General features: G+C 35.2%; 1 protein-coding gene across 1 annotated transcript; it reads right to left on the bottom strand.

Annotated features, from left to right (window-relative positions):
• Positions 1 to 82,866: 82,866 nt before the first annotated feature.
• Positions 82,867 to 83,683, bottom strand: LOC129489153 (large ribosomal subunit protein eL8-like). Its single transcript, XM_055291427.2, has one exon. The coding sequence runs from the start codon at positions 83,681 to 83,683 to the stop codon at positions 82,883 to 82,885; it is 801 nt and encodes a 266-aa protein (XP_055147402.1). The 3' UTR covers positions 82,867 to 82,882.
• Positions 83,684 to 144,179: the final 60,496 nt, after the last annotated feature.

Raw genomic sequence — 144,179 nt, 5'->3', positions numbered from 1 at the left:
TAAATTAAGGTTTAGGTACATATATCAGGGGTAGTTAGCTCTTGTCTGAATGCCATTTTAATAGAATACTATAGTGGGACTTTATAAGCAAAAGATTATTTAAATAATAAAATAGTTATTTACTTAATAAATACTAGTAATGTGTTATTTGCTAGGGAAGGCACTAAGAATGCAAAGATAAATAAGAAATAATCTCATGAGGATCTTACAAATGAAAACAAACATGTACAGCAAACATATGTCTGTATTATGATATATATCACATTAAAATTATATAAAATACAGTAAGAATAGTGCTAAGAATATAAATTCCAAAAAGATATGTGTATGTGCTTGTGTATGTGTGACAAACTAAAAATAAAATTCTAACACCCCCAACTGACTGAATGGGCCATCTTTTGGCCATGGAGACCCCAGAGTAACCTTGAAAATTAAGTCATTGGCCGTGGTAAGAAGGGATAGGAGGTTGAACATGCCTCTTTATACATTGCTATCCCTCGCCAGCTGCCATTAGTCTTTCTTCCCTAAGGGCTAAACAGTTACCAGCCCTTTCAAGAAATGTTACCACTGATATCAACCAACTACTTGATGCTGCTACCCTTCTTTTTTTTGCCTGATAAGAGGCCACTCAACACAGAGAGTTTCCAGACAGTCTATGGAGAATGCAGAGTAAGAGTTTCCATGTCCTCTGATTCACTGTTTGACATCAGAGGGCTAGAAACTCCACCTTTGAAATGTAGTAACCCTGACATTTTCTTGTACATAGGACCCAGGCAGAGTCATGAAGCTCAGTTGCACACCTTTCCTAACTATTTATGATTCCACATATAACTTACTAAAAACTTATATTTGGCCACCTCATTCGGCATAAATTCCTGTTCCCTTCTCTTTGCTCCTCCCTCACAGTATCTGTTTCTGGCTTCTACTGGAGGCTCTGCTTACCAGCCTGTCACAATGGCCACATTGCAGGCTGTAACCCTTTATAAGAAATAAAGTCTCTTCCTCTCCTTATCTAAATTTATAAATTGGGTTTTTAAAGTTAACAATATATTTATTCAGTAATTTAAATTAACTCTATATGACAGATTATAAATATTATCCACCATTGTTCAGTTCAGATATTTGGTTGCAAGATGAACTATAGCTGCCTCCAAGAAATCTATAGAATGAGACTTACAAACCCACAGGAATAAAAATAATAGCAGAGAAACTACTGCACTGATTTCATTGCAGAAACAGATTTGTTTTCAAGGCTTAATCACAGGGACAAACCAATGCTAACTAAATTCATTCTCTTAGTAACTCCACAAATTTAAATTTCAGGGAAGCAGTATTCAATTTACCAGTGGAGTACAGAAAATCTAATAGCGTACCACAAGATGATAACCAGCAAGAAAAAAGTCTTATTCCCAAGGAACTTGGATTCTCTTGAGAAGAATGCATGGATGCAGGAAGAATACTATAGTGGGACTTTATAAGCAAGTCTTAGTCTTAAAACTATATATGCAAATATTGATACATAATACATCACTATCATTTACCATATTTATGGGCTTTGAGTGTTTCTAGATTTTCATTATTCCTCAAAGTGTAACAATCAACACCCATCCATATATCTTGTGTGTGTGTGTGTGTATATATATATATATACATACACACAAGACTTTTATCAGGGAATATACTTAGAATTCTGATGGGAAGTGCAAGAAACAACACCGACCACTAAAAGCATTGCATCCAAAAGATATCTTCTATGGACTAAATTTATGTGCCCCTACCCCCAAATTAATATGTTGAAATCCTGACTCAAAATGTTAGGATGGTATTAGGAGGTGGAACCTTTGGCAGTAATTAGGTCATGAGGGTGGAGACCTAATGAATGGGACGTATGCCTTTATAAGAGGGACTGTAGAGAGGTCTCTCTCACCCTCTTTCTGCCATATAAGGATACAGTGAGAAGAGGGTCTGCACCGGAACCCAACCATATCTTGAACTTCCACCTTCCAAAGCTGTGAAAGATGAAAGTTTATAAGCCACTCAGTCCATGGTAGTTTGTAACATAAGCCAGAATAGATTAAGACAATACCCATATGTATGTATTTTGTCCTGATTATCAATCTTTCCTGATTTGTAGGTACTCAGAGGTGTCTATGATCCTGCTTTCCTTTCTCCAATTCCATCTTGATCCTTTGATCTTTTCTATTATGTTTCACTCATAATATATTATTGATATTTATTTCTGGCACCATCCACCAGCCCCCCTTTATTTTTCTCAATGGTGCTGAGGTTTAGAATTGTTTTTTGGCTTAACTCAATGTCCCATGGTAAGTACTATTCACTCAGTTATTCATTTAAGAAATAGTAATTGAATTATGCATGCTTCTAGGTAATAGAGGTAAAAGGATAAGCAAAAAGAAAAGCACATTTTGTTGATGCTGGACATTGAGTGTTTTTCATCTGTTTTTTCTGTTAGTTTAGTTTTTATTTTTCTTTTTAAACTTCTTAAATTGTCTCTTCTCTTACCTATTTTTCCCACCCTGCTACTTCTTTTATTCTAAAATATTTTATTTATTGGTAGGAGACACTTATTCAGCGCCTTGAAATCCCTCATTTTGAAAAGAAAGAATTATATTCTCATTAATACTGCCAATAAGTTAGTTAATTCCTGCAGGAATCAAACTCTTGACTTCCTGGTTCCAAAGTGCAGGAACACAGAGTTGACTTTTCTTTGAAGCCCTTTAATATTAATTTAAGGCAGATGTCAAAGATGTTGCCCATCCCAACAAATTAGTCATCAACATGGAAACTGATAGAAACTCTAGTGTTTCAGTGTAGTTCTGTTTAATACACACATTTATTTAAAGAGTAGAGATTTCTTTTCAAGATGTTTTGCCTTGCTTCCCCTTAAATTAGAATGAATATCTTTGCTTAATATTATATATGTAAATAGTTTGCCATCCTCTTCCAGTTTTGGCCCCCCCACCATCTCAGAACAATTCACATCCCAAAACAAGCATGAATGGAGATGTTAGGAGAGATTGAGGATGCAATCTGCATCCTTAATTTGACTTTGGAGGTCTCATTTCATCTTCCGCTTCTAAACACTCAGTGCCTAAGGACACACAACGCTTTCCTACTATGTTGAGAAATTTTCATATGTATCCAAATTGTATGCATCAGCTTTTAGTTGAGTATGTCCTCCTCTGTGCATACATAGGATCAAACAACAGATATAAACCAATAATGAATATGTTTTGAAGAATGACCATGGAAATTTCAACTTGAGAGGACCTGGAAAAGAAATCCATGGCCAAATAAGTTTAGGAAACATGATATCCTAAAATCCTCATGTGCAGATTCATAGTGCATATGAAAGGTATTTATATGCATAACTTGTGTGTATAGATGTATATAGATGTTTGTGTCAGTGTAAAATATCCATTAACATCCTGCTGATGTGGTGTTTTATAGAACAAAGTTTAGAAAATTCTAACTTCAGTGGTTTATACTAATACAAGTAAAGTCATGGCAAACACTCAGAAGAAGGAAGTTTTCAGAGTATGATCGGTGGCTGTGTTTATCAAATAAAAATGTGTTTAAATGAGAACTACACTATTGCATGATAAGAGGATGAAATCTGTGCCTAAACTTGGAATATATGGGAAAATGTCAAAAAGAGGTATATATTTATTCAATAAATATATAGTACTCACCTAGTATGTGTCTGGCCTTGTTCAAGGCATTTGAAGTAAATCAGAAAACAATGCTGGGAAAGCTCTCTGCCCTCAGGCAGTTTATTTTCTAAAAGAGAGGAAACACACAGCACTTTCTAACCAACATGCAAATAGAATAGTATGCTACCAGGTGACAATCATGATGGGAAAAAAAGGAATGTAAGAGACGCTGGAGAGAGGAAAGAGATAACAATTTTATATAGGGTGGTCAGTATACATTTCAGTGAAAAAGTGACATTCGAAGAAACATTAAAGGGGACAGTGGAAAGGCAAAAGGAACAACCAATGGAAACATTTTACTGTAGGAAAGTACCTGGCATGTTGAAGGAAGAGCAAGGAGTCCATTGTGAGACAGAACAAGGTGGAGAGTGTAGAAGAGAAAATTAGAGCTGTAAAGGGGATCTGGTCATGAAAGGTTTTGTAATCCAATGTAAAACTTTTATTTTATTGAAATGAAGAAGCCATAAAAGCTTTTGGTATGAAATAATACACAATTTCAAAGGGTCACCCTGGCAAAGGTGCTCATACATCCTGGGTTTGTCTGGTCTGTTGTTTCCCTGTTGTCCCAGGTAAACTATTGTTTCCTTTAACTCTCAAAAGTGTCCTGGTTTGGATGATAAATTATATGGTCCCCCTAACTTTTCCTATTGTGTTATAAAGTAACTTTAAGGGGGAAAAAGATTTAATGCAGATCTACAGCACTTAAGAAGGTTATACAGAAAGAACACTCATAATTACAATGGATACCAGTCTCTGGGTGACCAATTTGGCTTTAAAACTGAAAGTTCCACGTCTCAGAAATCCCTTCATTCCCTGGCAAAGTGAGACAATTAGTCATCCTAAAAATGTTGACAAAGAAAAATGTTATACATGAAGCAAAGTGTAGATATGAGATCAGAAAATGTAAGCTTTTTTTCTTTTTAAACTCTTAGGCAGAAAGTGCTCTGTCAATATTATTTGGTTGTAAAGATGTTTCCACCAATTAAGAAAACACTTATCAAAATGGACGGTCAAGGTGACTTTGAAGTTCCATTATAATAAGGTGATATAGTGGTTGAATATTTAATAGTTTTTTTTTGTTTTTTTTTTTTCTGTTGTCATTGTTTTTTTTTTTTTTTTTTGTCAGAGTCTTGTTCTGTCGCCCAGCTTGGAGTGCAATGGTGCTGTCTTGGCTCACTGCAACCTCCGCCCCCTGGGTTCAAGCAGTTCTCCTGCCTCAGCCTCCTTAGTAGCTGGGATTAGACGCACATGCCACTATGCCTGGCTAAGTTTTGTATTTTCAGCAGAGACAAGGTTTCACCATATTGGCTAGGCTGGTCTCGAACTCCTGACCTCAACTGATCCACCCGCCTTGGTTTCCCAAAGTGCTGAGATTACAGGCGTGAACCACTGTGCCTGGTTCTTAAAGTTAGGATCGTCGCTTAAAGTTCTTAATAGGTTCTTAAAGTTAGGATTGTCGCTTTTGTTTCTTTACGTCCATGTCGTGACTAGTAATAAATGATAATAGGACATTTTGGACTAATAGAAAATAAAGGTATTATGAGAATAGTCCTAACTTCTAAGGCGGACAGAAAGAACACTTGCAAGCCAGTATACTTTTCCATTAAACAACATGTGCAAACAAGATTTTCAAAGAAATACTGTATTTCCAGATAACTTTTCCAGTGTTATCATGAACGACACTTAGGATGTATGAAGGCAAATATTGAGTAAATTTCTTATTTCTCTCTCTTTTTAAGGGCAGTCAATATATTAGAAGAAATATTTTTTGTCACAAAAACACCCTTTGAAAAGATTTTATAACCTTAGGAAAGTCTTGTGAAAATTTAGTAAGAAATTCTTTTGACTTAGTTTAGGTGAAGAAGTTGTCTAATACTGTCTTCGTCCCAATATCTAAGAGATGTATTCTGCTGATTTCTGACATTTCGTTAAAAGAAATGGCAAAAATCACAATTACTTTTATACCAACCTAATAATCTAAAACTGTTTGCAATAGAATTGTTTTAAACCTAGAAAAACTGTGGATGAGGGTTTATCCACTATTCTAATCACATACAAATTTTACCCAGTGGTATAAGCCATATTCCAACTACTATAAAACAAATTTAAAATATCATTACTTAAGTGAAAATTAGAAGTTCATTGAGAAAAAAAGCAATATTTTTCCACACTAAAGCAAAACAAATACATCTTTGTTTCCTAAAATTGCATCATTTTCTCAACTGACATTTTTCTCAATAGATACAGATTAAACCATGCTGCCAGGCTTTACCCTTTGACTCATTCATAAATCTTGCTAAATGACTTTAGGATTCATTATCTTACCCCGTTTCTACCACCAATTGATTTAAATGAAATAGATGCCATTTAAGGTGCAGATGTCACTGCAAGAACAGGTTTCCCTGCTTCCAGCTCCGCATCCAATTTATATCACAGTGAATGGTAAACCTAATCTTTCTAATGCACTTTGAGCTTATCATGTAATGTCTGGAAAACTTGTGGATGGTTTTCTTCCTTCTGTACAAATTAGGACTCTTCCTAAAACTTCATCTTTAGTCTCATTACTCTTCAGGTCAGGATTTCCAATCTAGTAAGATTAGTCTCTGTGTTCTTCTTCCTAATTCCTTTTGTTTAATTCCCTCTACTGTCAAGCGTTTTTAGTTTAATCCTGTCTAGAAAATTTAAATATTTTAATGTACTGATCAGACTCTAAGATTTTCTCCTCATCTGTGTTTGCCATTATAGACTTCTCCCTTCCCTTAAAATTTATAATTGGACTCAGAGACACTCAGTTATTCTCTTTTTGTTTAATATAGTGTAACTAGTCCCCCAAATTAGTATTTATATGCCTTAAATGCAAGAAAAAGCTAGGTCTTGTATTTTTCTTGTCATAGTTTGCATACCTAGAACACTGCTGGACATATAACCAAGTCAGTCATGTACTTATTAATTTATTGACTAATATCTGAAGCTGTTGCCAAATCATAGGTAAGAGTATGAATTTTAGAGAAAACATAACTCTTCTGTTAGACCGACTGAAATGAACTGAAGGTCAAGATTTAGAGCTATGACAAGATGCTAAATGTTCACACATTTTTATCAGTCACCACTTGAGAGCTTTAGGAAGAATTTTGTTTGTTTCCTGGATTTTTGTGTGTTGCATTTATTTCTGTGACTTCAGAAGGTGTGACTCTATAGATCTGTCTTCTAAGTTTAGGAATGACAAGTAATAGTTTTTACATACAAAGCTATATTGAATATTAGGGATCAAACAGTGAATGCATCACGTGGTATGTAATTGGTATTCCCAAATAGAAAAGAAGATAAAATTGTGTTCGTAATAATTTTTAAAACTCATCAACAACAAATTTAAAAATACTTTAAAAATTAAAAAATGTACTTAAAATTGAAAAAAATAACATTTATCATACAAAATATTTCAAATGCTCTAATAATCATAAAATAAATAACAATAGAGAATTAGTCAAAATAATTAGACTGGCATGTCATAAAAGTAAATATATTTAGCTAATAAACACTCGAAAATATACAAAACCTCACCTGTGGTTGAAACAATGAAATATTACCTTTTGCATAAAAAATAGAGATTGAAAAGCTTGATAATTGACCTGCTATCAGAGTTTTGGGGAAATGCTCTTTCCCACATCACTGGTAGTAGTAGTAATGGGCATCACTGGCGGATTTTTCATAAGCCAATTTAGAAATAGCTTTCAGATTTCTGAATATACACTCATCATTCATCAATTCCCCTTCTAAGAATCAATCCCTATGTTTTAAACATGCATGCAAGTAGTATGTGTATACATATATATATATACTTTTTTTATAGCGGAATAATAAAACAGAATGTGAAAATAAATTATTAAAGCAGTATAGTAAACCTATTTGTGATGATATGTTCATAATGTCTCCATTTCTTTAAAATACATGTATATATGAGTATGTGTGTGTGTGCGTGTGTGCATGCTTATGGGTATGAACAGAAGCTTTCTGAGAGGTTATGTCAGATACTATTATCCTTAGTCTACTCTGGAAATTGGAACCAGATGTCTTGTATAGCAGGAAGATTAACTTTTCAGCATATATCATTTGTAATCTTTGCAGTTTTAATCATATGAATGTATTATTTTATAATTATAAAATAATTGACTTATTACCTTATATTTATACCATCGATTATGTTTTGTATATTATATATTGGAAGTTAAATGTGTATTTATGTGTGAATATGTGTTCGTATGTGTACCTATGTATATGTGTGTGTGTATACATGTGCACACCCACTGTACAAGTGTACATTTATGTGTACATTTTGTATTAAAAAGATTTCAAAGAACAAAATAAAGCAAATTCTTCAACAAGGGAAAAATCTAGTCTATATAATCCCGTACCTAACTCAATTTAACCAACAAAAGGGGACCAAAGAGATTTTGGTTAGTTCATGTTCACTTAAAGAATAAATTAAAACTGGTATTGAGACCAAACTCTGCAGGTCATATATCAGTCTAAGGCTATTTCCATGTTTTTCTCTATTAATGAATTTATATTTTTATTTATATACGACATTTTTATATCTTAATTATTATGTAACTCTTTGTTAGCTTTGCTGTTTCAACAAGAATTTCCCATTTGCAGTTTTTCTTAAATATTTCCAATTGATTGCAATGCATTTCTAATTAAATTTCTTTTTTTTGTTCTTATCAGTTTTTTATCCTCTTTACTTTCCACAAGAATGAAGTTTTAAGACATGTTTTTCTTTGGCCTTATTTTGCTTTGTTAAAGTTCAAAAGTTAGTAAGATAACTTTAACTTTGCATTTTCATTACTTTTAACAGTTTTTATCCCACATGTGTTTTCACTATGGTTGGTTTTTATTGGCACCAATATGAATTATGACGTTGAAAATTTGCTTGGGAAATATCAGAACTGCTCTTTTCTACATTCCCTTTGGAAAAATGTTAAAGATGGCATTCCTGATTTTATAATATCAATTTATTTATAAAAATTGCATCAGAGGTTTCATTGACTTAAAGTCTAAGAATTTATCAAAGGAAGCAAAAATAGATTTTATGTAAATAAATGAGTATGTGTTATAATATTTGTAAGAAAGCTTTGGAATACCAAGACTAAATTGTAAGCATTTTAATACTCCTTAGGTCATTGTTTTTCAACTTTCAGGAATGTATTTATAGAGGTAGTAGAATAAAAATTGGTGCAAATTATTTGCTTTTCCTCTCATTAAGAAGTGGGAGTTCTCTTTCTTATATATCTGGACTAGCCCTAGTCACTTATTTCACAAATAGAAGGCTGTAAACTTCCAAGGTTTGGAGAGTTCCAAGGTTAAGTCATTAGAGCCTTCCAGAGTCCCCCTGGCTTCCTGGAATGTTAGCTTGAAGTGGGAAGCATGGTAAAACAGATACCAAGTAAGAAGCCTGACTAACTTGAGATCACTTCAGTCTATCTTGGGATGCCCATGCTATGAAGAAACTCAGGCTAGATATGTGAAAGGGCTCCATGGAAACAATACACAGCCAGCCCCAGATGTTCCATCCAACTAGTTAGGCATCAGACATGTGAATGTGGAAGCCATACTTAAGATTTCATCCCCAGAAGAAAATGTGATGTTAAGAAGAAACAAGTCAGCTGACTGTCAGCTAGAATTGAGGTTTTATATAAACATCCATAAAAAAGTAATTATTATGGTTTGACTATTTCTGCCCATTCCCAAATTAGTATGTTAAAATTTAATCTCATTGCAATAATATTAAGATGTGAGACATTTAGGAGGTGATTAGTTCATGAGAGTGAAACTCTGGTGAATGGGATTAGTGACCTTCTAAAAGAAGCTCAAGGGAGCTTGTTCATGTTGAAGATAGAGTAAGAAGGCACCATATATGAGGAATGGGGCCATTATCAGACACCAAATCTGTTGGTGCCATGATTTGAAACTTCCCGGTATCCAGTACTATGAGCAATACATTTATTATCAGTCTGTGGTATTTTGTTATAGCAGCCCTAACAAAGTCAATAGTCAATAGTCCATAGTTCAGAACAAAAACTGAATGCTTTTATTCAGAATGCATGCAGAAATGTGAGAGACTCAAGGGGAATTTTCTCCACTGGTACACTGGTACAAGTGACTACTTGGGTTAAAATTTCACACATGTAATTGAAAAGGAAGCAGGGAAAATGAATGAATATGTTATTATTAGCTATTTAGGCTGGAAGCCAATAGTTACTCATCCTACTGTCAAATATAATTTATATGAGCTTTGAGAAGTCATTAAATTTCTGTCATTTTCTATGTGTGACTTTTGGTAAATCATCTGAGTTTTTCTAGTATGTATGCAAAATGAGGTTTATCATTAAAAAGATTCATTTTTATCTCAATAATATCACTGCACTATTGGGGTAGGAGAATAGCAAAATTTAAACAAAATTTAAGAAGAGTAATTACTTATTTTAAAAATTTATTCATGGCATCAACAGATATCATGTCCCAGATTGCTGAGATGCTAATTAAACCAGTACTTCAGGACCAATATTCTTAGAAAAAAAAGCAAGAATCTGGCTATTAGCAAAAATCGTCTATCTGGTATCACTGCTGGATATTTCATAATATTAATAGCATTTAATTTGAAAAAATAGTTTCAATTTAAAATGAGATTATAAATGTTCCATTTCATATAGTTGAATTAAATTGCCATTAGGCAGATGACTTAATTTTCCATGTATGCACATATGTGATGGAGCAGTGTTAAACATTTATTGCTGTCTATAACACTGGAAAACAGGACACAAAAAAATTTTGTTGTTTTAAGTTATCAATTGATTTATGACTTGTGGCATAGACTGGCCAATGCTCATCAAGATCAGAGTGCAGGGTGGGTACTTGTGGCGTACTCTTCATTTAACTCATTAAGCCTGGTAGTCTTTTTCAAAATGTATTTATATTTGAATGCAACTCTATACAATACCTTATTTTCTCAGAAATGATGGCAAATAATATATCTATGACTATTTGTTCAGTAGGGATGAAAGCTTTAAATGGTGAAATTACCAACTCATAGATACTATGTCTTTTTAGTGAAGATATATGTAGTGACTAAAGTTTAGTGACTTTGAGGGGAAAAGATTCTCATATAATTTCTAAGGAAAAATTGATTTTAAAAAATAATGAATATACCTATCATATTTGTTCAGTAGGGATGAAAGCTAAAAATGGTGAAATTACCAACTCATAGACACTATGTCTTTTCAGTGAAGAGATACGCAGTGACTAAGGTTTAGTGACTTTGAAGGGAAAAGATTCTCATATAATTTCTGGGGAAAAACTGATTTAAAAAATAATGAATATACACCTATGATTTCAACTGACATACTATACAACTGAGACACTAGTATATCTCACAGTGTATTTGGGATCATAAAGAGCCTGAGCTTAATTTTTCAGAGCAAAATTATTAAGCTTTGTCTTGTTAGTATTATCAAAAAGTCAAAAGATAACAAATACTAGTAAGAATACAGAGAAAAAGAAACTCTCATATGTTGTTGTTGGGAATTAGCACAGGCACTAGGGAAAACAGCATGGAGGTTCCCCAAAAAATTAAATATAATACTACCATATGATCCAGCACTCCCACTACTGGGAATACAGCAAAAAAAAAAAAAAAAAAAAAAAAAAAAAAAAAAAAAAAAGCAGTATTTCTTTGGTATGTCAAAAAGATACGTGTACTTCCATGTTGATTGCAGCAATGTTTGCAATGGTCAAGATATGGAATCAACCAAAGTGTCCATCAATGGATGAGTGGAGAAAGAAAATGTGGAATGTATACACAATGAAGTACCATGTAGCCACAAAAAAGAATGAAATTCTATCATTTGCAGCAACATAGATGAACCAGGAGGATATCATGTTAAGTGAAGTAAGCCAGGCACAGAAAGGCAACTACCACAAGATATCACTCAGTGGAATCTTAAAAAGCTGATCTCACAGAAGTAGTCAGTAGAATAGTGGTTACCAGAGGCTGGGGAACGGAGGAGGAAAAGGGGTGAGAACAGGTTGTTTACAGGCACAGGGTCATAAATCAGGAGGAATAAGTTCTGGGGTGCTATTGTACAGTAGAGTGATATAGTCAACAATTTTATATGGTATATTTCAAAACAGCTAGAGGAGGGGATTTTAATGTTCTCACCATAAAGAATAAATATCTGTGATAATGGAAATGTTAATGTTTTAGTCCATTTTCATGCTGCTGATAAAGACGTACCCAAGACTAGGCAATCTACAAAAGAAAGAGGTTTACTGGACTCACAGTTCCACATGTCTGGGGAGGCCTCCCAATCATAGAGAAAAGTGAAAAGCATGTCTTACATGGTGGCAGACAAGAGAAGAGAGCTTGTGCAGGGAAATTCCCCTTAATAAAACCATCAGATTTCATGAGACTTATTCACTATCATGAGAAAGGCACAGAAAAGACTCACCCCCATGACTCAATTACCTCCCTTAAGGTCCCTCCCACAACACGTGAAAATTGTGGGAGTTACAGTTCAAGATGAGATTTCAGTAGGGACACAGCCAAACCATATTATTCTGTCCCTGGCCCCTCTCAAATCTCATGTCCTCACATTTTGAAGCCAATCATGCCTTCCCAACAGTCCCCCAAAGTCTTAACTCATTTCATCATTAAGTCAAAAGTCCACAGTCTAAAGTCTCATCTGAGACAAGGCATGTCCCTTCCACCTATGAGCCTGTAAAATCAAAAGTAAGTTAATTACTTCCTAGATACAATGGAGATAGAGGCATTGGGTAAATACAGGCTTTCCAAATTGTATAAATTGTCCAAAACAAAGGGGCTACAGGCCCCTTGCAAGTCCAGAAGTCCAATGGGGCAGTCAAATCTTAAAGCTCCAAAATGATCTCCTTGGACTCCGTGTCTCACATCCAGGTCACGCTAATGCACTGTGGCTTTGCAGGTTATAGACCCTGGCTGCTTTCATGGGCTGGGATTGAGCATCTGTGCTTTTTCAGATGCACAGTGCAAGGTGTGTATCCATCTACCATTCTGGTTCTGTAGGACAATGACCTTCTTCTCACAGCTCCACTAGGCAGTGCCCCAGTAGGGACTCTGTGTGAGGGCTCACATGCCATATTTCCCTTTCGCACTGCCCTAGCACAGGTTCTCCATGAGGGCCCCGCCCCTGCAGCAGACTTCTGCCTGCTCATCCAAGAGTTTCCGTGCATCCTCTGAAATCTAGGTAGAGGTTCCCAAACCTTAATTCTTGACTTCTGTGCAGCCCCAGACTCACCACCACGTGGAAGCTGCCAAGGCTTTGGGCTTACACCCTCTGAAGCCACGGCCTGAGCTGTACCTTGTCCCCTTTTAGTTGTGACTGGGATGCAGAGCACCAAATTCCTGAACTGCACACAGCAGAAGGACTCTGGCCCAGCCCACAAAACCATTTGTTCCTCCTAGGCCTCTGAATCTGTTATGGGAGGGGCTGTGACAAAGGTCTCTGACATGCCCTGGAGACATATTCCCCATTGTGTTGAGGATTAACATTGGGCTTCTTGTTACTTATGCAAATTTCTGCAGCTGGCTTGAATTTCTCCTCAGAAAATGGGATTTTCTTTTCTACAGCATTGTCAGGTAAAATTCTCCAAACTTTTATTTTATGTTCTGTCTCCCTTTTAAAACTGAATGCCTTTAACAGCATCCACGTCACCTCTTGCATTCTTTACTGATTGGAAATTTCTTCCACCAGATACCCTAAATCGTATCTTTCTCGTTCAAAGTTCCACAAATCTCTAGGGCAGTGACAAAATGCCACCAGTCTCTTTGCTAAAACATAACAAGAGTCACCTTTGCTTCAGTTCCCAACAAGTTCCTCATCTCCATTTGAGACCACTTCAGCTTGAATTTCATTGTCCAAATTATTATCAGCATATTGGTCATTCAACAAGTCTCCAGGGAGTTCCAAATTCCCACATTTTCCTGTCTTCTTCTGAGCCCTGCAAACTGTTCCAATCTCTGCCTGTTACCCAGTTCCAAAGTCAGTTGCACATTTTTGGGTATCTTTTCAGCGGAGCCCCACTCTACTGGTACCAATTTACTATATTAGTCTGTTTTCATGCTGCTGATAAAGACATACCTGAGACTGGGCAATTTACAGAAGAAAGAGGTTTAATGGACTCACAGATCCATATGGCTGTGGAGGACTCACAATCATGGCAGAAGGGGAAAGGCACGTCTCACATGGTGGCAGACAAGAGAGCTGGTGCAGGGAATCTCCCCTTTATAAAACCATCAGATCTTGTGAGACTTATTCACCATCACAAGAATAACATGGGAAAGTCCCGTCCCCATGATTCAATTACTTCCCACAACGTGTAGAAACTGTGGGAGCTACAATTCAAGATGAGATTTGAGTGGGGACACCACCAAACCATATCAGTTAAAGACCCTGATTTGATTATTACATAATGTAAAGATAAAAATGTTCTCATTATAACCCATAATGATGTACAAGTATTATAATTAAAATTTGCCTTGTTAAATATTTTTAATAACACTGATTTTTAAGACACCCTTTTTAAGACTGTACTACCTTTTGCAGGTAACACCATCTTTTTGAATGGGTATAATAAAGTTTCTAAAAAGCAAAGAAAATAGTTTTGTGATTGAGGTTTGTCTCATTACCTAATCATTTTATTTGTTCTTCAGAAACCTTATTACACATGTTTAAAAATCACATTTAAATTACATACAACACAACAAAAAAAAATCATTTCCAGCCCCAATTTGCACTCATTGTAGTGTGACTATCAAAATAGTCTCTATTTTCTCCAGCGAGAAATTGCTAAATCACTGTGTTACTTTTAGTTTAAAAAAAAAAAAAAAAAAAACTCATAATGCTCAGAATAGAGCTACCAGATGTTTAGGTTGAATCATTGTGAATTAGGACTTTCCAACTTAATAGAAGACATATAAGAAACAAAACCCACTAGGTGTAGATATTTACCTATGGTTATTTGCCATCGAGCTGAATATAGGAGTTGTGATGAATTATGGAGCACAATTTTAACCTGTCATTTATATGAAACTAGTTTTTTATTACCTTTACTAGGGACTACTATCGACTTAATTATGCTTTATTACTTAACATATAAAGATTTATGCTCCTAAAGTTTGTGTTTTATATGAATGCCAAGTGCTCATTAAATGTCCAGTGGATGTCAAAATTTTGAGAAATACTCATCTGCAAGACTGATACCATTGTGAATGGATCTCAGACGGCCTCCCCGCTGAGCATGGATGCTTTCTGGAGGATTCTCTCTAATAGCTACATTTTGCTGGTACATGAAAAGTCCACTCAAATGCCCCTTCACCCTTCTACTCTTTCTTGACCACGTTTGTGAAAACTTTTATGACTGTATAGAACATTGATGTGTACACCCTTTTCGGGTTTTTTTGGCAGGTTTAATAAAACCAGTGCTTATTAGGTACAATCATTTTACTAAAGATTCTCCTTCAATTATTTCTATACACACAAAGAGAGGGCTAGCAGGCATATGGGGAATTTGTCAAAGAGAAGGAGGAGGATGATTTGAAAGCAGAATCCCTAGATGCAATCTATAATGCACTTTATATGTTGCTGTTGTTTCTGCTTCTGGAGCCTGACCTGAAGTCCACAGGGCAGTCACTTGGAAAGAAAAGGTAGACGTGAAGAAGGGGAGAGTCAGAATTAAGCAGAGCCTGTATGAGCGAGAATCTCTGTTGGCCATTCACTTTAGTGATGAGATTGGCTTGCAGAAGAAGCAGATACCCTTCAATTTGTTGTTAAATACACAATGGCCTAGGAGTCAGGGAAGCTGAAAAATAGACAACACTTGAAAGAGCTGCTGATCTGCTGCTGCTTCAGGCCAGCAAGGTAGGCTAGGAGGTCCAAGAAAATGTATATGAATTGCAACATATTCTGACCCTACATTAATCTTCAGAGAATAAACGTGGCTTTACTTCTTCCTTCCAAAAACTCACGGAATAATCTAATGTGGCCATTCCTACCCCAGAACTATGGGGAAAAGGGATTCTGGGAAACATAGTTCCAACTTGGTTAAGTTGGCAGAGTACAAAGCCACCACAGGAAGAAACTACCGCAGAATAGGAGCTAGCGAAATTTTCTGAGCTACTATTGAGAGTGTCTCTGGAGAGATACCTTGTCTGAGAAGGTGTAATTGTATCCACTTTAATACTGATTGGTACTTAAATACTGGATGCACTGTGGTCACTAAATAGTCAGGGACCAGTTGAGCTGTTTCACAAGATGTTTCCTTAAAATCAGGGCCCAGTAAATATGATGGAAGTGCATGGGACATAATGGTTCACGGAGCAGAGGAATCTCAAAAAGTCACTGGATAAGGATCTTTTGTTGGAAGCTGTTTGGCTTAAAAGTTAGAAGTATAGATTTAGGTGTCAGGAGGTTTGAATCCTTTCTCTTCCACATACTAGCTCTATGATCCTGAGCAAAACATTGAGCCACTCACTCATTTGTTCAATACCTGGATCTGTCATGTGTAAAATGGGAATGATAAGCATGGCCTGATAAAGTTGCTGTGAGCACAAATAAATGCTCTTTTTAAAGCACTTAGAACTTTAAAAAAAAAACTCTGACATACCCTAAGAATCCAATACATAGGAAGCATTTTTCATTGTGTTCCTATCATAATAGGAAACTAGTTTGCATAAAAAGGGATTCGAGAATTAGAACATGCTGAGCATGACAAATTTTAAAATTAAGTAGTATAAGTTTTCTCTGGGTTTAGCACAAGGGCACCAGATCTCAGGCATGGTGGGAATGAAGGAGACTTAGTTGTGTCTCAGTGGTTGAATCTAAGGTTAAAAGTGTGTGATTTACTCAGCATCTTCTTCGGTAAGTTTGTAGGATGCTAACCAGGCCATATTCTCAATTCTGCTTTTTTTTTGTTTGTTTATTTGTTTCTCTGTTCTTCACAACCATTAGATTAAAATGGATTATTATATTCTATCTATAACTTTTAATAAAAAACAGTGACATCCTCTCTCTTGAGTTAATGACATTGGGACTATGGTAATTCACCTATGAGGAGAAGACAGTTAAGGAAAAAGTGTCAATTGACTGAGCAGACCTTCACATCCATGCAAGTGTTTCATTTGCTGTCTCTACCAGTTCAAGTTATGGGTACAAATGGCATCAGGGTGTAGGCAAGCCTACTTAATGGTGTGATGAAGATCACTGATATAGAAGCTATTCATTCTGGTTCTTCCTACAGACTAGTTCCTAAACTGTAGGTGAAAGTTGGTAGAGGCGGAGACATGATTCTACAAGCTGGAGAGGCAGAAGCATTAGAAAATATAGGAAGTGAACAGTAGAGGAAGTATATGTAATTCTTAGGTACTGTCACCTATGAGATAAGGGTCATGTGGCTGCATCTTCATAAGCCTCAGAAGTAGGCACTTGAGTGACTATGAGAAAGCTGGGAAACTTAAAGGAACCATGAGTAAAGATGAGTAGGTACAGAGTGCTCAGACCAACCCTGGAGATCATCTCAAAGGATCATGGAGACAGACTGAACATCTGGGCAGATGCCATTGAGAGTGATCAATAAGAGGACAATGATTAGTAATTAGAAATAGATGACCTCTTCCAACACCATTTTCTCTACATAAGGCCCAACAAACTGCGGGAGAAGAATGAGAGAATTGCTGGGAATTCTGAATTAGTGAGGCTTAAGCTTCAAATTGCTGGGTTTACTTAGAATTGACTAAGACTTTATCTTCTGCCTTTTGGCGTAACAGAGTCTCCGAATAGAGATACAACAAATATTACATGAGCCCGAGATATGTGCCTGACTCTGTTTAGTCACTGGGGAGACATCTGTGAAGAAAACAAAAATTCTTATATTCAGTGAAATTAAGAAAATATGTAGGAATATAAAGAATAAATAAGAAGATAGATACTTAGAAACTTGTATATTTAGAGAAATATTTAGTGATTTGGTTGTAGTTGAAATAGAAAGAAAATATAGAAAAGTAAAATTAGCCGGGCGTGGTGGCGGGCGCCTGTAGTCCCAGCTACTCGGAGAGGCTGAGGCAGGAGAATGGCGTGAACCCGGGAGGCGGAGCTTGCAGTGAGCCGAGATCGCGCCACTGCACTCCAGCCTGGGTGACAGAGCGAGACTCCGTCGCAAAAAAAAAAAAAAAAAAAAAAAAAAAAAAAAGAAAATATAGAAAAGTATAGGTTATACATCTATAAAAATTATATTTATGCAAACTTCTATTTTGTAATGTTAAAATACACTAAGCATTCAAAATACATATAAGTAATGACATAATTTTAAATGCTGTTGGATTATAGTGGAGAAAGAGCTTATGAGGAAATATATCATAGTTAGGGCAGTAATTATTTATTTGTATCTAAAGGGCAGACAGGATTTAGCTGGGCAAAAAAGAGATAGGAGAGGCATCTATTCAGCAAGGCAGACACAAAGCGGCAGACACAAGAAGAGTTCAAAGCGTCTAATTTCACTGGAGCAGAGGATTCATGAAGGGAATTTGCCTGAAAAAACACATTAAATGTGATTGGAAAAGATCTCAATGTGACCTGAATGATGGTGTTCTGGATCCTCATTGTTTCCCCCAGTTTGGATATGCATATATTTTTTCTATGTCGTTTTGGATGACCTACTTAAAACTCAGTTATAACATTAACGTGATGTGTGCTTGAATGGACTGATTCATTTTTTTAATGTCTGATACAATTTCATTAGCAAGCTGCAGTAAAATTATTGGTTTTTTATTTTATTATTTCTAAAGGAACATTAATAATATCTGAATATCACAGTTTTATGTAACCTAAATTCTATAGGCAGAGGGCTATCGAAAAAGTATACCAGCTAATTAAGTAGTACATTTCCCATGTATCTAGCCTATGTGATGTGTAACTTTAGTGCATCACTTTCATAATGAAAACATTTAAAATATGAATCAAAACCTCAATGCTCTTTAAATATAGATGAGAATTTATTTTAATAAATAAGTATGCAAGTAACACAGGGAAAGGAAGCATCATAAAAGTTTTAGGACTAAATCAACCTGAGCTTCTCAATCTGTCTTTCAGTTCTCTTGAGGCTTATTTTTCTTATCTATAAAATGAGTATAATGATGTGTGATTCTTTGTATTGTATGAGATACTAGACATCAAAATCTTTTCATCCTAGCTCAAATATTTCTCTATTTGTGGCTTATATATCATGAAATGATACTTTGATATGACAAACATTGAAGTTCAATTTTTAAAATAGTTTATCATACTTGAAGGCAGGAAGTTGACTTAAATGGCTTCTGGATCATGTGATTTTACGTTAAAATATTTTGTAAAATCGTTACATTATAGTAGTGTATGACATTCATTTTATTTTCATAATACTTTTTTGGCCTCAGGATATCTCAAAAGACTATTATTCAAATATAAAAACAGTTCAAGGAAATATTAGCAAAATTTATGGAGTTGTTTTTCTATATTTGAAGGAGTAAGAAGCCATACTAGCCTTTTTTAAAAAAATTTTTTTCGAGAAAGAGTCTCACTCTGTCACCCAGGCTGGAGTGCAGTGGCGTGATCTTGGCTCACTGCAAGCTCTGCCTCCCGGGTTCATGCCATTCTGCTGCCTCAGCCTCCCAAGTAGCTGGGACTACAGGTGCCTACCACCAAGCCTGGCTAATTTTTTGTATTTTTTAGTAGAGAGGGGGTTTCACCATGTTAGCCAGGATGGTCTCAATCTCCTGACCTCGTGATCTGCCCGCCTCAGCGTCCCAAAGTGCTGGGATTACAGGTGAGAGCCACTGCGCCTGGCCAATACTAGCCTTTTAACAATATTTTTTTAATTCTAGAATTTTACTCTAATAAAAATGGCTCTCCAGAAATTGTGCTATCACCTAAAGAGTAAAATTTATGTCTTTATTCTGTCTATAGAAAAGAAAATTAACATCTAATGATTTACTTAGAATAATAACCACACATTTGTCGAACTATAACTATGAACAAGGAACTATGCTTGTTTCTGCTAGGATAGAGAATGAAACTGAAATATTCACTATATTACAAATGGTCATCCAAGTGTCTACATTTGTAAAAAAAAAAAAAAAAAAAAAAAAAAGTAAAACTAGGATTTTTCAAACCCATCCACTAATGGTCTATTTACTTCATGTTGCAATAATAGATTTGAGTATTCAGTAATTGATGAATTAAATTGTTGAAGTGTCTAAAATACAGGGAACTTATTTATTAAGACACACCAATTGAAATCTTAATTGTCTTCACTTGAATTTATTAAAAATAGGTATTTACCGAAGGGAAAATTGGCTTTCTCATGTTAATAATTGTTAATAAAATGATAAATGGCTGATTTTATATGTATCTTCAATTCAAAAAGGCAATTGTCTTATTGACCTTAAAAATGGCACAATAATTACTTTAAAAATTGTTACAAATACTCTGGTTATGACTGAATTTTATACAGTGTAGCATCATAACTTTGTTATAAATGACATTAATATTAAAATCAGACATTATATTCTTAACAGTGATTTTCTTTTCCACATATTACTGTTAAGTCAGTAATATTGTCATTAAACTCTTGACATTAATGAACAAATTCAATCATCTTCGTAAGAAGAAAAAATAGTGTAAATTTTGCAGTCCTAAGTGTTGCACTCTAGAGAGAAAGTTCTGTTTCTTTTTAATTTTTAACTGAAGTACTACACAGACTTCCTAAAACTAGCCTCCACACAGCTAATAACATCAAACATTCCCCTGCTTCATACTGTTATGCCTTTCTCATCACACTCAGAATGAAATCTGTGTTTTTATCATGGACTCTAAAACCAAATAGAATTTGCCTCTGACTGTCTTCAACCTCACCTCTTCCTTTCTCTGTCTCACTAAGTTCTAGCCATGCTGACTTCTCTTTTCTTCCTTGAACATGCCAAAATTTTCCCCTCTTTCGACTGTTGCACTGGACACCTCTTTTCCCAGAATGTCTCCCCCAGAATTTTTTAGTCTGGCTCTGTCTCATTATTTAGGTCCAACTGAAAAATCCCCCCAACGCAATCCAATGTAAAGCAGACCCCCACCTCACAGTCACTCATATGTCATATGATTTTATTTTTCTTTGTGCTTGCCCTTACCTGAAATTATGTAATTCATTTACTTATTTACTTGGTTCCCACAAGGATGTGCCTTTTATGAGAACAAGCACCATTTCTCTCATTATCACTCTATTCTCAATACCTAGGAAGGACAGATAATAGGTTTTCAATCAATAATATGAATTAGTAAATGAAAAGCAACTGAGATATACTATTTCTCTTTAATCTGGAGCTTAAGATATATAACTAGCGTGAACATTTGGACTGGGGATCAATGAGTTAAATGAAACCACTAGCACCATTCTCTTTTAATGTGATTTTCACTAGGTTTCTTTGGTCAACTCAATCAAAGGTGTTAAATAGTTGCATGTGTTTTCTCAGGATGTTATGGTAATATAAGGAAAAATTCAACCAAGTCAGTAATGCGCAGCCTAGGTTTCCGAGTCCACATTAGAAGAAAAGTGGTCTTTCAGTCATGTTGCATATAGAAATGAACACAGTCTTCTGGCTGCCCTGTGACATGAGTTATTTTCCTTCTGTGGTGTTGGGGCTCCTGAATTGTGTTGTCCTTGAAGCAGCTCCGCATCTCCTATCTGTACAGAGGCTTCTGTCGCTGCTCCTGCCAAGTCACTGACTACCAGCACTGCAGGCACAAACTGGTCTGTGCCAAGTCACAGTTGTGCATGTCTAATGAGTCACCACCATGTTCTGTAGCCCTCTGTGTGGGCCAAAGCATGGAGAATAGGAGAAAGCCCTCACCCCTTCCTTGGGGAAGGTAACTCTGTTGCCTAAGTTCCCAGGCAGAGATACTTAGGCTCTCAGGATTTTCTTTCATTATTGGGCTTGTTTTCAATATCATAATAATGTGCATTTTTAAATTAATTAGCTCTTTTAGTTTTTGCTTATAGTCAGTGTCTCTGAATGATTCAGTCTAAACCTGTGAAGGCTGTGCCAGATGTTACAGTAACTTGAGGGACATACCATGTTATTCTCAGAATCCTGTCTCCCTTCTGTCTCTCAGACGTTGTTCTAAGCCACATTTGTTGGTGGTTTTGTTTTCTTTCCTTTGACCTTCATCCAGTTAGACCCCAGGCAGTCATACCCATCCTAGAGCTCTGACATTACCAGTTTCTTAAGCACAAGACAATGATGAATCCTAAGCTAATGACTGCTTGGTTTCAAGTTGAGATTCCTACTATATTAAAACGTCTGATTTGGTTAAAACAGAAAGAGAGTGTATTTGTGATTCACTGAAATCTTCTTAAATGTCTTTGTTATATGGTAAAATGTATAAATATTTTTCATTTGGAAAAGGATCTTGCCCTTAGGGCTGTTTCAAGACAAACATCCAATCATTAAACATGTTAGTAAAATATTTGAGATATAGTTAATATCATAAATAAAATATACAGAATATGTCACAATTTTAGTCTGCCTTAAATTGGATCTTTTTCTGGGGGTGGAAGTAGAGACATTCTTTTCCAGAGTAAAGATACTGTAGGGTGTCTTTGTGACTTTCTAGTCACAAGAACTTGAACAACCTCCCTTAATTGCACTCATAACTACTGTAAGATTTTCTGTTTATATATCAAAAAGCTGTATTGAAACTCAAAAGAAAAGAATTTTGAACATTTTCTAAAGAACAGTGCAAACGTTTGTCACCCATTCTTATCTTTTGGACATGAAATTTCTAAGACATACATTTCTCAGAGAGCTCTGGTGAGGATTCTGAGGCAGTGAAGGGATCGGGGAAAGAGTGCCATTATTGATTAGTGTCATCCGACACTGATTCAGAAACAGCAAAGAAGAGGGAAGAAAGGTCCGGTCAGTCCTAATAGCATGATGAGAGTGACATGCCACCAACAGTGTCCTGCATTACTCTGGGGAATATCTTAATAACCAGCAAGGATGTTGTAGCAGTAAGAAAGAAGGAGGAAAGGTCCTGGCAGTCCTAATAGCATGATGAGAGTGACATATGCTACCAACAAACTGTCCTGGATTACTCTGGGGAATATCTTAGTAACTAGCAAGGGTATAGGAGTAAGCCAGACTGTTAGCAAAGAAAATCATTAAAGGACTTTATTGTTTCTAAATCATAAGCCCCTTTCCTTGTGATTCAGGACAAGTCATGGCCCAATCCAAATTCAGTTTCCCAAGGCTTATTCATTGAATTATCACAACTATCCACTCTCAGCAAATTCTTCCTATCTCGATGCTAGTCCTCACAGCAAAAAAGGTACAAAAGGAAAGTATAGATGTTATTTCTCTGTGCAAAAAATTTTCTTCCAACTGATACTCGGGATTAGGTTTTAAGGAACTCTTTAGCAATCAACTGTGAAACCCTCAGTGACCTATATTTTGTTGATCATTGGGAAAGCAGAAACATTTCCTAATCTATAATGTCTCTCTCTCTGTTCTTTTTTTAACTTTAGTGCAATGATTCTCAAGGGGAGGGGAGTACAGTTTTCCACATTAGAAAAAGTCTGAAGACATTCTAGATTGTCATAACTTGGGGGAAGGTGCAGCTAGTAGGTAGAGGTTAGAAATGCTGCTAAACATTCTATGATGGACAGGGCAGTCCCTCAAAATAAAAATTATCAAGCCCTAAATGTTAATGTTATGAAGGTTAAGAAACTTTGCTTGAGAAGAACGTGTGCCTTAATAGCAAAATTCTTAGAATTCTGCTTAGAATTCTCTTCCATTCCTCAATTAGTGGAGAATCCTCGGTGGGGGGGTGGGGGCGGAAAGAAAGTCATTTATGCAGAAGACCAGCCACATATAACCATTCTTGTCTTAAGAATACTGGAAGAAGAGTAGTAAGTGTACAGTTATCTATCTGAAATAATCTCTAGATTTACTTTGATATTAAATGTCAGTATGTGGAATATCAGACCCCTCTATAATTATAAATATGACATCTTCAATATATGCAAAGCACATGGCAAGTATAATGATAGGCTATTTTCCTTCCATAATACCTATGAGTGGTCATGACTCTTAATTCTGGTGTAATTTAGATGATAGAAAACCTAAATATATTTTAACTGATAACAACTTGACTCTTGCCTTTCTTCAAGTTATTCCTTGTATGATATGGTTCTATAGTTATTTGCAAATCAACCTTAGTGACTTCTCATTCCTGCATAGCTAAAAATAAAAAGTGATACATGCATTTATGAATATCTTTCCATTCAAATTCAATGTGGTAATTAAAATGTAGTGAAAAACATTTATCTTTCTTCAAATCACTTTGACATCTTGGTTCAAGAAAATGATTCTATAATGTGTCTTTTTCTAAGTAAGGCTAATAGCCTGTCTTTTCACTAGGAACCAAAATAAATGTGACAATATTAGAGTCTTCAAGTTTGTTTTCAATTAAAATATACAACTGCATAAATGTAAAAATATTAAACATGAGATATTTATTTTGTGATTTACCTCTGTTTGATTTCTTTGAAATAAATCAGGTCAGAAATAAAATATGCTTATTATCCTCTTTACTTTTTCATTGGGTTTTTCTTTTCTACAAAGTTACAGCTCAGTTTTATTACGTAGGGTTATTGCATGGTTCTTTTCATTTATCAAGATGAAAACAGTAACAAGTTCAGTGTCTTTAATTTGTCCCTGATTATTTTTCAATAAATCATATCTAGAGTAAATATTGAGTTGTTTTTGTAATAAATCAAAATCTGTTATGTTTTTATGGGATATTTAATATTTAAATACAAATATTTTGAAGCCTTCTATTGATTTTCTTTTTTATTTTATTTTTTTATTTCTTCTAAAAAGAAAAAAATGGGATACATGTACAGAACATGCAGGTTTGTTACGTAGATATACACGTGCCATGGTGGTTTGCTGCAGCTATTGACTCGTCCACTAAGTTCCCTCCTATCACCCCCCACCCCCCAACAGGCCCTGGTGTGTGTTGTTCCCCTGGGTCCATGTGTTCTCATTGTTCAACTCCCACTTATGAGTGAGAACATGCAGTGTTTGGTTTTCTGTTCCTGTGTTAATTTGCTGAGGATGATGACTTCCAGCTTCATCCACGTCCCCGCAAAAGACATGATCTCATTCCTTTTTATGGCTGCAGAGTATTCCATGGTGAATATCTACCAAATTTTCTTTGTTATCATTAATGAGCATTTGGGTTGGTCTTTGCTATTGTCAATAATGTGCAAAAAATATACGTGTGATGTGTCTTTATAGTAGAATGATTTATATTCCTTTGAGTATATACCCAGTAATGGGATTGCTGGGTCAAATGGTATTTCTGGTTCTAGATCCTTGAGGAATGGTCCATATTGTATACCACAATGGTTGACCAATTTACATTCCCACCAACAGTGTAAAAGCATTCCTATTTCTCCATAGTCTTGCCAGCATCTACTGTTTCCTGACTTTTTAATAATGGTCCTTCTGACTGGCATGAGATGGTATCTCATTGTAGTTTTGATTTGCATTTCTCTGATGATCAGTGATGTTGAGCTTTTTTTCATATGTTTGTTGGCCACATAAGTGTCTTCTTTTGGGAAGTGTCTATTCATATCCTTTGCCCACTTTTTGTTGGGGTTGTTTTTTCTTGTAAATATGTTTGAGTTTCTTATAAATCCTGGTTATTAGACCTTTGTCAGATGAGTAGATTGCAAAAATTTTCTCCCATTCTGTAGGTTGCCTGTTCACTCCGATGATATATTTATACACATATATATATACACACACATATATATATGTATACATATATATATGTATATATATACATACATATATATGTATATATATGTATGTATATATATATACACATTATTTTTGCTGTGCATTAGCTCTTTAGTTTAATTAGATTCTATTTTTCAATTTTGGCTTTTGTTTCTGTTCTACTGGTGTTTTAGTCATGAAGACTTTGCCCATGCCTATGTCCTGAATGGTATTGCCTAGGTTTTCTTCCAGGTTTTTTATGGTTTTGGGTTTTACATGTAAGCCGTTAATCCATTTTGGGTTAATTTTTGTATAAGGTGTAAGGAAGGGGTCCAATTTCAGTTTTCTGCATATGGTTAGCCAATTTTCCCAGCACCATTTACTAAAGAGGAGATCATTTCCACATGGCTTGTTTTTGTCAAGTTTGTTGAAGACCAGATGATTGTAAATGTGTGGTGTTACTTCTGAGGTCTCTATTCTGCTCCATGGGTCTATATGTCTGTTTTGGTACCAGTGCCATGCTGTTTTGGTTACTGTAGCCTTGTAGTATAGTTTAAAGTCAGGTAGCCTGATGCCGCCAGCTTTGTTCTTTTTGCTTAGGATTGTCTTGGCTATACAGCGTCTTCTTTGATTCCAAAAATAATTGAAAATTGTTTTTCCTAATTCTGTGAAAAATGTCAATGGTAGTTTGATGGTAATAGCATTGAATCTATAATTACTTTGGGCAGTATGGCCATTTTCACAATATTGCTTCTTCCTATCTATGAGGGTGGAATGTTTTCCATTTGTTTGTGTTGTCTCTTGTTTCCTTGAACAGTGGTTTGTAGTTCTCCTTGAAGAGGTCCTTCACATCCCTTGTTAGCTGTATTCCTAGGTATTTTATTCTATTTGTAGCCATTATGAACGGGAATTCATTCAGGATTTGGCTCCCTGCTTGCCTATTGTTGGTGTAAAGGAATGCTTATGATTTTTGCACATTGATTTTGTATTCTGAGCCTTTGCTGAAGTTGCTTATCAGCTTAAGGAGTTTTGGGGCTGAGACAATGGGGTTTTATAAATATAAAATCATGTCATCTGCAAACAGAGACAATTTGACTTCCTTTCTTCCTATTTGAATATGCTTTATTTCTTTCTCTTGCCTGATTGCCCTGGCCAGAACTTCCAATACTATGTTGAATAGGAGGCTGATAGAGGGCCTCCTTGTCTTGTACTGGTTTTCAAAGGGAATGCTTCCAGCTTTTGCCCATTCAATATGATATTGACTGTGGGTTTGTCATAAATAGCTCTTATTATTTTGAGATATATTCCATCAATACCTAGTTTATTGAGAGTTTTTAACATGAAGGGATATTGAATTTTATGAAAGGCCTTTTCTGCATCTATTGAGATAATCATGTGGTTTTTGTCACTGGTTTTGTTTACGGTGATGGATTATGTTTATTGATTTGCATATATTGAACCGGCCTTGCATCCCAGAGATGAAGCCGATTTGATTGTGGGAGATAAATTTTTTGATGTGCTGCTAGATTCAGTTTGCAGTATTTTATTGAGGATTTTCACATCAATGTTTGTTAGGGATACTGGCCTGAAATTTTCTTTTTTTGCTGTGTCTCTGCCAGGTTTTGGTATCAGGATGATGCTGGCTTCGTAAAATGAGTTAGGGAGAAGTCCCTCCTTTTCAGTTGTTTGGAATAGTTTCAGAGCTAATGGTACCATATCCTATTTGTATGTCTGGTAGAATTCAGCTGTGAATCCATCTGGTCCTGGGCTTTTTTTGATTGGTAGGCTACAAATTACTGGCTCAATTTCAGAACATGTTTTTGTTCTATTCAGGAATTCAGCTTCTTCCTGGTTTAATCTTGGGAGGGCATATGCATCCAGAAATTTACCCATTTCTTCTAGGTTTTATAGTTTATTTGCATAGAGGTGTTTATAGTGTTCTCTGATGGTAGTCTGTATTTCTGTGAGGTCAGTAGTGGTATTTCCTTTATCACTTTTTATTGTGTCTGTTTGATTCTTCTCTCTCCCTTTCTTTATTAGTCTATCTAGTGGTCTATCTATTTTGTTAATTTTTTCAAATAGCAGCTCCTGTATTCGTTGATTTTTTGGAGAGTTTTTCATATCTCTGTCTCCTACAATTGTTCTCTGATCTTAGTTATTTCTTGTCTTCTGCTAGATTTTGAATTAGTTTGGTCTTGCCTTTCCAGCTCTTAATTGTGATGTTAGGGTATAGATTTGAGAGCTTTCTAGCTTTCTGATGTGGGCATTTAGTGCTATAAATTTCCCTCTTAATACAGTTGTAGCTGTGTCCCAGAGATTCTGGTTCATTATCTCTTTGTGCCGATTGGTTTCAAAGAACTTCTTGATTTCTGCCTTAATTTCACTATTTTCTCAGGAGTCATTTAGGAGCAGGTTGTTCAATTTCCATGAAATTGTGTGGTCCTGTGTGAGTTTCTAAATCCTTAGTTCTAATTTGATTGCACTGTAGTCTGAGAGACTGTTTGTTATGATTTCTATTCTTTTGCATTTGCTGAGAAGTGTTTTACTTCCAATTATGTGGTTGATTTTAAAATAAGTGCCACATGGCACTGAGAAGAGTGTATATTCTGTTGTTCTGGGGTAAAGAGGGTCCACTTGATCCAGAGCTGAGTTCAAGTTCTGAATATCCTTGTTAATTTTCTGTCTCGTTGATCTGTCTAATACTGACAGTGGGGTGTTAAAGTCTGCCACTGTTATTGTATGGGAGCCTAAGTCTCTTTGTAGGTTTCTAAGAACTTGTTTTATGAATCCAGGTGGTCCTTTACTGGTTGCATATATATTTAGAATAGTTAGCTCTTCTCGTTGAATTGTTCCTTTTACCATTGTGTAATGCCCTTCTTTGTCTTTTTTGATCTTTGTTGGCTCAAAGTCTGTTTTGTCAGAGACTAGGATTGCAACCCCCTGTTTTTTTTTTTGTTTTGTGTTTTTTTTTTTTTTTTTTTGCTTTCCATTTGCTTGGTAAATTTTCCTCCATCCCTTTATTTTGAGCCCGTGTGTGTCTGTACTTAAGATGGGTCTCTTAAATAGAGCACACTGATGGGTCTTGATTCCTGATCCAATTTACCAGTCTGTGTCTTTTAATTGAGGCATTTAGTCCATTTACATTTAAAGTTAGTATTGTTATGTGTGAATTTGATCCTGTCATCATGACACTATTTGGTTATTTTGCACACCAGTTGATGCAGTTCCTTTGTAGTGTCATTGGTCTTTATATTTTGTTGTGTTTTTGCAGTGGTTGGTATCAGTTTTTCCTTTCCATATTTAGTGCCTCTTTCAGGAGTTCTTGCAGGTCAGACCCAGTGGTAACAAATCCATCAGCATTTGCTTGTCTGGAAAGGATTTTGTTTCTCCTTCACTCATAGAGCTTAGTTTGGCCAGATATGAAATTCTGGATTAAAAATTCTTTTCTTTAAGAATGTTGAATATTGGCCCCCACTCTCTTCTGGCTTGTAGAGTTTCTGCAGAGAGATCCACTGTTCGTCTGATGGGCTTCCCTTTGCAGGTGACCTGGCCTCTCTCTCTGGCTGCCCGTAACAGTTTTCCCTTTATTTCGACTTTGGAGAATTCGGTGATTATGTGCCTTGGGGTTGATCTTCTCGTGAAGTATCTTAATGGTGTTCTCTGTATCTCCTGAATTTGCATGTTGGCCTGTCTTGCTAAATAGGGGAAGTTCTCCTGGATAATATTCTGAAGTGTGTCTTCCAGCTTGATTCCATTCTCCCTGTCTCCTTCTGGGACTCCAATCAATTGTAGGTTTGGTCTTTTTATTAGGTCCCATATTTCTTGGTGGCTTTGTTCATTACTTTACGCTCTTTTTTCTCTATTCTCATCTGCACCTCTTAGTAAGTTAGCCTTCAAACTCTGATATCCTTTCTTCTGCTTGGTCTATCTGGCTGTTGTTACTTGTGTATGTTTAACAAAGTTCTCGTGCTGTGTTTTTAAGCTCCATCAGGCCATTTATTTTCCTCTCTAAACTGGTAATTCTAGTTAGCAATTCCTCTAATCTTTTATCACGGCTCTTAGCTTCTTTGCATTGGGTTGGAACATGCTCCATAGCTCATCGTAGTTTTTTATTACCCATCTTCTGAAGCCTGCTTCTGTCATTTGGTCCATCTGATCCTCCATCCAGTTCTGCACCCTTGATGGAGAGACGTTGCGATCATTTAGAGGAGAAGAAGCACTCTGGCCTTTTGGGTTTTCAAGACTTTTTCGTTGATTCTTTCTCATCTTCATGAGTTTGTCTAGTTTCAGTCTTTGAGCCTGCTTATCCTTTAATGGGGTTTTGTGGGGGCCTTTTTGTTGTTGTTGTTGATACAGTCGTTGTTGCTTTCTGCTTGTTCGTTTTTCTTTCAATAGTCAGGTCCCTCTTCTGTAGGCTTGCAGTTTGCTGGGGGTTCACTTCAGGCCCTATTCAACTGATTCACTCTTGTGCCTGGAGATGTCACTCCAGGAGGCTAGAGAGTAGCAAAGATGGGCGCCTGCTGCTTCTGGGACCTGTGACCTCAAGGGGCACCAACCTGATGCCAGTAGGATTGCTCCTGTATAGGCTGTCTGGCAACCCCTGTTAGAGGGTCTCACCAGTTTGGTGGCACAGGGAGCAGGACCCGTTTAACGGAGCACACTTTGTCCCTTGGTGGAGAGGGTGTGTTTCACTGGGGGGAACCCACTCACCTGGGCTGCCCAGATTCCTCAGAACTACCAGGAGAAGAGGCTAAGTCTGCTGGTCTGCAGAGACTGTGGCCACCCCTTCCCCTAGGGGCTCAGGCCCAGGGAGATCCGAATTCTGTCCCTGAGCCTCTAGCTGGAGTTATTGGAGTTCCTGTGGGGAAGCCCTGCCCATGGAGGAAGGATGGGTCAGAGTTAGGCCTGATGAGGCCCTCTGGCCACAGATTGCCACACCTGGTGTGTTGGGCTGTAGGGACAAGTCTTGGGACCCAGCCGTCCAGCCTTCCTGGCTTCAGTAGGGGAAAAACACAGCCTGGAGCTATAGAAATGGGTGCTGCCCTTCCTCCACCCAGGGAGCTAGGCGAGTTAGGCTGCCGTGATTCAGAGTCCTGGCTGCTGCTCCTCCCCCAAGGAGCTCAAACAGCTTAGACATTAGGCTGCTGCCAGTGTTCCTTCAATGGATTTTCCATAACATACCTACAACCATTTAAAAAATGTGTTGTCAGTGAAAAAATTTTTTCATTTGGTGATTGTAGAACCAAGAGGATCCCAAGAACATTTCAGGGATTTAGTAATTTAAACTTATATATTGGTAAGAAATCCATTAAAGGACAAAATAGCCCATAGATTTTAATAGCTTTATAATCACCTTAAGCTAGATCACATGGTTATATACACTTTCTACCTTGTACATTACTATAAATGACAGTCCTGCTAAACTTTCTGCCACTATTTAGTAATTATACCTTACCTCTAGTTTCCAATAAGATTTTCTTCACTTCCCTTTAAGTCTTTACTGATAGTCACCTCAAAGTCCAAATTTTATGAATAATTTGTTCAAGGTTCATTAAGTGTTTGCTAATATTATCGTCAAAGTCCACTGCCCTGTTTCAAAGCAATTTCTTCATTTTAAGTTTTTGATATGTTAGCATCCGATTTTGTTACTAAAATCTGTATTAGTTCTCTCTTGCTGTGTAACAAATCACCCCAAAAATTAGTGGCTTTAAACAACAAATACTTAACTATTTCATGTTTTCTGTGGGTGAGGATTTTAGGATTACCTTAGTTCGATGTCTCTCATGAAGTTGCTATCAAGATATTGCCTAGGCTGCAGTCGTCTGAAAGTTGAGTGGTGTTGAATGACCTTTGTCTGAAGTGGCTCAGCTACATTGCTATTGGCAGATGGGCTCAGATCCTTGTAGCCATCATTATAGGCCTAGTAGGTTGCCTGAGTTTCCCCATGGCATAGCGGCTGACTACCCATAGAGTGAGTGATCCAAGTGAGAGAATCTAGGAAATGACATAGTATCACTTCTGCTATTTATCTATATTGAAGAGTTTATGAGTCATTTTTTCTTTTTTATTGCTATGAGTTTCACTGTGGAAATCTTACACATTGTATTTATCTATGTACTTGTTCTTCAATATTTGAATTTTTACCAGGTTTTTATATTACAAATAAAGCTTCTTAAATATCTGTGTCTGTCACACATTTTATGTGAACATATAACTTTGTTTCTTTTGGGCAAAGACTTAGGAATGGAATGACTGTGTCCTATGGTAGGTACATGGTTAATTTTTAAAGAAAGTGCCAAAGTTTTCCAAAGTGCCTTACCATGTTACAGTAATATATGAGAGTGCCAATTGTTTTACACACTTGACACCATGTGGTATTTGTAGTTTTCTTAAGCTATTCTAATATCTATATAATGGTGTCATATTATAGTTTAAAGTTGCATTTCTCTGTTGACTAATCATGATAATCATCTTTTCATTTGGTTAATTACTACTATGTGTATTTTTCCTTTCTTTTTCCTCTTTCTCTTTCCTCTTCCTCCTCTCCTTGATCCTCTCCTTCTCCTTTCTTTTCTACTTCTCCTCTTTTGCTGTTCAAATGATTCGGCCATTGTAAGAGTTTTTACAAATTAGATTAAAGTCCTTGGTGAGGTAAGATATTAATGTTTTCTCCCATTATCTGGCCACCTTTTCACTTTCTTAATGTTTTATTTTCAAGAGAAATATATTACATTTTAATAAAGGCCAATTTTTTCAACATTTTATTTTACAGTTCCTATCTAAAAAGGCCTTTGCCTGCTTCCAGGCTGTAAAGATTTTATCTTTAGTTGTCTTTTAGAAGTTTTATATTTTTTACTTTTATATTTATTTATATTCCCCTTTTTGAGTAAATTCTGTGGGCTCTCAAGTTAAGGGTTGATTCAGTTCATTACTTCACGGATACCTACTTCCATCAATTTTTTTTTTTTAAACTTGCTTTAAAAATCTTGATTCAAAATCTTTGACCATTTTACAGCGATTTTTGGACTCTACATTGTTCAAATGACCATATTTATACAACGATTTCTGGACTCTACATTGTTCAATTGACCTATATATCCTTTGTTATGCTAATACCACACAGCCTTTATCATTGTAGCTTTATATTGTGGTTTTGAAGGTTCATGTAAATTATCAAACTTGGTTTTTATTTTATAAAATTGCTTTGGACTTTCTGGGTTTTATTTTCCATCTCAATATAAATGTTATAATAAGCTTATCAAGTATTTCCAAAACTCTTGTTAGAGTTTGGGGGTAATTGCTTTAAATTTGTAGATCTATTTGAAGAGAATCAGTGTTTAAAAAATGTTGAGTTTTTCCTTCATTAACATGGTATATTTCCTCATATAGGTGTCCTTTAATTTCTCTTAGCAATGTTTTACAGATCTGAGTGTAGATGTCTCATAAATGTTTTTTCTAAATTTTATTATTAGGTTTTTACTCTATTTTAATAGGCGTTTTAAAATTATGCTTTCCAATTGCTTGTTAGTATATAAAATATTAGTGAGTTTTGTACCTTAACAATGCTACATTTACTTATTAATTCTAATAAATTTTTAAGACCCTGAGGATTTTTTTATTAAAACAATCATGTCATGTATAAATAGAAGCAATTTTATTTCTTCTATTTTGATTCTTATTACTGTTATTTCTTTATCTTGCCTTGTTCCAATGGCTAAACATTTCGAACCCCGTAAAATGGAAGTTATTTTAAATCTTCTATGTGTGTGAGAGAGGAAGGTGGCATTAGTATTAAGCATTGCTCCACTGTATGTTATATTAACTGTAGAATTTTATAGAAGACTTTTATAAGACAGAGGTAGTTCCCTTCTATTCATAGTTTGCTGGTAACTTTTACCATGAATTGGCGATGAGTTTTGTCAAATAATTTTTCTGCCTCTGTTGAATTGATTATGTGGTTATTCTCTTTTATTTTGTTATTTTGTGAATTACATTGATTGAACTCTTTGGAAGACTACTATTTGATTATAATGCATTATATATTGGAGGATTTCATTTGCTATAATTTTTAAAGATTGTTACATCTGTCTTCACAGAGGCTATTATTATTCCATAATTTTTCATGATTTTGTCTTTACTGCTTTCAAGATTTTATTTAATCTTTGGTTTTCATCAGTTTGACTATGGTATTTCTAGGTGAGTTTTTCCTATTTCTCTTATTTGAAGTTTGCTAAGTTATTTAAACTGTAAATTGATATTTTTCAACAAATTTAAGAAGATTTTTGTCATTTTAAAAAAATATTTCCTTCTGAGACTCCACTTTTACAAATGTTGGAGATTCTTCTGATTCTGTTTGTTCATTATGAATGTATTTTTCTTTATTTCATTGAGCACACTTGTGATAGCTGTTCTGAAGTTCTAGTTTAATAATTCCACTATCTGGATCATATTGGAGCTGGCCTGTGTTAATTGTATTTTCCCTTAAGAAAACATGATGTGCTTTGGTTGTTTGCAAGATGTTGTTTTAGATTTTGTCATGGAAATGTTGAATGTCAAATATGGATTCTATTACATTGCTTCAAAAAGCAGTAGCTATTTTTTTAACAGGCAGTTGGTTAGATTCACACTACAAATGCTATCACACCTGCTTATATCACATTTGAGTCTTATTTGCAAACTGCTTTGAGACATGTCTGCATATTCATTGTTCAGGGCTGTAATATACTATGAGACATATTGTGCATCTAAGATTAATGATCGTCATAACGCCCACTTGAGCATCTTGCAGAATAGATACAATGTGTCACCTTGTAGTATGATGGAAGCTGGTCCAGGAATTTCTAACTCTGGTCTGAGGATTTCCAAGAGCAAAAAAAAAACAAAACATCTCAGCATAGATGCAACTTTCATGAACCTTAAAACAAAGCTTACCCTTACAGGAATAGCTTAAACTCCCTTTATGAAAGAATCACCTGGTAAGTGGTCCAGACTGAATACACATATAAAAAAGAGAGAAGAATCCCTCAGACTCTGAGGATAGTTTCCAGATAGAGACTCTCTGGTTAGGCAGTCATATGGCCCCTGCATTTGGTCCACGTCACTGGCCTGCACCTGCTATTCATCTTTTAATAGCACTGCCAGAATAAACAGCTGGAACATCAAACAGTGCCTAAAGCTCATCTTTGATGTGAGTTGAGCTGAAAGGAAAAATTTGTCCCTTGGGCAAGCTAGTTAAATTGGACCACCCAAAGAGCTCTGAACGTGACAAAGGGTCAAACAGCAACTTCAGCAGAGTTTACACATATAACCTAGGGCACTCTTTGGCTCCTTCCTTTCCAGTATCTCTACCGCCTCAATTTCCAGCCGATGTGGTCACTTCAGACTCTGTTACCTGGTTAATTATGCTAGAAATAGAGAAGATTTTATAATAAAATTTCATCCACCTTGTATCATGCCACAATTATGGCCAGTCTTCAAGCCAGTCCAAAAAGATTAGAAACCTATTTTTTTTCTGATTTGTTATATAATGTTTGGACCGCTATCCAAAATCAGTTTTAATTATTTCCACTCTCTGGAGCCTTGGCTAGTTTTTGTGTGTGTGTTCAAATCTGTGTTATATTTGTTGTCTGCAGTAGGGTTTTCTTAGGGACATACTCTGCCATACAGGAAGCAGAAGTGCTAATGTTACTTAGCATTTGAGTCTTAAAATAATAATAAAATTCTGGAAGATAATGAAATGAAATATGAGATTGGAAAACAGTGTCTGCTTCTCAGTATTGAAAATGTAGAGGACACAGTATCAAATATATTTGAAAATCATATATAATATAAGCGCTGTGATCTTCCAAGGTGTTTCTAAGATGAGTAGTTAAATGGATTTAAAGGTAGACTTGGGAGTTCTGATTCAAGTGTGTGTCATGATATGTGTGGAATGTATTTGTCTATGTATGTGTTGGTTCAGATACTTTTAAGAAGGAGAAGGAAAAAAATAGAGGTAATTTATTAGGGAGAAGGATACATGACATTATTGACTAAGGTTCCACGGCTACAAACAATTAGGCATGGATTTAAATTACATACAATGATAGTGATAATGATAGGAAACATAGCCATAATAATTTTAGCTAATATTTATTATTCTTTTGTTTGTGAAACATCGTGTTAATCGGTTGGCACAGTTTTTTAGATAACTTTCAGACAATTCTACGAGAAGGGGAGCTATCATCTCAGTTTTACAAATGAGAAAATCTGGGTGTAGAGTGATTTGCTAACTTTCCAAAGATCTTAAGACTAGTAGAGAGCGGGAATTTGAATCTAGTTGTGAGCTTTAACAATTTTTCATAGCTATAGACCAGATGTTTGACTCAATTTCTCCTTGTAGTACTTGCCCCAAAAATCATTCTCAATGTACTCCTGTTACTAGGTTTTATCTGGGATAACATGCTATCATTCACTATTAGCCCACATTAATAGTCAGATACTATATTATGGACATGTGTAAAAAGAAATTTTAGTCATTTAGCTGGGTAACTTAAAATTTTTCAGAGTTATTTTCTATGTAAGTGTCTGAAAACCCTGTCAATATAAATAGCTTGTTTTCTATTAGCTCAAGTGCAAAATCTATGTGCCAGGTGTTGACCTTGTTAAATTACTGGTGAAAACATGTTTTTGTCAGCTGTTAGAGGAAACTTCCGAGGTGCTGCCTCTGGTTTGACAATTATTTTTAATATTGTAAATTGATGTGTAGAAGGAAAAGAGCAATATGCACAAGCAAGCTTACTTTAAAAAATACTGAATTTAAAATAACTGAGTACAGGGCTTATGAAAACAAAGGATGAGTAAATGCTATAAATTAATTGATGCAGTCCTCTTTGAAAATTCACATTATTTAAAGACAAAGTCAATGTAACCTAAAGAGCCACTGTTATTGAATAAAAATTTTTAAATAAGTTTAGCTCTTTTCTCTGCTTTGAAAACTTTGTCAACTTTACCTGAAGATGACTTCTGAGACCATTTTTATGTGAAATTTCTCTTCTACTCTTTTCTCATTTGTACATTCACCTTGTTCTAGCCTGAAAAATGTGTATCCAATTGTCAAAATGATTCTTCTGGGTAATTAAAAAAATATTTTTTAAGAAGATATGAGAAAATGATATAGTACAACTATCTACTTTTTATTGTTGGCTTTTACATGTTTGGGCCATATTTACAAGTATTTTCATTACACTGAGACCTTTTTTTCTTCTTTCTTTTGGTAGGGGTGAATAATTGCATGGGGTACCTCAAAAAACCAAATAATCGGTGGCAGAATATAATGTTTAAATTTATCAAACAAGTTTAAAGCCTCTCTCAGGGGAAAGCAAACAATCATAATGTTATAGGCATTTGCAGGTATTTCGGTAGGGCTGGAAGTTATCCACACTGTTTCTAAGTGTCCGTCTACAGCACTGATGAAATAATACATAAGGGTCTACATAAACTTTTAAATGAAGAAACAACATGCTTGGCGCAATGAGAATTTTAGACTCTTTTCTCTGATAAAATAGGAAAGAGCTGAAAAAGAGGTAGGCTTTCAGGCAAAAATTACAACAGATCCATTGTAGGGTCCAGCCCTACGGGGCTTTGCGTGTTTTCTCCGTGTGTGCAGAGAGGAGAGATTATAAGAAATAAAGACACAAGACAAAGAGCTAAGGAGAAAACAGCTGGGCCGGAGGGGACCACTACCACCAAGACGCGGAGAACAGTATTGGCCCCAAATGGCTGGGCGCACTGATATTTACTGAATACAAGACAAGGGGGCAGGATAAGGAGGGTGAGTTGTCCAAGTGATTGATAAGGTCAAGCAAGTCATGTGATCATGGGACAGGAGGCCCTTCCCTTTTAGGTAGCCGAAGCAGAGAGGGAAGCCAGCATACATCAGAGTTTTCTTCTATGCACTTATAAGAAAGATCAAAGACTTTAAGACTTTCACTATTTCTTTTCCCACTGTCTTCTAAGAACTTCAAAGAGGAACCAGGAGTATGGGAGGAACACGAAAGTGGACAAGGAGCGTGACCATTGAAGCACAGCTCCACAGGGAGGGGTTTAGGCCTCCGGATGACTGCGCGCAGGCCTGGATAATATCCAGCCTCCCACAAGAAGCTAGTGGAGCAGAGTGTTCCCTGATTCCTCCAAGGAAAGGAGACTCCCTTTCACGGTCTGCTAAGTAACGGGTGCCTTTCCAGGCACAGGCGTTACTGTTTGAGCAAGGAGCCCTCAAGCGGCCATTATGGGGGCGTGACAGAGGGCTCACCTCTTGCCTTCTAGGTCACTTTTCACGATGTCCCTTCAGCACCTGACCCTATACCCGCCAGTTATTCCTTGATAATATGAGTAATACAACAAACAGTAATATTAAAAGCTATTAATATTTATACTAATGATTGATAATTGTACATGATCATCTCTGTATCTAATTTGTATTATAACTACTCTTATTCTAACTATTTTCTTTATTATACTGAAACAGTGTGTGCCTTCAGTCTCTTGCCTCGGCACCTGGGTAATCCTTCGCCCACGATCCATATTCTGAACTCTTTTATATGCCTATTAGTAGAATCATTACGTGTGATAAGTTGGAAGAAAGGGAAGCAAAAGTAGAGTTTTTGTTCCCACAGAGAAGTACAAACATACACTTGTATTTGTCCATGCGACAGGAAGAATACTCTCTAAGTGATAAGCTCAGTCTTCGTTTCTTCATGAACAACTCATTTCAAGTGTAACACTGAAAAATAAATCTGTATGAAATATTCCAGAAAAGAAAAGACTGCGGATATGGCACTTTGATAGAATCAACACCTTGTTTTTGAATCTAGGGTTCACTGCTAACTTTGTGACTTCTTCGTGTCTCAACATTCACATTTGTAAAGTGGGCCTAATACTGGTAATTATTTTGTAGAATAGCTATGGGAATTAAGGAAGATAATTCATGCAAAGCATTTAGAACAATGCCTAGAACTTAGTGAGCAGTTAGTAAATACTGGATGTTACAAATTCTATACTGCTGTGTTTCAAAATGAAAATTCTTACATGAACTTCCCAAATATGTGCAATATTTGTTCTCTCTTCCCCTCGTTTCCGCTCCATGGACATAGGACTCTTCTCAGGTGTACTGTCTCCTACTAGAGCAATGAGGATGAGTGTGACAAATAGGTGCATTGGAGGAGTTAACTCAAGAGCTTGTCAGGGTGAGCTGAGGAGCTGGAACTTTAAAGTGATAGCAAAAGATTACTAAGTTGAGTGACTGAAATTTCCATAACAACAACAACAACAAAGATAGCACAGAAAGGAGGAAAGGAAAGGATATGAAAGAGAAGGGAAGGGATGGGAAAAAAAAAAAAAAGACTCTAGCAATGCAATGATTCCTGGAGCATTCCTGAAGAGATGAAAATCTAGAGCTATCGAATGTATATTTAGGCCTCTAAATAAATGGTTAAATCAGCACGTTGTGAGAAATAGAATATTTGTGTTACTGTTGGAATAAAGCATTCAATATTAAACTTTTGGTAGATAAAATTGGCTAGTAATTATCTTCTCCTAAAAAAATGCCTTTCCTCTAAATGTATATTACTAACATTAGCACCAGGTTTGTAATAGAATAGCCATCTCTTGTTAGCATTTTTAAGATCTCATTGGAAGAAGTCTGGAAGGGGCAGACTGTATTATTTACATATAAACTTACAGTTCCTAAGGTTTTCTTCATTTCATAATTTAAAGAGCAGTAGAAAGAAGAAGATGGTAGTGTCAAAGCAAAAATTGCACCAGGCAATGTTAAAAAGGTAAGGAAGACTTTATAGAAGGATCTTGCGATAAAAGAGATGCAGTTTGAATTCAAGAGGTAAAGACTTTTTAAGAACTGCGATTGGGAGGAACATAGCCCATCTGTGTTTGCTAATTGACTTTACCCAAAAAATACTTTCTGGTATCATCATGACAGGAGGTAGTTTTACAACTTGGAAGAGATATCACTGGAAATAAGCTTCTACATTCACAGAAAGACTGGGAGATAGCGCCACTATGTTCCTTGATGATTATATTTCAAAGAATGGCTCCAAGGTCCTTGAGAAAGACAGTCTTGAGTTATAAAAATGGGAAAAGAGTCGTCTCTTCACGTTGTTGATTGGTTTCTTTGCTGTGGAGAAGCTTTTTAGCTTGATGTGATCCTATTTGTCTATTTTTGTATTTGGATGCCCATGCTTTCGAGGTCTTACTCAAGAAATCTTTGCCCAGACCAATGTCCTGGTGTGTTTCCCCAATGTTTTCTTCAAGTAGTTTCATACTTTCCGGTCTTATTTAAGTCTTTTATCCATTTTGATTGGATTTTTGTATGAAAGACACTGGTCCAATTTCATTCTTCTGAATATAGATATCCAGTTTTCCCAACACCATTTATTGAAGAGATTGTCCTTTTCTTAATGCATGCTCTTGGAACCTTTGTCAAAATGAGCTGACTGTAAATGTATGAATTATATCTGGGTTCTCTATTCTGATTCATTGTTCTACATGTCTGTTTTTGTGCCAGTACCATGCTGTTTTGGTTACTATGGCTCTGTAGTGTAATTTGAAGTCAGGTAATAATTCCTACACTTTTGTTCTTTTTGCTTAGGATAGATTTAGCTATTTTGGGTCTTTTGTATAAATTTTAGGATAATTTTTTCTATTTCTGTGAAGAATATCATTGGTATTTTGATAGAAATTGCTTTGAATCTATAGATCGCTTTGGGCGTTATAGAAATTTTAACAGTATTGATTTTTTCAATTTATTAGCATAGAATATGTTTCCATTTTTTTGTATGTCCCCTTCAACTTCTTCAGTGTTTTACAGTTTTCACTGTAGATATCTTTCAGTTTTTTGGTTAAATTTATTCCTATGTATTTTATATTATTTGTAGCTATTGTCAAATAGGATTACTTTTTTGGTTTCTTTTTTGTATCGTTGCCGTTGGCATATAAAAATACTGCTGATTTTTGTATGTTGTTCTAGAATCCTGTAAGAATTTATTAGTTTTCACAGTATTTTTTTGGAATGTTTAGGTTTTTCTAAATAAAGGAAAAGTGAAGACACAACCCACAGAGTGGAAGAAAATATTTATAAACTACTTATCTGACAAGCGATTAATAACCAGAATATGTAAGGAACTCAAACAACTCAATTAAAAAAATCAAATAATTCAGTTTAAAATGGGCAAAATATTTGAACAGACATTTCTCAAAAGAAGAGAAATGGCCAAGAGCTATATGAAAAAAATGCTTAATATCACTAATTATCAGGGAAAAGCAAACCAAAACTACAATGAGATATTATCTCCTCCCAGTTAAAAAGGCTTTTATCAAAAAAACAGGCAATGACAAATGCTAGAGAGGATATGAAGAAAAGGGAACATTTGTACACTGTTGCTGGGAAGATAAATTAGCATAACCACTATGGAGAATAGTTTGGAGGTTCCTCAAAAAGCTGTATTGAAGGAATATTTGCGCTTGCGTATCTGGGAATATCTGCAGCACTATTTAAAATAGCCAAGATCGGCCGAGTGCGGTGGCTCATGCCTGTAATCCCAGCACTTTGGGAGGCCGAGGCGGGCGGATCACGAGGTCAGGAAATCGAGACCATCCTGGCTAACACGGTGAAACCCCGTCTATACTAAAAAACACAAAAGATTAGCCGGGCATGGCAGGGGGTGCCTGTAGCCCCAGCTTCTCAGGAGGCTGAGGCAGGAGAATGGCGTGAACCCGGGAGTCGGAGCTTGCAGTGAGCCGAGATCCCGCCACTGCACTCCAGCCTGGGGGACAGAGGGAGACTCTGTCTCAAAAAAAAAGAAAAAAATGAAATAAAATGAAATAGCCAAGATATAGAATCAACCCAAGGGCCCATGAATGGATGAATGTATAAAGAAAATGTGGTACATATGCACATTGAAATATGTGTCAGACATAAAATGAATAAAATTCTGTCATTTGCAAAAGTAAGGATGTAACTGGAGGATATTTTGTTGAGTGAAATAAGCCAGGCATGGCAAGACAAATATCAGAGGTTCTCACTCAAATGTGGAGCTAAAAGAAAAATTGAACCTAGAGAACAGAGTAGAATGATGATTACCAGAGGCTCAGAAGGATAGTGGGGAGAGAGACATAAAGTGGGCATGGTTAATGGGTACAAAACTACAGTTAGAGTCAATTAGATCTAGTATGACAGATCTAATATTGTAGCACAATAGGATGACTATAGTTAAAAATAATTTATTATACATTTTAAACAACTAAAAGAATAGAATTAAAATGTTCTCGACACAAAATAATAAATTCTTCAGATGACAGATACTCTGATTACTCTGATCATTATACATTGTATACCTGTATCAAAACATAACATTTAACCCATAAATATAGACAACTATTATGTACTCATAGTAATTAAAAATAAAAAAGAAGTTGGAATAAGTTTTTTTAAATAGATTTAAATTTCAAAGGGTCAGAAAAATAATCTAGAATTACAAATTTTCTAAAGTTAATGCACTGAGAAAAGAGAGAGGAGAGAACTCCGTGCTTAGGCCATCTGGATTCTGCAAGGATGGGATGGGTTTGAGAGGGAAGTCAGGGGCCTAGAGGCAAGAAGAAGCCTGACTGAAGTTTAGTGAAGTTGAAGGAAACATTAAGTCCATCTTGGTCAGCAGGGAAAAATGTTTGGTGCTAGTAAATGTGAAAAAAAAAAAAAAAAAGACCAGAATTTTTGTAAAATTCAGGATGGTAGGTCTTTGGCATTTAAATAATTTTTTACTGTTTCTTTATTTAAGTGACCTAAAAATATTTAGTCAAACATACTTTTAAAATTTTTAGACTTTTGAGAAACATGAAATTTAAATTGATATAAAAGTGAATATAAAGAATTCTAGAGCATTAACTTAGTAGAAAGAAAATATAAATTGTGACTTTAACATATTAAAGTATTGTGTAATTGCTATATGGAAAAAAATTCTCCATTAACAGAGAAAATTAAAATGGGTTAATGTTTAATAGCACTTGTAGGTTTAATTAAATCTGAGGAATACTTCTCTATCTGTTAAATACAGTTAAATATTACAGGTATATTTCAAACAACTGCCTTATACATACATCATGTTGAATTTCACCTTCACCCAATTGTTAGAGAGTCCCTTTTGATATCTTGGCTAGATTCAATGACTTTCCAATTTCTCTCTGCTGTCAGAACAGTTTCACTTTGCTAAATAGTCCTGTTCATTAAAAAACTTCAATCCCTGTCTCTTCTCATCGTCTCTGCCTATGCTGACTAGGTCTCAGTAGCTTTAAGGACTTAGAGTGTAAGGGGAAGACAGGGTCTACTCTTTTCACATGCCTCTTCAGTCAAAGGTGTGTTTTCAGGGTAGTGGTGGAGTGGCAAGGAGAGTGAAATGTGTAAACGATCCAACTGGAAAGGTTATAGTTCTCTTTATTGGGTTTAAGCACTTTCTGGTTATCCTTGTGACTATCAACTAAAAGGAGGCAGATGACTATTCCAGCAGGTTCCACTATGTCTATTAGAGAGTCACTTCTTTCCTGCATCTCCCTTAGTCCTGTGCTGTCTGTCCCTCCACATCCTCCTGCTGATCTTCACCTGTGACATTCACAGTTTCTCCCTCTGACATGTGATCTTTGTCCCAATGCTTTGAGTGCCACAATAAAGCTGAAGCCTGAAATTTATCTAGCCTCTCTGGCCAACAATCCAGATTGCATTGGAACTCAGTATCTATCTCCTGCACCTTTTAGAAAACAAAACCTGAATAGAGAAGATCCTTGCTTTCTCTTTGCTTGGCAGTCCCCCGGGAAACCATTTATTATGATCCAATTATCTCTTTTGCCTTGTCCAGTTAGCACAGAAACAGATCATCAAGTTGAGACTTTCAAAGGACACCCGAAAAGGGGAAAACAGTACTACTCTGTGTTTTTAGGGATCTTTTATCTTTATAAGTGAGTCTCTTGGAGCCCATTTCTCTGGGCTCAAGGAAACAAGGTTATAGTTCATAACTCCTCAACAAGCCAATAACGTCCTTAATTTTCAGCCCTCTTCTTATATTGACTACAACTGGGCTAGGTAGAATAGGCTAGACTTCTAAATGGCTATTTTGAATAGTTCTACTGGATTGTGGTTTATTCTGATTTATGATAACTTTGTATACTTATTGTGAAAAGAATGTAGTGCCTTTCATCCTCATTTCAGGGTTTATGATACATTCTTGAACAGGGAAAACTCTCACAGGATATGTGGCTGCATGTAAAGTATTTTCTCATAGGATTGTTAAAGGCATTAAATGAAATTCTGTGTGTTAGGATCAGTGCTTAGAATATTCTGGACACACTGAAAGTTACCATAATCATGTTTCTCTTTTCCATCTTGAAATTCTTTCTTACACTGGCCTTTGCCACAGTGTCCTATTCAGATTATCCTCTTTGTCTCAGTTTTACCATTTACTGGTTCCTCTAGCTGTCAGCAACTGGTAGGTAAGCACCAAAATTTCACTACCATTGTAATACAATATATGCATATACATATACATCCATATTTTGGAGGCCACTTCTTTCAAGTTCCAGGCTCATGTGGCAAAGTGTCTCCAAAGAATTGATATGTAGTTATTTCAGCCTAATCTCTGTTTTTAAAATCAATTTTTTATATAACTAAAAGTAACTTTCTTTACTATAATTTCCATAATTTTTGTCTTTGACATGTTTTCCTCCATTACTGAAGACAAAAAACTCCGAATTTTATAAGAAACGTTTTTTTCTGTATGCAAAAAAAAGCCAGATAATACATTTTATCAACTTTTATTATGAAAAAAAATCAAATTTTTCTTTAGTTTTTCTTCTCACTGCAAACAGCAAAGGCAAACTGTTAGAACCTCATGTGTGGGCACTTATGATAAGCCATTAACTGGTTAACCTTTGGGCCCTCTTTTCCAATCTCCAGATCATACTGCCCAGTGCTTTTCTAAACCAATCTGCATTAATCACTGCTCTCATAAAGGCACTCTCCTGCCAAAAAGGAAACTTCAGTAGTTCCATTTTTTTTTTTTTTTTTTTTTTTTGCGACGGAGTCTCGCTCTGTTGCCCAGGCTGGAGTGCAGTGGCTCAATCTCGGCTCACTGCAAGCTCCGCCTCCCGGGTTCACGCTATTCTCCTGCCTCAGCCTCTCCGACTAGCTGGGACTACAGGCGCCCGCCACCACGCCCGGCTAATTTTTTTTTTGTATTTTTAGTAGAGACGGGGTTTCACCGTGGTCTCGATCTCCTGACCTCGTGATCCGCCCGCCTCGGCCTCCCAAAGTGCTGGGATTACAAGCGTGAGCCACCGCGCCCGGCCCAGTAGTTCCATTTTTGTCTTCAAAATAAAGTTGAAACTCTTTTATATAGCATTCATAGATTCGTATCTCTCTAAATCAGTCCCCAACTTTTGCCCCTGAAAATCTCCGCTCCAGCTGAAATGGTCTCTTCACCATTTCCAAGATATAACTTGCTCATCTCTACATAAAATATATTATTTTTACTTATCTGCTTAACTAAAGCCCACCCTTCCAACAACTACCTCAAGTTTTACATTTCCAATGAAACATTCTAGGCAGCACCCTCCATATCCTTGGAGTAACTTTTGCCAAATAAATTTCTTTTTATTTAACATTGAGATTTTTGAGAGGTTGGTATGTATGTTTTAGACCCTTGTTAATTGTTTTGTATCCATGATTCCATTCAACACATATAAAAAAAAAACCTTGGAAAATGGGTATTTTATCCACATCTTTCAGATGGAAACCTAGGCATAAAAATGTTTCAAAATAAGTCAAGTTTCATTATATGGCAAGGCCAGGATTCAAATGATGGAGTTGTTCTAATTGTGAAATTCTTTTATTTTCATTACTTTGCTGAAGCATTTGAGTGATAAAAATTAATGGAGACAAAGAAAAGAACTTTTGATTTCATGGAATATTGGGAACTTAAGGCAGACTGAAAATGTTAAGAAGCAAACAGATGCTAAAAAATAAGGTAATATATCTACTTAATATTTGGATACATTTTATATATATGCATAAAATTATATAGATAATTTCAAAAAAATGCCTAGATGGGGTCCCTGTAGCAACATAAGGATTTAAAAGAAAAAGAAAATGAAAGGATGGGGAAGAAAAATAAATAGAAGGGTTTTCCAAATATAAGTAGGCTGAGAAAACTTTTCTGTGGACAGTCACTTTTAGGAAGGACATTATGTTGTTAAGATATATTCTCAGTGAGGTATCATCAAATAGCAGCAGGCACAGATAATAAGGCCATATTAGCACATAAATGTAAAAGGTTTATATGTGCCCCATTCCGGTGACCTTTACTGTACATTGTCTTGAGTTTGCCGTAAAACCATTAATAAGTTTGGTTAAAGGGGAATTGAAACTCATGCAACTGTGCCTAAATTACTTCTAGAAAAGTAAGTAGCGCCACAGTCATTAGTGTTTAAAATTAACGTGTGCATTTTTCCTATTAATAATTATGCCTATTTAAAATAACCATTATTCCTATAATGTGAATTTAATGAGGAAAATACATGAGAATATTATTAATTTTCTTTCTGTTAAATTAACAAGCCCTTTTGCTGACATCTGATGTATCAATAGTAAAAAAAAACAATTAAAGTCAAATACAAAGTTGATGAGGAGTCAAAAATAACTTCAACTCACATATATCATACTGCCATTAAAATATTAGAAAATAAACATACAGGTTTCTACACTAAAGTAAGCATGCATAAATAATTAATGTGGGGACTGATACGGCATTCACCAAGTCTTGCATCTGTTTTCATATCATTTCCCATAAAGTCAACATAACATTGTGAGACTAGTGTTGAGCAATATTTTTTAAATTTTTTATGTTGAAATAATGTAAGAATAGAAAATCCATAAAAATAGCACAAATAATTCATGTACACTCTGCATCCACATTCCCCAAGCATTGACATTTTAATACATTTGCTTTATTATTAATAGTCTTTCTCCCTTTTTTCCAGTCTCTTTGTCTCTCTCTGTATACAAACAGGTGAACACACACACACACACACACACACACTATTTTCTTAAATGTATGAGCAACTCACACAGTTACATTATGTTCTTTAAATACTTTAGTGTGGATCTCCTAATAATGAGATTCTTATACACAAGCACAGAACAAGTATCAAAATCAGATTATTAACATTTTGTATTCTTATTCAATACATGTAATTTATTTAAATTTTTCTTAGCAGTGTTTTTAAAACAATGCTTTAAGGCATACGCTGTAATATCACACTTTGCTTTATTGCACTTCACAGACACTGCGTGTTTTGCAATTGAGGATTTTGACTACCTGTGTAGAGCAAGTCTATCCATGCCATTTTTTCAACAGCATGTGCTCACCTCGTGTCACTGTGTCATATTTTGGTAATTCTCATGGTATTTCAAGCTTATTCATTATTACTGTATCTGTTATGGTGAACTGTATCAGTGATCTCTGATGTTACTCTTGTAATTGTTTTAGGGTGCCATAAAGTAGCTAACTTAATAGATACCAGTATGTGTTTTGACTGCTTCACCAACTAGCTATTCCTGTTTCACTCTGTCTCCTCGGGCCTCCCTATTCCATAAGATACAATATATTGCATAGGCCAATTAATGGCCTACATTGGCCTCTAAGTGTTCAAGTGAAAGAAAGAGTCAAACGTCTCTCATTTTAAATCAAAAGCAAGAAATGATTAAGCTTAGTAAAGAAGGCATGTTGAAAGTCAAAGCAGGCCAAAAGCTAGGCCTCTTATGCCAAATAGCCAAGTCATTAATGAGAAGGAGAAGTTCTGGAAGGAAATTAGACGTGCTACTCCAGTGAATACGCGAATGACAAGAAAATGAAACAGGCTTCTTCTGATACGGAGAGAGGTTTAGTGGTCCGTATAGAAGATCAAACCAGCCACCACATTCCGTTAAGCCAGAGCCTAATCCAGAGCAACACTCTACCTTCAATTCTTTGAGGGCTCAGAGAGGTGACAAACTTGTAGAAGAAAAGTTTGAAGCTAACACGTGCTGGTTCCTGAGGATTAAGGTGAGAAGCCATCTCTATAACATAAAAAGTACAAGGTGAAGCAACAAGTGCTGATGTAGAAGCTGCAGCAAGTTATCCAGAAAATCTGGCGGAGATCATTGGTGAAGGTAGCTACGCTAAACAATAGATTTTAATGTAGACAAAACAGTCTTCTACTGGAAGAAGATGTGTTCTAAGACTTTCATAGCTAGAGAGGAGAATCCAATTGGAGAATTCAGTGGTTAGCCTCAAAGCTTAAAAGACAAGATGTCTTATTAAGGGCTAATGCTGATGACTTCAAGTTGAAGCCAATGCTCATGTACTATTGAAGAATCCTAGGGCTCTTAAGAATTATGCTAATGTCACTCTGCTGTGATCCACAAATGGAACAATAAAGGCTAGATAGCTGATAGCACATCCGTTCACAGTATAATTTACTGAATAGTTTAAGCCCATTTTTGAAACTTACTTCTCAGAAAAAAAAAGCAAAAGATTCTTTCAAAACATTATCACTCATTGACAATATACCTAGTCACCAAGTGCGCTGATGGAGATGTTCAAAAAGATTAATATCTTCATGCTGGCAAACACAACACCCATTCTGCAGCCCATTAATCAAAAAGTAATTTTGACTTTCCTTTTTTTTCTTTTTTTAAGAGACAGGATCTTGCTCTATTGGCCAGGTTGGAGTGCAATACTGTCATCATAGCTTACTGCTGCCTTAAACTCCCGAGCTCAAGTGATCCATCTTTCTCAGCCTCCCAAGCAGCTGGGACTACAGAGATACACCACCACAGCCAGCTAGTCTTTTGATTTTTTAATTTGTTATAGAAAAAGGGTCTCACTGTTTTGCCCAGGCTGGTCTCAAACTTCTAGGCTCAAGTGATCCTCTGATTCTTGCTCCTCACTTCCCTGTGTGCTGGGATTACAAGTGTGAGCCAATGTACCTGGCGTAATTTTGACTTTCAAGTCTTATTATTTAAGAAATAAATTTCGTAAGGCTCTAGCTGCCATAGATAGTGATTCCTGTGATATATCTAAGCAAAGTCAACTGAAAGCCTTCTGGAAAGTATTTACCATCCTAGATGTCATTAAGAACATTTGTGATTTATGAGAGGAAGTGAAAATATCAACATTAAAAAACGACTTTCGAAAAATTTGATTTCAGTCCCATGAATGAATTTGAGAAAGTAATGGCAGATGAGGTGGAAATAGCAAGAGAATTAACATTAAAAGTGGAGCCTGAAGATGTGTCTGAATAGCCAGAGTCTGATGATAAAACTTGAATGGATGAAGAATTGTTTATTTAGTTTTATATCTGATGAGGATTTAGAATATTACACAAATTTATTTGATAAAGTACCAGCAGGGTTTGAGAGCATCGATTCAGATTTTGAAAGAAATTCTACTGTGGGTAAAATGCTATCAAACAGCATCACAGGCTACATAAAAATCTTATATGAAAGGAAGAATCAACTGATGCAGCAAACTTCGTTATTGTCTTATTTTAGGAAATTGCCACAGCCACCCCAAGCTTCAGTAATCACCAACCTGATCAGTCAGCAGCCGTCATCATTGAAACAAGACCCTCAACCACCCAGATCATGCTGTGAACTCACTGAAGTCTCAGATAATAGTTTGCATTTTTCAGCAATAAAGTATTTTAATTAAGGTATATGCATTTTTAGACAATGCCATTGCACAATTAATAGACTATAGTGTAAGTATGCTTTTATGTGCACTGCGAAACCAAAAAATACATGTGACTTGCTTTACTGTGATATTCACTTTATTGCAGTGGTCTAGAACCTAACCTGAAGTATCTCTGAGGCCTGCCTGTATATAACTGTAAATGTATACAGTTTCTAGGTAATTTTAAGACTTTCAGAAATGCCATTCCTGTAAGATGTTCACTCTGTTAATTTTAGTAATGGAAAATATTCCTCACTTTCCACCTCAGATAAAACTCATCTAGTCTTCAAATGTTATTGAAAGAAATTTGAACTGACAGGCTCAAAATAAATTGACTAAATATAAATAAATTTTAAGGTTCAGATATAAATGAAAAATAAAAAGCTTACATCAGTGGTTTCAAATGTGGCAACCTGGATCTGCTCTAGGATCTACCAGTTAGAATGTGGTAGAATACAATACACTTAGATAATTATTTTCATGTGTCATCTCAATTAATCCTCTCAACAATATTAAGGTCAATATTATTAAGTAATCTCATTGATGAAAAAACTGAAATTGAGTTTTAATAACTCATTCAAGGTCCTAGATAACAAAAATATATAGGATTTAGAACTTGATCATAAGTATATGTCACAAAGCAGAGTCCAGGCATTTCATTATGTCTGCCTTTGTTTCTGCCATGAAATTCACATTACCATGGCTTCCCACCTTGCTGTCAGGCTTTGCATAAAGGCTATCCCTACCTTCCTTTGCTTATGTCAGGAATCTCTGACTATAGCATTCCCTTCGCCTTCTCAGACTCATCATTTAAGGTTGATATTGTGCCTACATTCTTGTCCCCACACATCTGCCACATGATTCCTGTTAGAGACATCTGCCAAACTATTCACCAATAGCTTATTATGCACGTGGTATATAGTAAAATATTTGGTCCAGAGGCTGGAGGTGGGCAAAGATTCCAGAGCTAGCACTTTCTGCTACTTTCTGAGCTGTTCCCCATTTCAACCTGCTCTTCTGTTTTACCCTTAAAAATAAGTTTGGCTTGTATAAAACATAACCTCATATGAAGTCACAAAAATTATGGCTCAGAATGCTGACACTTCACTTAGGAACATCTATTGACTGACCCTTCCGTTACTGTTGGTTATTTTTCTGGAGGCTAACACTTCTGAAAAAGCACATTAAAAAGAGTTCTAGAATAATTTACCCCAGAATACAGGTACAAACAATAGTTTCATATCTAATTGCCTTAAGAGCTGAAGAGAAAAAATTCAACAAAATAAGGATTGTCGTATTTGTTGCAAAAATTCTTTGTAGGTAAGTGGAATTACCTGTTAAAACTGACATTTTCTTTTCTTCTCTTTCCTGAGAAATTCTTGGAGTACGCCCTTAGTGTAACTTTAATTTTCTCTTTTGCCTGACTTGGTGGCTTGATTTACATAATTCATAATCCTGATTCATATATAAGTCATTCATTTGCTTTCTCCTCCAAAATCCAGAGAACTTCCAAATGCAAAGATGGTACCAGTGAGTGTGCACATGCTGACACCTAAAAGCAAACAGGAATTAATAATGTACACACACAAAGTATGTTTAATTTACGAAGTCAGACCTGCATTTGTAAGGTTGTGTGCCTACTGACATCCCTCTGCTAATTTTTAATGAGATGGTGAGAAGTCTGGAAACTGTATTAGATTCCTGAGAACAGGAGTGCAAAAATAATGTGGGGTATGTTCAATTTAGAGCATTCTGTAGTCCCAGAAGGCTTACCCTGAAGTACAGTAGAAATGGAATACAGGATACATGTAAAAGAAGAAAACTGCATAGCAAAAGTGTTTCACAAGAGTAGATTTGAGTGATTTTTTTTTTCTAGAAGCAAAGTATGTGTAATACTAAGACCATGCAGTCACTAGAGCTTAATGTTTTAAAATACAGGTAAATATAGAGTCTTGCATGAAGAGAAAATTGTTATTGTATTGTTCTTTAATAGTATTTTAGGGACTTCCTCAAAAAGCTCCGGTTTGAAGAGCTACTTAAAATAGAGCTCTAAAAATAGTAAGAAATAAAATAAAAATAAAATATGTACCTTTTGTATATTATACCTTGAGAAATCACCTGCATATTCTCATTTGGGAGAAAATGTTTATAAAAATATTTGTGTTTTCTTTAATAATACTACAGAAATATATTTACCTGTTAAAAGCGCACATAAAGTAAAAAAGCGAATTATATACATATATATGTACAATTTCATTTTAACATTTAACTCTACAGAAATTATACAAATAAGTTATAAAATATATTTGTTGCAACAGCATTGAATGCTTTTTGTATTAATTTAGTTAATCAGGCTAATAAGTGATCAAAATAATATTTTTTTAAATTAAAATGATATATCGCAAATATTTTCTAGGCCTACTGTTATTAAAGCAATTAGAAGTTTATTTTTTTCCAGTCAAAATTTGCAGGTTATCTTAAAACACTCTCAATTCAGAACACTTTTGCCATCCCAAAAGTGTTTTCTCCCTTCTCAGAAGAAATTCACTTTTGTATATCTTTGCTGCCTTTGAACTCTTTAATGACATATTAAGTACAAGAGATAGTTTTGTGCGGAGATTTGGAGAATGGAAGTAAAGCAGTAGTTATTGGTTTTATGCTTAGAAGGTTGAAACAGGTGCTTTTGCAGCTCTTACGTGTGGCATTTATCTGCTGGCTAATTTGGTCTGGGGCAAAAGCCAGGCCTGCAGTTACTCCACCTTGCCCTGGTGGATCTTTGCTGACTGGGTTTGAGATGTGCTCAACACTGTGATGAAAGGTAACAGCTTTTCTTGCAGGACACCTAAGGGTTCTAGTCCATCTTTATGATTTCCAGCCAGCTTATGCTCACAGATTCCAGATCGTGGTCGTGTGTTTAAATTTATTCTTGTTCTATGCACTTTACATTCATCTTTCTTTCTCAATGGCCACCACGTGGACCTCAAGCTCTAACAATGGAAGCAAAGATAGCAGTCGTGTAGTGTTTAACCAACACCTGTAATGGCTAGCATCTTTGTTTTCTGGTTGAACCCTGATACAGTCATTACCATCATCAGAAATAATTTGTAAATCAAGAAAGCAATACTAAAATATATTTAATCTAACAACATAAGAAGTAAAAGCAAGGTCCACAAAAATCTTTTAAAAAGTTTTATGTTTATAGCAATCTTTATTTCTTGACATCCTTATTTAAAGATTTCAGATAACTGAAAGATACTAGTAATTAAGCTATTGTTTCTCAGCTTCAAATCTATCCTTCTTCGTGATTCTGGAGTTAGAGTTCTACAATTCTCCCATTCATTGGCTAGAATTCTATTGGAATATACAAATGAGGAGCATGAAAGGGACACTGCCTGAGGACCAGAGAGGATTTGCTTTCTCCTGTTTGTTTTCTATTCTTGTTAGAGGCTCCCTAACAGTGGCTGTGCTCTGGCAGGAACAGTTGGTTATAGTAGCCAGCTTCTTTAGTTAATTCTAAAGCCAGTTTACCAAAACCCCTTATGAAGGCCAGCCAGCCAGCCGTACCCCTCCCCAGAAGTCTGAGCCCTTGTTCTATGGGCCTCTCCTTTTATCATCTAAGGCACTAAAAAGAAAAAAAAAGTCCTGCCTTAGAATGCTAAGTACCTCTGTCTTGTGGAGTCTTTCATCTGTGCTTCTATCTGCTCCCCCTCAAACTGTCATATTATTTCATCCAGACCTAGAGATGGCCTGTTTCTTGTGTGAGTGTTTTATTTTTTATTTTTGGTATTCTAACTCCTGTTTAACTAGTTCCCTGTATTAAATATGTCTGTTAAAAATAACTGGAGTTCTTTCTGAATTCCTGACTACATCCTAAATGATATGAGACCATCACAGATTCTTTTCACTAAAGTATTTTAAACACTAACTTCATTTATCACTTTATGAAATTCTAAATGACAAGCTAAAACTGTGGATTTTATATGACTAACTGTGTGGCCTTTAGTTAGTTAACAAAAAGATGAAATACTGGGTGGAAGCAAAGCAGATTATTTTTGCCATGTTGTGTATGACCACATAATATGCAGGTTAAGACGTTAATACTGATATTTCCTTCCAGATTCCATTGTCAGTATCCATATATGTGTCAACTTCTGGTTTAATATATGATTCATTTTTTAATGTCTCAGTTGCCCTTTGTTCTGTTAGCATTAATATATATTTTTATATATTTTTGGTTCACTTTTTCTGCATGATAATTGAGTATTCAATTGAAAAAGTTTTCTTTGAGCTTTTCTTATGCCTAAAGAAGTAAATTATCACATACAATATATGAAGGAGGAGTTAGATTAAAATAGCTTTTCAAAATAACTTTCTACTGAAAACATTATTCAAAGGCACAGATAATTTTCATGGAACTTTTAAATTTTATACCGGAAGAATATGTACCTTGTCTGAGCCAATTGCTCTATTTGGACTTGTTATTTATAATAGATTTTTTTTTCACATGAACAATTCATATTTTATCACTTTATCGAAGTGTTATTTTATGGGTAGTTGCATCTGAACTTTATCAAGTAACTTACTGGAATATCTAGGTGTTACGTGCAATCTCTGGGATGTTTTTGAATCAGAGAGTGGCTGAAATAAACGCATTCTCTTCTGGATTTTATATGTATTTATTGACTATTAACGTTACTTAAAGAAATACGAGTCCCTTCAGGGCTTGTGTGTGTGTTTATTTATGTGTGTCTGTGTGTTTGTGTAAGGAAGAAAAAAGCAAACACAATAAAGTAGACTGTGGGAGTAGAACTGTGGCATTCAGACGTGAAGGGAAAATGTCAGTTTACCTCGGGCCCTGAAAAACAATATATTTGAAAAGTTCAGACATGCCCATATTAAAAAGTGGTGATCTTTAAATGGGTAAGAATATTAGTAATGGATGTATATTTAATTATAATTCCTTTTTCCTTGGTAATTAAGTTTTGGGTTTTGGTTCATAAGTGGTCAAATATTTTACAAATCCAACACTTCCAATTGTGAATCTTGTTTCTTGGATTATAAGTATATCTAAAGACTTAAAAACAATATCTCAAAAGAAGTCTTGAAGACCAAAAGTCAATTTTTAAAGTAGCCTTCAAGGTAAAAGGTAACAATTTTAAATCACAGAATTCAGAGAACAATTATGGACCAGTTGTGTCTAGAGTTAGTCGTTTCAAATGTTTAACACTCTTTTCGCCCCAGATTTATATATTTATTTTCCAAATCAGTCTGTGTGTGTGTGTTGGTGTGTGTATGAATGACAGATGGAGACAATCTCCACTGACAGCTCCAGCAGTATGTGGTCTTTCTCTCTTATAATTCCATATTGAGAGAAGCTTTTACCCCTAACTTTTATGTATCAGTTTTCATTGAGTACCTGTGATTGCATCCGTTTGAATCAAGTGGTTTTCTCTTGAACCAGTCACTCTAAACTGGGGAAACAGTTTGGCTAAGTCTGTATTATGTACCAACCCTAAAGTCAAATTACATGTAACCATCTATATTAACTTTTCTGATGGTACAAAGATGTGTATGATTTATCTCACCTTGAGATGTAATACGTAATACTTAGTTTCATATTACTCTGAGAGGGTGGGAAAGGAAAATAATTAGAAATATTTGGTTTTTATGTTAATAAATTAAGTCATTTATTTCATTTAATAAGAATTCTCAAAATTCTACTGCTTTTTCCCCAAGTTTTAAGGTCTTATATAATAAAATTACTAATTCTATGAATGTGAGATAGTTCCGTTTAATGTTTTCATTTAAATAAAATTGTATATTTTATTAAAAGTACATGAGCTGATAAAGTATATGACTTCTCATACCTATTATTCTGTTTTATGAATGTTATTGAAAATGTCTGTATTATGCCTTAACACAGCCACACTAACACTGTAACATATGATTCAGAACCTCACATAATCTAGATTATCTCATTCATAATGTATTCATTTGGAAATGTTTCACATGAGGAAAACTGAACTTCTCCAAAGTGATCTGTAAGAGTCATTTGAAATTTAGCTATTCCACAAACATTTTCAACCACTGTAGTTAGAAAAATAATTGCCTAACTCTAAATTCCTTCAGCACATATCATATGAACCACTGATTTATTTCTTAACATTAATCATTTTATCATTAATTTCTGTGGAGTCAAATTTAGTAGGCTACTTTATATTGTAGACTTTGAAAAAAAAAACAAAAGAAAACAACAAACAACAACAACAAAAGAATATATGTGTTTGTTAAACGCTGACCATGGTAGGGTCTAACATATATTGGTCTAATACTGATGATTTCTAGTGGCCTTTCATGTGGAGTATACTGCAGCAGAGCTACGTGCATAACTCAATGTCACCACCCTGGTCTACTCCATGATAAGGTGTCATCTATTGGCCCCTAGGTATGTTCAGGAAAATTGCCATATTGTTTCCATAGGAAATTATTAGGATTCCAAAGGCAATCCACAGCTTATTTTAATAATTTGTCATTAATAGAGAAGAATAATTACAAAAGCACTTATTTTTGGAAGATGTCACAAAAATATTCCTGAATAATATAGTTCACTAAACAGACAATGCTTCCTTAGGCAGGACACTTTGGAGTTCATCCCTAAGATTATGGAATAATTTCATAATCCTTAGACTCCTCCATATTTTTTTACCAGACTCTTCCCTCTTCATATTTAAGAATGGCTAAACATCAGATTCCTTAGGTGCCAAATACTTTTTGGAAAAAGTGTGGGAGGAGACCTCTGTGTCTCAGAGGCAGTTGTTTTAACCAACACTTTTCAAGAATTTCATGTTCCAATTGAGAACTGTATAAGTAGATTTGCATTCTAAATTTCCCTGCAAGATTTTAAATGCCATCGATCGTAGATTTCACAGTTATAAAGTTCAATAATACTAGTCCTTGTGAAATTGAACTTTGTGATAGTTTTAATAAAATCTGTGTCATATTTTGTTGTATATGTAAGGAAAATTGAAACTTTTCCTTACAAAAGGCATATTTTCCTCATTATGTTTGTATTAGAATGAGATTTTGCATACATAGCTACAAAAATGCGTTTATAAATTTCTAACCCATGATACTGAAATTCACAATACAAAGTACTCAATATATTTTCTACTGTAATGTTTTCAATAAATAATATTTCAATATGTAATTAAAAATAATACTATCCTAACTTGGTCCTTCTACAAATTTGTTAACTTTCGAGAAAGGTTCCTATATGTTTCACATGATATTAGATTTAGGAAAGATAAATAACATATAACATTAAATCAAATGCCTGAACTAGCAGAATACAATCAGCTACTAGAAAATTGGTTATGTTGCTTTCAGCATTGCAAGGAAAACACTCCCAAATCTGACCCTTGGAAATGTTGCCAGAGATTTACTTCAAATCAGTGCATAACAAAAGGATTTCTCTTTGCAAATGTTAAATCCCAACTCATTTCCTTCTGAATCCACCAGCCCCACAGCTTTTCCTCTCTCTCAACATCAGTGGCAGGATTGTGAGAGCAAACAGCTGTCCCTCCATTATTTTTTTTCATTACATGCTACAGACCGTCACTAGCTCTTACAAATTCAGATTGAACTGAACAGTCTGAAGAAGTTCAGTTCAGGGTCAAGCTCCCTGAAATAGCATGAAATTGTGCATTGCTGGAAACAAAGGATTTAATCTTTGTGCCACGGGTCATAAAACAGGATCATCTGGTCTTTCAACCATTATTCTTCTACTGCAGCTAGTTCCTGGACTATCTGTAACTTTCACTGATTGAAAAAAGAAACTGTCAGTTCCTTAAGAGAAGGGAAAAATGCTGTAACAGTGACTTGTACTTGATTTACTGATGTTCTGCTTCACTGACATATTCAATAAATTGCAATTAGTTTTTGCAGACTTAATATTCAAAAATCCATGGTTACTGGAGTGTGCTTTGGAAGATTCAGTCATGTAAACCAGGGCAATATACTGATGCACATGTGCTACGTACTTTAGTGACATTACTTCTGTTTGATTTGAGGTTCTCTTTGCTCAGCAATATTTCAGCTATTCTAAAAATGTCCTCCTTCGTAATTCACAACCCAAAAATCATTTTTCCCAATATCAGGTAGAAAAGAAACAGAGTTCATGCTTAAAGATAACCAAGAAGATATTATGAAACTAAATTATACTACGATTGCTTTTGTAAAGCTCTTTATGAATTGGGAGAAATAATTATTTTTTAAACAAGCATTTTTGAGGTAGTGGTTAAAACTTTCTTTTTTCAAATAAAATAATGCAAAAATAATTTATTTTTGACATAAGTATGAGAAAATAAGATACATGACAGAAAGGAAGAAGATACACAAAATCAGTCTAGGTGATGGTAACATGTTTTGTTTTACTATATCGTTTGACATTTTGCCTGAATTTCCCTTATGCTAAGAGCTAGAATATTATGGTGAAAGTCATGTTGTATTTTTTTAGTTTGAGGTTGGACTTTAGGGTATATCTTTTAGAGATATACTTATTTTGGAACGTATACTTAATTTTAATAATTCAGGTTATATGTGAACCACGTACACACACACACACAGAATTACAGGGTTTCACATAACTAGCAACTGACGTTCTGTTTCTGGTTTGAACTGCATCTACATTTCTTTTTAGAAACCCATATAGAAGGAGTATTTATTACTTTCTGTTAGCCTGAAGTCATATACTCAATGTTTTCTGTCTTATTTTTCTTCTGTAACTTATTATTTTCTCTTAATTGTGCACATAATCAGATGTGATTTCTCATGAACGTAAGAAAGGGATAATCCCTACCCTTAAAAAATTTTAGATTATAAATCACTTGGAACCACTCCATATTCTATTATTTCTTCTCGTGTGAATTTTCACAGTCATCAAAGCTTTTACTAAAGATATAGTCAATTTACTTCTAGAAACAAAAGCACTCTTTCTAACAGGTTGTGACAACAATACCGTTTTTTGAAGTTACAGGCACATTAGACAAATTGGGGTATTTAAATGGCCCTTGTAGTTTGTAATTTTCTTGTGGATGCATGTATCCTGGCAAACGCGGTGAAAACCTGTTTCTGCTAAAAATACAAAAAATTAGCCGGGTGAGGTGGCAGGTGCCTGTAGTCCCCGCTACTTGGGATGCTGAGGCAGGAGAATTGCATGAACCCCGGGGGGCGAAGCTTGCATTGAGCCAAGATCCTGCCACTGCACTCCAGTCTGGGCGACAGTGAGACTCCATCTCAAAAAAAAAAAAAAAAAAAATTGTGTACTTGAGATGGTGGAGCCAAGATGGCCCAATAGGAACAGCTCTGGTCTATAGCTCCCAGCATGAGTGACACGGAAGACAGGTGATTTCTGCATTTCCATCTGAGGTACCGGGTTCATCTCACTAGGGAATGCCAAACAATGGGTGCAGGACAGTCGGTGCAGTGCACTGTGCGTGAGCCGAGCCGAAGCAGGGCGAGGCATTGTTTCACTCGGGAAGCACAAGGGGTCAGGGGGTTCCCTTTCCTAGTCAAAGAAAGGGGTGACAGACAGCATCTGGAAAATCAGGTCACTCCCACGCTAATACTGTGCTTTTCCAATGGGCTTGGAAAACGGCATACCAGGAGATTGTGTCCCGCACCTGGATCAGAGGGTCCTATGCCCGTGGAGTCTCGCTGATTGTTAGCACAGCAGTCTTGAAATCAACCTGCAAGGCGGCAGCGAGGCATGGGGAGGGTCACCTGCCTTTGCCCAGGCTTGCTAAGGTAAACAAAGCAGCCAGGAAGCTCTAACTAGGTGGAGCCCATCACAGCTCAAGGAGGCCTGCCTGCCTCTGTAGGCTCCACCTCTGGGGGCAGGGCACAGACAAACAAAAAGTCAGCAGTAACCTCTGCAGACTTAAATGTCCCTGTCTGACAGCTTTGAAGACAGTAGTGGTTCTCCCAGCACACAGCTGGAGATCTGAGAACAGGCAGACTGCCTCCTGAAGTGGGACCCTGAACCCCGAGCAGCCTAACTGAGAGGCACCAGCCAGTAGGGACAGACTGACACCTCACTCAGCTGGGTACTCCTCTGAGACAAAACTTCCAGAGGAACGATCAGACAGCTGAAATTGTGGTTCACGAAAATCCGTTGTTCTGCAGCCACTGCTACTGACACCCAGCCAAACAGGGTCTGGAGTGGACCTCTAGCAAACTCCAACAGACCTGCAGCTGAGGGTCCTGTCTGGTAGAAGGAAAACTAACAAACAGAAAGGACACCCACACCAAAAACCCATCTGTACATCACCATCATCAAAGACCAAAAGTAGAAAAAACTACAAAGATGGGGAAAAAACAGAGCAGAAAAACTGGAAACTCTAAAAACCAGAGCGCCTCTCCTCCTCCAAAGGAAAGCAGTTCCTCACCAGCAATGGAACAAAGCTGGATGGAGAATGACTTTGACGAGTTGAGAGAAGAAGGCTTCAGTTGATCAAACTACTCCGAGCTACAGGAGGAAATTCAAACCAATGGCAAAGAAGTTAAAAACTTTGAAAAAAAATTAGACAAATGTTTAACTAAAATAACCAATGCAGAGAAGTGCTTAAAGGAGCTGATGGAGCTGAAAGCCAAGTTTCGAGAACTACATGAAGACTGCAGAAGCCTCAGTAGCTGATGCGATCAACTGGAAGAAAGGGTATCAGTGACGGAAGATGAAATGAAGGAAATGAAGTGAGAAGGGAAGTTTAGAGAAAAAAGAATAAAAAGAAATGAACAAAGACTCCAAGAAATATGGGACTATGTGAAAAGACCAAACCTACGTCTGATTGGTGTACCTGAAAGTGACAGAGAGAATGGAACCAAGTTGGAAAACACTCTACAAGATATTATCCAGGAGAACTTCCCCAATCTAGCAAGGCAGGCCAACATTCAGATTCAGGAAATACAGAGACCGCCACAAAGATACTCCTCGAGAAGAGCAACTCCAAGACACATAATTGTCAGATTCACAAAAGTTGAACTGAAGGAAAAAATGTTAAGGGCGGCCAGAGAGAAAGGTCGGGTTACCTACAAAGGGAAGCCCATCAGACTAACAGCTGATCTCTTGGCAGAAACTCTACAAGCCAGAAGAGAGTGGGGGCCGATATTCAACATTCTTAAAGAAAAGAATTATCAACCCAGAATTTCATATCCAGCCAAACTAAGCTTCATAAGTGAAGGAGAAATAAAATACTTTACAGACAAGCAAACGCTGAGTGATTTTGTCACCACCAGGCCTGCCCTAAAAGAGCTCCTGAAGGAAGCACTAAACATGGAAAGGAACAACCGGTACCAGCCACTGCAAAAACATGCCAAATTTTAAAGACCATCGAGGCTAGGAAGAAACTGCATCAACTAATGAGCAAAATCAGCAGCTAACATCATAATGACAGGATCAAATTCACACATAACAATATTAACTTTAAATGTAAATGGGCTAAATGCTCCAATTAAAAGACATAGACTGGCAAATTGGATAAGGAGTCAAGACACATCAGTGTGCTGTATTCAGGAAACCCATCTCACGTGCAGAGACACACATAGACTCAAAATAAAGGGATGGAGGAAGATCTACCAAGCAAATGGAAAACAAAAAAAGGCAGGGGTTGCAATCCTAGTCTCTGATAAAATAGACTTTAAACCAACAAAGATCAAAAGAGACAAGGCCATTACATAATGGTAAAGGGATCAATTCAACAAGAAGAGCTAACTATCCTAAATATATATGCACCCAATACAGGAGCACCCAGATTCATAAACCAAGTTCTGAGTGACCTACAGAGAGACTTAGACTCCCACACAATAATAATGGGAGATTTTAACACCCCACTGTCAACATTAGACAGATCAATGAGACAGAAAGTTAACGAGGATAACCAGGAATTGAACTCAGCTCTGCACAAAGTGGACCTAATAGACATCTACAGAACTCTCCACCCCAAATCAACAGAATATACACTTTTTTCAGCACCACACCACACCTATTCCAAAATTGACCACATAATTGGAAGTAAAGCTCTCCTCAGCAAATGGAAAAGAACAGAAATTATAACAAACTGTCTCTCAGACCACAGTGCAATCAAACTAGAACTCAAGATTAAGAAACTCACTCAAAACGGCTCAACTACATGGAAACTGAACAACGTGCCCCTGAATGAGAACAAAGACACAACATACCAGAATCTCTGGGACACATTTAAAGCAGTGTGTAGAGGGAAATTTGTAGCACTAAATGCCCACAAGAGAAAGCAGGAAAGATCCAAAATTGACACCCTAACATCACAATTAAAAGAACTAGAAAAGCAAGAGCAAACACATTCAAAAGCTAGCAGAAGGCAAGAAATAACTGAAATCAGAGCAGAACTGAAGGAAATAGAGACACAAAAAACCCTTCAAAAAATTAATGAATCCAGGAGCTGGTTTTTTGAAAAGATCAACAAAATTGATAGACTGCTAGCAAGACTAATAAAGAAGAAAAGAGAGAAGAATCAAATAGTTGCAATAAAAAATGATAAAGGGGAAATCACCACCGATCCCACAGAAATACAGTCTACCATCAGAGAATACTACAAACACCTCTGCCCGAATAAACTAGAAAATCTAGAAGAAATGGATAAATTCCTCAACAAATACACCCTCCCAAGACTAAACCAGGAAGAAGTTGAATCTCTGAATAGACCAATAACAGGCTCTGAAATTGTGGCAATAATCAATAGCTTATCAACCAAAAAGAGTCCAGGACCTGATGGATTCACAGCCGAATTCTACCAGAGGTACAAGGAGGAACTGATACCATTCCTTCTGAAACTATTCCAATTGATAGAAAAAGAGGGAATCCTCCTTAACACATTTTATGAGGCCAGCATCATCCTGATACCAAAGCCTGGCAGAGACACAACCAAAAAAGAGAATTTCACACCAATATCCTTGATCAACATGGATGCAAAAATCCTCAATAAAATACTGGCAAACTGAATCCAGCAGCACATCAAAAAGCTTATACACCATGATCAAGTAGGCTTCATCCCTGGGATGCAAGGCTGGTTCAACATACGCAAATCAATAAACATATTCCAGCATATAAACAGAACCAAAGACAAAAACCACATGATTATCTCAATAGATGCCGAAAAGGCCTTTGACAAAATTCAACAACCCTTCATGCTAAGAACTCTCAATAAATTAGGTATTGATGGGACATATCTCAAAATAATAAGAGCTATCTATGACAAACCCACAGCCAATATCATACTGAATGGGCGAAAACTGGAAGCATTCCCTTTGAAAACTGGCACAAAACAGGGATGCCCTCTGTCACCACTCCTATTCAACATAGTGTTGGAAGTTCTGGCCAGGGCAATCAGGCAGGAGAAGGAAATAAAGGCTATTCAATTAGGAAAAGAGGAAGTCAAACTGTCCCTGTTTGCAGATGACATGATTATATATCTAGAAAACCCCATTGTCTCAGCCCGAAATCTCCTCAAGCTGATAAGCAACTTCAGCAAAGTCTCAGGATTCAAAATCAATGTAGAAAAATCACAAGCATTCTTGTACACCAATAACAGACAAACAGAGAGCCAAATCATGAGTGAACTCCCATTCACAATTGCTTCAAAGAGAACAAAATACCTAGGAATCCAACTTACAAGGGATGGGAAGGACCTCTTCAAGGAGAACTACAAACCACTGCTCAATGAAATAAAAGAGGATACAAACAAATGGAAGAACATTCCATGCTCATGGGTTGGAAGAATCAATATGGTGAAAATGGCCATACTGCCCAAGGTAATTTATAGATTCAATGCCATCCCCATCAAGCTACCAATGACTTTCTTCACAGAATTGGAAAAAACTACTTTAAAGTTCATATGGAACCAAAAGAGAACCTGCATTGCCAAGTCAATCTTAAGCTAAAACAACAAAGCTGGAGGCATCATGCTACCTGACTTCAAACTATACTACAGACTACAGTAATCAAAACAGCATGGTACTGGTACCAAAACAGAGATATAGATCAATGGAACAGAACAGAGCCCTCAGAAATAATGCCACATATCTACAACTATCTGATCTTTGACAAACCTGACAAAAACAAGCAATGGGGAAAGGATTCCCTATTTAATAAATGGTGCTGGGAAAACTGGCTAGCCATATGTAGAAAGCTGAAACTGGATCCCTTCCTTACACCTTATACAAAAATTAATTCAAGATGGATTAAAGACTTACATGTTAGACCTAAAACCATAAAAACCCTAGAAGAAAACCTAGGCAATACCATTCAGGACATAGGCTTGGGCAAAGACTTCATGTATAAACATCAAAAGCAATGGCAACAAAAGCCAAAATTGACAAATGGGATCTCATTAAACTAAAGAGCTTCTGCACAGCAAAAGAAACTACCATCAGAGTGAACAGGCAACCTACAGAATGGGAGAAAATTTTTGCAATCTACTCATCTGACAAAGGGCTAATATCCAGAATCTACAATGAACTCAAACAAATTTACAAGAAAAAACAACCCCATCAAAAACTGGGCGAAGGACATGAACAGACACTTCTGAAAAGAAGACATTTATGCAGCCAAAAAACACATGAAAAAATGCTCATCATCACTGGCCATCAGAGAAATGCAAATTAAAACCACAATGAGATACCATCTCCCACCAGTTAGAATGGCCATCATTAAAAAGTCAGGAAACAACAGGTGCTGGAGAGGATGTGGAGAAATAGGAACACTTTTACACTGTTGGTGGGACTGTAAACTAGTTCAACCATTGTGGAAGTCAGTGTGGCGATTCCTCAGGGATCTAGAACTAGAAATACCATTTGACCCAGCCATCCCATTTCTGGGTATATACCCAAAGGACTGTAAATCATGCTGCTATAAAGACATATGCACACGTATGTTTATTGCGGCACTATTCACAATAGCAAAGACTTAGAACCAACGCATATGTCCAACAATGATAGACTGGATTAAGAAAGTGTGGCACATATACACCATGGAATACTATGCAGCCATAAAAAAATGATGAGTTCATGTCCTTTGTATAGACATGGATGAAACTGGAAACCATCATTCTCAGTAAACTATCGCAAGGATGAAAAACCAAACACCACATGTACTCACTCATATGTGGGAATTGAACAATGAGAACACATGGACACAGGAAGGGGAACATCACACTCCAGGGACTGTTGTGTGGTGGGGGGAGGGGAGAGGGACAGCATTAGGAGATATACCTAATGCTAAATGATGGGTTAATGGGTGCAGCACACCAACATGGCACATGGATACATATGTAACAAACCTGCACATTGTGCACATGTACCCTAAAACTTAAAGTATAATAATAATAAAAAAAATTGTGAACTTGAAAAATCTCAATCAAAAGTAAAAGTAAGTTGAGTGTATTTTAATTAGATTATTACTTATTTTTAAACGTTTATTTTTATATTACTAAATTTACTTTAAATTGCCTTTATTTTATATAACTTTTTTCTACACATTTTTTGTTTCATGTACAATATAGGACAGCAAATTCCTAGCATATCTAGATTGAACCTTAAGTCTAAGATCTTTAAATATTTATGTTTGCTTCTTACTTGTCACTGAACTGTATTTTTCTTTAACATACAAGTACTACCCAGTCTTTGGAAGTATAGAAAGTTACCAAAAATTATGTATGTTTTCTTGACAATATTTACATCACACTAAATATACTTTTGAGAAACTGCTTTTTTCCTTGCTGATTTAGTATTTTTTACTTTTGCTAAGTAGAAACAGTTTAAAATATATATTTAGTTTCACAAATATTTTAAAAAATATAGTTGAATGAATGACATACTAAAATTTAATACATAGTAGTTGCTTTAAATTCCTTATTTTTTTTTCCAGAGGCCGTTAATATCAGAGACTCTTTGCTTATTCAGATATATGCAAATATACAGGTTGAAAGTTTTTATTAATGATGAGTAATAATAGAACACATATTGAAAATGACTACCGTTATTTTACCCCACAGTCTTTGGTATGAAACGTAAGGAAATAGAAGAAAACAGTCTTTGTACCCATAGAAATGGTAAAACTAACTTAGGCTGACGCACATTTTATCTATAGGAGTCTATCGATTTGACTTTTAAAATAATTATGTTCAAATAGTATTCACTGACTTCATGGGTGTCTTTTGCATTTATAACAATTTTTAATTTCTTCTCTTTTCCTTGAGCAATATGCCTTTCTAGGATCTCCTTTTGGGAATTATAGATTGGAATATTCATTGCTGGACTTTTTGCCACATAATCTAATAAGATTATTTTATTCCTCTTTTCAACTCTGTTAAATAACAACTATAACACAAGTATGACACACGTCTCTAAAAGTGATTGAAAATGCTAGGATAATTAGAGGTGCTGCTGTCTTAAATATGTGAGAGTTCAATTTTGTTTTCTTAAGCTGACTCTAAACATTTGTTAACATTTACTTCAGTCATGCAGACATTTCAAATGTTGATACTTTAGTAGTGCTATTGATTGTTTGAAAATTCAGGAAGGATGTGCCTTACACCAAATCATAAAATTGCAAGTGAGTGGGTTTCAGCCGTCTCAAGATCACTAGTTACATTCCGCCTAGCATCAATCAAAGTATACATATTCAAAAAAGACTTTTTTATTCTGTGGAAGTTTTGGTGGTAAAAATAAGGGTATGCTTACCTTTTTTGTATGTTTTTATTCTTTAGCATTTCTGTTATTTTCCTTATTTTAACTATGTTCTTTTTGCACATTCTGTTCTTATTCGTTTCTCATCAAGTTCATGTTTAAGAAAGAATATTTTTATAAAAGTGTGACTAAAAAAATAAAGACAATTGAATTTAAGGAAAAGGAGTTTAGAAAACATGTCCAGTCTTAAGGTAGCTAGTTATAACATACACTTCTTTTTCTTTTTTTATTAAGACTAGTATGTGCAGTAGTGAGAAGGGAGTATTTCTATAGAATGTTTATTGTAAGTAAATATTATTTTAAACAAAATTGTTTTCTTAAAGCAATCTTTAGATGTTTGATTTGCTGAAGAATGTATTATTATTACACTGTTACACACATATGTGTATGTGCATGCAAATTTATAGTATGAATCTCATGTAACAATATATAAAAAATTAGCATTACTTAAACAAAAATGTAGAAATAATTAAATGACAGAGGAATTACTGTACCAGCATGGAAAATACATTATCAGGTTATAGAATTTAAATTTACATAGTATTTTTTAAATGTTGCTTCTTTCCATATCCCTTTAAAATTAGTAAGGTTGCAAATCTAGTACCCCTTTCAAAAAAGCATCATTGGAAACTTATTTTGAATTAATATAATTGATACATCCATTCCATTTTTTCTGCATTAGGTGGTGTACTGGTGCGGGGGCTCTGAAAAGTAGTAATAATTCATCTGGCCCTCAAGATTATTACCATTAACAACAGAATTAATGGAATAAAGGCCCCTTTTTAGAAAACTTTGATTACTTCTGATTCCTTGGAAATATTATTTTCCTGAAGAAGTGACAGTCTATAAATTAAAATTTTCTATTATATTTGTAATAAATACTTGTATGTGTTTATACAGTTATGGCTTCTTATTATGTATTAGCTCACTATCACTATAAAAGGGGAATATAAAAATTTTTGATAAGGGGAAATTCTGTAACAGTTGAGGTCCTAATCAGTGAATTTTTCCTTTCTGTAGTTTCTGTAGAATTGCTGACACTTACCCTGTACAGAGAATTTATGAAAACAAACGCTGATCTAGTTTCAACTGGACAAAATAAATAACCTATGTTATAAGCTACTTGCTTAGTATGAATGAATGTTTATTTTTTGCTAGGACACTACATGCAAGTATTTGCAAAAATTTTGCTTTTTTAATCTTAGGGTTTTTTTAGCAATTAAAATATTTAGAACTAACCTGTAAATATATTCAAATTAAATAAGTTGAAGAGTTTAACAGTTAAATTGGAAGGTTCTATTTCCTGTTCTACAGACACTGAATATGCTATTTCTTTACAATTCTTTGAAAACTCAAATGGAATAATGCTGTCTATTCTTGGATCCTTGGTCCAAAGCATAGCTGCTTTGGGTCTCAAGTTATATTTATCACTTCTTCAGGGGTGCTCTCCCTGATTCCACATGTTAAATTTGGATAAATCTTGTAGGTTCTTCTCTGGTATCCTGTGCTTATCTTTTGGAATTCTTATATTTTACGTTATGCTCTGCCATGACGCAGAATGTACACAGAATGTTCATAGCGGGATATCTCACACTTTTCGAGTATAAAAATTATAATCATGATAACAATATTATGTATTTTTCAGTTTATAAGCTATAATAACTATTACATTGAATTATGAGATTCTTCTGATTATTTGTGATTAAAGTTTAATTTAAAAATAAAAGTAAGTTTAAAATATGATAATGCTAGTTAAGTTGAGCTTAATTATGTGTCATAAACTTTATAAAACATTAAAATTTGCGTACTTTAAGTACAATATAAAGATCAATAAAAATGGTGAGGATGCTGAAATCAAAGAAGTATTCCATAAATGTAGGAGTATTCATTTTCATTCTTTTATGGATTACTCATATATAAAACACAGACATTGATAGATTCATATTTAAAATATAGAAATTTCAGCCAAACGTGGTCGCTCACGCCTGTAATCCCAGCACTCTGGGAGGCCGATGCGGGTAGATCACCTGAGGTCAGGAGTTCGAGATCAGCCTGATCAACATGGTGAAACCCCGTCTCTACTAAAAATACAAAAATTAGCCAGGTGTGGTGTTGAGTGCCTGTAATCCCAGTTACTCAGGAGGCTGAGGCAGGAGAGTTTGCAATGAGGCAAGCTCTACCCGGGAGGCAGAGTTTGCAATGAGCTGAGATCATGCCATTGTACTCCAGCTTGGGCAAGAAAGCAAGCTCTGTCTCAAAAAATAAATAATGATGATAATAATAATAAAATAAAACATAGAAATTTGATGACCCCTAAATTCAAGAGTGGCAAATGGTCCTATGGTATACACATCTAAAGACCAAATCCAATATGATAAACTATTCAGAAAGATTAGTAGGTAAACCTATATTAGAAAAATCTGAATCTTCAGTAAAATAAAGCTCTGTGAAGAGATGCTAGGGATCTGAGATCTGACGTTAAAGGTTTACAGCTGTAAGTAAACAAGTTGACTGACTCAAGACAAGTAAGCACAGGGTGAAGGACACATATGTTTCTGATGTAATATTAGGGATTAAAGGGTCACTCATCACACATTCTTTTGCTTATAAGAACAAAGCATATTTCATATATCAAAGAGACATCAAGTAAGTTATTAAGTCATGTGAATACCTTTAACAATTGGGACTATCACTGTGGAGTATTATTATTGCACTGATTGTTATTATTATACAGTTCAGCAATAGCAATCTCATTTTAGATAAATTTAAAATGTAATACTTATATATATGGAACACTTTTCAGAAATGGAATTGTCAAGATTTTTCCCTATGACCCCTGAATCTGTCTCAAATCCACCTGCTTCTTTCTAATGTCTATCTGCAGCTAGATTGTCTGGGTTTGTAGTCAGACTTCAACACTTACTATGCAACATTCAACTCTCTACACTCAATTTAATTCCCTAAAATAATGATCATAATAATGGTATCAATATCATAGGTTAGTGGTGAGTATTGAGTGAATTCATTTAAGTAAAGCTCTTAGAAGAACACCTGGCAAGCAGAAAATGGATTTGAGTGTTCATTATTATTTTCCCCATTGGCAGCACCTTGGTTTAAACTTGTAGATTTTATAAAGATTGTTTCAGATGACCAGTACTTTGGACATGCATGGCGTGCATATACACAAAAGATTAGCAGTTGCAATTTTGAGTCTGGGATAGCATGTGTAACATCGTTTTTACCAGTAATAAGGGACTTATTTAGACTAATAAGCTTTTTAGCTTATTAGTGGATTTAATTTCTTGTTCAAATATGTAGTGAAGAGCATATGAACAAAATCCATACGCTAAATTTGTTGGTACTTTGAACATGACTGTATATCAAGTTTGGGATACACATCAAATTTTCTTGAATGCCTAAAGTTTATTCACTAAGTGTTGCTTACTTGCCAGCAGGGGAGGAACAATTTTGTCACATGTTAAGAGTGATCAACTTATACAATAGAGTCACCAGTAATGACTCTATACCATCACCATGCGAGACCCACGTTTATTTTTCTTATATTCCAGAGAACAAAAGCTTGATCTTTCATAACTATATAGCAACTGTGGAAAGATAGCAGTATAAAGTGAAATGACAGGCTAATGGAGTCACCTTGAGCTGGGACTCGTCTGCTGGGGACATAGTTATTTAGTTGTAAGAAGTATCTTTTAGTTTAGAGGTAATATATCTCCTCTTAAGTAACTTTTGCTTTCAGCAAACCATTAGAGTACAAAATAATACAAAAGCCAAGGAATATGTCAAACTGAATCCTGGAGTTAATTCCTTAGTATCCAGCTCAAAGAAAGACGCCATCGTTTCATATCTGAATTACCAGAATAACATCTTCTATTCTTGACCATATTTGACACATGAACACCTTATTCTTTCACTTTTTCTTCTCTTTTTCCTTTAGAACTGCTGAAAATTTTCAAACCTACAGAACAACTGAAAGAATAGCACAATAGGTATTTACATTCTCTTCTGGATCCACTAATTTTTAATATTTAGTACATTCTCTGTCTCTCTCTCTCCCATGAATTATTTAGAATTTAGTTGCAGACTTAATGACACTTCTTCCCTAAGTAGTTCATCATTTGTTTTTAAGAGCTAGAGCATTCTCATACAATGACAATACAATCATTATGTTCTGAGAATTTGTCACTGATAGAATATTGTCATCTAGTACACAGTTCATATTCAAATTTTGCTAGTTGTCTCAATTTTTGTAGCTTCATGATTTTCTTTTTCTGGATTTAATCAAGAAAAACTCTTTACATTTGGTTTTAATATTTTCAATTTCATATTCTCTTATGGAAATCAATGTAATATTTTTGAAAGCTAAAATAAATTATATCATCCCCTGCAATCTTTTAATAGCCCTTAAAACGAAATACAAATCTCTCCTTAGCACCTCAATGCCATTTCATTTATTATCAACTTCACATTCTTTTTCAGTTATACAGAATTAACTTACATTTCCAGTAATCACCACACCCTCTCTTATATGTATGTGTGGGGATTCAGTCAGGCTGCTGGGGAAAATTTTAATTATAAATAATAGCCACAAACCATCTTGGAAGGCCTGAAGATTTATGGAAAAGTTTCAGGATAAGGTTATGGCTGAAGGCAACCTAATCCTTACTTTGAGTAAATAGCTTAAAGTGGGTACAAAGGAAGGAAGAGTAGTTTATCTAACTAGCTTGTTTACTCATGGGGGTCTTAAAACCAACCTTTGATCACCTGTGGGTACATGATGTCTCTCTCTCTGGGATGGGGGCAACCAGGTTAATTACGCACAGGTGTATTTACTCACAACCTTTGTCAATTAATCTTTACTAAATAAATGCTAGTTTCACTGGCAAGTCGAGGCCATGGCTGCGAACTCTGTACAGAACCTTCCTTGGTGTCTGTAAGTGGTATGGACACTTAGCTGGACTGGGAAAGCAGAATATCTGTGTGTCAGTGTACCTTGTTCATCTGTTGTTGAGTCAGGGTCTGCGAGGGACAGTCCCCTGCATCTGTGGCTTCACACCCTCTCTTATATCTATGGCTTTGTATATAATTCTTCTGCATCAAAATATTCTTGAACTTTAATTCCTCTTCACCTGGCTAACTCAATCCTTGTTCTAAGAGTCACAACTAGCACATCAATGCCAATAAAACACCTTCTCTGTTGACATCTGCCTGAATTTAGTGCCCCACTACATGCTCATGGAGCACACTACAGTAATCACCAGAACAGGATTTAATATATTGTTTTGTATTCACCTGTTATTTACTAGAATTCTCATTCAGATTGTTAAGTTTCTTGAAGACATAAACTATATATCTCGCTCACCATTGTATTCTTCTCACCCACTGAGTATTTTTCACATAGTTCAGTAAATGTTGAGCAATAAGACGCATAAAATCATAATGCTACTTTGAATCCTTAAGCTGAGTCTGAACAAAATTATAATTGAGTGGTCTGGGTGTGTTCTAGGTTATTTCTCTGTCAGAAACAGGCAGAAAGATGTAGTTATTACTGTTATCTCATCTCAGAATATTTTCACAATTTATCTTTTTTAAATGATTATTTGTGTGATGTAATTGTTGTAACACAAGAATATAAAAATAAAGTTTAATAATCAGGATTTGAAGCCTTTCCCAAAACTCCCTCCTATAAGAAATCTAAGTTCAGATTGAGTGATTAGTCTTTAGATTTAAAACTTACAAAGGTAAACAGTTTTCAGGAAAACATGCTTACCACTAATAGTAACATTGGAACATGGAAAAAGAATGCCCAGTAACTTGCTGCTTCTAATTTGTGGTTTTTGTAAAGAAATGATTCCCTTATAAACATATTTCTTATACATTAATGATAACTACCACAAAAAACCTATAGAACTACGCTGAAAGGTAAGACATTCTTTTAACTTGTAACTCTCCACTTTATATTAATAGCATTAAAATATTCACTGATTCGTAAGGCTTGAAAAATACCTTTAAACTGATCTAATAACTCTTTTACATACAATAAAGACTATGTGTACACCATTTCAGATACTTTTCCTTTCTTATAAACAAACACAAGCTTGAAGTAGACATTTTTCACTGTCATCATTCCATCATAGACCCAGAACTACTTCTAAAAAAGATCTCATTTTTATAGAAACTCAGAAAATTTTAACAAAAGAAAATTTTACTCTTATAAGACTGGTCTACAGAAAAAGGTGGAATTTCATCCCTTCAAGAATGATACAAATTAATTAAAATAGGGTTGTTCCCCACTCTCAGCAATGGAAGTCTACACAGATAGAGATAGAGAAAGAAAGAAAAACTACTTTAATTTTGGGAAAACCAATATTGGCATCTACAGATTAAAGAACATCAAGCAGAAAAACTGCAAATTAGGTATAGCCATAAATAGATTGCCCTATAGAATTCAGAGAATCTCCGTAATTTGAAATAGGAATGAATAATGAATTGGAATAAACTGCTATTCCCCAAATAGCTCTGTATTTCCATATAATGACTCTAAACACTACCCAATCACGTCTTCCCTAAATTACCACAACAAACAAAATAAGAGATTGCATAATTCAAAGTACTCCACCAATACCGAAAACAACAGCAATACATTGCAATTCACTTCATTGTTTTATTTATTCATTTGAGGAACTTGTAATCTAGTGTATAAAGCAAAGAAACAATTATCAAAAGTTCAAGTAAGACTGTGAACAGTGTGCTGTGGATCACAGTACGATGGCAGAACAGAAAGTCCCAGGCCTTGACTGCCTACAAAAATATCAATTTACCAATGCTATGTGGACCGAAATACCATCACGAGGTTTCTATAATGCAGTTAAGAAGTTGCAGTGCCACAAGGGAAAACACAGCTGAGAACAGCAACATTTCAGTGAGTAAAAAGAGTAATTTCATTTTACACACACACCCCTTTTCCCCAAGCCCACACAACTCAGTCTCCAGAAAGAACCCTCCAGCTCAATCCTTCTCCCTCGGGGAACAAAGAAAACGAAGAAGAATGCATGCATCCAATGTTTTAGCTTTTCGGAGGGCTGCCCAAGAAAGTGATTTCTGTTTCATTTCATTTGGGGCATTAATGGAACCAGCATGTCTTGGATGTGTGGAGACAACAGAGAGCAAAGAAGAATTGGGAGAGGAGCTTGCTATGGCTGGCACAACTCAGTGCACTCAAGAGAAAGAGCACAACTCCAGCCTTCTACCTCAGAAAGGAGGAGGGGAAGGAAAATGTGTATCCATTGTTCTAGATTTTTTTTGGAGAGCTACTTGAGCAACTGGCATCTGTCTCACTTTACTCAGGGCATTAGAGGGACCTGACACACTCTGAATGCATAGATGCCACTGAGAACTAGAGAAAGAAGGAGGCTTGCTGGTGTAGAACCAGGAAACTTTCACAGAGACACACCAGAGGAGCAAGAGATTATAAGCTCCTGAAAAAGAAACAGAGTAACTTTTTTTTTTTTTTTTGAGTCAAGGGTTTGCCCTGTTGCCCAGGCTGGAGTACAGTGGTGTGATCATAGCTCACTGCAGCCTGGACTCCTAGTCTCGGGTAATCCTCTGTACTCAGGCCCCTGAGTAGCCAGAACTACTGGTTTTTGCCACCACACCCAGCTGATTTTTGTTTTTTTTGTAGAGATGGAGTCTTGCTATGTTGCCTAGGCTGGTCTTGAACTTTTGGCCTCAAGCAATCCTCCTGCTTCAGCCTTGAAAAGTGTTGAGATTACAGTAGTGAGTCGCAGTGCACAGCCTATAAATATCTCTAATTGAGAAATTGAATGCACAGGCCTCAGAGAAGTTCTGCTTCCCCCTAAAATTTTCAGAGGCCCTCAGAATCTCTAACTGGGCTGATTGGTGAGAGTCTTTCCCTATACAAAGTCAGTTCATAAAGAATAGGAGAGGTGGCTTTTTTTTTTCATTTGTGTAGATCCCAACACAGAGTTGTGAGCTACACAAAGAAACAGAAAAACCTGACCCAGGAAGAGCAATAAAATAAATCTCCAGAAACAGATTATAAAGAAACAGAGGTGTATGTGTCACCTGACAAAGAATCAAAACACCTGTATAAATATGCTCTATCACCTCAAGAAATGATGCCTGTACAAATTATGAATATCAAAAAGAGATAGAAAATTTAAAAGTAGGCGAACGGAAATTTGGAGCTGAAGAATACAATAACTGAAGTAAAAACTTCAATAGAGAAGCTCAACAACAGACTTACACAAGCAGAAAAAGGAATTGGCGAACTTAAATATAGATGATTTAAAAGTATCCAGTCAAAGGGAAAAGGAAAACAGAATCAAAAGAAGTGAAGAAGGCCTAAGAGACTTATAAGACACCATCAAGTCCACTAAAATGCACATTATGAAAATTCCAGAAGAAGAGAGAGAGAAAGGTGTGGAAAGTTTAAAGAAATAATGGGCTAAAACTTGCTAAATCTGGGGAAGTAAATGAACACCCAGATTTGAGAACCCCACTGGATGTCAACAAGTAAGAATCCAAGAATATACACACCAAGACATGTAATAAGGAAACTGTAAAAAGTCTAAGATAAAGAGAGACTTTTGAAAGCTACAAGAGAAAAATGACTTACTATATGCAAGGGACCTCCATAACCTTATCAGTAGATGTCTATCAGTAGATGTCTCAGCAGAAATCTTGCAGGCCAGAAGAGAATGGGATGATTTATTCAAAGTGCTGAAAAAAAGAAAAACTGCCAGCCAAGAATACTATCCAGGAAAACTATCTCTTAAAAATGAACGAAAAATAAGGACTTTACTAGAAAAACAAAGCTGAGGAAATGTATCACCACTAGACATGCCTGATGAGGAATGCTAAATTGGGCCCATACTACTTAAAGCAATTTATAGATCCAATGAAATCTATATTAAAATCCCAGTGGCATTTTTTACATAAATAAAAAAATTATAAAATTTATACAGAACCACAGAGAACTCTCAATTGCCAAAACAAACTTGAGAAAGAAGAACAAAGCTGGAGGCCCCACACTTTGTGATTTCAAAATATAATGCAAAGCTATAGTAATCATAAGAGTATGACACTGTCATAAAAAAACAGACATACAGGTTAATAAAACAGGGATCTCAGAAATCCACACCTCTATAGTCAACTGATCCTTGACAAGAGTGCCAAGAACACATAGTGGGGCAAAGATAGTCACTTTAACTAATGGTGCTGGGAAAACTGGATATGCACATGCAAAAGAATAAAACTAGGTCTATGTCTTACAACATACACAATAAATCACTCAAAATGGATTAAAGACGTAAGACCTGAAACTATAAAACTCCTAAGAAAAAACGCAAGAGAAAAGCTTCTTGACATTGATCTTGGAAATCATTTTCTTTTTGTTATGACACCAAAACACAAGCAACGAAAGCAAAAATAGACAAGTGGGACGCCAAATTAAAAAATCTTCTGCACAGCAAACGAAAGAATCAACAGGATGAAAAGACAATCTACAGTATGAATGAAAATATTTGCAAAGCATGCATCTAATAAAGGGTTAATCTTCAAAATATATAAGCAACTTCTACAGTGAAAAGCAAATAATATTGGCTGATTAAAAGCTGAGCAAATGACTTGAATTAACATTGATCCAAAGAAGACATACACATGGCCAACAGGTATATGGAAAGATGCTAATCATCATTAATCATCAAGGAAATGTAAATCAGTCCCACAATGAGGTGCTACCTCATAGCTGTTAGAATGCATTGTTAAAAACAAGAACAACAAAAAGAAAATAGCAGGTGTTTGTAAGGACGTGGAGAAAGTTGGAACCCTTGCACACTATCGGTAGGAATGCAAAATGAATCAGCTGCTATGAAAAATGGTAGAGAACACAGTGTGTAGGTTCCTCCAAAAATTATAAAGAGCATTACCATATGATCTAACAAAACTGATTGTTCTCAATTCCCATTGGAAAAATGGGGAGCTGCTTTTCAGTGGATACAGTTTCAGTTATGCAGATGAAAAAGTTCTGGAGACCTGCTGTAAAACTTTCTGCGTATAGTTAACGATAGTGTACTGCACACTTTCAAAGGTAGCTCTCTGGTTATCTACTTTAACTACAATAAAAATAGTTACGGAACCTCTTTTATAAACAAAAAATTACACATGTGTATAAGCATTTTCAAATCTTAGGTACAATTTTAAATCAATTAAGTGGTGGAGAGAATTTTTTTAAGTAGGAAAAGAAGGTGAGTGACCCTTGAAAGTTGTCCTCATTCAAATATCAAAAACAGAGTCTGAGTTTTTGTTACAATTCACTCCTGATTTTTGATCACCTTCCTTTGGGGCCAGTGGGAAGTTCAAATGATGCAATCTCTGGCCTGTATATGTAGGATTCCTCATCCCAGCCCTATTCCCTCTATCTACTATAAAACTCAAAGCCAGGGTTCTGTCCCTCTTCTCTCAAGACATTTTCAGACCAGCCTAGAAGCCTTCCCTGCTCTTTCCAGAAAGTTTTATTATTCAAATAATAAACCTTTTCGTGACTTTTTGGAATATATGTGGCAATACATCTTGATATTTAAGCCAAATCTTATATAGAGATCTATAATATTTCTGTTAAGTGAGTTTAATATGTTTCATTTCTTGAACAATCAAGGGGTAAATTTAAAAAAGCATGTTTTATTTCATTTTCCATTTCTGGTTCAGTTTTAGAATAGTCTCATGATCTGTGCTTTTTTTCTCTGGACAGGTGTGGTTAGCTCTGAGCTAGGTCTGTCTATTTGTGGCACTTCCTTTTTCATTGTTTTGCTTGTTTTCATTAAGAAATGTAGCAATGTTAATTTACAGACAGTTAAAGATTCATGTAAACAACAAAGGATCTGTACAGTTGCATCCTTAGGAAGTTTAGAAATAGAATTTATTAATACCAATAAATTATATTAAAAAGATCCCAAACATTCAATATGGATTCTATACTAAGGCATGACCTGTGGAAAAGTAATTTCTTAAATAAGATATACTAATTACCTGATGTGTTTTATGATTTCAGTTTATTCAATGTCGACATCCATGCCAGATAATCACACAGACCTTCCAACTCATGCTTTCATAAAAACTATTATCTCCAATAAATCAAGTAAAATGTAGCCAAGAAATTGTTGCAAACAACTTCTGGAATAACAATCCTATAGAATTGCCTTGTTATCTCCTGCACCTACATAATTTGTGTTTATTATTGTGAAATGTCTTGAATCCCTAAGTATCTTCCTGTTAAAAACCTACTCCCATATTTTATTTAGAAAAAGTGGTGGCTCTTAGTTATTTATGTCAATTGAACAGTCAGAAAATGTGTATCAGAAGAGTTTTTGAGAATTGTCTGTTAATTTATGTGTTTTATTATTAATCATTCCATAATTATTTTACATCATTAATCTCTTACCTATTAATTACCTATTATTTATTATGTGAAGCTGTGAGAATACGTAATTGAACACTGTAAGTTTCCCAAAGCAATCAAAATAATGTGAGGGAAAGAAAAAAGGATTGATAATTGTACCAATTATCATAAGCCAGGTATAGACCCTGGCTTATAGATACACATTTTATATAATTTTAACTTTTATGAATCATTCCAGATAATTTCAAGGTGGCCATTCTATATTCTTTTCTAGAATTATGAAGCCTGTCTGTAGTGTGAGACAATGTTACCAATGATACATACTAAAATACCTAAATTTACTTAATGAAAATAATGTATACAGATATGTTAAATATATAGACTGTATGTAAACACATTTTTTCCTAATGAGCTGACACCATTGGGTAACCCAATCTGGGATTTAGTAGCCATTATTTCTACATGTGCCTAGAAGTTTGATGCAGCCATTTATTCATACCTTTCAACTCTGCCTCTGTTGAACTTTTATCCTTTTTCTTTCCAGCACCGTCCAACGTTATTAGTAACTGGACTATTATCTTCATATTTTACCATCCAGTAGATATGGTCACCCCCTTATGTATAGCCCTCATCAACATGTTCTCAGTGTCTTTAGAAGGAGAAGGCTTGTCTACAATTTATGATATTCACCATTTTGAGGAGAAAAGGAGAAGTATAAAATGTTAAAAAAAGCCAGTATTTTAAATGCCAAGAAATAACCCTAATATAACAGTAAAACTATGAGGCTAGAATGGAATGTTAGACATTTTTAAAGAGCGAGTGAACATTTGTATTCACAAAAATGAGTGGAAGGATACAAGATCAGACAAGGGTGATCTCTGAGGTGAAATGGGAAATAGGGATGAGAATATTGTCTTTACGTATAACTTAATGAGTAGAAAACCTGGGTTAATATTATATTTTTGTAGAGAAGCCTAGATTAATGGAACAGACATTGAGTCAATACATAGTGGTAAATGAATATATTATTTTTTGGTTTATTTTAAAAATTTCTGCCTTTGCGTTTGAATCACACTCATAGATTCCCTAAAGTCAAATAATTTTTGGCTAAACTGATAAAATTTTGAATATATAAAATTTAAGGCCAAACTGCTGGATATTGTGATCCACCCAAATATCCAGGCATATTAGGAGACCGTTCGTGCACATCTATCCACCACTGACTGACTTTGCTTTCCTCTACTTCTCTGCTTTGTATATGTTAGTTGACTTTATCTTTACAACAGCTTTGAAATAGGGATTTGTACTCTCACTTCCCAAATGAACAAGCCTGTTAAGAGAAGTTGACTAAATATTCATACATACTAGATCATTGTTAATTCAAAGCTGGAGGACATTCAATTGCAGTATGTTATCTGTCCTCCATTCAAAATTCCTAAGCCTGCACTGTCGAAGAGATGTTGAAGTTCTGCAGTATCAGTTAATGCTATCACAAAGCCAAAAATTTTGGAAAGTTAATTTAAAAATATTTTGTCTGAACATAAGTATATACACAGTAATTCCAAAATTCATCAAATATCCTTTACTTAGTGACTAGTGAGAATAAGAAGAAGCCTAAATTAACATATTTTTGTTTTGCTTAAACATAAATTTAAAACAGTTGTACATTTCTCACTTCTTTTTATATTTTATTATTTTTCGAGTGAAATGACCCCAGGTTATTAACATAATAGAGTACAGTTGACCCTTCGACAATGCGGGTTTTAGAGACACTGACCCCTGTGCAGTCAAAAATCTGTGTATAACTTTTGACTCTCTCAAGACTTAACCATAGTAGCATAATATTGACAGGAAGCCTTACTAATAACATAATTAAAATATATTTTGTACGTTATATGCATTATAGACATTATTCTTACAATAAAGTAAGAGAAAAGAATGTTATTAAGAAAAGTATTAAAAAGAGAAAATGCATTTCATATCTAATAAGTGGAAGTGGACCATCATAAAGGTCATCTTTGCCATCGTTACATTAAATAGACTGAGGAGGAGACTGAGGAGGACAGATTGGTCTTGGTGGCTTTAGAGATGATGGGGTGGAAGAAACTCCAAGTATAAGTGGATTATTGCAGTTCAAACCGTGTTGTTCAAGGGTTGACTATGATATAACAATAATAAAGATTATTATTACAGGCCGGGCGCGGTGGCTCACGCCTGTAATCCCAGCACTTTGGGAGGCCGAGGCAGGCGGATCACGAGGTCAGGAGATAGAAACCATCCTGGCTAACACGGTGAAACCCCATCTCTACTAAAAATACAAAAAATTAGCTGGGCATGGTGGCGGGTGCCTGTACTCCCAGCTGCTCGGAAGGTTGAGGCAGGAGAATGGCATGAACCGGGGAGGTGGAGCTTGCAGTGAGCCGGGATCGCGCCACTGCACCCCAGCCTGGGGGACAGAGTGAGACTCTGTCTCAAAAAAAAAAAAAAAAAATTATTACAACAACAACAATGCAGGCTTCACTTTGTTATTGTTTGTCCTACATTTCTCATTAGCTACATGTATATGAAGAGCAGAAGAAGCAATGGCCAAAAATAGGAAAGCTGTATGTTTCCACTATAATAATAGAGTTCTGTTAGTCTTAGTGATTTTTGAAATATCTCATCTGAATAGGTACAAATCATGTCCTAATAAGAAAACAGACTGAGTACTGAAACAGACAAGTACCGATGGCAAACTCGTAAACACACCTGTGAATTCAGTTTTACTGAAACCCATTGTTTTAAATAAATACTCTCAAGAATTCTTAAAAGTTTGTATTTAGTATCTATGTGAAAACAACAGAAACATTACGCACATTGATTAAAAAGTGAGCAACCAGTTAATTTATGAGTTTATATTTTTTCCTAATTTTTAATCTTTGCCTATATGTAGCAAAGATTGTTAAATAATATTTTCCTGATGTATCATTTATGAAAAATCATTTAGAAGAACCAAACCCTTCAAAAATTAGTGTAATTGCTTCAGGTAAATCTGCAAATAAACTCTTAGCAAAGTGTTAAACAAATCTGCTGATTTTGGAAAAAATATTCAGAGTAGTGAAATATTTTCTTCTTAAACATACAAGATACATGCTACAGATTTATGTTGTCATCTTCTGCAGTTCTAAATAAAAATGAATTAGTAGCTATGATAATTATCCTATTTACTAAAATAATTGTTAGATTAATAGCCAAATGTTTCTTTTATTTTTAAAATATATTAGCAATAACACAAATGATGTACTTATTTTCCATATAATTTTAAATTAATTTTATTTAATGATTCTGTTTATTATATTCACACCTAGTACACTCAATATCATACTATTTGAAAACTACATTAGTATTTCACTAGCATGCTAAAATATAATATTCTGTGAAACAAAGTGTGTAAATTTTCATCTTCTTGTAGAGAAAAGTAGACAAATTTATCAGTCTTGCACATGTGACAAAATGTTTGCTGATTTATCCTACTTTAGTGGTACAACAGTTGACAGATTATCTCCCCCTGCTCACCCACCACATACTACAGTCCATTCACTAAAAATTAACATGAATTTGAAATTATAAAAATGCTTTTATGCCTACAGTTTTGATTTGAGGCATTTCTATTTGCTAGAAAATGTGTTAATAGCTTATCTTTTGCTAACATCCTTCTTGAGATTAAATCTCAGAGAAGGCTCAAGGACAGGGGTCCCCAGATTCTACCTGAATTACAGGAATCCCTGACTTCCCTGCACATAGATGAACTATCTTGGTATACAGTAACTACCCAAATACAGAGTATATCTATCACGTTCTGGTTGGATGTTCTTTCAAATACCAATTATTATAAGAGTAAAGGTGGCATGTTTGTTGGTAGAGTTTCCAGAGCACAGAAATGAAACAAACTTCTAAGACAGTGGTTTATAAAGTGAAGTCCACAGACCAGTAGTGGCAGCATCACTTGAGAACTTGTTAGAAATGAAAAATTTCAATTTCCATTCCAGATGTATAAAATCAAAAACTCTGAGGTTGGGGTTCAGCAGTCTATGTGTTCAGCAGACTGTCAAGTCATTCTAATGCATTGTAAAGAACCACCTCTTTACAAAGAGGGGAAGTGGTCACTCGGAAATAGATAGAACTTAGGTAAGAAGACAGCATAGGAGGGGAAAGAAAAGGAAGCCAAATTCCTTTAAAAAGTTCTTATGTAGTTAGTACGTTGCCATTTTCCACTGTGGTTAGTATGGGGCTGGAGTTTTTCCAGTCTAGAAATTTTCTGAGAGAGGTTAGGGAGGACAGAGAAAAGAAGGATAATGCAGTTTTGCAGTCTTTAATTTGAAACATTTAAGGAAGACTAACCCGGTTATTTCATCTGAAAAACTTTTTAAAAATCTACTTCCTTGAGTTGGAAAAATAGAAAATAGCTTAGATAAATATTACTATGATTAAAAATAAAGAAAAATAAAATTGGGAAATAATCTATTTAAGTTTTCTTTGGTACAACTTCTAATTTACTGTGATTTTTTTTCATAATTTGTAAGCCAGTGGAAAATGAAATAACTATTTCAATCCAAGTTGTGATTGAACTTCCAACAACTGTAAGATAAAAGGTGGAAATGAAAAGAGTGATATTTAACTGGTGCAATTGCTCCCTGGGGGTGCCTGCACGTTGATCATTAATCTTAATTGGATGGGTCAGTGACCAGAATGGAAAGGCTGATTCAGAGCACAGTACGACTTTGTAATCTGTAATCATGAAGAAAGTTGTTACAGGTTTACACTATTAGCCACTGTTCTTTCCATGATGTCAATCAATGACACTGGGATATTTACCAGAGGTTTAGCTAAATTGAAGTTGCTAATAAAATGTGCACATAAAGGAACATATTTCAGAGTCTGAAAATATAAAGGAATGTATTTCAGAGACTGGAAGCTTACAAAGTCCGAGAGAATAATGTTATTGTAATAAAGTTAAACAGCTATTTTAAGTTTTAGGCTGCAATTTTTACATAGTAGAGAACTTTACACTTCAGTAGCGAAACTTTTATTGTAACAATTCGTTAGTTGAATTATTTTTAAACTAAACAGAACATGCTATGAACTTTCTTAAATGACAGTCATATCTTGAACTTGAGTCAGTATGATATCTTTTTTTTTTTGAAGGAAAATTTGTATTTTAATGTACAGAAAACTCAACAGCGTACATTTAACCCAGTTTAGTGGCAAATTCTTTAGCCTTTGCCTTTTCGAGCTTGGCGATACGAGCCACAGACTTAGGACCCAGGACGTTGCCGCCCCAGTGACGGCGGATCTCATCGTATCTGTCGTTGTCATTGGTCCTGAGAGCTTCCACCAGCTTAGCCAAAGCGCCTTTGTCTTCCGAGTTCACCTGTGTGAAGGCGACAGTGGTGCAGGTCTTCCTGTGGACTAGACGTCCCAGTCTTGCCTTCCCCTTGATAATGCAGTCAGGGACCCCCATTCTACGACACAGGGCAAGCAAGAAGACAACCAGCTCAATGGGATCCACGTCGTGTGCAATCTCCACCAGCTGAGCTTTCTTGTTCTGCACCAATGTGGTGACGGTGTTAACTCCTGCTCGGAGGACAGGTGGTCTCTTTGTGGGGGCGTCCCCTTTGCCAGCAGCTTTCTTCTCGGCCTCGGCCAACAGTCTCTGCTTCTTCTCTTGCTTTGTCTCTGGTCTGTACTTGTGGGCCAGCTTAAGCAGCTGAGTAGCTGTTTGGTGGTCCAGGGCCTGGGTGAACTGGTTAATCGCAGCAGGCACTTTGAGCTGCTTACAGAGGATGGCTCTCTGCCGCTGCAACCTGATACAGCAGGGCCATTTCACAAAGCGGGTGAGGTCTCTTTTGGGCTGGATGTCCTGTCCAATGCCAAAATTCTTAGGCCTTTTCTCAAACAGGGGATTCACCACTTTCTTAGCCTCCTGCTTCTTCACGACAGCAGCGGCCGGAGCCACCTTCTTGACCTTGGCCTTCTTTCCTTTCGGCATCTTGGGCGGCAGGAGGAGAAAAGAGTCAGTATGATATCTTCTACTGGATAATTGAGATGCATTTTCAAACAGTTCAAATAAATTATTTCTTGTATCAGTTCTTAATGACCCTATTTTATCACCACGTGCACTTTCACATACGTTTAGAGTTAAACATAACCAAGGTGATGTAACAGGAGATACTAAACTTTGGCCAAGCGTGCAAGCCTTGGCACCACACTGCCTAGTTTTGATGCTGAGGTTTTATAGTTCTGGAGCCATGGCAAGTTATTCATCCTTTTAGTCTGGATTTTTGCTTTGAATATAATAGTTATGATAATGGTATCTACATGATGGTATTGTTCTAAGTATTACACGTGTGTTTATAGTAATGTTGACTATTATTGTGTATGCCTTTTGTTAACTTTACAAATTATGAAAACATCTTTCTCATAAATAAGTTTTTCACTCTTCAAAGAAGCATTTATTAATTTGCATTTTACACCCTTTAGCAATGTTAACTCTGATTGCTGCATTACTATACCAAAGGTTATTTGGTGTTGTTAAGCATATAAGTCCCTCATGCGTTCACCCTCTTTGTGTTTTGTGGGATAGCTTACACACATACGCAAAAGGTAGTGTAGTCTCAGAAAGTAAATGACATTCTCTTAAGAACAATATGTCAGGAAAAACTTTGATAAGAAGACTGATATCCTCCAACTCCATTCGTTTTTTTGTTTGTTTCTTTGTTTCTTTGAGAAGAGTCTCACTCAGTTGCCCAGGCTGGAGTGCAGTGGCATGATCTCAGCTCACTGCAACCTCCATCTCCCAAGTTCAAGCGATTCTCATGTCTCATCCTCAGGAGTAGCTGGGATTACAGGCATGTGCCACCACATCTGTATACTTTTTGTATTTTTAGTAGAGATGGGGTTTCACCACGTTGCCCAGGCTGATCTCGAACTTGTGAGCTCAAGCAGTCTGCCATGTCAGCCTCCCAAAGTGCTGAGATTACAGGCATGAGCCACCACACTGAGCCCAATATCCTCCATTCTTAAGGCTGTTGCCAGGGTCAGAAGTGTAAGACTAAGAAACTCATTAAAATTCAACCATCCTGGTCCCCCAGACATATTGTGAAAAATTTTAGCGTGTGTGTGTGTTTGTGTGTGTGTGTCTAAGTGTGTGTGCAAACTATATCAGCTGTGTGACCAAAGAACTGAAAAATGGGAATCCCGACTTCTGGTCCTGTTGTTGGGATTATAACGTAAGCAGAAACGGAAAATTTCGAATGGATTTCTTGATGCTGCCAAGTGGGCAATTCCTTCAGACACATCAGTCAGGATTGAGTGAGTTCTAATGTGTCCCATGGTTACGGATTCCTTCAGATTTTGGTGCAGATAGCTATATATGATATTCCTAACCTTAACACCTAAAATAATGAACCAATGGTAACCTCTTAACAGTATGCGCCCATTTTTCCTAGTTCACTTTAATATTTTTGGACATGGTATGTATTAAGCAGTTCGAACTATTATAACTTGTCATACCATAGACTCGGTGGCTTAAACAGTAGACATTTATTTCTCACAGTTCTTGTGGCTGGGAAAGTCTGAAATCAGGGTACCAGCATGATTGTCTTCTGGTGAGGCCTCTCTTCCGGCCTCATCTTTTTTTTTTTTTTGAGACAAGAGTCTCACACTGTCACCCAGGCTGGAGTGCAGTGGCGTGATCTCAGCTCACTGCAAGCTCCATTTCGCGGGTTCACGCCATTCTCCTGCCTCAGCCTCTCCGAGTAGCTGGAGCTACAGGCACCTGCCACCACACTCTGGGCTCATCTTCTTTCTGTGCCCTCACATGGTGAAAAGAGAGAGAGAAAGAGAGTGAGAGATATTTCTCATGTCTCTCCTTATAAAAGCACTAATCCCATCATGAAGGCTCCATCTTCATGACCTCATCTAAACCTTATCTCCCCCAAAGCTCCTACTTTCAAAAATTATCACATTACTGGCTAAGGCCTCAGCATATGAATTTCACAGGAACACAATTCAGCCCAATGAAGGGTATCATGAGGACTACTTCAAAAATTTAAGATTTGATGCTATAAAAAATGTGACTTTATACTTTTTAATCATTATATATGGATTATTATATCAGGCAACTAGTTTTCCAAGCGCTCCCTAGCCCTGTAGAGAGTATCAGCTTATTCATCATAAAGAGGATAGGGGAAAAAGAAACAATGTCAGTGCCTGCTAAACAGTGTCCCCTAGATCTACAATCAACTAACTTAGAACGAATTTTCACAATATGTTGTTGAAAAACAAAATACAATTAAAGTGTATAATGAGCATTGCTTGTTTACTTGTTTTATGAAATAAGACCTAAAGAAAATCATGAGTGTGTGTTTCCATTTGGTTTTGAATTTGATTATATGAGATGAAATATTATGAGAGAATGAACAGCAGATTATTAATATTGATTACCTGTTAAGTGTAAGACAAGTGGTTTAAGCAGAAGGGAAGCAAAGAATAAACAACAGAAAAATAAAAAGAAATCAATATATGCATATCAAATTTTGAGGATGTTCATAGGTAGAAACCAAAAACAACACAAGTAAGAAATGAGCAACAAAGACAATGAAGTAATAAACAGACATTCTTATTCATAATGAGTGAAACAAATACAGGTTGGAACACACAACACAGAAACCTGATACTATGTGATAGTACCAGGAATATTCCTTTAGCCTCACTGTCAAAGAGGAATCATCATTTTCTCATGAGAGGAAACAGAGTCTGATAACAGGAAGTATTGTATAATGCTTATATCTGCATGTAAGCATGTGTGATAAGTACACTTTAAAAGCTTACTAATACTCTGTCTTATTCTAAAAAGATTTAAAGTGATTTATCAAAAAGGTATATGATAAAGAAGGACAATTTAACATAAAAATGTAGCAATAAGACAGTGGAAAATTTGAAGAAAAAATGGATTATGGGTGAGATTAGTGGATAAAATGCATACCATGAGATCTTTTAATGCTTTGTAATATTGGGTCATAAATTTGATTCTAAACTCTCTGGCATCAAAATTCCCCCATGGGGAAGCCCTGTTGATCAAGTATAGCTGAGTTTACTAATCTTACTGCGATAAGGAAGAACACCACCGTAATAGAGCTTTAGTAGTGTCTCAGAAGGAAAACACTAGGGACAGGTGTGTATAAGAGTTTTGAAAATGGGGATAGGTAATTTTTAAGATGAGTATTGCGTGTGAGACTGCCTTGTACTTGGTTTAGCACTCTCTTTTTGCCATTTTTAAATTCTTAATTTATCTTTGAACTTGTACTTTCTAAGTGAAGTGTAATGAGAGATGAGAACGTTTGTGAGCAGAAAAGGTATACACAGTGTGTATATCTTTTTTAAATTTTTATTTGTTCATTTTTATTTTTTATTATTATACTTTAGGTTTTAGGGTACATGTGCACAATGTGCAGGTTTGTTACATATGAATCCATGTGCCATTTGTTTTGCTGCACCCATTAACTCGTCATTTAGCATTAGCTATATCTCCTAATGCTATCCCTCCCCCCTCCCCCCACCCCACAACAGTCCCCGGAGTGTGATGTTCCCCTTCCTGTGTCCATGAGTTCTCATTGTTCAATTCCCAACTATGAGTGAGAACATGCAGTGTTTGGTTTTTGTCCTTGTGATAGTTTACTGAGAATGATGGTTTCCAGTTTCATCCATGTCCCTACAAAGGACATGAACTCATCACTTTTTATGGCTGCATAGTATTCCATGGTGTATATGTGCCACATTTTCTCAATCCAGTCTATCGTTGTTGGACATTTGGGTTGGTTCCAAGTCTTTGCTATTGTGAATAGTGCCGCAATAAACATACGTGTGCATGTGTCTTTATAGCAGGATGATTTATAGTCCTTTGGGTATATACCCAGTAATGGGATGGCTGGGTCAAATGGTATTTCTAGTTCTAGATCCCTGAGGAATCGCCACACTGACTACCACAATGGTTGAACTAGTTTACAGTCCCACCAACAGTGTCAAAGTGTTCCTATTTCTCCACATCCTCTCCAGCACCTGTTGTTTCCTGACTTTTTAATGATGGCCATTCTAACTGGTGTGAGATGGTATCTCATTGTGGTTTTGATTTGCATTTCTCTGATGGCCAGTGATGATGAGCATTTTTTCATGTGTTTTTTGGCTGCATAAATGTCTTCTTTTGAGAAGTGTCTGTTCATGTCCTTCGCCCACTTTTTGATGGGGTTGTTTGTTTTTTTCTTGTAAATTTGTTTGAGTTCATTGTAGATTCTGGATATTAGCCCTTTGTCAGATGACTAAGTTGTGAAAATTTTCTCCCATTTTATAGGTTGCCTGTTCACTCTGATGGTAGTTTTTTTTTGCTGTGCAGAAGCTCTTTAGTTTAATTAGATCCCATTTGTCAATTTTGGCTTTTGTTGCCATTGCTTTGGTGTTTTAGACATGAAGTCCTTGCCCACACCTATGTCCTGAATGGTATTGCCTAGGTTTTCTTCTAGGGTTTTTATGGTTTTAGGTCTAACATGTAAACTTTAATCAATCTTGAATTAATTTTTGTATAAGGTGTAAGGAAGGGATCTAGTTTCAGCTTTCTACATATGGCTAGCCAGTTTTCCCAGCACCATTTATTAAATAGGGAATCCTTTCCCCATTACTTGTTTTTGTCAGGTTTGTCAAAGATCAGATAGTTGTAGATATGTGGCATTATTTCTGAGGGCTCTGTTCTGTTCCATTGATCTATGTCTCCGTTGTGGTACCAGTACCATGCTGTTTTGGTTACTGTAGCCTTGTAGTATAGTTTGAAGTCAGGTAGTGTGATGCCTCCAGCTTTGTTGTTTTGGCTTAGGATTGACTTGGCGACACAGGCTCTTTTTTGGTTCCATATGAACTTTAAAGTAGTTTTTTCCAATTCTGTGAAGAAAGCCATTGGTAGCTTGATGGGGATGGCATTGAATCTATAAATTACCTTGGGCAGTATGGCCATTTTCAAAATACTGATTCTTCGAACCCATGAGCATGGAATGTTCTTCCATTGGTTTGTATCCTCTTTTATTTCATTGAGCAGTGGTTTGTAGTTCTCCTTGAAGAGGTCCTTCACATCCCTTGTAAGTTGGATTCCTAGGTATTTTATTCTCTTTGAAGCAATTGTGAATGGGAGTTCACTCATGATTTGGCTCTCTGTTTGTCTGTGATTGGTGTACAAGAATGCTTGTCATTTTTGTACATTGATTTTGTATCCTGAGACTTTGCTGAAGTTGCTAATCAGCTTAAGGAGATTTTGGGCTGAGACCATGGGGTTTTCTAGATATACAATCATGTCATCTGCAAACAGGGACAATTTGACTTCCTCTTTTCCTAATTGAATACCCTTTATTTCCTTCTCCTGCCTCATTGTCCTGGCTAGAACTTCCAGCACTACGTGGAATAGGAGTGGAGAGAGAGGGCATCCCTGTCTTGTGCCAGTTTTCAAAGGGAATGCTTCCAGTTTTTGCCCATTCAGTATGATATTGGCTGTGGGTTTGTCATGGATAGCTCTTATTATTTTGAGATATATCCCATCAATACCTAATTTATTGAGAGTTTTTAGCATGAAGGGTTGTTGAATTTTGTCTAAGGCCTTTTCTGCATCTATTGAGATAATCATGTGGTTTTTGTCTTTGGTTCTGTTTATATGCTGGATTACATTTATTGATTTACATATGTTGAACCAGCCTTCCATCCCAGGGATGAAGCCCACTTGATCATGGTGGATAAGCTTTTCGATGTGCTGCTGGATTTGGTTTGCCAGTATTTTATTGAGGATTTTTGCATCACTGTTCATCAGGGATGTTGGTGTGAAATTCTCTTTTTTGGTTGTGTCTCTGCCAGGCTTTGGTATCAGGATGATGCTGGCCTCATAAAATGTGTTAGGGAGGATTCCCTCTTTTTCTATCCATTGGAATAGTTTCAGAAGGAATGGTACCAGTTCCTCCTTGTACCTCTGGTAGAATTCGGCTGTGAATCCATCAGGTCCTGGACTCTTTTTGGTTGGTAAGCTATTGATTATTGCCACAATTTCAGAGCCTGTTATTGGTCTATTCAGAGATTCAACTTCTTCCTGGTTTAGTCTTGGGAGGGTGTATTTGTTGAGGAATTTATCCATTTCTTCTAGATTTTCTAGTTTATTTGGGCAGAGGTGTTTGTAGTATTCTCTGATGGTAGATTGTATTTCTGTGGGATCAGTGGTGATATCCCCTTTTTCATTTTTTATTGCATCTATTTGATTCTTCTCTCTTTTCTTCTTTATTAGTCTTGCTAGCGGTCTATCAATTTTGTTGATCTTTTCAAAAAACCAGCTCCTGGGTTCATTAATTTTCTGAAGGGTTTTTTGTGTTTGTTTCCTTCAGTTCTGCTCTGATTTTAGTTATTTCTAGCCTTCTGCTAGCTTTTGAATGTGTTTGCTCTTGCTTTTCTAGTTCTTTTAATTGTGATGTTAGCGTGTCAATTTTGGATCCTTCCTGCTTTCTCTTGTGGGCATTTAGTGCTATAAATTTCCCTCTACACACTGCTTTGAATGTGTCCCAGAGATTCTGGTATGTTGTGTCTTTGTTCTCATTGGTTTCAAAGAACATCTTTATTTCTGCCTTCATTTCATTATGTACCCAGTATTCATTCAGGAGCAGGTTGTTCAGTTACCATGTAGTTGAGCGGTTTTGAGTGAGTTTCTTAATCCTGAGTTCTAGTTTGATTGCACTGTGTTCTGAGAGACAGTTTGTTACAATTTCTGTTTTTTACATTTGCTGAGGAGAGCTTTACTTCCAACTATGTGGTCAATTTTGGAATAGGTGTGGTGTGGTGCTGAAAAAAATGTATATTCTGTTGATTTGGGGTGGAGATTTCTGTAGATGTCTATTAGGTCCACTTTGTGCAGAGCTGAGTTCAATTCCTGGATATCCTTGTTAACTTTCTGTCTCGTTGATCTGTCTAATGTTGACAGTGGGGTGTTAAAATCTCCCATTATTATTGTGTGGGAGTTTAAGTCCCTTTGTAGGTCACTCATGACTTGCTTTATGAATTTTGGTGCTCCTGTGTTGGGTGCCTATATATTTGGGATAGTTAGCTCTTCTTATTGAATTGATCCCTTTACCATTATGTAATGGCCTTCTTTGTCTCTTTTGATCTTTTTTGATTTAAAGTCTATTTTATCAGAGACTAGGATTGCAACCCCTGCCTTTTTTTGTTTTCCATTTGCTTGATAGATCTTCCTCCATCCCTTTATTTTGAGTCTGTGTGTGTCTCTGCACATGAGATGGGTTTCCTGAATACAGCACACTAATGGGTCTGGACTCCTTATCCAGTTTGCCAGTCTGTGTCTTTTAACTGCAGCATTTAACGCATTTACATTTAAAGTTAATATTGTCATGTGTGAATTTGATCCTGTCATTATGAAGTTAGCTGGTTATTTTGCTCGTTAGTTGATACAGTTTCTTCCTAGCCTCAATTGTCTTTACAATTTGGCATGTTTCTGCAGTGGCTACTACCTGTTTTTCCTTTCCATGTTTAGTGCTTCCTTCAGGAGCTCTTTTAGGGCAGGCCTGGTGGTGACAAAATCACTCAGCACTTGCTTGTCTGTAAAGTATTTTATTTCTCCTTCACTTATGAAGCTTAGTTCGGCTGGATATGAAATTCTGGGTTGAAAATTCTTTTCTTTATGAATGTTGAGTATCGGCCCCCACTCTCTTCTGGCTTGTAGAGTTTCTGCCGAGAGATCAGCTGTGAGTCTGATGGGCTTCCCTTTGTGGGTAACCCTACCTTTCTCTCTGGCTGCCCTTAACATTTTTTCCTTCATTTCAACTTTGGTGAATCTGACAATTATGTGTCTTGGAGTTGCTCTTCTCGAGGAGTATCTTTGTGGCGTTCTCTGTATTTCCTGAATCTGAATGTTGGCCTGCCTTGCTAGATTGGGGAAGTTCTCCTGGATAATATCTTGCAGAGTGTTTTCCAACTTGGTTCCATTCTCCCTGTCACTTTCAGGTACACCAATCAGACGTAGTTTTGGTCTTTTCACATAGTCCCAAATTTCTTGGAGGCTTTGTTTGTTTCTTTTTATTCTTTTTTCTCTCAACTTCCGTTCTTGCTTCATTTCATTCATTTCATCTTCCATCAGCGATACCCTTTCTTCCATGGCTTCCATGGCTTCCGTGGCTTGATATGTGAGCCAGTTTAGTTGGTTCTTAGTTCTATTTTTCTGGTACACATATCTCCTGAAGCAAGCAGCTAAAGTATTTTTTACTGTTCTCACTATTGATGAACATAAGGATAGAAAACTATATTCCTTTAAATTCCTAATGATAATTTAGAGGAAAATGAAATTTTACAGGTTTTGCGGTAAGCATCCACAAAACAAAAATTTCTCTTTTGTGAATGTCTACTTTTACCCAGCAATAATAATTTGAACACATGTATTCTCCATTTGTTTTTTCTGAAACCAGATCATATTCAACTACCAAGCCATCTGTAAATGTTGGGGACATTTTTTCAGTATGGTATGGGAGGACTCAACTTACAGTGAGCTGAAAGATAGAGGAAAAGTATAGAAAACATGTAGGCTACCTTTCTGAGACTAACAGTGAGAAGACAGAAGGAAGCTGAATATTGTGGAGAAAGAATTAATCACTGAACTAACATCTTAGGCCATGGTATTCAGTGGGTCTTCTCATCAATCCTTAACCTTCTATTGGTAAAGGAAATGTAAAAGGACATGATGCAATATAGTTTTTTGGGCACTATTTTTAAGTTTATTAATAGATGCTTAAGAGAAATGCTTCTTTGAATTTTCTGCTGCTGCTGTGGAAAACATTGTGTCAATCATTATATGCATTTCTTTATACCAATATGCAACATTTTCTTGGTTATTACTGGATTCAGAAACTTCCTGAAGGCCTTAAGGCCCAGAAGTTTATTTTATCTTTATTTGTGCCATTAATAGTGCTCTACATTCATTGGGGAAAAATACTGAAAGATGTTCCTACTGAAAAGAGGACAATTTTAATTACTTTTTATATGTGATGTTTATGAAGTTATAGTAAACACATATTTCTTACTCCTATCAATAATTGGGCATTTTCTAGGGTTAAACTAGAGCAGAGAGCAAATCAGTCTTCCAGAAAATCAGACAGTGGCAGACTAACTCAGTTATGCAAATTAGTCAAATATGTGAAGAACTAAAAGAGATTATACAGTGTTTACATAAAATTATGCACTAGAGCTGTACATATAATTAAAGAGATTACTTCAATATAGATGAGTGCATGTGATCTTCCTTTTGATTATCTCTGCATGAAATTTTTCTAAAAATCCATGTTTTATTGAGAAACTTGAAGAATTTTACATCACACATGTTAGTTCTTCATATACTAGTGATTATACAAACAGCAAAGGAGAAAAATTGTGATCAAATATTTCTCCCATAAATAATCATTAAATTCCATTACATTATCATTCATGCTTCTTGTGTCCTGTGTCTTTATTTTTTTAAATAAGCAGATACATGCAGTAGAATGCATATGTGCCTCTGGGCAGGGCATCTATGAAAGAAAGGCAGCAGCCTCAGTCAGGGGCTTATAGATAAAACTACCAACTCCCTGGGATAGATCACCTGGGAGAATGGGCAGCTGTGGGCTTAGCTTCAGCAGACTTAACCATTCCTGCCTGCCAGCTCTGAAGAGAGCAATGGATCTCCCAGGACAACACTCAAGCTCTGCTAAGAGACACACTGCTTCCTCAAGTGGGTCCCTGACTCCCATGCCTCCTGATGGGGAGACACCTCCCAGCAGGGGTAGACAGACACCTCATACAGGAGAGCTCTGGCTGGCATCTGGTGGGTGCCCCTCTGTGACAGAGCTTCCAGAGGAAAGAACAAGCAGCAATCTTTGATTGCCTGGGTGATACCCAGGCAAACAGGGTCTGGAGTGGACTTCCGGCAAACTCCAGCAGACGTGCAGCAGAGGGGATTGACTGTTAGAAGGAAAGCTAACAGAAAGAAATAACATCAACATCAACAAAAAGGATGTCCACACAAAAACCCCATCCGAAAGTCACCAACATGAAAGACCAAAGGTAGATAAATCCACAAAGATGAGGAAAAACCAGTGCAAAAAGCCTAAAAATTTCGAAAACCAGAATGCCTCTTCTCCTCCAACAAATCACGACTCCTCGCCAGCAAGGGAACAAAACTGGATGGAGAATGAGTTTGACAAATTGACAGAAGTAGGCTTCAGAAGGTGGGGGAATAACAAACTCCTCCAAGCTAAAGGAGCATGTTCTAACCCAAAGCAAGGAAGCTAAGAACCTTAGAGGAATTGCTCACTAGAACAGCCAGTTTAGAGAAGAACATAAATGCCCAGATGGAGCTGAAAAACACAGCATGAGAACTTCGTGAAGCATACACAAGTATCAATAGCTGAATCGATCAAGCAGAAGAAAGGATATCACAGATTGAAGATCAACTTGATGAAATAAAGCATGAAGACAAGATTAGAGAGAAAAAGAATGAAAAGGAACCAAGCAAGCCTCCAAGAAATATGGGACTATGTGAAAAGACCAAATCTATGTTTGATTGGTGTACCTGAAAGTGATGGGGAGAATGGAACCAAGGTGGAAAACACTCTTCAGTATATTATCCAGGAGAACTTTTCCAACCGAGCAAGATAGGCCAACATTCAAATTCAGGAAATATAGAGAACACCACAAAGATACTCCTCGAGAAGAGCAACCCAAGAAACAATCGTCAGATTCACCAAGGTTGAAATGAAGAAAAAAATGTTAAAGGCAGCCAGAGAGAAACATCGGGTTACTCACAAACGGAAGCCCATCAAACTAACAGTGGATCTCTCTGCAGAAACCTTACAAGCCAGAAGAGAGTAGGGACCAATATTCAACACTCTTAAAGAAAAGACTTTTTGACCCAGAATTTCATATCCAGGCAAACCAAGCTTCATAAGCAAAGGAGGAATAAAATCCTTTACAGACAAGCAAATGCTGAGAGATTTTGTCACCACCAGGCCTACCTTACAAGACCTCCTGAAGGAAGCACTAAATATGGAAAGGAAAAATGGGTACCAACCACTGCAAAAACATACCAAATTGTAAAGACCATCAACACCCTGAAGAAACTGCATCAAATAATGGGCAAAATAACCAGCTAGCATCATAGTGACAGGATCTAATTCACACATAACAATACTAAACTTAAATGTAAATGTGCTGGCCAGGCGTGGTGGCTCACGCCTGTAATCCCAGCACTTTGGGAGGGTGAGGCAGGCGGATCATGAGGTCAGGAGATCGAGACCATCCTGGCTAACACGGCGAAACCCCATCTCTACTAAAAAAATTCAAAAAATTAGCTGGGCGAGGTGGCAGGCGCCTGTAGTCCCAGCTACGTGGGAGGCTGAGGCAGGAGAATGGCATGAACCCCGGGGGGCGGAGCCTGCAGTGAGCCGAGATCGCGCCACTGCACTCCAGCCTGGGTGAAAAAGCCAGACTCCGTCTCCAAAAAAAAATGTAAATCTGCTAAAAGCCCTAATTAAAAGACACAGACTGGCAAATTGTACGAAGAGTCAAGACCCATCAGTGTGCTGTATTCAGGAGATACATCTCATGGGCAAAGGTACATATAGGCTCAACATAAACGGATGGAGGAATATTTACCAAGCAAATGGAAAGCAAAAAAAAGCAAGGGTTGCAATCCTAGTCTCTGATAAAACAGACTTTAAATCAGCAAAAATCTAAAAAGACAAACGAGGGTATTACATAATAGTAAAGGGATCAATGCAAACAGAAGAGCTAACTATCCTAAATATATGTACACCCAATACAGGAGCACCCAGATTCATAAAGCAAGTTCTTACAAACCTACAAAGAGACTTAGACTCCCACACAGTAATAGTGGAAGACTTTAACACCCCACTGTCAATATTAGATCATCAAGACAGGAAATAAACAAGGATATTCAGGGCTCGAACTCAGCTCTGGACCAAGTGGACCTAATAGAAATCTACAAAACTCTCCTCCCCAAATCAACAGAATATACATTCTTCTCAGCACCTCATCACACTTATTCTAAGATTGACCACATAAATAGAAGTAAAACACTCCTCAGCAAATGGAAAATAATGGAAATCGTAACAAATAGTCTCTCAGACCACAGTGCAATCAAATTAGAACTCTGGATTAAGAAATTCAGTCAAAACCGCACAGCTACATGGAAACTGTGCAACCCACTCTTGATTTGCTACTCGGTAAATAACAGAATTAAGGCAGAAATAAATAAGTTATTTGAAACCAATGAAAACAAAGACACAACATAACAGAATCTGTGGGACACAGCAAAAGCAGTGTTTACAGGGAAATTTTTAGCACTAAATGCCCACAGGAGAAAGCAGGAAAGATATAAAATTGACACCCTAACCTCACAATTAAAAGAACTAGAGAAGCAAGGGCAAACAAATTCAATTCATTAAGTTGATCTTCAATCTCTGATATCGTTTCTTCCGATTGATTGATTCAGCTATTGATACTTGTGTATGCTTCATGAAGTCCTAGTGCTGTGTTTTTGGTTCCCATAAGAAACCCACAAGCAATATCATACTGAATGGGCAAAAGCAGGAAGCATTTCCTTTGAAAATCGGCACAAGGCAAGGATGTCCTCTCTCACCACTCCTATTCAACATACTATTGAAAGTTCTGGCCAGGAAAATCAGGCAAGAGAAAATAATAATGGGTAATCAAATAGGAAGAGAGGAAGTCAAATTGTCTCTGTTTGCAGATGACATGATTGTATGCTTAGAAAATTCATCGTCTTATCCCAAAATCTCCTTAAGCTGATAAGCAACTTCAGTGAAGTCTCAGGATACAAAATTAATGTGCAGAAATCACAAGCATTCCTGTACACTAATAATAGACAAACAGAGAGCCAAATCATGAGTGAACTCCCATTCACAATTGCTACTAAGAGAATAAAATACCTAGGAATACAACTTACAAGGGATGTGAAAGACCTCTTCAAGGAGAACTGCAAACCACTGCTCAAGGAAATAAGAGAGGACACAAACAAATGGAAGAACATTCCATGCTCATGGATAGGTAGAATCAATATCGTGAAAATGGCCATACTACCCAAAGTAATTGTAGATTCAATGCTATTCCCATCAAGCTACCAATGACTTTCTTCACAGAATTAGTAAAAAACTACTTTAAATTTCACATGGAACCAAAAAAGAGACCGTGTAGCCAAACCCATTACTGGGTATATACCCAAGCACAAAGAAGAAAGCTGGAGGCAACATGCTACCTGACTTCAAACTATACTACAAGCCTTCAGTAACCAAGACAGCATGGTACTGGTACCAAAACAAATATATAGACCAATGGAATGGAACAGAGGTCTCAGAAATAATGCCACACATCTACAATCATCTGATCTTTGACAAACCTGAGAAAAAACATACAATTGGGATAGGATTCCCTATTTAATAAATGATGTTGGGAAAACTGGCTAGCCATAAGCAGAAAGTTGAAACTGGACCCCTTCCTTACACTCTATACAAAAATTAACTCAAGATGGATTAAAAACTTAAGACCTAAAACCATAAAAACCCTCAAAGAAAACCTACACAGTACTACTCAGGATATAGGCATGGGCAAAGACTTCATGACTAAACCACCAAAAGCAATGACAACAAAAGCCAAAATTGACAAATGGGATCTCATTAAACTAAAGAGCTTCTGCACAGCAAAAGAAGCTATCATCAGAGTGAACAGGCAACCTACAGAATGGGAGAAAATGTTTCCATCAGACAAAGGGCTAATATCCAGAATCTACAAGGAACTTAAACACATTTAGAAGAAAAAAACAACCCCTTCAAAAAGTAGGTGAAGGATATGAACAGACACTGCTCAAAAGAAGACATTTATGCGGCCAACAAACATATGAGAAAAAGCTCATTATCACTGGTCATTAAAGAAATGCAAATCAAAACCACAATGAGATACCATCTCAAGCCAGTTAGAATGGCGATCATTAAAAAGTCAGGAAACAACAGATGCTAGAGAGAATGTGGAGAAGTAGGAACGCTTTTATGCTGTTGATGGGAGTGTAAATTAGTTCAACCATTGTGGAAGACAGTGTGGCAATTCCTCAAGGATCTAGAATCAGAAATACCATTTGACCAAACAATCCCATTACTGGGTGTATACCCAAAGGATTATAAATCATTCTACTACAAAGATACATGAATATGTATGTTTATTGCAGCACTATTCACAATATCAAAGACTTGGAACCAACCCAAATGCCCATCAATGATAGACTGGATAAAGAAAATGTGGCACATATATATCATGGAATACTATGCAGCCATAAAAAAGGAGAGTTCATGTCCTTTGCAGTGACATGGATGAACCTGGAAACCATCATTCTTAGCAGGCTAACAGGAACAGAAAACCAAACGCTGCATGTTCTCACTCATAAGTGGCAGCTGAACAATGAGAACACATGGACAAAGGGAGGGAAACATCACACACCAAGGCCTGTCTGGGGTGGGGGGCTAGGGGAGGGATAGCATTAGGAGAAATACCTAACGTAGATGACGGGTTGATGGGTGCAGGAAACCACCATGGCACATGTATACCTATGTAACAAACCTGCACGTTCTGCACATGTATCCCAGAACTTAAAGTATAATAAAAAAAAATGCAACTTCATGTTTCAGCCTAATTTATTAAACGTCAAGGTGGCCAATTCTGATAGGTCTTAGTGTTTGAATTCAGTATGAGAATTCAGTAATAATGGAATTGTTCTTTGGGTAGCAGTCACCAATTAATGTCGCTAAGAAATAAGCCGCTTATATCAGTAACATTAAGGTTTATTTAAGGCATCATAACAGAACATTCATCACAAAGTCAACTTGTCTTTTATACTACTCTGGGTAGGTTTCTATTTTGGCTAGTATTAAGAGCTCTCTTGATGATTTGCACAGATTTTTAGATTCCACAAAATATATAAGAATTGTTGCATTAGTTTCCTGGGGCTACCATATCAAATTAGCACACACTTTGTGGCTTGAAAAAAACATAAAGTTTATTTTCTTACAGTTCTAGATTCCAGAATTCTGAAATCCAGCTGGATTGTTGTACTCCCCACAGGGAGGCTAGGACAGAATCTGTTTCTTGCCACTGCCAGCTTCTAGTAGTTGCTAGCTTGCTTGTCCTAAGGCCAAACTCCAATTTTTGCCTTAATCTTAACATCAGCTTCTTTTCTGTGTGTTTATTCCTTTGTGGGTCTTTTGTGAGAACAATTGTCATTGGATTTAGGGCCTGCCAAGATAATCCAGGATGATACCTTTATCTCAAGATTCTTACTTTACTGCATCTGCAATGACTCTTTTTCCAAGTAAGGTAACATTTGCAGGTTACGTTAGAGGATTAGACATTTTTTTTTTTTTTTTCGCAGCTACCAGTCAACCCGTTACAGTAGTATCCTGGATTTCCCCTGAAAGATCTGAGGTGGTTCTTAGGGACAAGAAAGATTATGACACAATTTGGTTTTAGTTTGATTCTACTTATGATAGCATGCTCATACATGGAGTAGGCAAAAGATACTTGAGAAACACTGCTCGCTCTGTCCTCTGGTCTCCTGGTACATGATGAATTTGGTTTCAAACGAGAGAAGAAACTTCTACCAGGATATAAACTTTTATCGACAAAGTCTTTCTAGGAAGAAAATGTCAGCCAAACAAAATAGAATGTTTACAGATTAAGTAATTTACCTTCCGGAATGAGTTTCCTACCTTTTAGCAGGCTAGTAATGATTTACAGAGCAGAAGTTTGTATACCTTTGTTCTAGAGGGTTTTCATATTAGGCTTCTTTCTAGTTTTCCTATTGTCTGAGAGATCGCAACTTTGTTTTGAGTAAAGGTGATTAAAAGTCCACATCTTTTACAGACATTTAACTTTCGAGGTTAATTTGTAGAAGAATTATAAGTTGTGATTTAATTTTTACTTGTTGGGAACATATACACCCTGAAGGCTTTGATTTTACCATAAAAAATGTTGATCAGTTATACCTAACTTGACATTTTTAATTCAGTATTCCTTTCCCCTTTGGATTTGTCATCCCAAATCATCAACTCCCGTCTTGTCTTTCTGTTGACTCTCAAATAAAACTAAAAGTTTAACATGTGATTATTATCTTTATAACAGTTACTTTTAACATTTTGAAAATCATGCTTTTTATATTCCTTTTAATATGAATAAAATTGTCTAAGATTATCTGGCAACATTTGGCTATAAGCTCCCCCCTTTCAAATATTAGGGATATTTTTTATTAGCATGGTTCTCAGGAAAGGGTTTGTAGTTCACATTTCAGTAGGAATTACTTCATTCGTTCATTAAGCCAGCATTTCTTGACACTGTGGATACAGAGCCTCCGTAGGCATATTTTACTCTTAAGAATTAACAGACTGATAATGGGTATAAAGAAAAACACACAGAGTTTTAATAAAATTTGATACTGGATAATTATAAATGTCATGAGAGAACATAGGAGGCATATCTAATTCAAGTGAAGGATCCAGTATTTCCTAGCGGAGGTGACTTCTTGAGGTAAGCATGCAGGGAAAATTAGGAATCCATTCACTCCTGAATTCTCCTTAGCCACTATCTATCACTCTAAAGGAATGTTTATTATATTTGATAAAAAAGAGATAACATTGGCACCTCAGCTTTTTCTACTAAGATCTGGTATGGACTTTGAAACAGACATAGGAGAGCCTGGATAGCTCCAGAAGCTAAATAAAGGAGCTGCTAGGTAATAGAAAGAAGATATTTCAGGGCAAGTGAAAAGACCCCTCAGTAAGGCTTTACCTCTTTTATCATGTATCTTGGTATGTTAAGGCCATTATTCCCATAGTTTCATTTTTTAAAAAAATCTCAAGTGATATTTATGACTGTGATTTAGACTGAAGTAGGTAACTTATAAACTAAGATACATCAAAACTAATTATGATCATTTTTGCTTCTTTTCCATTCTTTTGTGCATCTTGCCTTATGCATCACTCTTCAAGACACTGCCCCCAACTTCTTCAGGTGGTTTTCTCCCTTAACAGGGTAAGCAATTAACTTAGCTTTGTCATATTAATGGGTTGTATTTCTGATATTTGAGAAGCAACCACTGGGCAAGATTAAGCTTGTTACAGGTAGTTAGACAGGCATGATCAGGACAGGAGAGGGCTGTCCCCACCCAGCCACCGGGAATGTCACGCAATCAGGTGATGTTTCAAGGATTGTCACATTGCCTCTCTAAAAATAATAATATTTGGTAGCTGGCACCAGGGAGAGACAAGCTCCTGCTGATCCACAGCTGTTAACATTAAATTGTTAATTGAATGCAGGCATCAGGGAGAAGCAAGAAGGGCTTCCAATAAAATCTCAGGTATTGGGTAAGTAAGCCCAAGCATGTTCATTAAGAGACTGAATGTTGGAGTGTGAGCTGCCAGGGGCGCTCCACTGGAAAAGGGAAGAAAGCCTCAGATGGGCATGCATACGATTTCCTAAACACACTGCTCAGGCTCACTTCCCAAGGATAAGGAGTGCACTGCACATACAGGAAGCCTGTTCTAAGGTAAGAATCACGGGAAAGGCAGGCAAGACATGGAGGTGGGCCAGCCTATAAAGTCGTAGGATTAAGGTTAAACAGAGCACTTACTCTTCAGGTGGACCACTTGGCTCTCTCCCACGTGCACTTTCCTTTCTTTCTGGCGCTAAAGCTTTTTAATAAACTTCCACTCCTGCTCTGAAACTCGGCCTTGGTCTCTTTTTCTGCCTTATGCCCCTCAGTCGAATTCTTTCTTCTGAAGTAGGCAAGAATTGAGGCTGCTGCAAACCCAGATGGATTCACCACCAGAAACTCAAATACCTTCCACTAGTAACAAAGTGGTGAAGGAAGAGTTGATAATCATAGTTTGGCAGGTTCATAAGCCAAGTGGCTTGAGTCTTGGTTTAGATAAAAGATGAGACTCTTCTTCTTTGACTCCTTAGAGTCTCATTTTTTGAGTCAGTTGAGTGGTGAGCTTTTCTCTGGTATTATCTTTGTGAATGTGCAAAGCAAGATTTGAAACTAATCTCAAAATACCGTACAACTCTCTGCTGTTGATGCTGCTATTGGCGTAATGATTTACTGATTAAAAGGAGACTGTTGTTCAGGCAGCAGGACTGGCAACTCAGTATGTGGTTTGCTTATAAACCTGTGAACACAGAAATTTCTGCTCCTAGTAGGTAAGGATTTTATCTTTTCCTAATCATTAAAGATGTGTTTGCATTAGCATATGGAGTGAAATACAAAGGTTCTATCTTAAAGAAAGGAAACAATTTATCACTGCATGTGACAAGCCTTCCTCCCTGTGATAATGAATGCTTGTGTAGGAGAGGAAACTGCAAAGAACTGGGAATTGAAACACAAAGAAGGGAGCTGAATCTTACCTTACTGAAAACAGAGCTTTTGCTTTTAAGTGTAAATCTACCACTTATTATATCCTCAGTTGAGATAAAGGTATTATTCAATAGGTTTTAACTACAACCTTGAAAAATTACAAAGAAATGTATACTGCAAAATAGAAAAAATTAATTGGGCTTAACACTAAAAGACTTTCTTTTGTTTAAATTATCTAAAGTAAAAAGAATTATTAAGGCTTTGTAAAATGAACTTTGACTCCTTTTCTAATTATCAAGTGAAAATTTCCATAACTAATTATTTGTTTTACAAAGATAAGTTTCCAAATCAATATTGCACTTGGAATAAGATTCATTAAATTACATAATTTTATGCTGAAACTCCGTCTTAGATTTGTGGAAAGGAAATTTTCACAACTATTCCCATAAATAAATAGCATGCCGTGTGAATAACCATACTTCGAAAGAACCTGATAAGTGTAAAAATAGAACTGCCTTACTTTTACATTGTACAGAATCTTGCAAACCAACATGTAAGACTCTGAGACATTCATTATTGTTTATAAAATAATTGCAATGATAGAGTTTAAACATTAAAATATATCTGCCATGAGAATTACAAAGTACAGATTTATTATAAGAATAAAGTTTTATGTAATTGTGGGAGAGACTGGGGAGAAAAAAATCTAAGGGAGATTTGGGAGATCAGGGAAAAGTCCCAAATCAGCCCTACTAAAATAACGATTTATGCAAAAAAGTCAGGAGTTGCAGGGGATTCTGGGAAGCCGGTAATGTAGAGCTGCCAAATAAAATGGAAACATCAGAGAAGTAAGGGAAAATATTAGGGGAAATTGTTCACATTGCATAAATCCTGCTTTTAAAGGTCTTCAGCAAAACATCTGACTGTGGGCTTCAGTTTCTTTGCAGCCACAGGGCTGGCAGTGAGAAGAGCTGAACGCAGAATAACACAAGACAGAACCAACTCTTTCTGTCTGTCACAGCATTCAATTTAATCACCTTCAAAGAGTAATGGTAGCTGCTTAACTTCTGTCTTCTAAATGTAAAAAACAATTTCTTATTTTGGCTAACTTTAATCACAGTGACAGGAGGCAGTCATATGCCTCGGTAGATAGTGACGGGTCCTCAGTGAAACCCCACCTCCAAGGAAGACAGCTTAAAGCCTGAAAGCCAAGCTACAAGTCAAATCCACAGACTGGATTAAGAACCTGTCTTCCCATTTTGCAGGCTTTCCTCTGATTGATCCCCACCCTTCGCCTCTTTTACAGATACCTACCCTTTCCTAATTGGTTTTCTGTAGTTGTGCCCACCTTTGCACCGTGTCTTCTCTTTAACCGTTTTTGCACTCTCAAAGCCAATCAGCATGCATTCCCCATTCTGAGTCCATAAAATTCCTGGACACAGCCACACTGGAGGAGAAACCCACCTGAGTACAGGGGTGAGGAACCACGCCCGTGGCCCCTCTCCACTGAGAGCTGTTCCATCACTCAATAAGATTCTTCCTCGCCGTCCTCACTCTTTGAATTGTCAGTGTATCCTCATTCGGCTTGGAAGAGGGACAAGAGCATGAGAACCACCAAATGCAAGTACAAGTTACACCACAGGAGGTCCAAGTGGGTGGGGTGTCTCCAGTGGCAGGCCTGGCCTGAGTGAGGCCTGGGTAGCAGGGGGGTGTTGCTAATTGTGGAGGTCCCTTGTTGGCAAGGTGGCTGAGAAAAATCCTGCATCACTAGGCTGGAGGATATAAAATATGAAATTCCGGGCAACAGTTTTAACATAAGTTGACAGAGTACATACTACTACATACTGGAACATAAATTATATACACTTCCAAGTAATGGCTAAGAAAAATAATTGAGACAAGTGCATAGAAACCAATCTAGTAACAACCTCATCAATTCTGCTTTAACCATTATAGAAGGTGTAAGTTTATAGAAGATAGAAATATGTATAATGGTAATAAAATTGTAGAGACTTTTGGACTAAATTTAGTAGCGTCTGAGGAAAAACTCAGATAACGGTAGGTAAACATGAATAAATTTACTCTGAGGATGAAAAGAACAAGCTCATTGATGGTCTGAATGTTTCTGATATGGAAAAATATTACGGTTAATAGAAAATAGAAATATTTTAAATTGTTAGCAAATTGTTATACAAATCTCTCCAAAAACATCTTACCTAAACTTAGTGAGGTCATTCTGAATGGAAAATGAATGAGAGTAATATGAAGGTTTCATCCATGCAAATCACATCTTCTTTTACATGGATAGGCCTTCCTATACATGAATTCACTGGAACTTCAGAATCAGAATTTCAGGACAGTTTTGTCTTATGTGGGAACAGGGAGCAAAAGAAGGTAAGCAGAAAAAAAAAATAAGAGGTGACAAAGTATTGTTTCATCTTTTTTTCCCAACAATACGTTTTTTAAAAATTTTAAGCCTGCAGAACTTTATAGTAAACAACCATACACTTTTTACTCAGGTTGACAGATTGCTAAGAGTGTGCAGTTGTTTTTCCTATAAATAGATAGATGGATGAATATGTACATGGATGGATGGATGGATGGATAGATAGAGATAAAGTGTGTTTAAAAGACTTTCTAGCTCCTCATATCAATGGCAAGGTTGGTATCCCAACGACTTGAACCTGGGGTGGTCTTTTGTCTTGCTTTGATTCATGGAATGCAGCAGAAGTGACATCATGTGAGCCTTCAGTCTAGGTCATGAACTCCTAGAAGCTACCACTTTCCTCCTATTGGAAATCTGCTATGATAGGAATATACTCCAGCTAACCTTCACAAATTCCAAGTAGAGCATAATTAAGGTGCTCAAACCAATAGCCTACAAAGCACTAGGCATGTAAATACAGTGATCCCAGATCATCCACTCCCAGAATAAATGTCCGGTGACTGACTCCATTATGATTGAGCTCAGGAAGATGAGCAGAATCATCCATCTGAGCCTTTTCCTTATTGGCAGCCAGAAATTTGTGAGTTAATAATTGATTGTTACACTAAGCCATTAAGTTTGGGGTCATTTGGAATAGAAAAGTCTAAGCGATACAATCGATAAATGACTACTAGCCATTACTCAGTGAGTAACAGACCTAAAAATTTTTAATTGTTAAGTACTTCAGCATATAACTTCCAAGAATGTATAATTTCAGTGTAATTTTCATACTCAAGTAAGTTAACCGATTAATATTATCTACTATACGTACTGAAGTTTTCTTAGTTCAGTAATGTTAGTTATATCATTTTCTGCTTTTATTTGTTATAATCAAGGATCAAAAACAAATTTATTAGTCATGCCTCTTTAATATCCTTTAAAAGCATACCCTTATTCTTATGGTGTTTTCATTTTTTAGAATCCTTGCCAAATTTTTTGCAGAATATTTCTCAGTATAGATTTTTTACATTATGTAGTTATGATTGGATGTAAGTAAAGCATTTTTAATAGATAAGACCTATATGATGCCATCTACTTCCCAGTGTATTACATTAAAAGGCACATGATTTCAGTTTATACTGAAATTGGTACAAAATTGATTATGCCAATTTCGATCACTGGGTTTAAGTGGTGTCTGATTTTATTATTTTTTTAGTACATCTTGATTTTTAATCACAGTAAGAAAGTCATTACCCGTATCCAGGTCCCAGGTGAATCTACCCATGCTGTGTATATATGTATTCTTTTGATTCTTTATGATTTGAGGTACAGATCCAATTATACATTTTCTTAAATGGCTACTCAACTGATTTATACCATTTATTATATATTATTATAGCAGTGGCTTGATATTTCATCTTTATCACAAATTAAATATCCATATTACTGGGTGGGTCAGTCTATTTTGACTTTCTGTTTTGTGCCTCTCTCTACTCTTGAAGCAATATTGCTTAATATAGAAGCTCTAAGGCAATACAATCCAGTAGACTTTCGGAGATAATGGAAATGTTTCATAGCTGCGTTGTGCAAAATGATAACCACTTGAAATACGGCCAATATGACTGATAAACTGAATTTTTATTTTATTTACTTTCAGTTAATTTAAATTTTGACTGACAAAGACATTTGTGACTAGTGGTACTGTACCAGAGAGTATACTATCAAGGGTGTTTTATATTTGTCAGGGGTCAGCTGTCCTCATTGCTTTCATTTTTGATAGTTTTATCGAATGTTCATTTTCCATATATAATTTAGAACTGACTGTTCCCTAATCTCAGATAAAGAATGTTGATATTGTATTGGCATTATATCAAAATATATAAATTAATTTATAAAAAATTAGCATATATGTTTCCATAGTAAACAATTCAACCTTGTCCAAAAAGAGGTCTGACCTTTGCCTTCAAATTCTAGGGCATGACTTAGGGTGGGGGCATTGGGTCATGCAATATCAGGTTGAACTGCAGAGGGGATAGAGACTGAGGTCAACCTTCAATAAAAATTATGGACACCAACACTCAGGTGAATTTCCTTGGCTGTCAGTATTTAATGCCTATTGCAACACAGTGTTAATGTTGTACATGACTTCACTGGAAAAGGACAACTGAAAACTCTGTATTTGGAGCCTTCCTGGACTCTGCTTTGTGGGTCTCTTCCCTTAGCTGATTTCAATGCATGCCCTTTCACTGTAATAAATGATAACTATGAGTATTGACAGGTTTCTGTGAGTTTTGTGAGTCCTTCTATTCAATTATCAAAGCTGAAGGTAGTCTTGAGTACCCCAGTACTTGCAATTGATGTGCAAAGTAAGGGTGGTCTTGAGGACCCCTAACTCTTCAGTTGGTGTTTGAATTAGAGTGATCATGCGGACTGTTTTCTAACCTCACAATATGACAATGCATTTCATCCAAAGAATGCATTTTCAGTTGCTTAAAGCTATTTTTATATGATTTGAGTTTTTTGTGGCTTTTCTTATGTAGATTTTGCACTTTTTTTTTCTAATTTTATTCCTAAATGTTTTTTTTTCTTTCTTTTATTTTTGGAATACTGCTAGTGTTAAACGAGTTTTCCCTTCTGTCTTATCTCCTAACTAGTTTTTGTTTGAGTATATGAAGGCTACTATGCTAATTGTATATTTGATTACTTTGGGAATTATTTGCCTTGAGTTAGTTCTATGATTATCAAGTATTTTTCAGGTATATTATTAGTTCTTGTGGAAATAGGGATAGTTATATTTTTTCCTAATTTCTGCCTCAAATTCTTATCTCTTTTCTAATTGTATTGGATAAATTGAATAGATACACATATAAAGTATCTATAAATTCCTATTTTTATTCTTTTTTTCAGTCGAAGATGAGAGTTGCATTTTATGAGTCCTTATATCAATGAATATAACAAAATATATTAATTTATATCATAATATAGAATTGTCCTTTCACTCTTGTATTCCTAGGGTAAAATCCTAGGTGGTTTTGCTGTAAGAAATTCTCAATGTACTGCTCTAATATATGTGCTGATATTTTATTTAGGGTTTTTACACTGATATTTGTAAGTGAGATAGGTTAGCTTTCTTTCCGTTTTCTCGTATCATTCTTTGTAAAATTTATCAAGTATGGGTATCAATGCTACATTTTAAATGTAAATTTGAGGTTTAATATGTAAATCTGAGGTTTTTCACCATTTTTATTTTCTGGAACAATTTATATAACATTGGGATTCACTGGTGTTTTAAGTTTGGCATTGTAAAAACATTTGGACCTGGTAAATTGGTGAATTGTGTGTGTGTGTGTGTGTGTGTGTGCATGTGTGTGTGTATGTGCATGTGAGAGAGAGAGATACCATTTAATAATAATTTACCTCTCCTCTGAAAGTTTACCTCTCTGAACTTTTAACGGCTGTGGGGCAATTTTGGTAAACTGTATTTGCAGCCATGTTTCTTCCATTTTGTTTAGCTTGTGCTGCACTTAGATGTGAGAAGAGTATTAAGTTTTTTAAATGTCCTGCTTCATTTGGAGCACATTTGCCCTGTGAATGATTTGTTTAAATATTATAGCTTAATGTATGAATTTTAGATTCAACATGAAATCTACCAGAGCTTGTATGTGAGGTTTTGTTCAAATTTCCCATCCTGTTCAAACCCTACTATTTACCTTCTGTGCTGTGTGAAGTCATTAATACAGAAGCGCTGGAGATTGGCCGAAGCTCCATGGTAGCCTCAGACTTAGAAATTTTTTTACTTCTGACCTTGGAAATGTCTATTTATTTCTTTACTAGCTCAGTCATGTGCTAATAAAATAAAATAGATGATATATTTCCTCAGAACATTTTTAGTAAAAACAATTTCAGTATTTGCAATCTGCCATAAAAATTTGACATAAAAGAATGCAAATAACATCTCCCAGTTTATATTAAATAAGATAAATTCATATTGATTGCTTTTTTCCCTATTAAATTAGCTGTTGTATTATAGCACTAGTGATCCATTGTCTTCATCTCTTTTCACTAACAGATAATTTTATATTGAAAATGCGTCTTAGGATTTCTCATTTATAAGTTCACTTATTTTAAAAATCAGTCAATACTGAGGTTTTACATTTGAAAACACATCCATATTAATGCAAATAATTCTATTAAATACCATAGATTACTATGATTATATAACATCTTTACCAAGATCATTAAACTGTTATTTGTTTACACAATTTCTACATCTAATTCTTCTCATTTGCAACACTCTCCATCTGCAGTTCATAACAAATAAGTAATATCTTAATATATGCCTCTTCATGTTCCTTTCATAGAACATCATATACATATTTGATCTTCATGGCAGTCAATAAGTTTTATGGATCCTGCATATGTTATAGAAAGTTTTTTAAAAAATAATTTTCTTATAATTCCAGAAGAAAGGTTCTTGCTGTCCGTTCAAATAGAATAAATGCTAAGTAACTAATTCACCAATGGAAAGAGCAACTCAAGGTCAACTATTTTCTGTGCTCTACCTAGAAATGTTACTGTGAGTAGAAGAAAAATTCTAAATAATGACTGGAGGTTATTTGTCATAAATAATTGCTCTTGAATACAATACTAAAATCTGCATTAAAAATAAAATATTTTATATCTGTGCACAGAATATTCAGATGTCAAAAGGAGGCCAACTTCATAATAGGAAAACTTAAATTATAAGTAACTGTTAGAAAAATTTTTCGTTGAATGCTTATTGCTTTATATATCAACATAGACATTTGACTATTTTCCAGTTTTATTGAGGTATAACTGACAAATAAAAATTGTATATATTCAAGTTATACAACATGAGTTGATATATGTATACACTCTGAAGTGATTACCACAATTAAATTAATTAACATATATAATCACACAATTACCCTTGTGTGTGTGTGTCTGTCTGTGTATAGCAAGGATCTTTCCCGAAGATTTACTATGGCAGAAATTTCAAATAAAGAATATATTATTATTAGCTAAAGTCACCATGCTATACATTAGAATATTATATTTTATTCATCTTATAACTGAATTTTTGTGCCCTTTTGACCAGTAGCTCCCCATTTTCCCTAACTCTCAGCCTCTGACAAACACCATTCTACTCTGATTGTGTAAGTTTAATTTTTTTAGTTTTCACATGTAAGTGAGGTCATACAGTATCTTTGTGTGGCTGGCTCATTTTACTTAGTATAATGATCCAGATTGTTGAAAATGGCAGGATTTCCTTCTCTTTATAGTTTAATAATATTCCACTGTTTATACACACCACATTTGCTTTTTCCATTTATTCATTCGCAGACACTTAGGTTGTTCCCAGTCTTGGCTATTGTGAATAACGTTACAGCAAATTAGGGGTGCAAATATGTCTTTGAGATACTGATGTCATGTCCTCTGAATATGTATTCAAAATTGGACTTGCTAGATATGGTAGTTCTATTTTTAATTTTTAGGTACCTCCATAATGTTTTACACAATGACTTTACCAATTTATATTTCCAGCAATGGTGTGTGAGGGTTCCCTTTTCTCCACATCCTTAACATTTGTTTTCTTGTCTTTTCGATAATAGCTAGATAATAGATTTCTAATGGATAATAGATAGACAGAGGCAACATCTCATTGTGGTTTAGATTTGCATTTCCCAATAGTGATGTTAGCCCTTTTTCATATACTTGTTGGCCATTTTAATGACTTCATTGAAAAGATGTCTATTTAGGTTATGTGCCCACTTAAAATCAGGTTATTTGAGTTTTTTATGGGTTTTTTTGTTGTTGTTGTTGTTATTGAGTTATATGAGTTCTTTATATATTTTGAATACTAAAAGCAAAAATAAAAGAAGGAGATCGAAAATGAAAAGCGTCTGCACAGCAAAGGAAGCAGTCAACAACAGGCAATCCAAGGAATGGGATAAAGTATTTTCAAAACATATACTTGATAAAGGGTTAATATCCACAATATATTACTTACTCATAGGCATTTCAGTTTTAATTCTTTTTAATTTGACACTTTTTTCTTAAATCTTAGTATCTCTTTCTTAATCATATCTATCTATCTGTATATATATCTCATCATGCACACACACATATATATACACATACCCATATGTATCTTTCTAACTGCCAGGAAACTCTAATGCAATGTATTGTCACAACAGGTTGCCTAAAAAATGGTCAGTGACAAATTTCTAAAGAGTATTTGCTCTAAAGAGAATCTCAACAAGAGATAGTAAACTAAAGCCTTTTTAAAATGTAATAATTTAAGATAGTCTATACATATAAGCATTTATAAAGATAATATATTGAAAAAATCACAAAACACAAAAGTATATAGAAAATTATATAAAATTCACTGTAATTCTATTACCCAAGAGACATGACGAATGTGTTGCTACAGTTGCTTTTTATTTGTAACATATCTGAATGTGTATTTTTTAAAGTAGCAACATTACTGAATATATTTTTAAACTATGAACTTTTTTCTCTTTTACATCGTACTAGGAATATTTTTTCATAATAATAAAATATACTTTTAAAAAACCTAGTCTTTAAAGACTAGACAAATGGTTTGCCACCCATGTAATCAATGCAGTTTTTCTATTTTGGGAAATTTCGGTTGCTTACAATTTACTATTATAAAAAATGCCACATTGATATACATGATATCAAAATTTTCCTGAATAATTTATTATTTTTAAAGGTTGAATTACTGAATCAGGGTACATGTTTTCATAAAGAGTATATAAATTTAATGTTCCACTAATTTAATGTAAATTAGTCTGTTAAGTAGGTATAAATAATATATTTCTTTGGATTTTGCATTTATTTCTTTTATTCCACATAAATGTGAAAATTTTTATGGGCTAATCACAATTTTATCTTTAATATCAGGTGTTAAAAATCCAATATTTTGGAATTGAGATAAAATCTACATAGAATTAAATGCATAAAATGTTGAGTTTTAATATATGTATGTACTCAAACACCATCAAAATCAAGGCATAAAATATTTCCATTACCTCAGAAAGTTCTCCTGTGTCTCCTTTCCAACAACCACAGAAACCACTCTTTTAAATTATATCACAACAGATTAGGTTAGCCTCCACTCAAACTTTATATAAATGGGTTCATATCTATTTTTAGTGTCTAGCTTTCTTTATTCAACAAAATATTTTTGAGTCTTTCCATGGTGTAAATGCTGCATGTATCAGTAATGCATTTTTATTTATTATTTTATATCTATTATTGGTATTTAATTGTATGACTAAAATGTTTATCTGTCTCTGGTTGGTAAATAATTGCACTGATTCCAGTTTTATTCTGTTCTGAAAAAAGTATACAAACATTTTATACACTTTTTTGTGAATATATACATTTTAGTTTCTTTGGATAAATACTGAGCAGTCATATTGCTGGGTCTTAGTTTATTAGAAATTGAAAACTTTTTCAAATTGAGTGTATGATGTGCAATGCTATTAGTAATGTAAGAGATGTTCTTCCACATCCTTGCCAACATTTAGTGCTGTCTTTTTTTATGTTGGTCATTTTAGATGTTCTGGTATCTCACTGTGATTTTAAATTATATTTTCCTAACCAGTAATGATGTAATGATATGGAGAAGATTTCATATCTAATGACCATAAAGTGTGTTTATTTATGATGATTTGTATATCATCTTTATGGAATACTTGTTCAAACATTTTGCCTGTTTTTATTTTTTATTTTTATAAATTTATAATAACTGTTTATTCTTGATTCACCTTTTATCAGATGTGTCTCACAAATAAATTTCTATGAATTTGTGACTTCATTTTTTAACTGCATCTTTTAATGAGTTCCTTTTATTTGGTATAAATTCTGTTATTAATTTTATTTTATGTTTAGTAAATTTTGTGTCCATAGATGTAGTAATTTATTTTTAATTTTACTGTGGCAAGAAAATATATACTATGATATTTCAATGTTTTGAAATGGTTCAGAAATATTTTATGGCTCTATCTTCATTAACATTTTCATATGCACTTGAAAAACATGTGTATTCTTCATGTTTGATGAAGTACTCTATATGTCTATTAGAGCACCCAAGACAAGCTACCAAGTAACCAACTCATGATTCCACTAACCATGTAAAAGCCTGGTGCCCACTTACCACAGGGGGCGTACCTTAGCCAAGCAACAGGCTGACCAGCCTCATGCTTCCCTGAAGTAGGGGCTGGACTGCCACTCCACCCCCAGAAGAGTATAACCAAAATAGATGGACCGGCCACACAAACCTCTGCAGCCTAAGCTACTGAAGCATGCACATGTATCACTGACAGTAACTGTAGCTGAAGAAACAGCACAAAACTGCACTATGGCACTGACCCAAAATGAAGTCAACCATTGGTTTTACCCTACCCAACCAACAATCTAGGACACATCTGCAGGTAAAAGTCTTTTCCCACAAAAACTACTCTACAAAATTGGAAGATAATGACTATGCTGCCAAATATATGGATACAAGAAACATAAAAATGCAAGGAAGCATGGCACCACTAAAGAAGCACAATAATTCTCTGTTAACTGAGAATTATACCAGTTCTTCTTTGGGAAGAAATGGAAATTTATGAATTGCCTGAAAAGGAATTCAAAATAATAGTATTAAGATAACTCAGAAAAATATAAGAGTATGCAGATGTATAATTTAACAAATTCTGGAAAACAACTTATCATCTGAATAAACAATTCAAAATGAGATAGATGTTAAAAAAGAACCAAACTGAAATCTTGAAGCTGAAGAACTCTTTAAAATTCTTTCAAATAATCCAGTCATATATAAAAATGAATACAACAGAATAAAGAAAGTCTGTTGGACTATGGGACGCCATTAAGTGAAAAAAAATTTTAATAGAGTTTCAAGACAAGAGATGGGAAAAGACTTGGAAAACCTATTTAATGAAATAATATCTGAAAACTTCGCAAGTCTTGGAAGACATATGGACATCTAAATTCAGGAAGCCAAAGATTCCAAGTAGTTTCAAACTAAAATGATCCTTTCTCAGGCACATTATAGTCAAACTGAAAAGTCAAAGACAGGGAATTCTGAAAATCTTAAAGAATAGCATCAAGTTGCATACACAGATGTGCCCGTTAGAAGAATCTTCTCACAGAAGATTTCTCTCAGGATTCGACAGATCATCTAGGCAGAAAACCAACAAAAAAACATAAGATTTAATCTGCAGTATAAAAAAAAGGACCTAAAAAACATATACAGAACATTCATCCAGCAACAGCAGAACACACATTCTTCTCACTGGTGCCTGGAACGTCTGTGAGGATAAACCACATACTAGCCCCAAAAAATAAAGTATTAATAAATTTAAGAAAAATTAAAATATATCAAGTATTTTTGTGACCATAATAAAATAAACCTGGAAATCAATAACAAAAACTTTGAATACTGCACAAATACATAAAAATTAAACAACATCTTCTGAACAACGTGTCAAGGAAGAAATTAAGAAGGAGGTAAATAAATTTATTGAAACAAATAAAAACAGAAATACAACATGCTAAAACCTATGGAATACAACAAAATAGTACTAAGAGTGAAGTTTATACCAATAAAGACCTGCACCAAAAATTTACAGAGGTTTTAAACAACCTGATGATGCAACTCAATACACTAGAAAAGTGAAAACAAACCCAGCTCCAAATTAGTAAAAGGAAAGAAATAATAAAAGTCAGAGCAGAAATAAGTAACATAAAGACAAAAATAATACAGTCAATTTAAATAAATTTATTTTTTGAAAAGATAAATAAAATCAACAAGCTGTTAGACTACCTAAGGAAAGAATAAAGAAAGAAAAAACAAATAAATAAAACCTAAAATGAGATATGAGACGTTACAGCAGATACCACAGAACTGCAAGGGATCATTACAGACGATTATGAACTACTGTATGCTAAATAAAAATGGAAAACCTAGATGGAATTTATAAATTTCTGGACACATACATCCTACCGAGATTGAACCTGGAAGAAATAGACAACTTGAACAGACCGATAATGACTAATAAGATTGAATCAGTTAAAAAAGAAAAGAGCATTCTAACAAAAAAAAGCCTGGGACAAGATGACATTATTGGCAAATTCTACCTAAAATTTAGAGAAAAATTAATAATATTTTTGAAATTATTTCAAAATATTGAAGGATGGAGAATTCTTCCTAACTCATTCTATGTGAAAAGCATTATCCCGATACCAAAACCAGGAAAGGACACTCCAATAGCAACAACAATAACAATGAGAAAAAACCTAGAGGTCAGTATTTCTGATGAACATAGGGTACAAATATCCTCAAGAATATACCAACAAACCAAAACCATAAGCACATAAAAAAGGTTATACACCATGATCAAGTTGGACTTTCCTAGGGATGCAAGAATGATCCAGTATACACAAATCAATAATGTGATATATCAACAGAATAAGGAATAAAAATCATGTAATCATTTCAATAGATGCAGAAAAACCATTTGATAAAATTCAACATTTCTTCATGATAAAAACACTCAACAAATTAGCTTTAGAAGAAACACACCTAAATGCAGTAAAGGCCATATATGACAAGTTCACAGCCAACATCCTAAAGAATGGGGAAAAGTCGAAAGCTTTTGCTCTAAGAACTAGAACAAAACAAGGATGACCACTTTTACCACTCTTATTCAACATAATACTGAAAGTCCCAAACAGAGCAATTAGGAAAGAGAAAGAAATAGAACATATTGAAATTGGAAAAAAGAAAGTAAATTGTCTCTATTTGCAGATGACATGATCGTATAATAGAAAAATCTAAAGGAGCCATCAAAAATCTCTTGGGTCTGACAAATGAATTCAGTAAATTGGCAGGATGTGAAATCAATGTATAAAAATCAGTACCATTTCTATATACCAACAATGAACTAGTGGACAAAAGTATAAGGAAAGCAATGCCATTTATAATAGCAACAAAATAAATGAAAAATGTAGGAAGAAATTTTCCAAGGAGATGAGAGATCTCTACAATGAAAACTATAAAATATTGATTTTAAAAATTGAAGAGTGCACACACACAAAAATAGACATCCTATGTTTATGGATTGGAAGCATAAATTTTGTTAAAATGACCATACTACCCAAGATGATCTACACATTCAATGCAATCCCTGTAAAAATACCAAAGACATTCTTCACTGAAATAGAAAAAAAAAATCCTAAAATTTATGTGGAATCAGAAAATACCCTAAGTAGCCAAAGCAATATTGGGCAAAAAAAAAAACATAGTTGGAGGCATCACATTACCTGACTTCAAATTATGCTACAAAGCTATAGTAGTCAAAACAGCATGGCACTGGCATGAAAACAGACGTGTAGACCAATGGAACAGAATAGAGAACCCAGAAACACTTCCACATATTATAGCCAGCTGCTATCCAATAAAGGTGCCAAAAACATTGGGGAAAAGACAGTCTCTTGGATAAATGGTGTTGAGAAACCTGGATATCCATATGCAGAAGAACAAATTTATTCCTCTATTTCTTACCATACACAAAACCCATTCAAAATAAATTACATAGCTAAATGAAAGACTTGGAAACTATGGAACTACTAGAATCAAACATAAGTGAACTGCTTTAAAATATTGATCTTAGCAAGGATTTTATGGTTAAGACCTCAAAACCACAGGTAACAAAAGCAAAAATAGTGGGATTATATCAAACTAAAAGTGTTCTACAGAACAAAAGAAACAATCAATAGAGCTAAGAGACAACCTAAAGGATGGGAGAAAATATTTGCAAACTATTCATCTGATAATTGGTTAATATCCCTTATAGGTAACTCAAACAACTCAACAGCAAAAAAGTAAAAATAAAAATTGATCAAAAATGTTCAAATGATCTGAATAGACATTTTTCAGAGGAAAACATATAAATGGCCAACTACATGAAAACATGTTTAACATCACTAATTATTGAAAGAAAACAAATCAAAACCACAATGAGATATCATCTCACTCTGGTTAGAATGGCTATTAGTTTAAAAAAATGGTGATGAGGATGCAGAGAAAAAGGAACTCTTATACATGATAGATGGGAATACAAATTCGTATGGATGTTCCTCAAAAAGATAAAAATAGAATTGCCATATGATCCTCTAATCCTATTATTGGGTATATATGCTAAGGAAAAGAAATTTATTTGTCAAAGAGATATCTGCACTCCCATGTTTATTACAGCCCTATCCACAATAGCCAAGATATGTAGTCAACCTAGTGTTCATCAACACATGAATGGATTAAAAAATGTGGCATATATACCATGAAGCCATAAAAAGAATGAAGTCTTGTCATTTGCAGCAACGTGGATGGGCCTGGAGGACATTATGTTAAGTGAAATAAGTCAGGCATGGAAAGATCAATACCACATGTTCTCAGTCCTACGTAGAAACTTAAAAGTTGATCTCATAAAAGTAGAGAGCAAAATAGTGGTTACTAGTGGCTGAGAAGAGTGTTTACGAAGGTTGGTTATGGATAGAAAATTATAGCTAAGTTGGAGGAATAGTTCAAGTGTTCTATAGCACTGTAGAGTGAATATAGTACACAGTAATTATTTTATTTTTTCAAATAGCTAGAAGAGAGGATTTTGGATGTTCCCAACACAAAGAAAGTTTTGAGGTGACAGGTATGCTAATTACCGTAATTTGATCATTACTTATTGTATACGTGTATCAAAATATCACATTGTACCCCATCAGTGTTCACAGTTATGTGTCACTTTAAAAATATTTATTTTAAAAAAATTTAAATATTTATTAGGCCAAAGTGTGTGATGGTATTATTCAAAACTATAAACTTACTAATTTTATTTTCTATCTATTCTATTAATAAAATATGGGTATTAAAATATCGAGGTATGACTACCGATTGTCTGTGTATCGTATCAGTTCTGTTGGTGTTCTCTTGATGTATTTGGAAGCTTTGCTGTTGGGAGTATGCATATTTATGGTTATTGTGTCTTCTTTTTTTAAAATCACTCTTTATAAAATTGTTTTCTTTATCTCTAATTATCTTCCTGTCTTGAAAATTCACTTGTTTTTGTTGAAACAGTCCAGCTTTCATGTGATTATTGTTTACATTGTATATCTTTTATTCATCATTTTACTTTCCACCTAAGACTTTATCTTTAAAGTACATGGATTATAGTCACCATGTCACTGTTGAGCTCTCTTTTAAAAATCCGGTCTCAAAATGTCTAACATTTAGTAGCCTGTTTAGCCCGTTTACATTAAATACAGTTGTTGATATTGTTGAATTTGTTTCCACCATTCTGTTATTTGTTTAGTATTTATCTCTGTATACTTTGCGTTCCTCTGTTTCTCTTTTGCTGTTTTACCTCGGGTAAGTGGAATGCTTCTTTGAAGATTCAAGTTTCATGTTTATATTTTATTTTGCATTTTTAGAGGATCCTCCTTGAACTGTACTGTTCAATACGGTAGCTTATATGTACCTATATGCATCTATTTAAATTTCAAATTTAATTAATTAAACTTAATATAATGATTGGTCTATCACTTTCCTAGAGATAGAAATAACATAATCAAATTTGCATTTTAGAAAATAATTCATATTAAGAATGTTATAAAGGATGGACTCAAGGCAGAACACACAGAGGATATGAAAATGAAAACAGGAATAAAGAATGAGAGGATTTTAGAAAAATACATTATCATTAAATAAGCTAATATAATGGGATCTGAATTAGAGAAATGGCAATGAGTTTAGAATGGATTCTAGAGATACTCAGCAACAGAAGCAATGGGAATTACTGAATAGTGTTAGTGAAAGGCTTTGTGAAAGAAAACAATGTCACAGATGAGATTTGTAATTAGATCGTCTGTTCTTTTTTTAATGTTTTGACAAGCATCAGGAATACAGAAGGAGCAGACAATTTTAAAGTGGGGCGAGTAAAAAAGTGAAATTAATTTTGAACTTAAAATTGCGTGCCTGTGTGGCTTTTGGATGTGTCCAATAGGAAGGATGGAAGAGCAATATATTTTAATTTTGTGCACTTATTAAAATAACATCAAAGTCTCTAAAATTATACATCTTAGTACAGAAATTTATAAAATAGAAGCAAATAGAACAGTCTAATAGAATATAAAAATAATGAAATGGCATCTCACTGATTGTCTGATCATTCTCTCTTTTTGGAATTAAAGATTCCCAAACCACCTAATGCTGATTTCATTACTATTTTATTGTTTCAGAGTCTTCTATTTCTGTTTTGGGTAGCCCTTTTCCTTTCCTAACTCCCTACTGCATTCAGTGAAAAGGGCTCTCAAGTTAACCTGTCAAATTCAGTTAACTGCTGTAAGCTGTCCGTGGTGACACTTGCTATAATTAATTGAGAAAACCAGCATAAATGCACCCTTCAGAGTACTCTGTAATTGAGTGTGAAGTCTCATGAGATCTCTTCCTCAATTCCAAGTGCACGGAGGTTTTGGATGGTATGTGGGTTGTGCTATAGAAACCATTTATAAACAAGTTATATGTGTGTTGCCCAAACTTCCAAATACCAACAGGTTTGCACTCAGGAGTCATGGTTTGAGAACACTGAGAGTTTTCTGTGTAAACAGGCAGTTTTAACTTCTTTCTTTGCTTATTTATCTGAATAGGTATTTCAAATTTTTCCCTTCTTTTTACTCTCACCTATCTATAAAAGAAAATTATTTCAATCTTCTGTAATATAATGACCATTGAATTGAACCATGTTTAATTCTAGGTGATAATTACATAATAATTTAATAAAAATAATATTTTCTTTCAAAAATAGCAAGCAACATTTGCAAATTACTTTCCTCATTGTCCACAAAATTTGATATGTTTTCTTTTCTTTCTTTTTTTTAATTTGTTTGAGACAGAGTCTTGCTCTGTCTCCCAGGCTGGATGGCTCACTGCAACCTCTGTCTCCCCGGTTCAAGAAATTCTCCTGCCTCAGCCTCCTTAGTAGCTGGGACTACAGGCATCTGCCACCACACCCGGCTAATTTTTGTGTTTTTAGTAGAGACGGGGTTTCACCATATTGGCTAAGCTGGTCTCGAACTCCTGACCTTGTGATCTGCCCGCCTCAGCCTCCGAAAGTGCTGGGATTACAGGCGTGAGCCACCCCACCCGGCCGATATATTTTCATAGTGGTCAGATTCATTAACACAACTTCTCAAAAGAGAAAATATTAAAATGTGCAGAAATAGTTTAAAATGCCATTAAAATTTAGGATTTCATGCTATTTTCTAAATAAGCATTAAGCAATATAACTTTGTTTCTGTAACAGAATTTGCAAAGCTTTCTTGGAGTGCCAGTGTGACAATTCTGATTAAAAGTTAAATTGATCACTTCTAGACGGTAGCCGAGGCAGGGATTATTGGTCCATATTGCTAATTCCTAAGTCTGTGTTGGGACAATAAGATAATACATGTGTTATAATTATCATAGTTCTAGGCATAGAATTGGAATTTAGTAAATAGTAATTATTTTTATTTTTAAATTAACATTTAATATTTACTGTGTATCAGTCATGGTATTAGGTAACTAAAAATTGATTTATTAATCAGTTCTTTTAAATTTTTCAATTCTGCATTTTTACTAAACTTTGATTATTTATATAGTCCATATATTATATAGAAATATATTTAATTTTATAAATTTTAGCACAATTATTTTTAACAATAAATTGATACTTAATTATGAGTATACTATCTCAATCTAAATTAAATACTAAGGCCTTAACATATTTTTTGCTATTTTTTTACTTCAGCATTTTCACACCATTTTTAGATTGTCAAAGCTCTCCATAAAGATATTATCCATAGTTACTTAAAACATTCATTTCAAAGTCTCATGATATCAATGATCATAAGATATGTTTCATGTAGTGTACCAAAAAAACCCCACACAACTCATAGAATAAAAACTACTTACCAGACTCTGTAGAAGATACAATGCATGACCTTTTCCTTAAATATTTAAATAATTTTTTAAATATCTCCCCTGCATTTTAATAATTTGACCTTAGGTATTTTAATTTTACAAATGTAGATGTGCATAAAGACATTAAAAGTCTTATAACCAATTAGATATAAAAGATAAGATAAATAAAAATTAAATTCAGTGTATTCTTGTCTTATTTTAAATTAAGACTTTATTTTTAAAATAAAAATAATGTATGTAGGTTGTAAGGAAGGTAAATCATTCTGTTATAGAGACGCATGTGTATGTTCATTGCAACAGTAGTCACAGTAGAAAAGACATAGAATCAACTAAATGCCCATCAATTATAGACTGGATAAATAAATGCAGTATATATATGTCATGAAATACTATGCAGCCATAAAAAAGAATGATATTATGTCTATTTAGGTACATGCATAGAGCTGGAGGCCATAATCCTTAGCAAACTAATGCAGGAACAGAAAACCAAATACCACATGTTCTCAATTATAAGGGGGAGCTAAATGATGAGAACACATGCACACATAGAGGGGAACAGCAAACACTAGGGCCTATTGGAAGGTGGAAGCTAGAAACTGGGAAGTGGAAGAGGATCAGGAAAAATAACTAATGGATAATAGGCTTAACACCGGGGTGATGAAATAATCTCTACAACAAATCCCCATGACACATGTTTACCTGTGTGACTAGCCTGCCTTTGTATCCCTGAACTTAAAAGTTAAAAAAAAATAGATTTTTCTCTTAGCAATGATGTATCTAAGCCAACAGATTAATTTGCAATGAGAATCAATACTGCCATGATGACCACACGCTCAGTGTCTAGGATCGGTGCATACTGTTTCTATAAGGCAGATTGGCACATAGTTTAGAATAACAAATGAAGATTGCTGGGGAGAGTATGACTTGCTGAGTTAGTTTTAAAAATGATTTTTTAAAATTAGGCTACTGATGCTATAAAATGTACACAATTGTATGATTTCTTTATGGTGATTTTCAATGCATAATGCATTAATGTATTGATTTCACAATTCAGTCTCTGACAGCAACATTCATATTCCTAAATTCTTAGGACTATACCTCATGTTAACATCAAGATAAGGATAACAGCGTTTCTGTTTACTCTTTTTGTTTGTTTTATTCTGCCTGCTAATTCTCATCAGTTCCACTCTCCTTTAACTATGACAGTAGGTGAATATATTTTAATATCTACAGAAAATTTTAATTTTTACTCTTCTATTCAAAACTATTTAATTATTTTTGCCTCTCTCTTATTCAACAATAATTTCAGAAGTACTTGTGTTTTTCAATTTTCAAAAGGGACATTTTAAAATTATTATCGTAAGGCCAGGCGCGGTGGCTCACACCTGTAATCCCAACACTTTTGGAGGCCGAGGCGGGCGGATCACAAGGTCAGGAGATTGAGACCATCCTCGCTAACATGGTGAAACCCCGTCTCTATTAAAAATACAAAAAATTAGCCAGGCGTGGTGGCGGGTGCCTGTAGTCCCAGCTACTCGGGAGGCTGAGGCAGAAGAATGGCGTGAACCCGGGAGGCAGAGCTTGCAGTGAGCCGAGATCGCATCACTGCACTTAAGCCTGGGTGACAGAGTGAGACTCCGTCTCAAAAAAAAAAAAATTATTATTATAGTTAAATGAATTACATAAATATTAGAATAACTGAAATGTTTAGACCTTCAGGTCATATCATTCACAAACACGATTTGCTTCTTCATTGACTCAAGGTTTTTATATTAAGAAATTTTTATTTTCTTCATTCAGGCCTTACATAATGTTCTTCTATTTTGTATTTATGTAGAATTATGACCAAGATTTTTTTTCATTATATTATTGCTGGTATTCAGAACACATCTTTACTGGAGAACTGGAATGTTGGAATATTAGACAAGTTATTTATCTCCATTTGAAATGGTCTTATATCAAGGCCATTTGTTGAACGATCTCATTATATATCCACCAGATCCAGTTTTATCCAAATGATTTTATTCATTGAGGGAAGATTTATGACCTTATAGCAGGCATTGTGTGAACCTGGAAAGATACAGGGATAAAGAACTTTTATAACCAGTGCATGAAGGCAACTTGTTCTAGTGAATGGGAAAGGATGAAAAGAAAAACAAAAAAGTGGATATTAAAGATGGCATTGAAAAAAAGAACAAATATCCAGCCTAGAGAATGGGTACATTACCATGCAATGCTTTATAGACCCGCCTCAAACCACTTTGCTTACCTTCAATTACAGATTTGTGCTTGGCTGTGTTTTTCCTTGCCAATATGTGGAACCGCTCTATCTCATTTGATTCATAAAGTGTTGAACATCTTAAAGATGTTTAATTGCCACATAATTACACATATTAATGGGTTACAGTGTGATATTTCAATATATGTATACAATGTGTAATGATCAAATCAAGGTAATTAGTATATCCATTACCTTAAACATTTATTATTTCTTTGTGTTGAAAAAAATCAAAATCCTCTTTTCTAGCTATTTGAAAATATACACTAAGTTATTGTTAACTATAGTCACTCTGCAGTGCTATCAAATGCTAGAACTTATTCCTCCAATCTAGCTGTAATTTTGTATATGTTAACCAAACTCTCCCTATCCCCTTACCCTTTCCAGACAGTATATATAATAAAGTCTTGCCTTACTACTTTCAACAGATACTATATTATTCTTAAAAATTATCTGCCAAAAAGACTTGTCTCTAGGCATCACTGTTCAGAGATTTTTGAATTTTGGGGCAAAGAATCGATCTGTGAATATAGATAGATCCTATAAAAATCATAGATAATCATTTGGAGTATAGTAGTATAAAAGCCTTTCTTTCTACTTTCAGGAAATTTCAAGTGATGATTATTTTGGGGTGAAAATGTTGAAAATGTATAGTATAAGAGAGCAATAAATGCCCTGGGAAGCCATGAGCTGTGAGCCCCAAAACTTTGATGGATAGTAAAAATAATTTCTTTATATCCTGGGGCTACAAATACTAGTATTTATCTAAACAGAGTTAACACTATTTCCATATAGAACATATCTATTTTGAAGAGACATTGATCTCTTCCAAATAAAATAATGCCAAAATCTATTGATTTAATTGACATTCACCTTTTTAACCCTGAGCCTAGCAAATTTTCAGGCTTCATTGCACTTCTTTTCTGCAATATCTCTTTTTATATGTTTATATGTATATATATATATATATATATATATATACTCAATATATTTATAAGTTAGAACCTCTAAACAATGTATATTCATCTTTCTGTTTCAATATTTTTTTCTAGTCTGGGGTAAACAGTATGGCAATATGTATCTGATGGGGTAACAGAGCAGTATTGTTTGCCCTATTGCTCCCTTATTTCAGCAACAAGTTACAACTGTATGAAAATACAGAAAAAATTCCAGAAAGACATGGGGAATTATTTGTGGAGTATCACAGAACCATTAGTAAAGTTACAGCCTCTGGCTTGCTGGCGATGTACTTCTTCACTATGTTATTGGTGCTGTTGTGCTTCTCATTTGAAAAGAAAAGGGAATTATGTTATCACTGGGGCAGCTTTTGGATATATGGCTAATATATATTTTTAAATTTTCTGGCACAGAGGAACATCCTATACATTTATTTACTATTTTGTTTTAAAATTTCTAGGAATATGTTTGCATATGAATTATATGAGAAAATATAAAATTTGGGAAAATTATACACAGATATATTTTTGTAGTTTATCAACTATTATCAAATAACATTTTTAACTATGAAGTGAAATCACAGGCACAAAACCTAAGGGGCCTTCAATCAAGCATTATATTTTGGAGCAGTATTAGCCTTACAGATGTTTTTTTGTGATCAACTATCTGGCTATCTGGCATAGACTTACTTAGCTCCAAGACCAAGAATTCACTTTATTGTTTTTAAAGAATTACTTCTTTGGGTTACCTGGGAAAAATTCAAATGTCAAATCTGCAAGCATACTAAGAACTCCAAACACTGTTGAGAGAAAATAGGGAAATGAATTTTCATCTAGAAATCAAGAGACACAGGTTCTTATCATATTTTAACATCAGGATTACATGTGTGACACTAGGAAAATCAGTTCTTCTGGTTTTCAGGTTCTTCCTTTACAAAACAGAATGGTTGGACTAAATAATCAATGCAAAAATATTTCGATATTGTCACAGTCATGTTTAATGGCCATTGGATATTGTAGAACAAGAATTATAGAAGTGAAGTGGTAATTGTTACATTTACCATAATGAATAATCATATCCTTGGGCTTATATAAGGATCAGAGTTCAAATAAAATTTTAAGATTGTTGAAATAAATTATTTTAGCCCTTCTACTTTCATTTTCTTTTCTATGATTATGTAATCTCATGAATTACGATTAATGTATGAATAGTAGACAATATATTATGCTATGCCACTGTAGTGGAAACATAGACCCTAAATAGATTTTTCTAATGGCAAGATGAACATAACCAAAGACTGATGTTTGAATTCATATGGCTTTCTTACATGTAGAAATTGCCTTCTAAGAAAATTAGCTCAGCCCCATTTGAATCAAACTTTGGAATGTGTGGTAAGATACAAGGGAAAGTTTTACCATTGCAGAGTCCAAATTTTGCTGACTAGAACTCTGCCACAGTACCTCCTGATTCAGAAAAGAACAAACAGTATACAGACTAAACACTGCTGAAGTAGTCATTTTCATTAGCTTGATTTTCATCTCACCCTGAATTGACCCTGGAGCTCTATTTATACTTAAACTTTAAGTATAATTGTGAACATATGGTAAATGAGGAATACATGAACCTCAGTAAATTTACAAAGTCAGCTATGTGAAAACAGATTCTTAGAGGTCAAACTCAACTAATATGTAAATCCGTAATGGTTTTCACCTCCAGAAATAGAGGTTATTCTTTCCCTCTAAATAATTACCATCATTCTAGCTTTAAAAGTATGCATTGTTATTGCTTTGTAAGACAAGCTGATTTCAAATCTTGCTTTTCCTCTATTTTTTAATCCTTATTATAGTATTTTTATGTTTCTCTATTCTTCTTTTAAAATGTTTCTATTTTCTTAATGCAGAAACAATTGATCTTGATGGAACAATCTTGTTTTTATATAAAATTTCAAGCTGGTGATGACATGTATAAAAGGAAAAGTGCTGCAGGCAGTAAATGCTGTTCAGTTTGCATTCCATTAGATCAACATATCTAAATGATCCTCTTTAGCCCAGTAAGTTCCTGTACTGTACTTGCTCTTTCCAAAATGTTTTCCATTTCTTTAAAATCCAAGTTGATGATAACTCTTTCATAGGGCAGAATTCAAGTAAATATTGTAAAGGAATAAAGACTTTGCACTGACCTTTCTATATGTGATTATACAATGCAATCCCAAATTATTTGAAGAGCTAAAGATTAGGCACTAAGCTGGGAGTTGAATGAAGAGACCTAAGTCAACAACGATAATTTACCTTTTATTTTTTAATGTAGAAAGTATTTGAAGTATCACGTATATTTTTCTCTATGTTGCTATTTAATACTAATAACACTTGCCCATGACTGATTTATTTTTTGACTGGCAATTTAATTATGAATAAGCCAACAAGATTATCTCATACTTCAAAGGAATAGTCATTTTCCTAACAGTCTTTGTATTATCTGATGTATATTTAGGGAAATTATCACACTAGCTTACCACCAATTATAGTATTATTGATATAAAAAATTAAGACCACATAGAGAATGATTACAGAAAAGTAACTACAAGACATTTGGGGTTAGTAGTAATGGAATTATTAAATGAAAACCAAAGAAAGTATTTGATTTAGATCAGGCAGTTAGAATCTTCTCGACTCAAAGCTCCAATCTCATCTTATTCGATATTAAAACATTAAAGTAACTAATTAGTAGTTCCAAACACATTTGCTAAAAATCTAATCATGTTTACATTTTAACGAAACTGTGGCTTCCATGCTCTTCCAGATTTGATGTCCAAATACTTTATGCAACTCCTCAATTTTCTAGCAAAGCAACTGACAACTAATCACGACAAGCTATAGGAGACTATAACACAATTGGAGAGCACATGCAGTTCTGAGGTAGAGAAACAGAATGTTAAGACTAATAAGACATCTAGCATGGTTCTTGGAACAGTGGGAGACAGATTGTTTGTTGCTTGATTGTAAGATTGATGCAATGACAATGTGTGAATGGCTGACTCCATTTGGCTAACTAGTATAACCCCGCGTGTAACGCAAACACATTCAATCACAATGGGTTACTATGAAGCCCAGTACCAAGGCAAAAACACAAATTAGAAAGACATCTGAGCAGCATGTGAATTATAATGTTAAAGATTTCACTTTTGAGTTATTTCATTTATTGAAGAATAAATAGGTTTATTCACGTCTGGATTTATTTTGCTTACTAGCTTAGCCACAGATACCCATAATGCTTGTCAATCAACTATGCTGGTTCTCTGTGGCCATCACAGCGAATATTTTTATAAAAAATACTGTAACACAGATGCACGCATAATAGGAATATAATGGTAAGAAAACCATTTCTGCCACCTAAAACTATTCTACAGAGAGATTCTTGACTTTTAATAACATAAAGAGAGAGGATTCCATAAGCTTTAAGTCATATAGTATTTATATTTTATTCATACTTACAAAAGGGATTATATTGAGTATTTAGAATTCTTATACAAGATTATAATGTTTCTATAAGCATTGCATTTTGAATTCTATGCTGAATAGATATTTGCAAACAGTGATGACTCATATTAAACTATAATTTATATTTTTTTCCAATTTTCCATTATGAATTCTCTTTGTAACTTATTATAATGCCTTAAAATGTCCTAAGCGAAGATCATTATTATACAATGTAACAAAGATTTTCTGCTTCAGAAGAAACTAGTCTCTCTTTTTTTTCTGAATGTAGAATATCTGGTCATTATTCTTGATAATATATGCTTAAATTCTTTTGTTCGGTGAATGTTATTAAGTACCACATTAGTCCTATATTTACAGTGTCTGTAAATAAATGTTTGGGAAACGAATGAGATTCTTAATTAAAGCAATTTTTTCTTTCATTTGAGTTTTGCATTTTCTACCTATAGTGTTCTTGTGCAATTATGATACTTCCCTTACTAGATTTGCTTTCTTTTTGAATTTGCTTTCAGTGATCTGCTTTCTGATTCAACAATTTGGATAGAAATTAGGAGAATGGTAAGATGGTGGCCTGATAATTCATGATACTTCCACATTCCTTGCAGAAAATTTAAAGAATAATTGAACATGGTTGGCGCATCGTAGGTATGTCAGGAGCATCTAAGACTGCATTCCTTTTTGTTCTCGAAGTATTTATATTTTTAAAGTTAAAAATGAACTCTGTGATTTTGTATACACTAACTTTTAAAAGTATCTAAAAAATATGTCAGTTTGCCTCACTAAGATTGCACCATTACCTACCAATTCATTTATCAATTTTTCCTCGCCTTCAGCCTTCTTCTTTTGACTGTACTTTATTACTAATAAAGTTCTTAATATTTACTCTTTATCTAAAGAGACATTTCTGTAAGTAAAAAGATCCCAGAAGGACTGAAAATATGCAATTTCAGAAAAATATATATCAAAATTTATTAAGTTCAGCAACAGTAATATCAATTAAATTAGCATTTAGGAGAAATATTGTCAAACTGATAGAAATTATAGGTAAATATATAGCAACAAATACTATCAAAAAATACATTTTGAAAATTAACAGCAATTTAAAAAAGTAATGTACACTAAAACAAATTAAAAGTAAATTTAATAAAGCAATTAATGTTGATGAAACAAAATATTGCTTAAATTGATCCAAAAACAGAGGTTAATTTTTGGTGCTTGTTCTTTCCAAAAAAATAAAAATAAAATATTACACAAATGTCTAGTAATAAAAATCACAGGGAACTGAAGAAACAAAACACAAATAAAATTAGGAATAAAAAAGGAAACGAAATTGTAATGTAGTGGAAATTGAAATATATGTAAAACAATAACCAGGATGGATTGCATGCTAATACATTCAAAGACTTAAATGTAACTGATAGTTTTACAGGAATATATTAATTAATAATTTTGACTCATGAATTTATAGCAAACAAATAAAATATAGCCATTAAATAAATTGAATTTGTAGTAAAACAGTTTTATAAAGGACACTTTTTATTGGTATGTTTACCAGTCGAAGAGGCAGTTAGTTTCTGTTTTACACAAAATATTTCACAAAAAGTGGGAAAGATATCTAACTTATTTTTATACCAAAATTGGAAAAAATACAAGAAATTTGCAAACATTTTTTCAGTTAAAAATTTGAATACAAAATATTTTCAGACAAAATGAAGCAGAGTACTAGAATTTATATATCAGGATAAAGTAGTACAAATACCGTGAATATAATGTCATTCACCATCACATAAATTTATCAGTGTAATTCACCTCATGAGCATAAAAAATATTTTACCAAATGCAACAACTCTTCTTAATTTAAGAAAAAAAGACAGGCAAAACAAAAAACTTGGTGAATTAGGGGTAGATGAGATATATTATCTGCTGAAAAATTGTAGCTAATACACTTTTATATGTTTTGTATATTTGCACTTACTCTGTTTTCTTTTTTAACTAATTTATATATTTTTAAAATTATAATATTGATTTTCAAATTTCCAAGGTAGATGTGTTTGTGCGTCTATGTGCCTGTGCATGTCTGTATGTGCATACACATAGATTTGTGGGTTTGTGTGTGTGTGACAGGAATAAAAAATCAGAGAGAGAAAAAGTACCAAACAAAAACTGGCTACCTCTAGAATATACACTGAGATTGGCAAGAGAGAAGGGTGTGTTGGAATTTTCTTATTTTATTGTGTACAATATTTAATGTTTGTATATTTATACAATATACAGATATTATTTTCTTTATTTTGTTTTGGAAACTTGTGAGTTGTTTGTTTCTGGACTGTTTTAAAAACTTTTAAGTTGAAGGGTACAAGTGCAGGTTTGTTACATAGGTATCATGGGGGTTTGTTGTACAGATTATTTCATCACTCAGGTATTAAGCCTAGTGCCCATTAGTTATTATTCTGATCCTTTTCCTCCTGCTACCTTCCACTTTCCAATAGGCTACCGTGTTTGTTGTTTCCCTCTATATGTCCATGAGTTCTCATCATTTATTAGGTTGGTGCAAAAGCAATTGCAGTTTTTGTCATTAAAAGTAAGAGTTCACACTTATAAGTGAGAACATACGGTATTTGGCTTTCTGTTCCTGCATTAGTTTGCTAAGGATAATGGCCTCCAGCTCCATCCGTGTTCCTGAAAGGACATGATCTCATTCATTTTTTATAGCTGCATAGTATTCCACGATATATATATACTGCAGTTTCTTTTCCAGTCCATAATTGATGGGCATGTAGGTTGATTCCATGTCTTTGCTATTGTGAGTAGTGCTGCAGTAAATATGTGCATGCATGTGTCTTTATAATAGAATGATCTATATTCCTTTGGGTATGTTCCCATAATAGGATTACTGGGTCAAATAGTAATTCTGTCTTTTGGTCATTGAGGAATCACCACACTGTCTTCCACAATGGCTGAAGAAGACATTTATGTGGCCAACAATCATATGAGAAAAAAAGAGCAGTATCACTGATTAGTAGAGAAATACAAATCAAAACCACAATGAGATACCATCTAACACCATCAGAATGCCTATTATTAAAAATCAAAAAAATAAAAGATGCTGGCGAGGTTGTGGAGAAGCGACACTGTTGGTGGGAGTGTAAACTAGAAAAGTCTATTTCTGATGTATTGACAAATCATGATTCAGACTATGGCAGTCAGACAGCCAGTCCCTGTATTACAGTAAATTTATCATGGAATCACCTTTCTAGGAAGAGTCTTGGGAGGCAACATGATAGCCGCCTCCTGGTGATATTTGACTTGACTGTTGGGAGACATGACTTTTCTTCTGTGATTTCACCTTTGATATGTAATAAATATTATGATAGAATGGTGAAATTTTGATTTGTACAACAAAATATATTGTAAAATTATGGTATTCAGCAATAAATTAATATATCTATTTTTCCTACAGTCAAGAAAGTTAATTGTTCTGAAGTGCTCAAATGTGAAAATAAACTAGCTAGATGAAAATGCAGGTGAAAATTTGCCTCATCTCTGGATGAAAATCACTTTCTGCGCATAAAAGTAACAAAACAGGGTTGAGCGCGGTAGCTCACACCCGTAATCCCATCACTTTAGGAAGGCAAAGCGGGCAGATCACTTGAGCTCAGGAGTTTGAAACAGCCTGGACAACATAGTGAAACCCTGTCTCTACTAAAAATACAAGAAATTAGCCAGGCATGGTGGTGCATGGCTGTAGTCCCAGCTACTCAGGAGGCTGAGGGGGAAGAATCACCTGAGCCTGAGGACGCAGAGGTTGCAGTGCACCGAGATCCCGCCACTGCACTCCTGTCTGGGTGACAAAAGTGAAACTCTGTCTCAATAATAATAATAATAATAAATATAAAAAGTTAATAGATTTTACCTCAACACATTATAATTTTATCTAAATATCAAAAAGTTAAAACTACAGCTGAAAAAAATATTAACTATTAAAAAATAAGGAAATAAGATAGTATCTATAGCAAATGAACATTCAAAAGAAAATGTCAGGCCGGGCTCTGTGGCTCAGGCTGTAATCCCAGCACTTTGGAAGGCCGAGGCGGGAGTATCACTTGAGGTCAGGAGTTCGAGACCAGCGTGGCAAACATGGTGAAACCTGTCTCTAATAAAAATACAAAAATTAGCCAGGTGTGGTGGTGGGCACCTGTAATGCCAACTAATTGGGAGGCCGAGGCACGAGAATCACTTGAACCTGGAAAGTGGAGATTGCAGTGAGCCGAGATTGCACCACAGCCCTCCAACCTGGGCAACAGAGCGAGACCCTGTCTCCAAAAAAATAAAAAGAAAAATTCAAAACCCACTATTAATAGACAAAGACCGTAAAGGGACAATTCACAAAGGAAGAAATATATAGGATTAATAAAATTATAAAAATGTGCCCAAGGTAGTAGTAAAATAAACACAACACAAAAATGAAATATCTTAACTGTCAGATCAGAAATAATTAACAACAATATTGATATTTAAAGATTGAATGAGACAGATAAAGTCTTATACTATTTGGAAGGTAAAATAGCAAAATTTAAAGAAGCAATTTGTTGATATTTACTTAATTCTGTTGACCCATTCTTTATAAGGAAAAGAAAAGTGAGTTCTATGTCCTGCAAGAAAAACACTTGCAATCTCAGGAAGTCATTCCAAAAGATACAAAAACTAAAGAGCAATATTAAACATGCAAACTTGTATTGCTAATATTTTGTTGGTACTAGTACCTCTGAAGTTATCGCCAAGCTACTTTCAGAACAAATCTGGCGACAAATCTCACCTAATCTCCCTCTCCCTCTCCCTCTCCCTCTCTGTCTTTGGTAGTGAAAATGGTGAATGGGAGGTAAGAAACTGTTCTCTAAGTGGAATCCACACACAGGGCGTGCACGCACACACACCCACGTTGCAGTTTGGATTCTTTGGGACAATTGGAGGCCGCATCTAAATGTCTGGGTTTTTGAGAGTGTGCTCTAGAGAATAATTAATTTTCTTAATGACTTCTCTTCTTCCTGCTCTCTTAGCTTGTTTCTCCTTTCTTCTGTTCTGGTCAATTCATTGTAGCACATAGCACATTCTCATAACCAAATATCAAACATGATTTTAGCAAGAGAAATTAAAGTATTTGAGTCTTAACACACAGTATTATAATTCTTCCTTAGCGATAATTTCTTCTGGAATTGCTGCACTTGTGGTGTTTGCCAAGGGCATGCCTATGGGGAACATGAACTAAGGCAGTAGATTTAACTTCAGGTGACTGTAGAAGTAACTAGTAACTTTTATGCCACGTGAAATATTTACATGGTTAAAACAAGCTCTCTCACATCAAGTGTTAGGCCTCTCTGTGGGCATTCCTAGAACATGTGGATTCCTCATTTCTTACGGGTTTCATCTCCCAAAAGAAAAAATATTGTACATGTTTATATAAGAATTTAGATATATTAGCGTACAATCATCCTTTGGGATCCTCGAGAGGACTGGCTCCCGGACTACTTGAAGATAGCAAAATTTACAGATGCTCAAATTTCTTATATACTTATCTCTATCCTGGGACTGCAAGAAAAATGGAGTAAGCAGACCATTGACTGGAATGACTGTGAGACCTTACGTGACAAGGCATGTACAATAAGGATACTTTTAATGTGACATTCAATCATTAAGAACTCCATCTTTGAAGCCTTAATAAGTCTCAGAATCTATTCAAGGAGTTCAATATGTATTGACTTGTTTTATCCTCACAACGCCACAAAGATAAAGGTACATTTATTATCCTTATTTTAAAGCTAAGAAGATTGAGTTACAGAGAGTTTTGCTTGCCCAAGTTCACCCAGATCTTAAGTGACAGAGAAGGATTCAAATCCAAAAACTTTGTTTAATATACTGATATCTGACTTCATTTCAATGAAGGTATGTGCACATCTATCCAACTGCAGTTAATTTGCATTTATTTTTAAGTGAAGATTTTGTAAAATTTATTATCTGGTTGATTATAAGAACAGTTGATGAATCACTATTTTAAAATCTTCATAGTTTCCATAAATAAGCTAATTTCCTTTAGCGGCTTTATACTGGAGATTTTATAGAAGGCAAAGAGTTGCCAGTACAGCGCCCTCTTTTATGTATACTTAACCCAGAACGTAGGACAAGTTTGAAAATCAAGGTGCTCAGAGTGCGTTTCTGGAACCTGTTCACTGAGCAGCTTCCGTGCATGGAAGAACTATGACCTGAAGAACAGGAGTATCTGTGATAAGAGAGAGGCTGTGTAAACCTTTCCCTTCTGTGTATGGACACAAAACCAGGTCTTGTTTGCCAGTAGATGTTGACACTGGTGAGTGAGATAACAAGGAGGGAGTTACCCCTCACTCCTGCCTCTCCAGTATCTCATCTCTAACGTGATTATTATAGCAGTGCTCTAAAATTCTTTCCAGTTAGAAAATTTGTGCCCTTAAGTTGCTGTGAATATTCTCACTGAATCTCAAACATTCCTAGTCAGAGACTTTTAAAAGGCAACCCCTTGGCACTCCAAGATTGTTAAATTCAATAAAATGCTTACCATGAATTCTAAAACTGTTGCCAATGTGCCCTTCAGATATTTACAAAATTTTCTCTTGACTTGAATAGAAAATACCTTACTTCTAAATTGAGATCGTTTGCTTTTGCTATCAGAAAAAAAAAATGTTAATGGGAATTAAGGAAGTAATAAGAGGGGAGGGGAAGAGAGAAGGAGAGAGAGGGATAGGGAGCTGGAGAGATAGTGCTCGTTCATAGCATTGCAGAACAAAGCTAAATTCTACCTATGACAGAGTAAGGTTTATATGCCTATCGCTTCCCATTGAAGTCACAGGTTTCATTTATTCAAAATGTTTTTAAAGCAGTCAGGTATTCAGCCAGCCCAAATAATTAAAAAAAAGTATATCTTCCTCAAAGAATGAATTTGATTCTGATTAATGAATAGCAGAGAGCTAGCTAATTTTATTTTTATACTAAATTTCACAGCATTGAACACTCTTCATAGAAAAATCAATCATGAAAAATACCTCCTGTCTTCAGGAATAGAATATCTCAAGTGCTTCTGAAAAGAAAGGCATTAGATTTTAAATAATTGAAAACAATTTTTTCAGACAATTCATCTTCTTTAGAATTGTTTACCGAATAAAGGCTTAGAATAAAAACGACAGTACATGTGAGAATTATCTTTCCAGGAAAGGATCTTTTCAGGAAAGGATCAAGGAGAGAATACAAAAGGGTAGCATAGAAGGGATTTGAAACTGTCATGATGACAGATAGGGCAAAATTTAGATAGTAGAAAATGTGTAGTCATTGATACTGTTTTGTTTCTGTTTGTTTGAAAATATGGAGAGGTAGACATGTTCGGAAGTGATTGTAATACAACTTGAAGATAATTTGATAATGAAGGAAAAAGTGCTAGGCAGTAAGAATGATGGGCATGATGAAATGAACAAGAATTATTATTGTGTCAGAAAAGGAGGGAAGAGTGAAAAGAAAGGCAGAAAAGTAATTTCAGTGGTTTTAATATCAATTTTAAAAAACACATTTATACTTTCAGGAGTGAAAATAAAGGAGACATGACTTCAGGGATCTTCTCATAACTGTTCCTTCTGGTGCTGCTGTTAAATAATCAAATTTCACCACATTTCTGCCTAATAGTAATACTGAGGGCAGTGACCCATGCCTAACACCAAACTGTAAACTATCAAAGTTCAGAAAACACTCAACTAAATCACAGAATGTCTATTAGGAACACTTGTTACAAATTATTTGAAACTGGGCCTAATTTTAATAAAAAGAATCCAAATAAGTTATATTACTCGAATTTGTTGATTTTTAAGTATTTTAATTTCTAAAATTATTTTATATCCTAATTAAAGAATATAATTTGATATTATAATTTCTAAATTCCAGCTCAGATGCACATGAAATACGGCACTATGACAAACTTCAGTATTGTAAGAACTCAGCTACATCTTTATGAAATTTAAACTGTTCTGAGCATATTCTGGAAGCATTTTCTGTGAAAAAAATTAACATTTTAGTTATCAACAAAACATTCATTTCAATATATAGAAAAGTAGACAATATTATTCAAGTGATTTTTTTCATTCTTCTTGATAGCAGGAGTATAATGATTGCCTTGTTAATAAAATCACTCTAACAATGTTATTTCTTAAAGTTGTAGAAACTACAAATAAAGTATCATATGTAAAGTACCTGGTACAGTACTTGGTAGAGCGTAATTATTTAATGATTGGTTGATAAATCCATTATTTAATATTAGCTTCATTGTATTCATTCATATACTTATCTATACACAATTTACATATATTATATACAAAGCATATATAATTAAATATATACATATATGTACATGTGTAGACACACATATGTAGATTATTTTAATCTGAACCTGTGAAAGGGCACTGAATAATTCTGTTGCATATATATTTTCTGTGTTGAATTTCTTCGTAGGAAAATATTTAGATTCTAAATATCAAGGGCTGCAATCATTCACTCTATGCTCTCTCTGTCCCAAATGCCTGGCACATAGTACATGCTCTTATCAATATTTATGAATTGAATTTGAAAATGAATGCAGTGTTCTGAAGAGGCACATTTCCTTTAGGTATCTTAATATTCTTCATATATACTTAATACCATGGTGTCTTACTGGCTTTCCTCCATTTTTCCCATGACCTTATCAATGTATGTCCCATATATTACAGCCACACCCATCATAGTTTTGCAGATAGAGCTTTTCTTTCTGAAGTTTTGTCATCTGTTTGTTCATAGGGTCTTCATTTTCTGTAATTTTTTCTCAACTAAAAGTTGCCACAGTCCTTCTCATTATTTATATTGCATTAGCTTCCTTTTGTATAATTATTTAACTTTCGGGGTAATTATCTCTAATTTCTTAATAGACTTTGAAATTGAGAGCAAATAGTGTGACCCATATTCCGTTATTACAATTTATATTATTATTTATTACATTTATTTTTATTTTCTCCAACAAAAGCTCAATAAATATTTAATGTCTTGGGAAGTTTCCCAAAACAGAAAATTATTTCTCAATAATATACAATGCTGTGGGGAAATTGTCACTCTCATGTACTGCTTGTGGGCAGTAAATTTAGTTTAGTTAAATAAATATCATTAGATAGGCCTCTGTGAAAACCTCTGCCCCTTTTCATCTCAGCTACTGTGAGAAGTTTCTCCATTTGTTCTTATGGCAAAGAATGCATAATCCTGGCACTTAACTGTGTCTCTCAATACCTCTGAAATTTCTTTGAGAATGAGGACAGAGAAATGTCCTTGTTGTTCAGTGCAATCCCTATATAGCGTTCACCGAATTCATGTCTGTTAAGTGGATTCTAAAGTTACAGAAATTTTCTGCTTAATTTTTTTATTATCTGCTATTACATTAACAAGAAATATTCTAAGATCATATGATGTTATCATGGAGTGATGAAAATAATTATTTTCTAACACATGGACTTTTTGTTAACCTCAATTTTCCTTATTTTACTCAGTAAAAATCATGTGAATGTATATAATTTTTTCTTTGTTTTGGGGAATAAATTCTACCCCAAATTCAACTTTCTATGTCTTACTACGACTAGTAAATATAAGATAATGAAATTTTTCCCCTGACTAGAAGAAATAATTTTATGCCAGTCTAAACACAGCACCCATCTAGAGGGGGCAGACTGATTTCCTCACATATACCAACACTGCCTGCCAGCAAAAAGTTTAGTTCCAATCTGTCAACATGTCTATCTAAAAAACAGTATCTGTATAGTTATTTGTGCATTATGCTGCATTTTCTTAATAAAAATGATTAACAGTAGTGACAAGAAGTATATCTCATAAACTGAATGCAAATTAAACAAAAATAAAAACACTGTGTTTCTCAAAATGGCTAGCCCTAGTTAGAAGGTGCTTGGGATTTAATTCCTCCATCTGTGAAGGAAAAGAAATGAATTGTTAAATGTATGTGAAGTATTATACTAAAGAACTATTATCAATAATTGTGTCTAAAGTTTAACTAAGGAGGTTGTAACATTTTAAGCTCTTTTAAAACAAAACCATGTTCATAGCTTCCAATTCAGTTGTTCAATGTTAACTATTCTTTCAAGAAAAATTTCAAGAACCCATTAATGTTGAAACTGACTATACAAATCCAGATTATTATCTTAGTCTAGCCTCAAGTTAAAAGTAAACCCTGGGCAACCCCTTAGCATACAACTAAATAATATTCAGAATATTATTCAGAATGAATAAATGTGGAGTAGACGACTAAATAAATGTTTGACTATGTAAATAAATTAATGAGAAAATAAAAAAATAAACAAAAGTCGCTTTTCCCACAATTGGGAGCAATTTGATTATACTTATTCAAAAGGGGTAAGATGTGGGGTCAGCACATAACCTACCTTATAAAGCCATCCTAAATTTTCCTAGAAAACATGAAGAGCTTGTTCTTATGTTGATACATACGAACTTATATGTACCCCCATTTTAGCATATATTAGCTTGAATTGTAACTGTTTTCAAGCCTTTCTTTTTTCCTTTTTTTTCCTCCTAAGACGATGGATATTTTGTGAGAGGAGCCAACTCTGCATTTCTTTTTTTTTTCATTATAACTTTTATTTTAGGTTCAGAGGTGTATGTGCAGGTTTATCATACAGGTCAACTGCATGTCCTAGGGGATTGATGTACAGATTATTCCATCATTCAGATAGTAAGAATGGTATCCAGTCGGTATTTTTTCTAACCCTCTCCCTCTTACCCGCCTCCACCCTCAAGTAGGCCTTGTTGTCTGTTGTTCTGCTCTTTGTGTCCATGTTTTCCTGTTTGGCCTCCACTTATAAGTGAGAACATGAGATATCTGATTTTCTGTTTCTGCATTAGTTTGCTTGAGATAATGACCTCCAATTCCATCCATGTTACAGCAAAGAACATGATCTCATTCTTTTTTTCTGGTGGTGTAGTATTCTATGGTATATATATATACCATTTTTTTTTAATCTAGTCTACCATTGATAGGTATTTAGGTTGATTCCATGTCTTTGCTGTTGTGAATAGTGCTACAATGGACATAAGCATGCATGTGTCTTTATGGCAGAGCAATATATATTCTTTTGGGTATATACCCTGTAATGTGATTGCCGGGTCAAATGGTAATTCCGTTCCAGGTTCTTTGAGAAATTGTCACACTGCTTTTCAGAGTAGCTGGACTAATTTACAGTCCCACCAGCAATGTATAAGGGTTCCCTTTTCTCTGCAACCTTGCCAGCATCTGCTATTTTTTGACTTTTTAATAGCAGTAATTCTAACTGTTAGGAGATCGTATGTCATTGTGGTTTTGATTTGCAATTCTCTAATGATTAGTGATGTCCAGCATTTTTCATAACTTTGCATTTATTTATGTATCCTTATCACCTAAAAGATACCACACGTTTACCAGGTGTTCAGAAAAATGTGTATTGCAAGAGAGACATAAAAGAAAAAAGTTAAAGCAAATAAAGATCCAAGAAGCTTATTAATGGTAATATTTTCACATATTTGCTGTGACGTATGAGACAAAGGTTAGGAAATAAAAACAGCTCTTACTACACAGCAAAAGTATGTATAGATGTTGATACTTTTTCCTTCACGTCTGTTGGTATAATTGCAGAACTTTTAAGTAGTTCAATAGGGAATTCAGCATTACTGTATACTTTGTTGGGAGAAAAAAATGTGAAATAGTTAATTTGTAGCTTTGTCTGGATAAATTATGTATTCTAATCTTGATACTGATTATTGCAAAATAATCATTGTGCTATAGTGTGCTAAAATATTAGCTGGAAACTAATTGTTGTGAACTGTTTATCTGCACCCGGTGAGATTCCTATGAGTTATTAAAAGGCTAAGCAGGGCAAAATTGTTTAGTTAGCAAATTAATCTATAATGCATAAAATGCAAGCTTCTGCAAAGCTCAACCTTTTGGCTAAAGATTTTAGGTCACCACATTCCATAGTTTGATCTCCATGACATTCAGATAACTGGTTGAAATGTTAAAAATTCAGTCAATGCTGAAGTTGTTTATACCTACCTCATGCCAAACATCTAGTTTGACATTTCGTACTGAATTGCCAGAATTGATCATTTGTCTTGACATCAGGTGGTTATACTGATACACGTCAGATACACACAGGCATGTGCACACACGTACAAACACGTACACAAACAGTGATGGCTTTTCTGCTTTATAATAAGTTTTATTCATTGTAGGAAATTACAACATCCAGGTAATTGTGAATGTAACTGGCTTCTGGCATGAGTTGGCCTTCTTAGGTTTCAGGCAGAAAGTAACTTTATAGTTTTCTGTTAATTTCAGTTTCTGAAACAAAATGCTAGGGTAATCCCATGCTTTTAAGATAATTTTTAGTAAGTGCAAATTGTTTTGATCACTGTTAGTTGTGAAAACATGTTCCTTTCAGTAAGTAAATCCCCATCTACTGCATAAATGAAAATTCCAAATTCACATCTTTCTTGGAATGTTCTCATACCCCATGTGCCAGCCTGCCTCTGAGCGGACAGTGGATCTTGAAGCAAAGGCAGAACTGGCTTCTGTATTGCTCTGACTTCTCTCCTAGCCTGCAACTGCTTCTGACACCTACACAGTTAGGCTAGAACAGCAAGTGAAAAGAACAAGCTTTTCATTATCTGAATCATTTGCAGTCTGGGATCTGGTTTGTGTGTGTGTCAAATGGACAATTTCCAGCTCTTTCTTTCGTGGGAAAATGACTGCTGCGATGTCTTTGATGTGGGTCTGCCTCCCCTGAGGGTGATTGCTCAGCCCTATCCTCAGCCCTTCTGGCAGAACTACTTCTGTTGTGCTCTCTTTAATCCCAGTAGTCACTGTTGTTAGTGTCCCTTATAAAGTGATTACAGACAGCCTCTCTGTTACCAGGTCCACATTTGGACCCTGGAAAACATTGGCCATTGCCTACTCATCAGTAGAAGTGCGACATTCATCTAGGTCAGCACTTCACAGTTGTTCCTTCCCAGACATGAGAAGTGCCAGCCACACAACCTTTCCTCCTGACTTCTAAAGGGTGAGTCAAATGGCATCCCTATGTCCTGCAAATTCTAGGATCACTGATCAAACTCTCTGAGTGATCCTGTTGAAGCTCCCTTCACCTGAGGCAAAAGGAAGCCACCTCCATGTGCGGAGCACATGAAGTCTCTCAAAATATTTCCTTTTCCCATCCTCCTAAACACAAATCTCTTTCATGAGCCATATCTCGATGACAGACCAGTTCTAGCCGAACTCGATTTGGACTACACCTTTTGCAAATCCTGGAGAAGAAGTGCAGCACCTCCTCAAGATGCAAGGATTGTAGAATTGATCGGTTGTTCATTTTAGACTCTAGAGTCTCTTTGCAAATGCTGAACAAAGAAGAAAATTCACATTTAATATCCAGTTGCATAAAGAATAACACAAAAATTACTATCCAAATACAAATGTTACTTATTTTTCATTCTTTTTCTCTTCTTTAATACAAACAAAATTGAATTCATATTGTACGTAGGGTTATATATATCATTTGTTGTTACTCATTGTTGCTTATGAGGTCATGAGCATTTCTGCACGTTGCTAAATATTCATCCACAATGGAAATATTTAAATAATTGAATAGTATTATTGGGTTTGGTATATGGGGATCAGATAACTTCTTTCTAGTTCACAATTGCTGGGCTGCATGGGGCCATGCCTTGACCTGTTAAAGAGGATATGTCTACAATCCGAAGTTCCTGAGCATTGACTGAGCTGGGCCAGTGACTGCTGGTTCTCTGCATTGGCTCACTTGGGAAGGAAATGAGTGCTTTTTAAGTATAGTTGGGAGAATGAAATGGAAACGTAGGCTATTTCTCTTTTCTTCTGATCCAGAACAAAATTACATTTTTGAGCCTCTTTAACAGGTAGATACAGCCGTGGGAGTAAGGCGTGGGTAACAGAATGTAGGCAGTCTATCCCATAAAAACCTCCTCAGTGATCTCTACTGTCCTGTTTTCTCCATTCATGTTAGAGTTCCAAGCTTAAGCTGTATTAGATGACTTTGTGTTGAGGATAGTAGAACTTTTTTTTTTTTTTTTTTTAACCTTTTATAGCAGGCTCCTGTTACAGAGCAAATAGGCTCATAGCCCAATGCTCACAGAAATTAATACCTATGGTTCTGGCTTTTGAGAAAAGAAAAGCTGTATTGCTAAAACAGCCAGTTGAAGGGCTATTGTTGAGCTTAAATATATCTACCCAATTTGAAGTGTGGGGCACATTTTAAGAGATCAGAGGGCAAGAGAAAGGATTTAGGAATGTTGGCTTGGCAGGGTCTGATTAGAGGGCTTCAAATTTGACCACTTACAGTAAGGTATGTTGAGGCAGATTTTACCTGAGATCTTCTGGGCCAACAGACTCCTCACTTCTGAAAAAGTTCTACCATTCAGGCTCCAGTCGTGTATCAATCTTCTTGGCTCTAAGGGGAAGAATCATTTTTTCCCGGTGTTGTTAGAAGTCAAAGCGTTTGCTATTGCGCATGCCCAGGTTGCATAACACAGTTTTTGGCTCTGTCTTATTGAATGATAATTTTTTTTTGTATTTGAAAATAATCCAACCCTAAATCAACAGAGATCTCCAAATGAAGAAAGCAATAGTTTTCCATCAATTTACCTTTGCACTGCTTCTCAGTAAACTTCGTTTCCTGGAATTCTTATAAATAAGCAGGAATATATTGTGATATATTGGCACTGTGAATTACCAATAATTATAGTTAAGAGCATACTCTGACAATAAAATGTAAAAATAATTGGCCAGGTAAAATAAATGTAGGGTTCTTTTTAAACTAAAGTAAAAAAAATAAGACATTTGTTTAAGAGATTTATCTATGTTAAAAAACCAAGGGTGGCATAAAATATAATTTTGGAATAATAACTTTTAAAATTTGAATGTGACACTTAAAAATAGTTATGTTAGCAATATTTGAACTTCAGCCAATCTCTGATGATGATTTTGTAAGTAAACTAGTTTTTAAAAATTAAGAAATTTTTAAAATTAAGAAATTCTTAAAAAGAATTTATTTTGTTTTATGTGGAAAGTACAAGAATTTTTATTTGAATCCAAATTTAGCCTAGTAGATTTTCATTCAGCTAATCGTAGGAATATAGTTGTGAGTTATGGGAGAGTTCCTGGATTAAAATAGAGATTCTGTACTACTGACATACCGACTGAACAATTATAACTCTTGGTTGGGGGTCAGAGATTTAACAAGAAGTGAACTTAACTTTATCAGCAATTGAAAGCTAAGTTAAATATTAACAATTTATATTTTTCAAAATTCATATTGTCTTGCTGATAAAAATTATAGAACTATCAGAATGAATTTTCCACGTCAGCCACAAGAATGACCTTCTGGCATACAAGACACTTCTTACCATATAATGCAAGGAAAAAAAAGTTCAGGTAAGGCGGTTCTCCCTAGAAACCACATCATCTCTGTCACTTCCACTTTCTGTTTGGAAGGAGTTCTTATATATAAATCACCTGGTATTTCACAATGTGACATTGCCACATCTCATTGGTATGGGCAGCCAAGCCTGCTCTGACAGGTGAACAAAGATTCTATACTACCTAGTGACTAAATGAACTAAATTGTCTCTGTTGGGGGTCAGGGATTGAATGTTGACATAGATATCTAACCAGAAGTGAACTAACACAGACTTAAAGAAACCAAGAGAGGGTAAAAATGGAAGCTGTGAAAGCACAGAAACCATGCGTAAGCAAAAGCCACAAAGGGGAGCAATAGGGGAGAGAGAGTAGGTGATCACTGAAAGTGTCAGTAGACATAAAAGCAGGAACAGAATAATTGAATCACCGTAATGGAAACTATAGAGCTCTAAGCATTGAACACCTGCTGGTGAGGTGAGAACATGATTACTAGGTAGCTAGAACTGAATACAACCTGAAAAGAGTTATATAACTTTATTACACATGAAGCCATGCAGCCATTGAGACTCTAAAGTTCCTTCTTACTTCTCTGGTGGTGCGGAGGTGGCTTTAAAACAATGCCTCATTAGCTGCAGTTATGTACACATACCTCTTTTACTCAGAACCCATCTGACAATTCTAACACAAACGGCTAGAATGCTTTTGAGTAGTCGTTTCTTATTTCATGATAAATAATTGTAATTATACTCATTCACTCTTGATTATAACAAGTCAGAACATTTGCGTTGTTTCCATCGTTTTATTATTATTCTGTCTTGTGAAAATTTTTATATTTCCTTCACTGATGAGATAACAGAGATACAGAGGTTGAATACCTTGCCCAAATATCTCTGGCAAGTAAATGGAGAAGAAGGATAAATGCATGAATATAAGTGCATATGATTTTTGCGAAAAATGAGAACATACTCCACAATTTGTTCCATAAATTGCTATTTTACCAATTATGTTATATAGTTATTCTTCCGTGTAAGTATACATAGTTCTTCCTCAGACTTGTTAACTGTTGAATAGTATTTCATAGCATTGAAACACTGGAATTTGTTTAACCATTTATCTACTTATGACTTATTTATTTCCAGCTTTTTATTATATCAAGTGATGGCTTATGTATTTGCAGTTTTTCATTCCTGGAAATGTAGCATGATATCAAGTGAGACTTTTCTCATGCCTAGATACAAATCTGAGG

Source organism: Symphalangus syndactylus, chromosome 9, assembly GCF_028878055.3.
Source record: "Symphalangus syndactylus isolate Jambi chromosome 9, NHGRI_mSymSyn1-v2.1_pri, whole genome shotgun sequence".
NCBI classification, from domain to species: domain Eukaryota; kingdom Metazoa; phylum Chordata; class Mammalia; order Primates; family Hylobatidae; genus Symphalangus; species Symphalangus syndactylus.
The sequence above is the reverse complement of the archived record's forward strand: the minus strand, read 5'-3'. Positions and strand labels throughout refer to the sequence as shown.

Excerpts from the sequence above, each read along its gene's own strand:
- LOC129489153 (XM_055291427.2), bottom strand. The coding sequence starts at position 83,683 with ATGCCGAAAGGAAAGAAGGCCAAGGTCAAGAAGGTGGCTCCGGCCGCT.